Source organism: Taurulus bubalis, assembly GCF_910589615.1.
Source record: "Taurulus bubalis genome assembly, chromosome: 15".
Taxonomy (NCBI): domain Eukaryota; kingdom Metazoa; phylum Chordata; class Actinopteri; order Perciformes; family Cottidae; genus Taurulus; species Taurulus bubalis.
Window position 1 is genome coordinate 5,884,339 of NC_136603.1, and position 132,220 is coordinate 6,016,558.

A 132,220-nucleotide genomic window follows, 5' to 3' on the forward strand; every position below is an offset into this window, starting at 1 on the left:
CCGTCAGCGCTCTGCTGCCCGCCGACAGCAGCCTGATCTCGGCTGGACTTTTTGAAATGATCCGCTGGCTCCGACGTCTCCGTATCGATTAAACATGAGATATAATTCGGTTTCGAGGATTTAACAAGCAATCATTATTATTTATTCACAGTCACATTAAATCAGTTTGACGGAGGGAAAGGTTAAGGTTTATAACTTAAGATTTTAATTTAACTTTTACTTTGAACTACAGCGGTGTCTTATTACTTTTGACCGAATTGTTTGCAATTATATGTATATATATATATATATATATATATATATATATATATATATATATATATATATATATATATATATATGTATATATATATATATATATATATAATACATATTTATAAACATATAATATATACAATTATATGTATATCTATATAAATATATAAGTATATATATATAAAACACATTTATAAACATATTATATCTACAATTATATGTGTATATATAGAATACATATTTATAAACATAATATATACAATTATATGTGTATCTATATAAATATATAAGTATATATATATATAAACCACATTTATAAACATACTATATCTACAATTATATGTGTATCTATATAAGTATTTATATAAAATACATATTTATAAACACAATATATATACAATGAGATGTTTATCTGTGTGTATATATATATATATATACATATATATATATATATATATATGTATATATATATATATATACATATATACGTATATATATATATATATATATATATATATATATATATATATATATATATATATATACATATATATATATATATATATATATATATATATATATATATATACATATATATATATACAATGATATGTGTATGTCTGTGAAACCAGTACAAAAAAAGCAGGGTTGTCATATTTTGTTTGACTTTAAAAATACTTTACAGTGAAGAATTAGAGTAACCATGACAACAACAGCTGAGGTGGTGACGTCATCAAGTCAGCTGCTGTTCCAATTGCAGAAAGAAAGTCCTGCGTTCTCCTGTCTTTGAGAGTCTGGACTCCCAAGTCCAGACTCCAAGTCCAGACTCCACAAGTTCACAAGTCCGTACTTGTGTACTTGGGTATTGAGAAACGGCCAAGGACTTCAAAATAAAACAGGAAACAAGACAAACCAACATCCAGAAATATATTGAAGGCCCCTCTCACATTACACATGGTCATTTCATCCATTGCTATTTTTTTTTTCAACTGTACCTCACTTTGTGACCTTTGTCTGTGAAAAGCGTGTTATAAATAAACTTGACTTATTTATTATAAAGAGTGATACAAAATTTGACAAAGAAAAACTAAGTCATGAAAGAATGAATTGAACTTCGCTGTTCAATAATAATTGTGTTGAGATGCGGTGGTTGCATCATGTGTTGATGCTGAGGCTTGTTTTTCTTCACACCTCTGATTGCAGTGACACCTCAGAGGTTAAGATGTCATCATTTGACTAATCCATGCAGGCGTGGACCAGCTTCCTGTCGGGAACGGTTCGACACACTTCCATTAGGAGCAACTAATGGGCTGCAAATGTTGCTCACAGAGGGGCAATTGAATCTCATGGGACCTCACGGAGTAAACGGACATTTACCCCGACAAACACCGATCTGGAGAGATCAGTTTTTGCTTAAAAAAAAAAAAAAAAGAGCACTGCTCATTAAGTTACCACAGCATTCACATGAACTTTATCTCATTTAATTTGCTGAAGACTAAAACAAATTGAAATCCAGTTTTTCTTATTGCTACCATATGTTTGTATGTCGTATGGCCATTACTGTGGTAGTTTGCTATATGTAATGTTTGGTTTCTCAATTAGGATACACTACATTTTTTTCATTTTAACTTTGTTTTACCAAATAAGTCAATTGAAAACCAGTTCTCATTTACAATTATGACCTGGCCAAAAAGGCAGCAGCGGGAAAAACAATTAAAACAAATGAAACATAGATACAATCAATCTCATGCAAAAATTACAACATCATAATATGTACAATATATATATATATATATATATATATATATATATATATATATATATATATATATATATATATATATATATTGTACATATATATATATATATATATATATATATATTTTTAAACTCAGAGACTGAGACAAAGACTATATCGTTTGTGAAGCAGGGTGACAGAATGAGGGTGTTGAGTTTTAGTTTCTTTTGCAGCTCATTCCAGTCGCTTGGAGCAGAATGCTGAGAAGAGAAACGAGCGAAGGCGGTGCGGACTTCTGGAATGACCACGGTGATAAAATTGCTCGAGCGTAAATTGCGGTTACATGTTGGAGACGATGAGTGGAGAGCGGAGATAAGTGGGGGTTTCACTAATGAGTTTTATAGATGAACTGATACCAATGTGTGACCTCTGCACTCCGACTGGACTGTGTATAAGAACTCAACGTGGTTTGTGAACTGCTGCTTTGAAGGCTCAAATTTGGCGATTCTCTGTCGCCATCTTGGATTACGGACGTTGCCATGTTGTTGTTTTTTGCAACCAATGAACATAAATCACCATATTTGAAAAGCAGAGGAGTGATGTGGAGACGCTGTATACGTCTCTGGTATCAGCGACCTGTCAATCACAGAAAGCCCACTTTATGGTCTAGTTGACTCTAAAAGGTACCACAATTTACTAAATGTACTGAAGAAGACTTGAAACTAGCGATTGAAACCATGAAGTTATTCATCAGTTACTCATAGAAACACCAGACAAACAGCCCACACAGATGTTTCGTCGCTCGAGGTAAAGAATTCCTCTCATGCCAATTTGATTTCCACAGGAAACATGAAATATTTGAGATTAATTCAGACATTGTGAGCTTGTAAAGAATTTGTAATGTGAATCTGAGTCATAAAGGTTGGTGCTGAGTCGTCTCTTCGTGGAATCCGTCTGGATGTTTTTTCCGTGATTGGATCCGTGCACATTTCGGACACGTCTTTTCCACAAAACAGTGTTTGTGGAAGCACGCCTTGCACACTGTAGGAAGAGAAGCACACTAAATAAATACAGTTTATCACGCTTTCATACATGTACGTCTGAAATTAAGTAATTTGGTTCCATAAAAAGATAACTACTCAGACCGCCGAAGCCTCACTTTACTCTCAGATGGACTTAAGAATGGATTTTTGCATAAAGGTCTGACTTTAAACAATTTGATACTGTTTTTAAGCCATTTCTTCCAGTTAAGCTCATTTTTGTATTTAGACACTGCAAACAAAAACACACTGATCAAACACACTGATCACACTGACCATTTAAGTTGATCTGGTGAACTTGAGATATATATATATATATATATATATATATATATATATATATATATTCAGTGTCTTTCATCTGCCTACCTTTGATATCATCTGCTTTTTCATCCACTTTTTATCCTGCATACCTCATTTCTTTTAAAAGTAATCATGCGTCAGTGCTTACCTGGACATCGCCGGCATATGTCCGCCTGAAAAGGAAAGATGACGTCTCTTTCTCTGCAGAACTCACAGATAAAACCTCGGGCCAGGCACAACTGTGAGAAAAAGGTCAGAAGAATAAATCCAGGTTTTCAAACGCCTTCAATGTCAAAGTAAAAACAGATCCTAAACAGATAAACTTCTACTTCTTCTTTTGAAACAGTGGAGCTGCTTCTTCTTATACTTTTTATCAGCTCACTGTGAAATTTGACTTTTTTGTGAAAAAGGAGGAAGTCAAAATTGATAAATGATAACATGATAACAACATATTGGTGCATTTGGGAACCACCATAATGACAAAAAAAAGATTAAGCCCATCAGGGGAGCTTTCTCCTGCTGAATTCCCATTACAGACCATATCTTCTTTTCCTTTGATGGTCAAAATGCTGCCGGAAGGATAAACACATTGAGTATTTTATTCCCCACCTCCCCCTGTCATGTTAATCTCAAAATCTGGACACCAGGACGTTGCTGTTTTTAAGCCCGTCCTGCGTTGCTTTGGCTTTGTCCGGATACAAAATGTGCCCAATATTTGGGCCAGCGGTGATGAAATATCTGCAGACATTCAGCATCTCATATCGTGAAGACTGAGCAACAATAACAACGTGCTGCATTAGAGAATACTACATGTATTTTCGATAAAAATGTTCTATTAAATCACAGCGCCTCGGACTGACCTCACAGTCTTCCACATGATCGATGGCCGAGTGCAGCACCTCTCGGGCCTGCGCTACAAGCTGACCCTTCTTCAGCCTCCAGAGGTCCTCCATGGAGAACAGGTGCGGCTGCTCCGTCAGGTGAGCGGGAAGCTGATCAAACTCAGCCATCGCCCTGAAACAGAAACACACACATACACACACGCTGAAACTGCTTCCTCTTGATGGCAAATATCTTGTTTGTGGGGTACTGGTTGAGTATTTCTGTCATAAAGTCTGACAACATTACCAGCCTCCATAAAATATGTCCTATGAAACCATTGCTGAGCTCACAGTTCATTATTCTCCTATATTATTCTACCTCAATTGGTGTTCTTTCTCTTGATTTACTTCACTATTTATGTGTTAAAGTGTGTGACCCAGATGTTTTGCTTATAGTCCTCAGTATGGAAGCCCATTCCCGCCAATGTGATACAAAAATGAAGATCCTGTAAGTCATAATTATGAGATACTAAATCGAAACTAGGAGATGCTTTCTCATAATTATGATTTACAGGATCTTAATTTTTTTATCACAGTGGCGGAAATGGGCTTCCTCAGTACCTGCACACATGGCAATTAAAGATAACCTGAACTATGACTCAAATGCCTAATATGGCTCCAGAGATTTCTGGGCCCTTTAAATGTGTAATGTTGCTTATCCTCCCAGCAGATGCATCTCAATGAATTTCATGAATAAATACTCATTGGCTAAATGGGGATCCACTTTTACATTTAAACCATATTGTGTACAATAAATATCCATCTAAGTATCTAGAATGTTAATTGCTTTTCTTTATTCACTCGGATGTTTGTTAAACATTGGCTCTCTCCCACAGTGTTGTTTTTTTAAACTGCCACTTGATGGCACCAGAGTAAAATGTTTTAAAATCCTACACACAGTGGCTTTATCAAATCCTAATTAAATGTAATGCAATATATTGACTCTACTGTAGTCTACACTCGTTAAACAAGTAAAGTATTACAGTAATATTTCATCCAATGGTTGTGTTGTAAATATTCCGTCTACCTTCCAGATAATCTGCAGGCTGACAGCAGCTTCTTGATGCGCATCAGCTGTTCCTGGAGCTCCTGAAGGAGACAGGAGGAGGGGAGGAAGGAAGGAAGGAAGTAAAGGAAATAACAAAATAAAATTGAAGTTCACTTTAGCTGCGTTACTTGTGTTGTATCTGCTTAAAAGAGAAATCAAGAATATTTTACTGCTTCTTTGCCGGTGATAAAAGAAGTATTCTGATCTTGTACTTAAGTAAAAGTACTAAGACAACAATGTCAAAATACCCCATTACAAGTACTGCATACAATTCATACAGTGCTTCAGTTAAAGTAAAGAAGTATTGTAAGCTAAATGTACTCAAAGTGTTGAATAAAGTACTCTTACTGCAATAAAATGACTCCTGTGAGCGAGTTTTAACTTTTTAATATACAGTTAGCTAGTTTATTCTAGTGGTTCCTAACCTAAGGGTCGCGCCCCTCCAAAGGGTCACCAGATAAATCTGAGGGGTCGTAAGATGGTTGATGGAGAAGCAAGACGAAGACATACATTCATTTTCAGTTTCTCAATTTATCATCTTTGATTTTTCGAGACAGGTTGCTAATCTGACCAGTTTAGAGGATAAATGTCTCTCTGGTGGAGCTGATAGCTCAGAGCCAAGTGGAACAGGATGTGAAATAATAACGGCCGTGACATAATGACAATAATAACAGCAACGTCTTTAAACTCACCCTGAACTTGTCCAGCTCTTTCACTCGGCTGTAGAGCGTCTTTCCGACGCGGGTCAGATCAAACAGAGGCTGATGCCAGACTGAATCCAGCAGCTGTTTGGAGAAATCACTCACAGGGTATCTGCAATATTAATATCATTATGTCAGATTTCTATGAAGACGTGTTCTTTCTCCCACTGAGCTTGTTAGTTAGTTGGTCCTCAGTTTATTGAATGATGTATGAATATTAATGCTTTGGTTGGATTGATAGTAATATTCATTTGTCTTGGAATGAATGATAACGGTATTGTTGCTTGCGCTCTCATTATTTTAACTTCATGTTTGAATATTATCTTTTTTTTTCTTCTTTTTTTTAAATCACATTTCATGTAATTCTATAACTTTTCACTTGTAATTGCTTCGAGGTGTTTTCTTTTTTGGAAATGATTAATATGTATTATTGTTGTTGTTAATGAAAGGCAAAAACACTGATATTAATAACTGGTACAACAATAGGACCACTGGTTTCAGCTAGAGCATATGTATTCATATTTAAATGACTGTATTCAAATCAATAATGATATCAGCATGTATGAGATATTGTGGATGATAGTATTAGTCATGTGCATTAATAAGAGTCGTAGCAGGAGTTTTAATCATGTTTTTACTACCTGCCAAAGTCCCAGCAGGACAGAAGTCGACCAGGAATCACTGCTTCAGAGCCGCAGTGGCAGCAGTCACAGAAATACCTGGCAAAGGAATCAGAATGAATAAATGATCCAAGCACAACAATTGGATTCATGCTTGTTGGAGACCATTTCACAGGAGAGTTGCTTTTTATTCATGCGAGCAGCATAGTGACCACATTGTGGGCCTCTTTGGTCCACAGCATTGAATGTGATTATCATTACATGTTGCAGAGATACGTACCGGCCAAGATATTCACAATACCGCAGCTTCTTTAAGTACCCTGGTACCAGAGAGAGAGAGAGAGAGAGAGAGAGAGAGAGAGAGAGAGAGATATTTATATATATATATATATATATATATATATATATATATATATATATATATATATAAATAGAGAGATACATATATATATATATATATAAAGAGAGAGAGAGAGAGAGAGAGAGAGAGAGATATATTTATATATATATATATATATATAAATAGAGAGATACATATATATATATAAAGAGAGAGAGAGAGAGAGAGAGAGAGAGAGAGAGAGAGAAAATGCATGTGTGATTTTCATCAGCTCATACTTCTGATGAATATTGTCAAGTTAAAGACATTAAAAACAAATCTGAGGCCCGTTTGTGACCATGTGCTTTTCGTTTGGCTCAAACATTGTGAGATAATTTAATGTGCTGTAATATTTGGAAAATGTCACCCAAGAAAAACATCAAATGCAGAATAAATCACATAAAACAGATGTCTGTTGTATTACAAATCAAAGCATCAAGTGCCCCCTAGTGGTCATATGAAAAAAAATAAAAGAACATTTTCATTTTTTTTGTTTCCTTCTTGGTGAACTTCACACTTTCCCCTCCTCTGAAGCTGAAGCTGAATAAAAGCTGTGCATGTGAATACTCACGAGGCTCCACCTCGGTCCCACAGCCTGCACACAGGAAGTGCTGCAGAGCCACGACCTCACTGCGTCTGGAGGAGGAAACCGTCCACCGTGAATGTCCACATCCTCCCATCCATCCATTTCATCCTTCTTGCTTCTATTTCTTTGTATTTGTATTTAGTGTGGTTGAGTCTGGTCGGGTGTAACTATACCTGTTGGTGGGCCGAACAGTGAAGATGATCTGGAAGCGCGGCGGGGCCCAGCTCAGGGATCCTCTCATCCTGGTCCTCAGTCTGATCTCCTCTGCCAGGCTGCCGCTGCTCACCGCCACATCTCCAGAACCTGGCAACTGGAAAAAAGAGAGAGAACAGAATGGAAATATCCATATTGGCTCTCTTGGTTTTGGACTAGACACAAAGGATAGCCTGGAAGCAAATGTAGAAAACATGACAACGTTTTTCTTGTTGAAATGCACGTGTTTGTGTCATTTTCTCTGTTAATTTGCATATTGGTCGCTGGGATGTGTCCCCACCTCCTGCAGCGAGCTACGGAGGCTTTGCCGTCCACGCCGAGGCTCACGGGAAGGAAGCCAGCTCCTCCTGAACTCCAGCACCAACTGCTGGGCCAGCCACTCTGCACTGCATCATGGGAAACCACAGATCGACTCAGGACTCACAGAATCTGAACACAAGTCTATATTTACACTGACACATAGTCATTTGGGTGTTTTTTCTTCTTCTTCTTACTTTGGGAGAGACTCTCTCGGTGTCAGCGTAGCGTCGACTCCACAGTCTGAAATTAAAACGCAGAAATTCAGGAATGTTGCAAGCATATGTGATGCAATGTTAATCAATTCTACAGTGAGTTATAGTGCATCCCCTAATATGACTACACTAGCATGGTCACACTTTTCAACAGCTGTAGAAAAGTGCTGGTAATACATAATAACAGTCTAATGACTAAAAGGTGCAATGAGCAACATTGTTCCAGCTACTTGCCAGTTTTTGAGGATTTTTAAAAGTGAAACTAGTAAAACCCAACTGCATAAATACTTAGTTACAAGTAGAAGTGATGCAGAAAAAGTACAAAAGTACTAGCATCAAAATATGTGTTAATTTATTCAAAGGTTATACTCATTATACAGAATGACTCATGTAGGAATAATACATATCATATTATTGGAAGATAATTATTGATGCATTAATGTGATTATCAGTTAAATGTTGCAGCTCATGAAGGTGGAATTCATCGCGTCTTGTCTAAACCTATAATAGGTTGATTATATTTTGTAATAGTAATCTACAAAGAAACCAGTAATCAAGGTTATCAATACAATTTAGAGGAGGAAAAAGTACAACATTTCCCTCTGAGTTGTAGTTATTAAGTAAAGTAGCAGGAAAGTACAAGTACCTCAAAAAGAGTATTTGTACTTATAGTTACTTTCCCCCACTGGTGAAAATGCGACCATAGCTATGGTTTCCATCCACCTTACTTCATTTTAGATATTTACATAATTTTTTTTGTTTTGTTTTAAAAGATTTTTTTTAAAACTGACAAAATATCGAGAGAAATATGTGACACATAATATATAACACAATAATGTGTCACATCATATCATGCATTTTTGGTCAAAAGGATTAAAGACAATAAAGAGCTTATTTACATGCGATCTTTAAGGTGTAAATGTGTGTAAGTACTGAGTAAAAATGCTATAACTAAATAACTATTAAAATACATATAACATATAACATTATAATCCTTTCACTCTTTTTTAAAAACCTACTATATCTAAATGGACAGTATGAGTATTTTACCTTCAAATCCACTGTCCGAGGAGAGGATGGAGAAAGTCTTCGGCGGATGTTCAGCCTCGTGATTCGCTGCTTCCTCCTCCTCCTCCTCCTCCTCCTCTTCATCCTGTGTGTGTTGCCGTGTGTGTACCCAAGAGGAGTGTGTGTTTCTCTGCGATGTCTCAGTCTCTTGTTGAGGATCACTTGCACTGCCGGCCTGTGTGCGTCTGCTTGCTCTACATCTCTGTTTGTGTCCACGTGGCGGGACGTCCTCTGCCGAGCTCGCGTCTCTGTGTGTGCACACACACACGCACACGTTGCAGTGCGAGTGTTGCCGTGTGTCCATCGTGGACGTCCATCGATCGGAGCTCAGGGTCCATTTGACACCCTCCAGCACCTCCAGCATCATGTCCACCACAATGAAATGAGCATTCTCCTGCACACACAGTCATTCATAGAGACACCGGTGAAACAGCGCTGTCATCATTATTGACTACTGACAGTGTTTTGTGCATCCAGAGTCGGCCAGAATATTCATCTGTGTTAAAAAGCTCTCTTAACTTGAGAAATTGAACTCACCATAACTTGACACTGTGATACATGGGAATCATTAGATTCTGATGTATTTCATTTATAACGTATCAAAAGTACTAAATAACTGTAACTGAACAGCTCTGGGACGAAACAAACCTTTTCCAGATCACATCCGGTCTTAAAGATGTCTGCAGAGAATTCTGGGATGCCACTGCCCCGTCTCTCTTGGCTGGGCTGTGTTGAGTTAGAGAGGCCTGACAAAACAAATACATCATGTTTCTGTAATGTTTAAACGGTACGAAAGAAGATTCCAGTGGGATGACCGGCTCTTAAAACATACGAGGGGAAAAAGTACACAGACAAATGGCTCATGTGAGGCCTCAACAGAACCAGGAAGTACTTTTTTATCCATGAAACGTGCAACTTTGTACAAACATTCATGCTCCCAGAGGATGAATCATACTGACTTCAGTGATCCCCTGACTTTCTCTCTATGAGGGTGATATTTTAGCGTTTTTATTTAAATCTTTTTAAAAGTAGAGGATGGATTGCGCTGCAATTTATTTCCCACGTTCATGGTCCCTACAGGATGAATTGTAACGTTGATCCCCTGACCTCAAGCTTGTCCAATACTTTAGTTTTCTGACCAAATATCTGTAAAGCGGTGTTAGCAACAACGTGAGCGCGTTAGCATCCTCATGTCCTCAAACACACGTCAGCAGGTTTATTGGTGTCAGACTATCGACCTGATCTTAATCAGATCATAATTCGTTGGGAAATAGCAGGTGGACTCTGTGCACGTTCCACAGCCAATACAGGCTCTGTAGATACTACACCTGTAATGATTAAACCTATTCTACCTGCTGAGTGAGAGGCATCACAGCCGGTTAGCCCCCGCCCCCTGTCCTCCTCAGCCAATCCCTGCTGGCCGCTGAAAGGACGGTGGAGCCAAGGGCCGAGGAGTCGGTTCAGATGCGATGAGACAGAGACGCAGAGCGGCTTCTTGTCCTTCTGAAGGGGCGCCGGGTGGGGACAGGTCGGTTTGGATCCCTGATCCACCGTGCCGGAGACAGCTGGGCACCAACACGGATGCAGAGACAGCGAGACAGAAGCAGGAGACCGGGAGTCCATGTTTCTGTCAAAAAAACAACAATAAACACAGGATGGTCACATGAAAAATCATAATATACACTCCCACAAACAAATCAAGGTCAAACTTCAGCTTTTTTTTTTTAAATAGCTGACTCCTCAAGTGTACAAGGGACAGTGAACACTACATTTAATTATTCAACAACATCACAAAGATCACAAAACACATTAAAGCTGCTCTCCAGGAATACCTTTATATCGGCCTGCCTCAATGAAACTAACTAAACTTAATTGCTGTTAAAATGTAAGGAAGTAAAACATTTTTTTAGGAAGAAAAAGGCTAAATGTATCACAATTGTACTTGTACTGTTTATTTGTGTGCTTGCCTTAAAATAAAATAAAAAAAATAAAATTAAAAACAAATGTAAGGAAGTGCCTGAGAATGCAGATCACGGTGTTCATAGGTAGCCTACAGTTTATGAGGAAACAGGAATTGAAACGAGGTTAAGGTTGTACAACACAATTTAAAAAAAGGGAGGCACAAAAAAAAGGATTCTTGGATGAAAAGGAACTGTCATCAAATTCATATTTTGTGTTGCGCTCAGCATTGAAGCCATTTTAAGGAAGCCCTTGATTGTTATGTTTTTGGGGGTAAACAGAAAGTGCAAATAGAGACACAATAAGTGCACCGAGATAATAATACTTAAATAGAGAACACCCTGCTTTTTTAATGTTTTCATTCACCTTGATGGTGCCTCCATGCCGGTGTCGCCTCCATGCCAGGAGCCGGGCCTGTGGCGTCTGGAGATGACCGGACTGCTCCTGGGAAGGAAGAAGCCTTCGTCCTCCAGCTCCTCTCTGTTCCCCTTTCTTCCTTCCTCGCCGTCATCATCCTCAGCCTGACGATTGGGGGTTCTGCTAAAGCACTGTGGGTTCAACTGGGAGGGCTGGGAATGTGTGAAGGCCTTGTGACGTGTCTTCTTCGTGAAAGGCGGCTCTGGGCGTTGATGGGAAAATGCTGCGTGTGTTTCTCCTCCACTGGTTTCTGGTGGGGACAGGAGGAGAAGTGGGACTGATCCTGAACCAGCCGGCTGATGGGTTCGGTGGAAAGATTCTTCCCAAGGGACTTATAGAGAGAAAGAGGAGACAGACATGTTATTAATACATATTTCAAATGCACATAGACTGTTGAGGGATGAGAGGGAGTTTCTTTCAAGCTGGTGTTTCTGGTGTTTGAACCAGATTAATAACACTTTCATATCATTAAAATGGTAAGCTTAAAGGCTTTTAATGTGAATCCTCTTTGATTAGTGTTCCCCATGCTCAGCAGCCATATAACACCTGCATCGTCCCGTGTAATCGCAGTCTTCAAGGTGCTTCAAAGCACCAGAAACCTATTTTGAGAGCGGTGGATCTTACCTGTTCCTCTCAGAGCTGCAGTCGCAGGTGTCGGTGACTCTGCGGAGTCGACGCACCAGCTGATGTATCTGGATCTGTGCAGAGACGAGGACATGTCGGAGCCTCCCATCTGCACAGGAGAGGAGAGACAAAGTGTCCCGATGACAGCGGCTTCGGTGGACACTTCCTGGTGCGACATTGCTTCCTGCGTGATGAGCAAACAGCTCCCAGCTGTGGCAGTGAGTAAAGATTTGACTGACTCGAAGAATCCAAAGTTACCCAAACACTTACATCTTCAGGCAGTCGATCACTGATGATGACTAATGGTGTTCATGACTTTCAAAACTGCCCTTTTTTTTCTGTTTGGAGACGGGAGCAGGAAGTTTTTCAGTTCCTGCTGGTCGTTCATCAGGGTCATAAAACCACTTAAAGGCTCTTAAAAGTCAAAGTCTCAAGTCTGAACATGACTGCCAACAAGCTGCCGTCAGCTACACCGAACACAGTAGATGAGGTCTGACAGCATGTGTTTGTGGAGATTAGTACGAAGGTATTTCAGACAGGAATTGAGGAGAATAATCACACACTGAAAAAAAAGGAGAGTAAACAGCTTGTGGAAGTTTTGGCAATCATACCTTTTTTCAACACCATGCCAGTGTGGAGCAACACACAATCAAAGACGTTTGACAGAAAGTGTGACGTCACAAAGGAAGTAAGAATTGAGGATAACTTTTTTTTTATACCTCAAACAAGATCCTGCAATATCAGTATCATTAATATTATTTTCACAAATTCCCAAATGTGAACGTCCTTCCTTTTTTTCTCTCATGTCAGGAAATTGTATGAAAAAGTTTGTGATATCCAAAAAAAACTTCCTGGCAGGCCGATGCAGAGTTGGGGAGGGTCCTGATTGTAAGTGTTTTTTTGCTTTTTAACCTCAACTTTGGAACAACTGACTCTTGAGGGCTTGACAGTAAAACTTCCTTCGAAAACACAACTTGTTAAAATTGGGATTACATGCACTGTCCTGTCAGAAGAAGCCTTATAGCATTTTTAACAAATATAAAGATGTGGCACCCCTTACACATGAGAACATGATGGAACGTTTCTAAAAATTGTTTCTCGATATGCACGCACACACTCAGTGTCGCAGCTTTGTAAACATCAGCCGGTTTCACATCATGAAATACAAACAGCCGGGGTCAGTGGCTGGGGAACATAAAGATGCAGCCTTCAACCAAAGTCACAAATCAGTCAAGAGATTAACAGACTAACTATTGGATGGACTGCCCTGACCAACCCAAAAAATTTGCCCTTAACTCATAATTATTGTTACGAGTCACCGTTATCCAACAAATGATTTGCTTATTTAATTTTAAGAATTATTTTATTCATTCAACAAAGCCCTCTATGTTCTTTTAACAATGAAAAATAACAACAATATCTCTTAAAATGTGTTATGTAAATAAATAAAAAGATCAGATCGTAAGAGAAAAGGAAAAAACACTATTTTTCAGAATTTTAATCTTCAAATATAAATGAAAAATCTGAACGCAGTGACTACCTGTAGTGATGTTTCAGTCGTTATTCTTTACCCCAAAACCAGCAGTTTTACTCAGTGTTTAAAGCAAATAAAGTTATTTTCAACATGTTCTCCGTCTCACTTCAAGAGGCTGATTCTCTTCAAGCTTCCTGTGAGTGCAGACTGTGATTGTGATGGATTATGCTGTGAAGTACCAACATGCTTCCCATTTCATCAAAAGCAAAGTGGACGAGAGAACGAAGCAACACTGACCAGAACACAAGTGCAACGCGTCTTACGGACCGCAAAATGAACCGAGCTACTCACCATTTTGTAATCTCCCAGAATGAAGCAGCGACCTGCCAGAGGTCGAAGGGACTGATACGAGTCTTGAAAGGAAGCGAGGCGGTTGGTTACCAACACTTCCTGTATTTAACAGTGGTTTGTACTTTCCACAGCAGTGTTTCTTCTGAGAACACATAGGCCAAAGTGTGAGCTTTGCAAAAAAAAAAATATTAAGGTTTTGTGAAAATATAATATGTAAAGTCACTTGCAATGTTTAGGCCTCTTCTTTAATAATCTGGAATATATTTTTGAATGACAGGCAGTTTATTAATTCTGCAGCAACCCATGTTTTTTGGAGGGGAAAATGTATTACTTAACTTTTGATTGATGATTTCCTTCCGTGGAGAAACGTGTAATTTGTCAGAGGAATATAAAAACACAAAGGAAAGAAAAATAAAATCAGATAAACATTGAGAAAATGTGGCATTGCATAAATGTACTCAATAGAAAATGATGTGAGCAAATCACAGGGAATGCAGGAGTTAATGGTGCATCTTCCTCAATCTAACAGTAACCAGTTCGAACAGTGCAAAGGGTTTATTAATAAGCAGAAATATTAAAGTGCTTCAGTGGCCTGATGGCTGTCACGGCAGCTGGCAGCTGGTAGAAAGAGAAAGAGGAAGTTTTACTCGGTTGAAGTATCAGTTAGTTTTATTTAATTCAAGTTCGTAGAAGCGGCACAGATTCAAACTTTCTGAGAGGAAAACAATGAAAGTACATGTGCTTACATTAGAAAACTTAAACACATATACAAAAAGTTTCCTCCCTTCTATCTCGGCCAGGAGATAATGAGTTGCGTGTGTGTGTGTGTGTATGTGTGTGTGTGTGTGTGTGTGTGTGTGTGTGTGTGTGTGTGTGTGTGTGCATGTCTCTATCTCTGTGTTTGTCCACGGCTAAACTCGCAAAAAACTGCATAATATTTTGGGTGCTCATTTATGGCTACATGCTGAAGGACTTCTTGTGGTTGCAGTGACTCACACTTTATCTAAACACATTTTATTGCCAGTTTGATACTGCCACTGACTCCTGACCTGACTCACCACCTCTCTTCACCGGCCCCCGGTCAGTAGGGCCATTCGTGATACCACAGCTGATTGTGTCTTCGAATCCCCCCCAAAAAAACTATATAACACACCTTTGTATAGTTGCGTTTGCTTTTACAGACACAGCGTTAGGAAACTCAGGTCTACTTTCAATCTAAGTGTCTGTCTGGAAATCCATTGTAAATAGATGAAGTGGACATTTTTGGAAAGTGAGGACATTTGGAGAACAATTTATTTTTTATGGGAAAGTTTTGTCCCACAGGGCTGTTTTAAGAATACGGTTGGATTTGGGGTTAACGTTAGAATAAAGCTTATTAGCTGTAGTCTGTGAGATTAATTGTGCCTTATGTCAATAAAGGTCCTCACAAGTATGGCTATGCAAGTAGAATCCTTTGTTGGCACACATACTGTAATCAGTGATCCACACTGTTCATCTGCTGATGCAAGCTTGTTATGTAGTCGCTTGACTCAGCACTCGTGCTCCGCAGTGGAGCTCTCTCACTATCATGTATGCACACACACACACACACACACACACACACACACACACACACACACACACACACACACACACACACACACACACACACACCCTCAGATGGTAGTAAATAGGGGCTTTTTACCTTCAACACAAAACAGATTATCTTTCTCTTTACAGAGCTTAACCCACTTTTTTACTTTTTTACTTTTTACTTTTTTTACAAAGCATCAACTTTTATTAAACATGCCTTTTGTTAACTGTTTTCATTTTTACAAATCAATGACCAATCAATACAAACAATTATACCAGCCAATTCAAACATGTTTGGCTATTTAAAAAACATATATAATTTAGGATCTTAATGACCGACCCCACACACTGCTGCAGGAGAGCTTTGATCAGCCCAAACAAATGAAATGTGTGCAACATGTTACTGCTGCGGCACGTAAACTCATTGAAAATGTTTAGCCAGGAAGGTTTTGTTTTCTGTTCAGTTTATTTGTCACCAGGATTACAGAAGAAGAACAAAAACTTGTTACAAGGGTTCAATACAAGTCAAGAAAGAACCAATTGAATTTTGAACCAAATCCGGCCCACAAGGCAAATGAATGCAAATGACTTGGTTTTTAACAAGTCTGGTTGAATGAATACAATCTATGGCAGCCTAAACCTACGATACAGAGATAGTGTGAATGTACAATTACTGATAAAGTTATTCTAAATGTTTTAACAGCTAACATTAACTAATAGGATTTTGTACATTTCTGTTATGATGACTCAGTTTGTGTGGGTTTAAGTGCCTCTAACAGGAATCGGAATTGGGGTCCAGTAGAAATAAACAGTTATCACAGTTACAGTATCGCTATGGTATGAATCACCACGCTGGAAAAAGCTTTCGTACAACTTTATTTTCTCCTCAAATGCAGCGTGCATTGATTCTGTGCACCAGATGTCGCTGTTTAGTTGCGTTTCCACTGCTGTTTTCATTCCCCTGCTGTCTCCAAGCTGCACACTCCACTGCGCAGCCGCAGTGAGTGAGCTGCGTCAAGTCCAAGAAATGTGGAGCGGAAAACGGAAACGCAGAGAATAAAACATGTAGCTTAAGAAAGTCATGGGGCTGAAATGAATGGAAATTCAAATCGGCCGTCCTTTCAAGTCAATCAGTTAAAAGGATAAAATAAAATACAAAATTAGGCCGTATTTCTAAAACTTGTCTGTAATTATTAGATAATAAAAATGTATTTAAAAAACGCATGGGGCTGCAGCATTTATTTTTTCCCCCACACTATTTCCAGCCATTATTATTATTATTATTATTATTATTATTATTATTATTATAATTATTATTATTCACAGACAGTTTGCGTTTGCTTTCATCGTGGAATGGCGCTGGCCTGGGAGGTATCTTATTTTGAAATATCCCAACCGGAAGTCGCGCCGCGTCTCCATTCTTCGACGCTTTCGCGCATCGCGCAGACAGAGAGGCGGACGCGGCTGCTACAATCGAAGAGGAAACGCGGCACGGCACGCCTCGGCACGCCTGAAGAAGTCGGTGTACGGCCGTTTGCCCCGACCGTTAGCTTAGTACCCTGCACGCGACCCGCTCGCTCTCGGATACAACCCGACGCACGCGCACAGCCCCGGAGAACCGCGGAGAGGTGGGAGCATTATGGCGACGTTGGGACCGGAGTCTGCTCGTGCTCCTCATTCCCAGCTCGGTTCTTCCCCGTCGATCCAGTCTCACATCGGGGGCGCTAACCTGCCGCCCAACCGGGGCTTGGAGCGGGCGCTGGAGGAGGCGGCGGCCAGCGGCGTGCTCAACCTCAGCGCCCGCAAACTAAAGGAGTTTCCCCGGACAGCCGCCAACCACGACCTGTCGGATACAGTGGAAGCAGGTAGGCTTGTCTCCCTGGGGTGGGGTGTGTTGGTGACGGGGTGGGGGGGGGGGACGCCGGTGCTGGGCGGTAACGACTCTCCGTGCAGCAGCGTGGTCCGTTGCTTGAATTTCCGTTGGCCGTTAAAAATCAGAAGAGCGTGTTTATGTATTGAGCCGCACGGGGGAGTCGAACCCGCAACCCTGGCGGTGTTACGCACGCTCATCCCGTTTTTGCAGTGTGTGTGTGTGCGTTTGATCTCAAACGAGGCTCCATACACATCCCCAACTTCAGCTCCACAGCTGGACGTTGGCTCGTTGGTACCTGCAATGCCCGCACACAGGATGTTGGTGATTCAGGCATTCCCTAAAAAAAAAAAAGCTCCTCAAGTTTCCAGTGTGCAGTAAATGTCTGCAGGGTCTGACTGCTCAGTGGGCCTTCAGTGGAATTCCCCACCACTTCCTTTTTAATCCGTTTAGAGTTGTAAACAGGCATGGAGAGCAGAGTGTGATGCTTTGTTTACAAGAATAGGTTTTACTTATTTTAATGTTATGCTATACTACATTTCAGCAACAATTTTGCAGATTTTGAATAATTACATCAAATATTGTAATAATAACACATACTTATGTATTATTAGAGGTTCAGATGAAGCTTGATTTATCCCTAGTTCACAAGGTAGCCAGCAGTATACAAAGTAATTCCACCTTCATCAGCTGCAATATTACACACTTTAATGCGTCAATCATTATAATCCAGTAATGTATATTAATCTGAAATGGGACGTTTTGCAGAATGATTACTTTTGGTACTATTATTGATCTATTTTGATGTACCAATATGTTTGTTTCCTCATACATGGGATGGACTCCTCTTTGTAATAGTGTGAAAGTACACTGTAGTAACAATCTGAGTACTTCTTCCATCTTCTTCCACCAAAAATATAAATATTCTCAGCTTTAAATTATTTAGACGCTGAACGGGAAACCATAACAACGTGAGCTTTGAGTGGTTTGATGTCTCCAAAACTGTGAAAAATGCGATTTATTTTTGTAGTAACTTTAAGTACAGATTATTCTCTTTTTGCAGTATTCTCATAGCACAGGATTTTCCTTTTTAATTTAAGACGGTAGCAGTGGCCTCTACATGCTAGCAGTAGTGTTCAGTGTGTGCTGCAGAATTGCATGGATCTATATGAGGGGAACTGATTTAATGTGCTGTGTATCAGTAATGACTTGGATGCAGGGCGGTCACATGATGTTAGCGGTGGTATCAGAATAGGCTCATTTTCACACTTATTTCTAGTAATATCTATCCATGCAGACAAGTTCTGATGCTATGCTAACACAATGGAGGTACACAGGGTTGAGTTTGGGCTCCTCAAAGCTTCACAGAACATGACTTCTTTGTGAACTGATGTCATAAAGACGACTACTTTGGTCAAAAAGGGTATTTATGAAAAATGTAAGTTAATTAGTGACAGTTAGTATTATGGATTATCCAGTGTAGCAGAGACACTGTTGAGATAAGATAATTATTGTGCAGCAGTTGCAGTACAAAGCAGGAAAGAGTGCAACAACCAAAATATAAACAATAGAAGATAATCAGTAAGATTGGTGCAAAAACCCAAATCTACCCAATGCCAGAGATGTGCACTTTTTGCAAGGATCGTAAAAAATGAACTGCTTAATGACCAATTCTAAATATATAAACATACCAAACAGTGAATGGTTAAGATTCTAAAAGCGATGCTGTGTGAGCGCTGCAAAGTGAATTCCATTCACCTCCATTGTTTTGGGTTCTGGAGGGAAAGACGGCTCGAAAACCTCCTGGTGTAAAAAGTGAAACCTTCACTGTTCTGCGTGCAGTCTGTTCTCTTCTCGGCAGCGTGGACGTCGAGGTCGACCGCTGGGCTGGAAAGTCACAGTGACGCGATGTTGCTGTAGCTTTTGTTTATGTACACTAAAAAAAGAAATGTGGCTCGCATAACCACAGTGGGACACACACACACACACACACACACACACATAGAGTGAGAGTATGGAGGCACACTGAATCGGGTTTACTTGGATCTGGATTCAGCCTCCTGATAGCTGATGTCTTCAAACACGTCTGTCCAGAAAACACACACACACACACACTCAAAGTTTCTGTTTCATCCAGCATTGTACCTCTGCTGCCTTGCCCAACGGGCGTGCACGGTCACGCCACTTACACCGGTAAGTCATTTTGTCAGTTGTGGTAGGTTTTGGCGGATTATTTTACTTTTATCCAGTTCTGTTGGGGTTTGGATGGAAGTTTAGTTCCTCGCGGTAGCTTTTCCACTTTTAAAGCATGACGAATTTAATCTTCCACTTACCCATCATGCCTTGCATTAAGGGGGTATGTTTTCTGTAGTTGGTTTTGACAACAAACACCATCGCGTTTGTCTTTGTCCGGAGACCCGAAGTTTGATTTCCTGAGAGTCTGTGGCACTTGTTCAGGCGCGGATGAGTCGGATGGCATTTGGTGAAATTGAATTAAAAACGGTTTTCACCATCAAAAGACACCATTGATATGCTCTGAGTCGGAGCATACATTTTTGGAGGAGGAATGTAAATGCTGAAGAGGAGTTCTAGTTACTGACCGAACATTGGATGCTTTCCCAGGAAGGCAGAGCACTTGTCAGAAAGGAGAACGTGGTTTGTCAGTAACGTGTAAGACATCAGAAGAGGCCTCCACACCGTTTGATCGCACAGCTCATCGTGGAGCCGAGAGCAAATATCCAGCTGCCGTTCCCTCTCGTGAAGCCGTCCTCCTCCTGCACGACTGCAGGTGCGACATGTATTAATAGGTTTCCTCTCCGGCTCCACACAGTCACGCCGTGCATCTCAACCAGCGCAGCATTGGGTCTGAGCGAGCGGCCGCAGTAGCCGTGCGTGTCTGCATCATCGGTGTGGTAGCCTGAATTTTAAAAAAAACATGCAGCTATGCAGAATTGTGCCGCCCCGATTTAAGGTTTTTGTAAATGTGACCGACAGACTTCTGCATGTTCAGGTGTTTCAGTTTTAGCATTCCACAAACCGACTGAAGGAATGCCAACGAGCTGGGGAGAGTGAACATGTCATGAATTAAGGACAGCATCATGTTTAATCTATCAAATCATTGACGTGTGTGTCTGATGGCAGTAAACAGTGTGTGTGCTGGTTCATTAGTGTAATTAGTGTAGAAGATGGAGTGAGTGAGCGTCACTGTCACACACACACACACACACACACAAAGACGTTTTACAAAAATCTACACATGAGCAGTTTGTCCGACGCACTACATGCATGCACATGTACTTAAAAATGCAAGCGCACATACACGGACTCACACTCTCGCACACACACACTGCGGTTCAGCCTAGTTTCATATCGGCAGCCACACAAGTCTCAACTGGCAGTGGAACACAAACTGGAGCTGGTTTCCCTGAACGTCTTCCTGTGACTAAAGGTTGGGTTGTGCTGGAAAAGAGAGAGAGCTAGTGTGTAGGATGTGTCGCCCGACCACGTCTGAAGGCTGAATGTGTGTGTGTGTGTGTGTGTGTGTGTGTGTCTGTTTGGCTAGAACACATTGTGGATTGGCTCTATTTTTCTCGTGGTCCATTTCAGATTGTCTCTAATTGTCCTTAAGTACCTTTCAGATCACATACTTCTGGACAAAAAGTTGATTTACATAGAATAAATCTAAAATTTTTACACTTTTTTTTAACATAATTTATCAAGCAAAGCGTTAAATATTCTCTGGCTCCATCTGTGTGAGGATTTGCTGCTTTCTCTCTTTATTTATCATTGTATTAAACTGAATATATTAGTTTTTTAGAGTGTTGATCGCACACAACAGGATCTGTGAAGACGTCATCTTTGGCTTTAGAAAAACATATTATTTATTATTATTAGTCCTCACTGCCTGTATCATTAGACTCCTCTAACGCGTATTAATGATGGTGGAAGCGCTGCATACTTTTAGAGATGGCGAGCACCACCTGAGTCCAGAAACAGGAAGGTCTAAACCAAACCAACCGGTCAGTCTGCTCTCTCGCCCTCTTTCGGCTGATGTGGTGATATCAAGTGCAACCGCCAAACCGTGTGTGTGTGTGTGTGTGTGTGTGTGTGTGTGTGTGTGTGTGTGTGTGTGTGTGTGTGTGTGTGTGTGTGTGTGTGTGTGTGTGTGTGTGTGTGTGTGTGTGTGTGTGTGTGTGTGTGTGTGTGTGTGTGTGTGTGTGTGTGTGTGTGTGTGTGTGTGTGTGTGTGTTGCGGGTGAACCTGCTGAGGTTTCAAAGCTAAACAGGTGGTTCAGTTCTGAGGCGTGACCTTAGTTTGACCTGCTGACAGCAAGATTTTTTGTTTCTTTATACATTATTGGTTAATATCTTGATGTTTCATTTTATTCATTAAATGGTCCTATGATCTGTCCTTATTTAAACATGTCATGTCAATGCTAATGATTATTCTCAGGGGAGTTTTGGGCTGCAACACATCAATTCATCTGATTTGTATTTTATTGATTTAATCAATTTGGGCCTCAAAATGTCACAATACGTTGAAAATGTACATGAGAATGAGTTGACATATTCCTATTGTTTTGTCTTTGAACCCAAATCTATTCAGTTTAATACCAGATAAATCGAAATAAATGGAAGGCTGTAATGTCTCAAATTAGGGAACACTAAAAATCTGAATCAACTACGTCGTCGGATGCATGTAAATGTGGGTTTGAGTGATTCTTTAGTTTCGTTCTGAACTTTTACTTTCCTTTCTTCCTCTGATAAGGTACAGCAACACGCTGACCGACTCATTCTACTGTACTCTACTCCCAATGACTGTTGGGTATTAACGCTGTATTGTGTGTGTGTGTGTGTGTGTGTGTGTGTGTGTGTGTGTGTGTGTGTGTGTGTGTGTTTGAACCACTCGGCGAGATTACATAAGGTTCATGTTGGTGATTCACATTATAACCATCTGCAGGATTTTTGTATCGGACTGACACCACTCTCTTCTCACATCAGTCCCACAAATCCAGATAAAAATAGATCCGCTCTAAATCTTTAGACCAGATTCTGCTTCTGAAACAAAGGTATTTTCATTTCCATTCACTGTTATCTCTACTTTATTTTGTCCGATCTTTTCATACGTTCATTTGTTTCACGTTTTGATTCAGCGATTCTCGATGTATCTCCCTGTACCTCAGGGGTGGAATCACCAGAAGCCCCACAATACGATATTATCCCAACATTCAAGGTACGATACAATCTTATTGCAATTTTAAACATTTTGCTCTATGTTGAATATTGCAATAAGATATTGCGATAACATATATTGCAATTTATTACCTACGATTTATGCACTTCCTTTTTTCACTTCCTACAAATCCTGCTGACTTTGCCCATGACCGCACCAGAATACAACTCAGTGCCACAGTTGACTGAAAAAGCAATTGTTCCCAAAAGTTAACAGCTTGTATGATAAAGGATTGATCATTTGTGTCCGTGTATTGATATTACAACATTCTATGCACTATCGATTTTCTTTTTTTTTTAAGCCATGCCCTAAATTATTATTATTATTGCATGCTCAGATTTCCCTACTACTGCACATGGCTATTTTCTTTAAGAATTATTACAAACTGTAATGCACAAAAACGGCACCACTACCACCATGATGTCATGCTTTTCTCTTCAGCAGTTGTCGAAGGTGTGTTGCTGTGCAGGATTTAAGAGTTGGAAGGACCAACGGGCTTCTCCTCCAGCTCTCCAGAGTCTTTTTACTTTTCAAAGAATAACTTCATTCTTGTGATGTTGGGACTTTAAAAAATATGCAGTAAGATGTGAATAGAGCATGTTTTTAACGTGAGGGGATGGATGCATGATGATTGCCTCAGGCATAATTCACCGCCCAGAGTTTTAACACCTTCACTTCCTCTACCTCACTGCTCTTCCTTCCATTTCTCTCACACACACACACACACACACACACACGCACACGCACACACACACACACAGAGGAAGATGTGGATTCCCAGGAATGTGGCGTGCTGTTGGGTTAGAGGAGGGTCCATCCGCTGTTCCCGCCACACCTGAACGTAATGACAGCTGGAGCCGAAGCACACACACACTCTCGGACACACTCGCGCCCATTTATTTGTACTTGTGAGGACACTGAAATAACTACATCATCTATAGCGGAGCATCTTCTTTAAATGAGTCAAACAACTGCTTTTTATTTACACATTCTGACAGTTTAAGACACAATACTTTATAATTTGATATTCAACGACACAATTGGTAAAGAATTAGGCTTATTTGCTCAAACTAACCCTGACCTCTGACCTCATGAATAAATACATGAGCTCAAACACAAACCCTTTCCGTAATCTTGACCGTAAACCTCTTTGCATCGATGGAGGTGGAGTTCGCGGCGGGCTGAAGAGGCGCCGGGCCTCATGCATAGTGGATGAAGCAGTTAATGAAGTAGTTAATGAAGCAGTTAATGGTTTCTCTCAGAGGAGCGAACCGCCACAGAGACACCCGGCACAACGAAGGACAGCCGATCAGAGGAGAGCTCACGGGACTGAGATGGAAAATAACAGAATACAATCAAATGGAACATAATGAAGGTCGACTCCTGTCAGCTTGGATTAGTGAGAGACAGACTACGGCGTCATAAATAATGATCTATATAATATATATCAGATTAGAGCCGGTCAGGGCTTTACCTCGCAGGCTCGCTGTTAAATAGTTTCTATATCTGCAATAAAATACGATAGAGATGTTTATTCATTTAATGATTCATTTTTTGCACAATTCCTTTTGCTTTTATTGTGCCGTAGCAGTAGTGATATCACATCTGTGTGCTTGATTTGAAAGCCGAAGCCAACCTGAGGACGGGTGGGGTTGTGGATCTCCTTAATGACACGTTGAGGTGGCGCTCTCACCAGCACAGAGACAGGAAATGACCGCTCCCCTCCTCATTGTGTTCAGGAGGCAACCGCTCAGATCGTTTCCTGTCAGAGACCAAGGACACCCACAGACCCACACAACTACGAAATACACTACAGATGTCCAACAGCCGGCATCGTTCCCACTTCATGGCCCCCAAGCATTAGACATTTTTACAGGTCTTTGATAAATGGCCGCATTAATGTAACACAGGTGGTCGTGTGTATATATAACATAATATATAATGATATACTACTTTTTTTTTTAAGAAGAAACATGAACCCGCCTAAGAAATGGACATGTTTCCAGTCGTCCATCTTTCTGCCGCGTCTCCTCCAGAAAGTATCTTTTGTACATCGGAGGAGGTCATGACTTTGCTGCGGGACACTCGATCACTGAGCCCAGCAGGAAGTGGTCTTTTCTTTTGATACCTGACACCGGCGAGTCCCACTGTGACCGCGGGGGCCGCGACACCGCTTTTGCACACCGGAAACCATAAAGACGATGTCACACGTCGCATCATACGGTCGCGAGCTTTTCTTTCCCCATAAAAACAATCATTCACTCACAGACCGAGTTCACTCGCAGCTCAAATGTGAACTTGTGCCGACTTGTGATGCGATGAGGTCATACCTTGTGTGGGCGTTTGTGCCCAAATTTGGTCTTTTGAGGCTTTTTTTTTTTCTTCTTTTTCTATCAGTGTTTCTCATCAGATTCTGCACTCTGAGCGGCTATCTGGAGCAGAAAATACACACACAGACGACAGAAGACTTCTCTCTGGTGACGTCAACCTGCAGCTACAGCACATGGACACTCGGGTCGGGACGATTAGCTATAGCAATGAAACACAGTGCAGTTATTCATGGGATCCCATCGTCTGCTATGTTTTGTGCCAATTAACTTAAATCACCGAGCTAAGATGGTGAACGACATGCTTAACGTTCACCTCCGTTGTCATGAGATTAGCATTTAGCTGAGGTTAGCCTGTTAACTAGGTTTGTTTATTGGCAAATCATTCTGGTACTTTTGAATTGAAGGAACAAACCTCAACCCTATGAGACATTTAGTTAAACATGATATTTTATCGTGCTGTTGACTGGCTCGCCATGTTGGTTAAATAGACTTCACACAATTTTGCCACGATTTGTCTTTCCTACACAAATATTGTGAAGGAAAAGTTGGCGTGTCCATTCTCTCCAACTTGGCTAATCTTTTAATCATCGTTCCTCATCTGAGATCCGACGTGTTTATGCATCCCCGACAACGTGACAAACAAACGTCTTGTTGTCGGGACAGTGGAGCAAACTGTGCCGGCTCTAACTTGTAAATGTTTTAACAGTTTTTGTGAAAACAAAGTTGAATGAAAAGAAGCGCTGCAGTGAGCGCATGACGCTCTCTCAGTTTACCGCCTCAGGAACTGTGATTTGGTGATAAATATTCCACCAACATTTTGTTATGCTAAATGAATGAATTTAATGCATTTTCCTATATATATGTCTATAGTAAGCATCATATAGTCCCCAGTTTAATATAAACAATACATTTTATGAATGTGGCTTATTGGAGAACATGCAGCCGGTTCTGTTGTGACATCACGTTGTCAGCCTTCCAAAAGGTTCTCCAAACTTAAGTAGAGGTTTATGTTTGGTTTGTTTAGCTTCACTCTGAGTAATTACACACCGACCACCTGACTTTGTTGAACAGAGTTCTGGTAACCCAGTAATGACAAACTAGTCCAGACTCACTGCTGTAATTTACGCCCTCAGACCGGTGAAGAAGACTATTATGTGAATATGAGCATCAGTAAGAAGTCCTCATTTTCAAGAGAATATCAAATCAATAAATGCAATACTCATTGTGTCGTGTGATGCATTTAAGCTCCAGGATGACGTCGTCTCGTCCTGCAGCTCGAGTGTTTCTAAATCTCCGCTGTACAGTCGGTCTGTCCTGACAGACGCCGAATCCCTTTGAATAAATAAACAGGAGCGTCTCTCATCCTCCAAATGTAGGCCAAATTCAACCCCCAACACACAAACACACACCTCTCTATCTCCCACCTAAATCCTACTGGCATAATACTGGCATCCAAACATCTCTCTCTCACACACACACACACGCACACGCGCACACGCGCACACGCACACACACACACACACACACACACACGTAACTGGTTCACCATGACGAGCACACCCACTTTCCATACCCCTCTCCTTCAGGCTTATCCTCCTAATACACCATGAAGCACATGCCAGCATACATAAATAAGTGTTCACATATGCTCATAAACACATACACACACATCCACATCCACACAAATGAGAGCTGTGGCATTAAGTAAAATCTGTCCAAATGTAATCTCGACATTCAGAGTCTGGCAGCCTCACTTGCTCAGGTGTGACATTAAATCACTCTGGGGATGTTTTGGTGTAGGTGTGTGTGTGTGTACGTCTGTGTACGTGTGTGGCGTTGCAATTCATCATGGATAATGATGAGATATTTGAAGTCTGGTGTTGCTGTCATGAAGAGTTTTTCCATTTTCGATAATGTTTCACCCATCTGAACTGTATTTGTGCGTTTGATGCAAACCTTCAGCTGCTGATCCCACATAAGTGTGTGTGTCTGTGTGTGTGTGTGTGTGTGTGTGTGTCTGTGTGAGATGCGATACACATTCCTCTGACGGACAGTTGCTGATGGTAACGTACCAACAAGTGAAGCAGCGATGCACAATTTAAAATATTGATATTTGTCGCTTTTCCTAAACAATGGAAGAGTTGTGCGATTTATGTTTTTTTTTTGTGTACCTTGGGTTTAACAACCTGTATGCCTGTGTCGATCTCATCCATGATTATTGGATGTTGCACATTTCTCTAATGCTTTTATTTCCAAGGAAGCAGCTTTTTAGCAACCAACTGAGAACAAAGATTATTCCCCCCATTCTTAATCCAGCCTAATCCCGCCTGGTTGGTTGACTCTCTCCAAAAGGGGGAAACGGCCTGTAGAACAACATGAACATTATTTTTAAGGTCATGAAAATGTGTTGATAATAACCAGCGTGACGTCTGCTCTCAAACCCTCCCCGGACTCCCCCTGCAGAATTAATATTTTTAATTGTAAAGATGTCATTAGCTTGAATTGCTTTAACGCTGTGCCAGAAATGATGTTTGAAAGTCAGAGGGCTGGGTGGCGGGTTGCTGATTTGAAAGCGTGCCACCCCCCCGCAGCCCTGCCAGTAGCCACACACACACACACACGCACACACACATGCACACACACACAGTTTAGTGATATGCTGACAGCAGAGAAAGATGTGGGTCAGTGGTGGGGGTCTTGTTGTTGTGTTTGATGATGTGGGGTGTGTGTGTCAGTAGCAGGGTCTTGTGGGTTGCCAGTTTGAGGAAACTCCCCCTCTCCAATCCTGTTAATGTCTCTGCCTGCCAGAACTCCTCCTCCTCCATCTTCTGTGTGTCTTTTTTTACTGTCTTTCTATTTTTAAACTACGCATTTTTTCCCTCCGTCTCTCACCCTGTTGTGCTCTTTGTGTGTCTGTCTGTTCACATCCTGTCTTGACGACTAACATCAGCGTTGTTGAAAAAATAAACCTTTAATTGATTTGTTTGTCTATTCGGTTGCATTTTATTTCGAGTATTGTTTCTATTCATTTCAGTTTTCATGCAAAACACTGTAAAAATAATCTCACCTTTCCTTTTATGGTAAAATTGTGTTAGAAAAACATTTGCATAAGAAAAAATAAAACTGTTGGTTACACTCAATGTCCATCTGGACACCACATATTTCTTTGTAGAAATCAATATTTATCTGTGTGAGACCCAGATAATCAGCCCAAACCCTCTACAGTACTACTAATCCATGACTGTCTGCTGGTCACTGGGTCAGACACACACACACACACACACACACACACACACACACACCAGATGGAATACAGCTGATAAACCGGGAGGTCACTGCATGTCATAGACGAGCATAACGGAGACAGTATTTTATTAGGGCTTTGATTTTATACGATCTTTTATTGGTGTTTTAGTGGCTATAAATAGCTCATCAGTATAATTGCTTAATTTGAGTCTTTGCAGCGGTAGAAGGAAGTAACTGCTTTCATTGTTGTATTTTAAGTAACGTAATGTCCTTTTTTAAGTGGCGATAGGACCTGCACCCTCACATTTTAAATCCAGTCGTGTGTAGTAAACAGTAAAGAGTGGAAACACTTGGGTTTCTCGTATAAAAAGGCAGAGCAAGCGATGAAGGTCTGCATGTTGAGCTCTGTTTCTCATGTAAAGATCTATTTGATGCTGACTTCTTGCTGCGAGGGTTTTGAGTTTGTTGTGAGTTGTACATTTAAATATGGAGAGAGAGTTTACTATTATCAGCTGAGTAGTTTTCACTAATTTCTTCAATTATTATGCAACACAGGATGAAATGTGGATGTGAACCGTTGGGATCATGAGACCTGTTGACACACACACACACACACACACACACACACACACAACCTGGTGTAAACGGTTTCAGCCGTAGAATGATGGCGTGTCAGCAATGAAGATCTTAGATCTCAGGCTCCCTACACATATAGGGATGAATAATAACCTCTATGAAATAAATACAGCTATAATCATGCCAGACAAGTGTACAGTAATTGCATAATGAATATGCTGTGATGCAATAAAAGTTGATGTGTTATGAGAGGGAAAGTCAGAGCACATTACTCAGTGATTTGTGTAAAATTGATCAGCGTTGATAGTTTTCTGGACACTTTAATAGTGTATCAGACAGAAGAAGACGCCTTGAGGTGTTGAGATGAATCTCTTGAATAGTTTCAGTTTCATGGCCGCCAACATGACGGTGAACCGACCGACTGTTGTACAGATTATACTCTGCGTACAATCGTAGGGCAGAGATTTAGGCAAATACAATCATCTGTCTTTAATAATTCTAATTGACTGTCTGCGGATCCAGTCTCTTTTAACTCGTTTGATCTTCACAACTGGAATCAGGATTGTTGACATCAGGCGAGGGAGAGGATAAGTAAAAAAAAAAAAAAAAAAAAAAAAAAAAACGTTGAGCAAATGGAAAAATAGTTGTGTCGTGAGAGTGATTTAATAATCCAGAACATCAGGTCAGAGCCAAAGTTCAGAAGAAGTTCAGCTCTGAAGAGTTTACGGCTCTGGTTGTTCAACATGTGGTCCTGTCTGGCTTTTCAGACATGAAAAAGCTACGTTTGTTGGGTGGAAAAGTGAAATCCAGAACAACTCTGATGTCTGTTTGGTGGCAGCCGTCCCGTCTTCACCAGACTGAGGACTATCTGAAATGAAACGGACACAAATAGTTGCAGCCCCATGAGGAGTATACAACAAATGCGTTGTTTTTGTTTATCTTACTAGTTCACAAGCTGACGTCGTATAAACTGGGGGATTTTTAACAGCGTGGAGATTTGGGATTCTCTCAGATAAAGAAACCAGAGAAATAAGAAATTTACTTTGATTGTCAGAAAAGGCCTTTAACTATCAAACTGTCTGCTAACTGAGGTCGCCGCGGCTCTGCTAACCTACATACTGTCTGTCTGTCTGTCTGTCTGTCTGTCTGTCTGTCTGTCTGTCTGATTAGATTCACATGCTCTGTCAGTGTTGATGCTAATTTGCAACACTTTAATCACAGTGACTTTAGCTCTATGTGCAGTATCATAATATCGCTGTGACAACTTAATTAGCCAAAGCTGTGTGTGTGTGTGTGTGTGTGTGTGTGTGAGATAAAGAGCCAGACTGATCTTTCTGGGTGGGTGTTCTTCTTCTCTCGTCCTACTTTCGCTTCCAAGGCGGCAGGAAATGGGGTCGAGCATCCTTCTCCGAGGTGTGAATGAGCGAATTATCCGACGACTAAACGAACAGACATTTTTGATCGTTTTCTTTCCGTTTGTTTTGTCTCCAAGGGGGATTTTAAAATCCTCTGGTTGTGTGTTTGTGTGTGTGTGTGTGTGTCAGGACGCCGCTGGAGGCAGAGTGAGTGGATGTGGGTAGATGTTCACTTGAAATACTCGCTCTCCGTTATGCAACAGTCCATTCGAGTCGGTTGTTCTGCAGAACAAAAACCTCGAGATTCTGCAGACAAACGAAGCGAGGGACACATGGACGAGGGGGAGGAGACCGCTACACACATTCTGATTGGCTTATGAAGGCATCGGGCTGGTATTATATATATATTTTTCTTACTGTCAACAAACCCGACGAAAAGCCCCCGAACAAACGATGTGTCAGTCCGTAAATATATACTTTGTAGAAATCTGTTTACTTTGACATGAAGGTCGTTTTCCTGTTGGCCACATTACATCTAATTTGAAAAATATTGTACAATTAAAGCATGACAATTACTTGCAAGCCCCCATCCACACACACCACCAACACCACATTGTCCATTGTGAGCCTTGGTAATAAAATGTGCAGCACACAAATTTGGTTCATATAATGCAACAGGAAGTGTTGCTATATCTGAGTTCTTCTTTTTGCCTTTTATTTGTGTATTTTTTGGCAAATCGGCACCATTCAAAGTATGCAGAATAAGGGTTTTCATCGTATCCACGAAGTACAGAGAACTCTCACAAGAAAACTTGATGAGTCTCAATCAAGTTCTGGGAAGTGAAGATTTTGTTTTTTTTGGGGGGGGGGTGAAATCGCCAAGCAATTTATGAACATTTCTAGAGTTAAAACTGTAGCAGGAGTACGTTTTTGTTGTAAAGTAGGTTGTGTGTGTTTGCTTTTACATGAGGAAATGTTTGGCAGGGGTTCTCTGTCTTTTCATCCGTCCACTTCTCTGGAAGTAAATTTGAAACACACACACACACCCACACACACTCTCACTCTCTCACACACACACACTTTAAAATGTCATAGCTCTGTATGTCCCTCACAAGGAATCATTGCCTGGAGTAGAAAAACAAAGTGGACCTGAGATTTTTGTCTGAGGTCAAATAAATCTCCTTCTGGTGGATGAGGAATGTTCCAGTAGCACAGGAAAACAATTTGGGGTGTGTGTGTGTGCGTGTGCTCCCATAAACAGTCCTTATAAAGCACATCTTGTGTGTTTTTAATGATTTTTGTGACCGTGTAGGAATGGCTGGTTGTCCCACGGGATTTCTAGTTGACCTATTTCTTGACCCACGTCCATCTACTGTAAACACACACACACACACACACACACACACACACACACACATTGTACATCTATGTTTAGGTTGAGAAACATTTGGACGATCTGCAAATATGCATTTTTTCCCCCCTTCTTTTTGCCCCAAGATAAACATGAAACACACACACACTCATGCCCACACGTGTTTGTGCAGCCGCTGATGCATACAGAAACGCACACACACATACATGTTTGCACAGACATGCGACTCTGCATCCATGCAGAAAGTCTGACATGGTCGTCATGGGGACTTCATCCTCTTTCATCCTTCCATTTGTTCCACGTGACGAGATGTCACATTTAAACTGGTAGAAATAGTGAAAGATGGAATTTGTTATCGGTTAAATCCGGTGAAAGGAGAATCAGTCAAGTTCATACTGCTACTGATAATAAGTAAAAATGTATATGATACTAGGAAGATGATGTCATCAGTCCAAATCCTCCACACAAAAGGGCCAGTGGATCAGTTGGTAACGGGAAAATAAATGAACATACTGGACATAAATAGTCACTTGCATATGGAATGAAAAGAATCAGAAAATAAGTCCTAGTCAGATATTTTTCAGGGTTTAAGCTTGAAAGCCTTACCTTTTCTTGGCATCACTTTTGATCTGATTCGTCTCCTTGTAAAAGTAAAAACTGGTTATGAAACCGTCTCCGTACTCTTGGTGTTGTTGTAACTTTATTATTTCAGTATTCTATATCGGAGCCGATTGCTGACAGCAGCAGCTTTTCTAAAAAACAAAGCTCATCATCATCGTCGTCGTCGTCTTCCTCCCCATCAGCACAAACTGCAGTCTTTTGCTCCCAACAGCAGCTTCAGCATCCTGTTTCCTCTGCAGTCAGCAAGCGGTGAGGGAACCGCCAAGAAAAGCCCGTCCACTGGCCCACGAACACAGTAACACACCTCCACACCCAGCGCAGTGGGTCTGGTTCCACATCGGCCCTCTGGCCTGTGAGGTTTGCTTTTCTATCATACGGCCACAAAAACCTTAAAATAAACTTTGTTATAACAGCTCGGCTTTCCTCAAGAGACTTTATGCCTGTTATGTAAAAGCAAAGTTAGTGAAGTGTGATTTACTGAAACTGTGTTTGAGTATCTGAATGGCTTCATTTCCTTTCCTTACTATTCCCTCTAGTTTCTGTTTCTTCTCATCATTATTTCTCTCCTGTTAACGTGTGTGTGTGTGTGTGTGTGTGTGTGTGTGTGTGTGTGTGTGTGTGTGTGTGTGTGTGTGTGTGTGTGTGTGTGTGTGTAATGAAGCCTGTCATTACAGTACTGCAGGGAGGAGTCTCCTGCACAACCAGAGGATGCAGCCACAACACACCCACACACACACACACACACACACACACACCACAGTGTGTGTGTATATATATATATATATATACTTATTTTAGAGATCTTAAGGCTGACACAACTAGAAGAGCTGACTGCGGAATTCAGATCTGAACCATACGGACGATCTTCAGCCAATCACAATACAACACATTACTGTCATGAATTAGAGCCAGAAGTTAGTTTCACTACAACTCTTTTTTTAATGCACTTTAAGAAAAAAAAGTTGATCTCCAAAGCAGATGACAACGATAATGACGTCCAGCATGAGTAGCAGGTATACTTAAGGATGACAGACATGCGCTGCAGACTTTATTCCATGCTAGAAGTCCCACATTGATCGCGATGAGCAGACGTGTTCTTTTATACCGAGTGAACAGTTCATGTCTCGTCCGGGTTTTACGGCAGGAAGTTGTTGGGTGAGGTGGTGAGCCACCGAGATCCTGCGGTGTCTCGCCCTGAACGGCAACCACACCCGCCAGCAGTGTGAACTCGTGCTTGTGTTACGTCACGGCGTTCACGGGGAATTGACCCGGTGCGTGTTTCTTTTGTTTCCAACTCACTGGGGAATTTAAACGGGACTTCACTTGAGGTGACATTTAAACGTGAACTTCCATCATTCATCATTTCCTTCCTCCCTCCCTTCCTCCCTTCCTTCCTCTTTCCCCGCGTCCTGCCTGCAGTGCCGTTAGATGACAGAGCGCCGTGTTAACGAGTAGGCAGGAAACATTCTCGCGCCTCAGCTGCTCAGCCTCCGCATTCCTGCTCTGAGTCTGAGTGTTTGTACCTCGAGCGGCCGGAGTTCAACGTCACCGCTCGCACGTCTTCTCTGTGCACTTCAACTAAGCGTCTTATAGCGGTGAACACTCGCGATGCCTGCTTGTCGGTCATGGAAACGACTTCACCGGTTTGTAATTGGATCCGAGCGGACAGATTGAACTCGTGTTGTTTGATGCTGTGTCACAAAGGTGAGAACAAGAGCGTCATGGCGAGCAGGTGCTGAGGAAATAAAGCTTCAGGACAAGAGTGTCAGAGCCTCAATGTCTCAAGGCTTTTAATGTGAAGCATCTGTGCAGGAGGTGGCGGGTTCATTGATGGTAACAGCAATTCAAAATCAATAAAAATTGATGCAACTGGAAAAAAAAAGTGAATGAAAACTATTTGTGTTGAGAAACTCTTGCAGTGAGTCGGACATGACTGTCATATTGATTTGAAATTGTACATTATTGAATTGTTATAGACAAGTAAATGTGGAGAAAGTGTTGAGTTGATGTTCATAACAAATTAAACCAGGAGCTGATCACTAAAAAGGTACATATAGGTACGTATATTGAATTTGAACCCATCATCCATGCATGTACTTTTTTCACTGGATTTGATGCTGAAGAATTCTTGAAAACGTGACTATTCTCATGCTAATTCTGCAGCAATAGTAAGCGCCTTTTTCCATTACTTCTGAGCGGATTCATGGACGTTTATTGCACTGGACTTCTTGGATAATGATTTCCTTTGAGAGTTTGAAAGTGAATCGCCTTCATGAGCTTCCTCTTACCTGAACACACACAGTTGGTAAACCTCTGATGTAATGCACATGAATAATACAGTTTGTGTGCATGTAACTGAACTTTATGTTCATCTAGTGTATTTTTTTATTTAAATCTTTCTCCTGATTTGCTTCCGAAATGATGCTGTTTCAGCTGAGGAAGACTCCCCAAGGCCTTCTTCATTGCGTTCCTCGTCTAGAGGTCAAAGGTCGCACATCAACAACAATGCACTGACCTCGATGAGATCACTTCCTGTCCCGTAAGAGGGAGAGTGTTGTTATTAACACAGGAAGCCCCACGCCTGTTTCTCTGGGTGTATTTTGTATTTACAGCATCATATAAGATTATCTTGATCTTGAGCTCCGTTGCCTCCAGGTGTGAGGAAATCTCATTAACAAACAGTGTTGTGGAAATGATGATGGTTTTTTTTATTATGCTGTTTTTAATTGCAGTTCCTGTCTTGTTATTGCCTGTGAGCAGAGAGGTGAAAACTAATCTTAAGAGTGAATAAAATAAAAAAGACGATCATAACAAAAGCCTTAAACGTGACATTAAAATGCAGCAGATAATAATCAGGCTTTTACCACAGGAAGCAGGGCGAAATGTAATTAATTGACATTTGTTTGATTTTGAAGTCCGCTTTCATTTCTGCTGAAAGAAAAAAAGTGTTTCGTGTTTTCTGTTTCACTCTGCACTAAAATATCACATCTGGGACAATGATAGTTTATTATCTAGAGCTATAATGTCAGTGTTCAATAAACAAAATGAGTCGTTTCTTAACACCGAACAGTTCGCCTGCTACGAGAATAATCGACTGCACAAGCTTATTGAAAACGGACAGCTAGTTGACAGAATGCACTCACTTCTTCACAATGATGTTATTAGAATATGATAAGCATGACGATAAAACGTTACTAATCGGTGTGATTAATCTTTTGCTGCAGTTGACTTCCTGCTGAACTTAGTAACCGGTGTAAACGTTATTAAAGCATTAATGTTACGTTCATCTGGTTCACCCAGTTTAGATAACTTGCAAGTTGTTGTTCAGAAGCTACACTTAGTCATGAGTCTAAAAGGCTGAACCATAAAATGTTGTTTCTTCTTCTTCTTCTTCTTCTTCTTCTTCTTCTTCTTCTTCTCCGGAGGTTGGCAAGACCTTGGCTCCTGTGCTCCCAAACCTGTCTGAGGTTTAGTGACGAGTTATTGGACGAATCCCCAACAGACTTGGAGGTCTGGACAGGAAATGATTTGATTCCATCAGCAGCGACTGTTCTGGTCACATTTTTGCTTTATTGGACCCTTACGGTCTGATTTTTAGTGCACTTTTTGATGTTTTATTCGTGTCCTTTTTCATTTAGAGCAGCAACAGCGATGATGTTTTATGGAGACGTGTTTGCGCTGCACGGTAACATTAACATGTAACATTACGCAACAGTCACATCGCAATGTTTTGTGCCGTTGGAGTGATGGGATTAGTGAGTATTTACATAAACTCTGATAGTATCGATTTAGATTGTAGTTTATCATTTATGTGTTGTGATTCTTTGAAAACTGTAAATGGAAACTAACTAATCTGCTGTATTAAGCAACAATACAATGTTTCGACATTGGACATGCTGATGTATCGGTCAGGCTTGGTCAGTAGTAGTAACAGTAGTGTGTGTGCATGTGTGTCATGGGTCACATGACCATGGGCCTGTATCATCACTTATGTCACCTCACATGTGGAGACGCATTCAAATGCAACCTGACAGATGTGTCTTTGAGACTGATGCATCCTTGAAGCATCTCTCTTCTTTGCGTGTGTGTGTGTGTGTGTGTGTGTGTGTGTGTGTGTGTGTGTGTGTGTGTGTGTGTGTGTGTGTGTGTGTGTGTGTGTGTCTGTGTGTGTTTTGTGTGAAACATGTTTTTTATTAAGGTCACCGCAGTGGACACTATATATAACGATGTACAAGGCATTGTTTTGGAGGTTAAATGTCCACATTGGTTATGAATATCAGACATCACACTCATACTCTCACACACACACACACACACACACGCTTCCTCTGCCAGTGACAGCAGTGTGTTTGCAGCCGGTCGTTGAGTCAGACTGCGGCTGTTTTGCTCAGAGGATGAAAGCGGCACTGACTAGCTCTTTGTTCCTCAACCGCGTTGTTTTAAATAGCACTTCCTGTGACTCTGTGACCCATGATGCAACACTGCCTGTGCCATTGATGCGCAGTGATGGGATTGAACATCCACGTTGTGCTGTTTACCGACAGAATCGCTGCTTCTGCTGCTTCGTTAAGTCCAATCTGTCTGAACGTCACAGTCATAGGAGCAAAAAACACCAAATATTCTCTTGTTCCAGCTTCTGAAATGTAGCTATTTGCTGCTTCTCTCGGTTTCATATCACAGTAAATATGGATATCTTTCGGAAAACAAACACAATCGGCCATCACCTTGGGCTCTGAACTATTTGGGGCCATAACAAGTGTTGGAATAAATAAATGATTTAGCTTTAGGCTAACAGTTTCGCACTGCTTCTAGCCTTTGTGCTAAGCTAGGCTAACCACTTCCTGGACCTTTCTCTGTACTGGACACAGATCAAACTAATATTCATGTTCTAATCTGAATAAAAGTCAACAAGTAAACACCTTTTTAGAAGCGGTTCACCTGTTAAGTGTTTAACCATCAAACTGCATTGTTGATATTGATTACTGTTTTTATCCTGATGCGGTTAAAGTTGTTGATCTTCTGACGTCCTGTCCAGCGACTCGTTTGTTTCTCGCTGAGGAAGGAGGTGCCTGAAAATACGACTGTGGTTATTTCTCCAAGAGAACCTCGGTGTTGATGGTCCACAATGCAATCTGCACCAAGCGCAGGAAGTGACTCCACAATACAGTTTATCACAGGCACAGGTTCTGACGGATATTCTACACAAATAAGACTCAAGTGAGACGTGTAGCTGTTTCCTCGTGAGGCCTCGTTAGATTTTAAACACTGAGAACAACAGAACGTTTCCACGATTGTTGCCTGCAGAGGAAATGAACTCTTGGTGAGTTCTCGCTCTGCTAACAAAGCAAAATGTGTTTTTAAGAGCTAAGCTTTGCCAGAACAATGTGGAGTAATTGGACTGACATTTCTTGGCCTTTTTTGGCTGCCGCTGATAACTGAAGTTGATATTGTTGTTGCCGATTTACAGCAGGATGTGATGTCACCAATCCTGGCCTTGAGAGGACGACTTCTGCCCCCGCTGCCAAATGCTAGCTTCCCTGAGTTTGACGACGTTTGTGCCTTAGATAGAAGTGTTTCTAATCAAATGTGTATCTAGTGCGCTGTGAAGCTGCCACTTTATATTTGAAATTCCAATTTTTGGAAGCATGTGAAGTGGTTTCCCTCGTTGTCCAATAGGGGGCGCTCTTAAACATACAACATAAGACTGTTTGTCGACTCTGTAAAAAAAAACTTGTTTTACACAAACAGACTTATTTTTTTTAACCAATTATGTAATCATTTTTCATTCCTTCTTCTCCCGGCAGACCTCTCAAAGAACAGACTAGCCGACGTACCCTCGGAGGTCTGCCACCTGGTCGCCTTGGAGACGTTGAGCCTGTATCACAACTGCATCAGGACCATCCCAGACAGCATCATCGGCCTGCAGTCGCTCACCTCCTTAAATCTCAGGTACACACATTTACTCTCTCTCTCTCTCTGCTGAAATGTATGTATTTATTTATATATCAGGGAGAACTTGTGGGACTTTTGAGAGTGTTGCATTCTGGGTACGATGCAGCATCTCTGAAGCAGTTCTTTCCGAACAGTTGGAGATGTTGTGTGCAGGAAAGCCAGTAAGCTTTATTTACTGTCACAGGTAGTAAGTTGACCTTTTTAGTTTTTTCCTGTCTTTTACCAGACAGGAAAAATAATCTTTCTACCGAAGAAATCAGCCAGATTTATGTAAAACACAAGGGAAAAAATAATTGTGTCGTATAATTATAATCCTTACTTTGGGCGAAAGCAGACTGAGCTTCTCCACGTGTTGATGCTGTCTCATGGCTGTCGTACATACAAAATAATATACACATAAATACAGAATATTGTCATTATAAAATATCTTATTATTTAAAGCAGGGTTTCTATTGAAGGCCCAGTGACCCACCGGCACTCAGCATTGGGGAATTATTTATTTACAGGATACTTTTCTCACACCAGAAAAAAACAAACATCAAATCTCAGTCGCAGTAGCAAAATTATTTTAGTACTTTTAATTAACTTGTGACAGATAGGAATTCTGGCCAAAAGCTTTCACAGTAAATCCTGAATTGAAATAAACCCTTTGATTTGAAAGTTTACATTAGTGGCCCAAATGCCGTGTGTGTGTGTGTGTGTGTGTGTGTGTGTGTGTGTGTGTGTGTGTGTGTGTGTGTGTGTGTGTGTGCAGCTGTTGTCAGACACTCTGAACACAACACTGGACCAAATCGGAGTGACGAAGCAAAAATGAAAACTGTGTTATTGTCCTTTTTAATAATGTGAGCAGACTGTGTATTGTGTGTCGGCTTACTGCCACAGCGCTTTCACTGTTTCAACTATAGGTTACTCACTCTGTGTGTGTGTGTGTGTGTGTGGTACCATCGGTGCTGAAGGGTGAACTGTGTCAACGCACAAAGCTGGTGTTCAGTGGACTGTTAGTTAAATTAAAAAGCCACACACACACACACACACACCTGGTGATGACATTCACTCTCACACACACTGCGCTTCTGTCAGTTTGTGTTTAAAGGTCAAGGTGTTTGCTGTCATCTCTGAGACTCTCACTGCTCCTGATATACGACTCTGATCTGTTTGTAAATCACAACATAAACATTTTGACTTAAAATATATATATATATTAATATAATGTTTTAACCTGATAATCTTTTCTAATATTATTTGACCTGATGTTTACCTCTAGAGTTGAAATAATGATTATTTTAGTTAATCGTCATTCTCTCGTTCCATCTTCTCACTTGTGAGGATTTTCTGCTCATCTGTGTTGAAAGACATTCAAAGACTTCTCCTAGACATAAGTAAATATAATTAATAATGAATAATCCTACATGAATTCATATTTACATAGTTTGAGCTTTTCGCCATTATATATTATTATTATATGAATATCTTTTGGTTTTTGAATGGAATAATACATGTTCGAGGGCGCCACAAAGGGAAATAATTATTTTTCTCAAGACTGAATGATTCATTGGTGGGTTTAATTGATTTCTTAGACATCTAATCTAGAAAATACTTGATAAAATAATAATTAGCTGCAGCTCTAAAGATAAAAATAAATGAATCTAGATTAAAGTAACAAAAAATAGCTATCAGGAATAATTATTATTATGATAATAAAGTGTGCCCAAAGTGTTTTACTAAACAGAATTAAAAACAATGTTAAAACGCATGAAAACTATACAATAAAAAACATCAGGAAAATAATACATATTTAAATATGAGTAGCAAGTGTAAGAGCTGACAAGGTTGGATAATCCCAAAATAAATGAAAGATTAAAAATATAGATCTAATAAAGATGATGAAAATGATTTTCTTTAAACTATTATATTTCTATCTTTAGTGAATCAGATCTTTCCCTCTCTGCTGCTCAGCTGATAATGAATCTGATATAGATCAACGACGCACTGACAGCACCGCTCATTAGCATGACTAAACATGGTAATCTAGTACACATGCACACGCACACGCACACACACACACACACACACACGCACACTCTTTCCAGTCATGCTGCTATCACTGAGTAAATTAGTAATTTAATGATTCATCAATTTAATTAGGTTTTTAACTGCTGATTTGGTTGGAAAACAACCAGCATGCGTAAAACACATGACCACCAAAGTGTGTGTGTGTGTGATATATTCATACTAACCACTGACACACACACACACTCTCAGCCTGTCCTGTCACAAGAGGAACATCAATGCTGTCAACACATATGTCTTTCACAATAAGATATCAGGCTTTAACCTGAAATTATGCATTAAAATTCCCTACATTTTGATTTTGAGTGCATACCAACACCTGCTGGATTGTCAGATTTTCATGGGTTGGCATACAAAGACTGTCAACATTAATAAGTAAACCCCCAGTGGAAGTCGTGGGTCCAGTAGATGAGGACCTGAATGACAGAAGTCTGGTCTCTGCCGGTTAGGAGGCTGTATAAATAACAGAAAAAGCATAATCATGTGTTGTTTACTCTTCATCATCTAATGGCACCAACATGTTGAAGTGTCTTCCTGAGTTGCCGGAGGCTTGGCATCTGAAATTAAATTCAAAATTAGTTTTAAAGCCACATTTCATGTCTTAATAAGGTTGATGAATTCTGTAAGCTGCCACATTACCATGTATAGACACGTCCATATATATATATATATATAGACATGTGAACGTCCATATGAAATTTGACACGTAGATTCTTTGTATAAATTAATATTGTTTAAAAATGTTTGACAATTGCCAAAGAAAATGACAACGAAAAGACCAGAAATGTATGAATCAATCACTTAAACTGATATGGATTTTTGGAGGTGGGTCTTTCTTCGGTGTCCAGGTGGACACATTAGCAATATTACAGGACAAGACCTGCTCTTCCGTCTCCATGGTATCCTGTCTATAATCCATTACACCCAATCAGAAGCTTTCAGTTGGAGGTCACTGTTTGTATTTGTGCATTACCTTTTTTTTATTTGGAGTCTTTTCATGTCGTTCGTGTTCGTGTCTTCAATGTGTCTCACATTAGAAACACTGTTGAATATCTATTACACCAGCTTGTAAATCCAAAAGCTCCAGGAAATGCCTCCTGGACAATGTAGAAAGTACAAAACAAAACCGCAGATGGAACAATTGAAATATCTCAACAGGTATGGGAGGAAATGTGGTTCACACATTCATGGTCCCCTCGGGATGAATCGTAATGACTCCAGTGATCCTCTGACTTTTCATCCAGCGCCATCATCAGATCGGTTTAATTTAAAGTCAAAGCCCAGCTGCACGGCCTCACCGAGCTGCTGGCAGGCCTGCAGACTCTTAGTCTTGTTATTTTCTCCATTGCCTCCTAAAATGTGTGTGAACAGCTGGACAAACTCACTTATATGTTTCCTGAATGTTATATTTAGAGCTGAGTCAGAGGAGGTTTCACATCCGTGTGTGTGTGTGTGTGTGTGTGTGTGGTGTGTGTGCGTGCGTGTTTTATGTGTTGCTGTGTTTCTCTTTTACTGGTCAGAGATGAAAGACGGCGTTTGCTTTTCTCAGTGAGATTTATTCATACAGGATGCCCAAAGTGCCTTTTAGGCACTAGTGGGGGGAAAAATAACCTCAGAGGAACTATTTTAGACACGGCTTGATTTAATATCAAGTTGTTGGTGATGCTAAAATGAACTGAAAGAAGATGCAACAGTGCTGCTTTTAAAAGGATGCTCTGCTTCACAGGAATCCAACAAAGAAACTGGAGGTGGATACACACTCGGACCTATTAAACAGTCTCCGAAAGAGAAAGTGATGAATCCCTTTCTTAGTATGATAATTTATTGTTCTGGGATGTTCCGGGCGTTTTACACCCTCCCCTTACAAGTGCAATTTGCAGCTGAGGCTTTATTCAAAGCAGAAGTGTGTGTGGCTTGCAGAGGAAGCATCAGTTGTTCATATGCAGCTTAGAGGATGAGTCAACAGAAACAAAGATGAACTTTAGTTTCACCCACCAGATGCAGACATTTGACAATCTCAGATAAAATACAGTAGCTTTCTCTACCGTGCGTATTTGCAGCATTAGTGCTGGACGTGATCCATGTGTCTGTCATTGTTACGCAGCACAAAAATAAACAGAAATCGTCTGCCTTCCATCAGACATCAAAGTAAGAATTCGGCCTAAAAATAGTCCTGCATCCTGAGCCGATCAGCAGGATCAGGATCAAGAAATATCCAGGCAATTACATTTTTTTTCATGAAGTTGGGTTCATTCTCGGCCCTTTGTTTGTTTGCTCTCGGTACGACAGCTGTCAGGTGACTGAGAGGCGTGTTGTACTCTAATGCCGAGTTCACACCACACAGTTCACACATTTTTTTTTTTAATCTTCTGTCTGTATTTGTGTGTGTTTGATGCCTCGTCCTGCACTGAGGTTGCACTCAGGATGTCAGAATTTGGAGATAAAATGAGCCTCACCGGTCACCGGCTTTTGGATCGTAAGAGCTAACAAAGCAATATGGAGATAGAGGAAGGCATGTGTTTGGATATCAGTGGGCAAAACCTTTTGCTTTCATTTCAAATACAATGTGACTGAGGTCTACTTCTTCATTCAAGGGAAGTGTCGCTGCAGCTCGTCCAAGTGGGACTCTTCCTCTGTTTTTCCACTAAAACCAGTTTGAAATCTGTATTCTAAATAACATGTCGTTAAAGTTCTGAAATGCAGACACCCTGTTGTATCAGAATTATGTCTGTTTACACACACACACACACACACACACACACGGAGCAAAGGGGAAGTGTTGTTGATGTGAGTTTTTCGTGTCCCCCCCCCCCCCCCCCCCCCCCACGAGGCTTTCTGTTGTCTCCGTGTTGCAAAACAAACAGCAGTTCTACTCGAGTGTGAAATGTGAAATCACATTATAGAACACGTTTATTTTGTAATGCATTCACTGCTCACGTCTCTTCATTTAATTTTAATGCGGCGTTGAAAGATTTGGTGTTAAAATATTCAGATGGATTTCTCATTCATTTTCTTCCTTGCCTCTTTGAATTATAAGTTTCCATTGGAATTTGCTCTCCGGCTGAATTTGTTATTATTAGTTTATTCCAACAAAAGAAAGAACACTGCCAGTTTAACAAAGCCAATATAAATACCTTGATATTTAGTTGAGCACTAGTAGTGAAAGTCACATGGTGGGGATTAATTGAGTGATGATGTTTGTGTTGCAGTCGTAACCAGCTGGGTTCTCTGCCGGCCTGCCTGTGTGGTTTACCTCTGAGAGTCCTCAACGCCAGCAACAACAAGCTGGTCAGCCTGCCGGAGACCATCGGACAGCTGCACTGCCTCATGGAGCTGGTGAGCCTCTTCATACGGTATCTGTAGTGCGTGTCTGTGTGTGTGTTTGGAGAAGGAATTGTGGTCCAAATTTCACCTAAAACATCCAGATAGCATTAAAGCATTAAAATTAAGTAGGACTTATAATGTACCAACTTATTTCTATGACTGATAAAGTGTGTTATCACTGTTGTTCTCTCTGAAGCCAAAGATGTTCAAGGTAAAATAATAATAATAAAAACATAATTGATCTATTCCAGATTCATTATATACAATATAGTCAAATGAAATGCATCCATAAGCTTTAGCAGCTTTCCAGCATGAGTTGTGTCTCTTGTTTTCCTGCAGGACATCAGCTGCAATGAGATCACAGCTCTTCCTCGCTACATCAGCAGACTCAAAGCTTTACGGGAACTAAACGTTCGCAGAAACCTTCTCTGCGTCCTGCCAGAAGGTGAGTGTGTGACAGAAGTTTCTCTTTCTCTTTCTCCGGGTTATGTTGAGCCCAAATTAGCCCGTTTGTCCTTTTTTCAATGTCTAAAACCAAATGGCGTGCCTCGTCTTTTTGGGCGATACGTTGCTTAAAACACTTTGCATGAATCATTATCATGCTGGTAACGTTCCCATGAATAAATAAAAAGGAAATACTCGATATTTCTGACGCCCGTTTGGATGAATCATCTCCTCCTCGCCCAGTCTGTTTGCGTTCACCGCTGTGTTCCCCCATCTCGACGTGTGCTTGTTCCCCGACTGTTGCGCTCGTCTCCTGGGTGGACGGGTGAGCTTTGATCCGGCCGAGCGGCTCGATGCCACAGCGACAGGGAGGCTTGGAGCGAGCAGACTGGACGGCAGCCTGACAGAGGGAGGGATGTTGTTTTTGATTTAATATCTGTTGAGCTTGTGCAGACTTCATCGGTGCTCTGGAGAACTCAAGAGAAAAGACCACCATGACCGTTTTAGAGGGTTTTGTTTTTTAACGGCCTGCCAAGCTCTGGGGGGGTTTGTCAAGCTTAAATCTGAAGATCAGATCGGCAGACTTGATGGAAAAATCATCCATATATAAGTGTTTGCAGAAGTATTTAGAGCCTCTACTGCAGTAAAGGTACTACTACTGCCACACTGCGGGGAAGAAAACTGTACTAGTAAAAGTACTCATTGTGCAATCACATGTTAGATTATTATATATGATGTTTTTCCCCCATCAACTTTTCATGAGCCGACGCATATTCAGTAGTTTATTTAACTTAAGAAGTAGGAGACTTAACACATGAAGGAACACTCAGTCCTCAGTTCATCACAAACACTCCAAATCACCACATTTGGAGATTCATGGTTTTCACTGGACAGACTTAAAAACTGCCATCTGTAAAGGAACTGACAAATGTAGTGGAGTGAAAAGTACAATATTTAGTAGAAGTATAAAGTTGCATAAAAGGGAAATATCCAAGTATAGTACAAGTACCTTCAATTTGTACTTTATCAAATGCACTTAGTTACGTTCCACCGCTGCAAAACATACAATAACACACAAATACAGAAATAGCATTTAAGGTGTGCAGCCTCAAAGAGCTGCTAGTGCGGCTGAAATATAGTGTTATTTTATTTTTTTCAATCCATCTACTTGTGGTGTTGCTTTATTACAAAAAAAAAAAACACTTTCTCCATGTCTTTGATGGAGCATTTTGAACTAAATGTAAACATTTGTCTCTCACAGCAAGACAGTTTAGCATATAAAACAAGCCAGGATACATTTACCTCCTGGAGCCGGGTGTCGGCCCTCCCTCCATCATAGCAGCTCAGCTGACGTTATTACCGCCTCCAAGAGATTTTAATTATGAGGCACCGTCGGGAAGAGTCTGTAATGATCACTGTGTCGTAATTGATGGGCTCCTCCGTGAGGCGGCATTCGTGGCAGTCTGCAGGATCCGACTCCCTGAATGGTTTTCTTCTTCCCACAAATCAGTCTGTTCTGACCGTCTTTCACGTTTGTTTGAAGATTCATGCAAAACACACACACACACACACACACACACACTTACAAATACACATCCAGCAAACTGGAGTGTATTTATAGTGCCTGAAACCACCAGGAATGAGAACCTCAATGTGTTCTACATCAAAGAAGGGACACAGTTACACATTTAAGGAGTTCTAAAACTAATAACTCTGCCAATTACTTTTAATTAATCATGTAGTCCTGCCCACCACGATATCAGAAAGCCACTTGAAGAGACACTTCAAAACTTCAAAAGTATTGGATTTAGAAAAACAGCAAATTTTTTCTCATTTGATGATCTTGAAAAATTGTAAACAACTAATGTTAGCACGACATTTAAGTGTCAGATTCTTGCCTCTTGCTGTCGCTGGAACAATGGCAACGGATTCTCGCAACTGTGTTTGCTTTTGGTGATCGTGAGGGACAGATGTGACCTCCAACTGTGCTCGTAGCAACAGATTTGGTTTATTTGGCCATATTTTGCCATATTTAGGCAAAAGTGTGGGTGTTTCCAACATGCTGATGTTGGTTTATGCACAATGAGTGGTTTGATCCTTTTTCCATGTAAAAGCTAACAAAAAAGATTATACACACACACACACACACACACACACACACACACACACACACACACACACACACTACTAGCAGCATGAGTTTATTCTACTGTAGACAAAACATCCTCATGTCCAGCTGCCACTCATTGTTCCAGGCCACGCTGCCAGAAAGACATAAAAAAAAGAGAAATGCAGAACAGACCCAGGCGTGGCTGCATCACTGTCATTTTTTGGGATGAGAAGAGAGGATCTCATTCATTCTGAAGGGAAAGAAATGTCATTAAAATGTCAGATTTAATGCCGCCGCATTAACGTTTCCATCGCGTTCCCTTGGATTCACACGAAGCCGTTTATAGAAACACACACACTGAATTTGTGTGTCTGTATAATTTAGATACCACATGTATTACTTCCATTTGAAGTACTTTTTGACCTAAAAAAAGAAGAATTGAATGCTTCAAACTTCCATTTGGTCTTCACCACAGATGTCAAAACATGGGATGAGTTTAAACTATGATTTGTTTCAGCTCCAATCGCGCTCATCTTACACTAACCTTCTTATTTCTATTGTGACGATTGATTAGCAGTTTTGCTAAAGAAGCAAGCCTGTTAATAATAATAATAATAATTCTTATTATTGTGAAACACTGGACACTGAAACAGGAAGCTGTTACTGTTTAAATCTGCACACATTTTGATGCTAAGCATCCAGCTTCTTTTAAATGGTGATTTCTTCTGTTCTTATTGATTTGTTACTCGGATGGATATTGTTCTGTTTTTATCCCTTCATACAAAATAACATGTATTTGTAAAGAGGACTTTCTACAACTTAAAAGCATTAAAGACCATTCAGAAGTAAAGACGAGTCCCCTCAACCATCTGGCTGTCATCACGTTTTTGTGGCAGGAGATTCCAACCTTTTGAACAGTTGTGCGTATGAAAATACACACTCTCTGTCTCCGCCTCTCCGGGTCACCGTGGTTCACTCCACACGGGATTATTTTTAACACTTTTGAGGAGAAGATCAGAGAGAGCTCAGAGGGTTCAGGAGGGTCATGTCTCTCTGCCTCTCGGTGAGTCAGCAGCCTGATAGTAAACCACGCTGAGTCATGCATTCTCTGCCCACTGAAGTAGACATTTATTTTCATTGTTCAACCCAATGAAACGGATGCAATGTGTCAAAAAAACATAAACTCTCAAGCGTGATACAAAGACGACTTTTAAATCTGCTTGGAAGTCATAGATAAAATAGAAACGCCCCCTTCTTCACAACTGGTCTCTTAATCATGGTGTTTATTTTCGTCGAAATCAACATAATCCGACGAGGGCTGTCTCGTTCCCATGGTTACAGTGCAGACACGTATCGCTAATAGCTGGTTTGACATTTGCCAAAATGTACGCAGCATGGAGGCTCAAGCTACACCTTCTGCTTGCATCCTGCAAAGCATTGTGGGAACTGTAGTTGGAACGACTCGGAATGTGATTGTCCCAAAAAAGAAGAAAATTACCCACTAATGGAGTGACAAAATGCATTAATATTACCTTTTTTGACATTACTAAGGCTCAGAATGTCTCATTGACACGTGTGTTCATAAATCCTGCATCCATTCATGCAGAGATGTTTTGATATCTGTTTTTAAAAAGACAAAACGAAAAATGAAATTTCAGTTAAGCTCATGCAAACGGATGCTTCACAAATACATACTTATAACATTGCCAGTTTTTATCCGTGTTCATTTAGAGAAGTCAAACTTAAACCTCCTTCTCATCTTTTTAACTTATCTGGTAACTAGTTGAGTTATATTTACATTTTAAAGCCATCAGTTCTTGTTGTATATGTTTATCTGCCGGTTTCCTAGTTTGATTATTACTCGCCGGCTGCATTCACATTGAATATTAAACAGCCTTGTGATATTACAGCTCGGGGACTCCAGTCAAGTACAGCTTAAAAGAGGCGTTTATTTCCAGTTATATTTGGTCGAATGAGGAATAAAGTTCACACAAAGACCTTCGTCTGCTAACAATTACGAACCGCCTGTGAAAATAACAACAGCTGCATTGTTCTGCGTGATGGGAAACATGTCGGCGGTTTGAGAAATGTATGTTTGTGTAACAGGATTTTAACTCTTACTATACATAAAGCTTCTTGTATATGTCTCATGAATCCTGACTGTTTTAAATTAAGTAAGACTTGCTTCGACCTGCAATCTGTTCCGCATGTGCAGCATTGTGATGCCAGGTGATGCCGGATTTAACACTGTGATTTAACCTGAGATCTGTGCGTCAGAATAACGTTCACTAAATTAAATCTAATCCAAGAACTTTCATAAAGGAGACAAAGGTGTTTACCTAACTCGTGTGTTCTTCCTGCAGACTTGGCTAGCCTTCCTCTGGTGAAGTTCGACTTCTCCTGTAACAAGGTGTCGACCATCCCGGTGTGTTACAGGAAGATGAAACAGCTCCAGTCCCTCCAGTTAGAAAACAATCCCCTTCAAAGTCCACCTGCACAGGTACACACACACACACACACACACACACATACAGGTCAACACACACAGGTCACGTGACCTTACATGGCCACATCCACCACAGATATCAGGTTAATAAGATGTTCGATGTTTCTATGCTGAAATGTGTCAGTGCGATGATGCAAATAATGAATTTATTCACATTATTTGCATTGTACAACTCTTCTGATTTAATAGCATGAATCAACAACACATGTTGCACCCAACTATGTACTATAGAATATATTTTATTTATAAAATAATTTGGAATAATTAGCTTGTATCCTGGTTTCAGAAACAAGGAAGTGATGTTTACATGTGCAACACATAACCAGGATTATAAGTGTACTAATTAATACATATATTTTTATGAGAAATATACTTGTAAATATTGCATTTTCACCATGTCATGCATGCTTCCAATGGGATGGGAATCGCATAAAAACACATGCTTTGTTTAGCAGGCACTGAGCAACACCTGGTAAGATATCAATCATGCACAGTTTTATAGAGAGCCGATGGGAAACTGTGTGCAACAACCTGCATGGTCTCAGAGGCTGAAGGACAAAAGACACTCTGGGAATGTTAAACAAAGGCTGCTGCGAGCGCTCAGTGACTCTGCAGTGGGGTTGAAAACAAGTCGCGGCTGTAGAAGAAGAGGAAATACGTTAATCTTTCTTTCCCTTTTCAGATCTGTATAAAAGGGAAAGTTCACATATTCAAGTACCTGAGCATCGAGGCGTGTCGCAGCGAGAAGATGCCCGACTCCCTCTACCTGCCCGTCATCGAGCGACTCAGCCTATCACGGCCCAGCACCGGCAGGTCAGTTACTGCGGCAACTCAAATGTCCCCCAATGAGAAGACGCCGTCTCCTCCCTCTCTTCTGCGTCGGTGCTGCGGTGGCTACCATGATGGGAAATCTCTCTTCCTTCATATGTTTTAATGCTGGTATCCATTGTTAAACCATCACAACTTAATGGGAACGCTGTAGAAGTCAGTTCTGGCACACGGAAGACTAATTGCCTCATCCGTCTTTTGAGCCCTCTAGCAGATGAAACCGGAGCTCCATTTGAATGTTCACAGTCAAAAAGAAGCAGCTGCAGAGTAAACACCCACTCAGATGATTGCTGTAACTTTCCCAAAGTGTTGATGGAGCAAATCTTTCGAAACAAATATCATTTTTTATTTCACGTCAATTATTTAAAAAGCTTAAAGGATCTTTTTTCTGTACCCAAAATACAGTTCCTCGTAAAATTGAATTATTCAGGCGTTCAGGGTTGTCTGCATCGACAATGTGAAGTGATGTAGTGTCAGACTAATAAATATAATATAACATTTTTATTTGTGAACATTGGAGGTGCTGGTAGGTGGATTTAGTTACTTTCAGACATACCAGGCTAACGGTTTCCCTCTGTTTTCAGTCTTTATGCTATGCTAAGCTAAGCTAACTGGCTGTAGCTGTGGTATCAATCTCATCTAACGCTCAGCAAGACAGCAGAGGAACTTACTTCCCAAATTATCAAAAGTGTCCCTTCGAGTCATCTATAAGTCCCAAGTTGCGTGACCACGTGTCCCATTGGTGACGTCATCTCAAATTGAACATCTTCGTTCCAAACTGTTGCGACTTCTGTGTTCTTTGCGTTGTAAACGCTGTCAGTTCTTCATCATGGCTGCCAGAAGCGCGTCGCATCATTTCAAAGCTGTTTATTTAGTTTGGTTTTAATGACATTACACGATGTGGAGGGATGCAAAGTGTCTCTGTTCTACGCTTCCTGAGTTTCTCAGGCTGGAGCCAAATCCTCCATTAGTCAGCTGAAAGTGATCCGTCCTCTGACTCCCTGCTGAGTCACACCGGCAGACTGTCTGCCTTAAGAGATTTAGGCCTCAATCGCACTGGTGGATGATGGGTTATTTTTTATGGCTGGATGGAGGAATAAAGGAAGACATAAACTTCGGCGGAAATGAGAAAGGAAATGAAGGAATGAAACGAGCAAAGGAAGGAGCACATGGAAATAAACAAAGGAACAAGGAGTGACGAAGGAGTGAATCCAGCTGATCAGAGTATGAGACGGAGGAAAAATGTAGGAGCATGAATGTCAGAACAAAGGAACAATTGTAGAAGTGTGAGAAGGATGATTGAGGAATGCAGAGAAAGTTCACAAACAACCCAAAAAGAGAGAGAATGAACAAACAACTACTACACAGATACTGGAATGAAAACAATACGTCAAGAAATAAACAGCTGGAGGGAACAAGCAAAGGGTGGAAGGAAGTAAGGGATGTGCAAAGCAGCACCACGAATCCACACGTTTGAATTTGTCCAGCACCTTTCCTACTGGACAAAAAGAAAACACTCACTAAAATCTGTCCTCTGCAGTATTCACAGATATTTACAGACTCCAGCGTCGCTTATTTTTGCCCCTTTTTAGGGCGCGATGCTATGTGAATGTATAATAAATATAATCAACAGAGATTTGGACAATTATTATAATTTATTAACGTGCAAAACATACAATTAATAATGTCCTCAAAGCCACCAGGCAGCAGTAATGTTAACCTGCATGTAGACGCTAACGTTAGCGGTCTTAGTGTTGATTTGTGGAGTCTCCCGACACGAGATGGAGACAAAAAAAAAAGCGTTGTGGGATTGTGTGGATAATGAAATCAGCTAAGCAAGAGCTCTTTATGCATTTTGAGCGTTTAACACGAGTACAGACCAGAAGGCTGACGGAGGCGAGGGGAACGGGGATGTAAAGGATTGTAAGATTGAGGGAAGGCATGAGCTTTGGAAGTGAAAAAGGAAATGGGCCTTTTCAGAAATGACAGAAGAGAAGAAGAACTGGAGCACAGAGAGAAAAGAAAAGCCTCCATCATCCAGCTAAAGCCGAGCTCTCAGAGGATGTCGAGCTCGGTAATGTCCGCCCACGTAGAGCACTCCCAGCACGTGGGCAGGAAGAATGGTTCCTGTTCTCACACACACACACACACACACACACACACACACACACACACACACACACACACACACACACACACACACACCCCTTATATACTTAATATATGCTTTTATTTTCTTGGGCTTTCTTTTCCTCCTCCTCCCTCTCTCTCCATTAGTCTCCATTATTCTTGTATTCTCTTTATTTTCCTCTCAACACGGCTTCCTTTTTTTATTTGCTTGCTTTTAACATATGTATCCTTGCTTGCCCTTCTTTATTCTTATTTCTTTTACTTTTTCTAGTTTTCTCATTTCTAGTTTTCTTGCTCTATTTTTTTTTTCCGTTTTAATTCATGTTGAATTTTCTCTAAATTCTCTGTAAGTTTCAGTAGACTTTCTGGAGGTGTCTTTTCAAATGTGATGCCAAGCGAATGTTTTGCTTGACCACATCTTCCACAAAGAATAATAACAACAGGGTTGGATGAGATGCATTTGGTCTCTTTCTCTCATCTCACTGCAGAGGAAGCCGAGAGCAGATTGATGCTATTTTTAAAACTTCATTAATTCAAAGATGGTGAATCTCAGTTTACCGTCGACCAGGAAGAAGGAAGAGCGTTTCTCTGCAGCTCTCACCGTTCATCATGGATGATTTATTTGGCATTTAGACGATGATTATCAGCTTGCAATCAGTGTTGTGTATTTGACGAGCATGACGATCATGTCAGAGGTCACAGAGGTCACTTCTGACCCCTTCTTGTGACCCGTTATGTTTATTATGAACCGGCTCTGTGACTGAAGATCATGTAGAAATTAATTGAATCAGTTTAAATGAGCCAGTAGACGAGAAGGAGTGTGGATGTTGTTCTCAGGAGGTTAATTTAGTGTGTGTGCGTGTGTGTGCGTGTGTGCGCGCATGCAATTACAGCACACATTACAGCTCAGTTGCTTAGAGACCACAGCAGCTGAAAGTTTCCCAAATGTTTGATGTCTGAAAATATCTCTTTTATTTTTTTTATTCATCATGAAGAGAAATTAAAACACTTTTTCTAATTCGTATCTAGTCGATGTGAGTGATATGCATGTATATATATATATATATATATATATATATATATATATATATATATAAAGCATAAGCGGTGTAGTTGACAAAACTAACTTTTTGACCTAAAGTATCAGTTTAATTAAGCACACTGTAAACCTTTGACACTGGGATTCATAAGGTTCATTTTAATTAATGTTTCAGTCATTTATTTTAAAATATATACTTCCTGTTTGCATCTCAAAGAAATAATTTTGCACTGAGTGAAATAAAATAAGATAATCCTGTATTAGTCCCGCAGTGGGGAAATTACAGGATTACAGCAGTATTGCTCACAAGTGAATAAAAGATAAAAATCAAGGAATATAAATAAACAGTAAAGAGGAATAAATATGCATAAAACAGAATAAATATGCATACAACCGCATAAATGTGCATAAAACAGGTGGAAGGAAACTGTTTTTCTTCTTTTTTTTTGTTTCTTGTCCATATTCTTCTTTAGTCGCACTAAGAACCCTGACGTGAGCAGTCGGCAGTAAAATAAATAAATAAACGCAATCTGAGCAGGAAGTCAGAAACGGAAAGGAAAAGCCTGAGAGAGGGGGGGTGTAAGGAAGAGTGTCTCTCTCTCCTCTCCCTCTCCTCTGTCTCTCTTCCTCTCTCCCTCCCTCCCTCCCTCGCTCTTTATCTCGCCCCCCTCCTCCTCACATACACACTTCTCATTTGCGTATGTGTATCAGGTGTGTGACCTGTGTTGTGCGTCTGCAGTGTGGAGGACATGGAGCAGCAGAAGAAGCAGGACAGCGACTCAGGAGTCGGCAGCGACAACGGAGACAAGAGACTGTCTGCTACTGAGGTACTGAGAGTGTGTGTGTGTGTGTGTGTGTGTGTGTGTGTGTGTGTGTATGTCAGTCGTTTTGTGTGATTGTCTCTATATGCGTTTAATACAACGGTTTTATGTATTACATCATCTTTTTACACAGTAGACTCCACCTTAAAAAGCTTAATTATTTTAGAGGACACTGTTTATAACGCTGTATCGTTCTTTTTTAATTCTTTAATCAGATGGACTTCTGTACTGAAGGTTTTGGTAAACCAGCCTATTTGTATCATCAACAAACCTTCAGCAAACATTCTGTCATTTAAATCCACATCCTGTAAATAGACTATTAACCATATTGTTTCTTTTAAAAGTAACATTTTGAACAGGATTATTTCCAGAGTGAAATTATGCTTTATATCTCTTGAGTAAAATGCAAGAAATGTAGCAGAAAAGCACACTTTTCTTTATGATACATCAACAACTAAGAACAACCAGAAGATCTCAAAGCATTGATTGCATTCGTCATTATTCGTTAAATGGCTGCAGAGAAATCATCTGATAAATAAACAGTTTAACTGGTGTGGCATTCAGGTGACCTGCAGGTTTTGCTAGAAAGTTTTTAGTTTTATCGTGACAATAATACGTTGATCCTATAAAATGTATTTACATTTTTTTTTATTATAAATGCTTAAATGTCATAGTTTCCCACAGACCAAAGAGATATCTTAAAAATGCTCTTTTTGTCCGACTAACGGTCCCAAACCCCAAACATTCAGTTTACACAGGTGTTAAACTGTTAGGTGTTTTTTTTCAGAAAAATATCTTAAAACTATTAATCGATTTATTTCTGTTGTTCATTCATTTGCGTTGCAGCCGTCAGATGAAGACAGTTTGAGTCTCAACATACCGATGAGCCACATCACAGAGGAGGAGGGAATCAGTAAAGACGACTCGAGTGAACACATCAGCTCCCTGACAGGTACACACACACACACACACACACACACACACACACACAAGATAGTGGACAGGACGTGGTGGTGATTAAACAACACTCTTGTGTCCTCTGCTGTCACACAGAGGAAACCAGGCAGCACAGAGACCTTTCCGGACGTGTGTGTGTGTGTGTGTGTGTGTGTGTGTGTGTGTGTGTGTGTGTGTGTGTGTGTGTGTGTGTGTGTGTGTGTGTGTGTGTGTGTGTGTGTGTGTGTGTGTGTATTACAATCTTTTATTTGGAAAAACCTGAACAAATCTATTTTTACTCTTTTAAATTCCCCCAACAATAAGAAACTGTGAGATGTCTTTAACCGGCAATTCAGTTCCATTTAATTTATAGTCAAAAACAGCAAATAAAAAACAGATTGTTTTGGTCCTTTTGTTTGACAATTTAATAAATTGATCATACTTTTTTTGTTGATTTATTTTCTGTCGGCTGATGTAGCTTTTCTTCTCTAACAAGCATTAGCTGTGTGTGTGTGTGTGTGTGTATGTGTGTGTGAGAGAGAGAGAGAGTGAGTATCTGGGCTGCTGAACTCTATTAGAGAACAGCAGCAGCTCCCCAGATAACAGTTTAAATAGACTTCAATCAGCCTCAATCAGGTCAGAGCTGATGGAAGGTCACTTTACTGAACTGAGACGAGGGAAAAGACGACTTGTCTGGGTTGTTTTCTCTTACAATCTCTCAACAGCGGAGATAACGCTTGTCAACGCTTCACCAAAAATATAATAAGCCATCGACTACTGTTTACTTTCTATTGAAGGGCATTTTGTCGACACGATATTGTGGATTTATTTACTACACAACGCACTACATTTACTGTCCAAACCCTACAACGCCGACACGTCTGTTCAGCACACTCACAGCTCGTGTTCCCTTCATTCCAGCAGACCCAAACTCCGACTCAGTCCGTCTGATCGAGGAGAGCCCTACGGAAGCCCTGAAGGACCAGCTCAGCTACAGAGACTCTGCTCTCAGCACTCGCTTCGTCAACTACATCAAGGCAAGACTTCCCGCTGTGCTGCGTCTCCTCTGTCAGTTTGTTTTGAGAGATTGAAGCGGCGAGCGGTTCGCTTCATCGGTCATGGAGCGGAGTTACATAAAACCGCTCCACTTTGTTCCAGCGTTTGTTCTAACGGAGCCTAAACTGTCACTTCATGTCAGTCATTTACTTTTCGAGTTTAAAAAGTTGTTGCGCAGTGAGAGAGCCTGTCCCGTTGGAGCGGGTTACATCACCGTGAGCCTGTGAGTCACTGCGGAGACTCAGCCGTGACCAAATAAGGTCTAAACTTAAAACAAAGTGGACAACACAAAAGAGCTTTGCAGCCCTGTGATGAATCATTCAGTTCAGAGTGTTGAGCTTCAGTCACTTTATGCTCATGAAGCGGTCGCCAGTTCTGCTCATAGATGGCGTCCATGTCTCGTTCTCGAGGACATGGACACGCCAAATGAAGGTGAACACTAAAATTATGCTTAAACTGTTGTAAACTTCCATCTCAATTTATACACCCACCTGCTGCTTTGTTTTGCTCTACTGTAATTACTGTAGTTGTGTGCACTCTGTTTTCTTGCACAATTAGGGATTATTTAATCTGACATCTTGTGTTTCTTAACCCATGTCTGTTGACAAAACATTATAATAAAGTTATCTAAATCTAAAATTAGATTCACAAAATGTAACTAGGATTTACCTCATCATTGCAGGTCCAAAGTAAAACAAGGATGTTGGAGAACAAAAAAAAGTTATAACTAAGTGATAACAAATAGTGGTCCAGCATTATCCCAGTTAACCCATTCGTCCCACTATAAGAAACGAGTGCAGACTGGAGGATGGAAGGAACTGATTAAAGAGAGAAAGACTTCATCACAGTGTCCTTATTGTTGCGTTTGCGTACCAGAGGATAACGGTAACGTCTCTGAGTTGTAGCCAATGGCTGAATGAGTCAGTGGACCATGTGACGGCTGCAGCTGGTGCTGGTGTTAAAGTGTGTGTGTTAATGTGTGTGTTTGTGTGTGCAGGGTCGGACAGCGGCAGACTTCGACGAGCCCCTCAGGATAGAGGAAGACTCACTCTGGCCTACACAACAAATGTAAGTTCATCTATTTGTTTTGCTAGGCATTGTCTGCCTTGTGACTTCCATGATGGACAACGATTGCAACTGTGATTGTAATATATATATTGCATGTCTTTTGGATCACAGGTCAAAGGTCACAGGCGGCACAGAGCTCCACCTCGACATGATCAATCAGCTGAAGGAGGCAGTGGAGCTGCTGCAAGACCCCAGCAGGTGAGAGGCTTAAAACATACCGTCAGAATCCTTCAAATCTCCCATGAAATCACACTACATGAGAACCTGTAGACAAAGGTGGGAGAGGAGTATCAGTACTTCTAAATGAAATGTATTTCTTCTGTTGATCAGAGTGAACACAGAGCAGGACGACCTGTCTGGAGTGCGGCTCTACCCGGTGGAGATGGTCACAGTGGAAGAGTCACTCAAGTAAGACTTTGTGTGTTAGATTATTTATGTTGTGCTCATTTCTGTTTGGCCAGCAGATGTGTGTGTGTGTGTGTGTGTGTGTGTGTGGGGTCTCAGGACAGGTAGTTCTGGTCAACAGTTTAACCACGTTTATGTAGCCGTAGCTACTAGTGAACCCAACGGCGCTTTAACTCTCTCTCTTTCTCTCTCTCTCTCCCCCTCCCCAGTGGGCAGGACAGCGATGACGGCATCACCACACCGAAGGTACAGTGTGCAGAAAACGTACCTTTAAAACAAACCTTAACTTTCAGTGGAAACACAGCACAAAACAACAGTTTGTCATCGGCGTACATGATAATATTTGAAACCTTACTGCAATGTGACTTTTATATTCAAGTTCAGCCATGAGATTGATACTTGAAGCTTGATTGACAGGCCAGTGAGTTTGCTTTAAAAACTAAAGTTTCTAGTGCAACAACTTACACAAAATCAATCGTGAGGCGCTAAATTAAAGATCGCAAAGCCCTGGTAATTGACTTGAGAGGTGTCTTTTTTTAATATGCTTCTACTGGGGGCGCCAAAGTTGGACATTTTGAAATGCAGCACATAGTGACTTTAAATGTAGTCACTGTAGTGCACTTTCACACGTTTCCTTGATAAGATTACCCTCTTTTTGTGTCTTTTTCTGTGTACATTTAAGCCTCTAAGTATGTAAGTAACGTAGGAACTATTTGAAGGTAACTTAAAGCCTAAACGTTTGATGCGTTCTGTAGCAGCACATGGAGGAAGGTGGCTATGAGTTCCAGAAGAAGAGACAGATGATTCTAGAGAAGGCCAGGTTTGAGGCCCAGCTTGCATGCCGGGAGTATGAATGGCATATGTCGATCAAGGTAAAGGTAGCACCACCAGACCGCTGGATGTAGGCCCTGTCCCGCCTCAGAGTGACCTGTCCTCAGTCGTCCAGTAACCTAACCGTTCCCTCTGTGTGTCTGTCTGCTGTGAGCGAATAAACCACACTGAGCTTTCACATGTGTCACGTTTCATCTGGCAGCAGGTCACACATGTGAACAGGGTGACGACGTGTTTGTTTATTGCTACACGCGAGTCCAAGCGTTTCACCAGTCACTCCGTGCTCTTGAGAAACAAGTTGATTTTGATGAAGTGGTGGCTGGTGAATTTACTTTTTTGTATTCTGTCCTGCATGTCAGTGTGTGAAGAGTTCATCTGCTGTGACTGATATGTGATATCAATCAGTGTCATGTTTGTTTTTTTAGCTTCATGCACTTTATTAAGTTTTAAGCTGCAACAATTAGTCAACTAATCGATAGAATCAGGCGACAGGCTTCCAGTCTTTACGCTAAGCTAGGCTAACGTAGTCCTGCAGACATGAAAATCCCTTACCTTTCGGTGAAATTCGCTGTTTTGAAACCAAAATATGTCATCCACGTGAATCACGTAGATCCGAAGAGTTTTTGTTTTTGGGAGGGGGGGTCAACTGTCCGCTGTTTCTGAGATTGGAGTGGGACACGGGAAAAAAAACTGAGGTCGTGATCATCTTAGCAATAGAAGATCTTTGACGTCGCGAGTCTTGGCCAATCAGCGTTAAGATGTCTACAGCGGCTTCATTTCCCTCCCACCAGTTTAATAATAGCAAGCTAGTCAGCTAGCTAACACGTTAGCTAATGTTGTTGGAGAGACAGCGAGTGAGATTACTGGCAGCGGAGAGTCCGTGGCAGCGCGTGACGTCAGCCAGGAGAGCGGCGAGTCAGTGGCGCTGTTAGTTCTACCTACCGACACCTCACTACATATAAGGAGAGGACCAGTGGAGATTTTATCCAACTTTTATTTTAAGAAAAAAAACGAAATGAGTTTCCTCCGTAGGGTGGCCGGGCTCCTGTTTATATTTAAGGGTTTAAGATCTACGTGTAGGAAAAAGTGTATCCTCTAGTTAATTATAATCTATAGAGTTATGCGGTTATAATCGCTGTCACACAGAGAGAGGTGTGCATGTTCAGGTTTACTGGTGGAAACATTATTCAGTGTTCTAGACTACTAACAGTGACGTCTCCTCAAAGTAAAGTGGTATAACAGTATGACATAATATGGTCAAATAAAAAGGCTGGTACATTATACATATTATGGCATATAAGTGTAATATTATGAAGTGAAATGTAGTAGTAGCAAAACAATATTCAGTATAGTATAGCAGTATTGCATATTGTAAGTATTAAGTCTACAAAGTATATAAACACACACACACACACACACACACACTACCGTTCAACTGTTTGGGGTCACTTAGAAATGTCCTTATTTTTCAGAGAAAAGCACTGTTCTTTTCAATGAAGATAACATTAAATTAATCAGAAATACACTATACATTGTTAATGTGGTAAATGACTATTCTAGGTGGAAACGTCTGGTTTTTAATGAAATATCTACTTAGGTGTATAGAGGCCTATTTCCAGCAACTATCACTCAGTGTTCTAATGATACATTGTGTTTGTTCATCGCATAGAAGACTAATGGATGATTAGTAAACCCTTGTGCAATTATGTTAGCACAACTTAAAACAGTTATGCTGGTGAGAGAAGCTATAGCATCACATGTGTGGGTTCCATTATACTCTCAAAATGGCCAGAAAAAGAGAACTTTCATGTGAAACTCGCCAGTCTGTTCTTGTTCTTAGAGATGAAGGCTATTCCATGCGAGAAATTGCTGAACATTTGTCTGGGTGACCCCAAACTTTTTCAATTCAGTTTATTTTGTACAGCCCAACATCACAAATACAAGTTTGCCTCGGAGGGCTTTACAATCTGTACACATGACATCCCTGTCCCGGGACCTCACATCGGATCAGGAAAAACTCCCCCAAAAAGATAGTAAAAACCCTTTCACAGGGAAAAAAAGGGGAAGAAACCTGAGGGAGAGCAACAGAGGAGGATCCCTCTCCCCGGATGGACAGAAGCAATAGATGTCATGTGGCCAGAATGAACAACGGAGTTACAGCACATTCAATGAACGGTTGTGTATGTGTATGTATGTATGTATGTGTATGTATATATATATATATATATGTATGTGTGTATGTATATATATATATATATATATATATATATATATATATATATATATATATATATATATATATATATATATATATATATATATATATATATATATATATATGTATATATATATGTATATATATATATGTATATATATATATATATGTATATATATGTATATATATATATATATATATATATGTATATATATATATATATATATGTATATATATATGTATATATATATATATATATGTATATATATATATATATATATATATATATATATATACGTATATATATATATATGTATATATGTATATGTATATATATATATATATATATATATATATATATATATATATATATGTATATATATATATATATATATATATATATATATATATATATATATATATATATATATATATATATATATATATGTATATATGTATATATATATATATATATATATATATGTATATATATATGTATATATATATATATGTATATATATATGTATGTATGTGTATGTATATATATGTATGTATGTATGTATGTATGTACACTTGGGTATTGACAAAAGAATAATTAAAACCCATAATGATCATAGTTTGTCAGCTTCTCGACGAGTGACGCTGTTCGGCACTGACTCGCCCGTCACTGCACTACACTCAAAATGCATCAGATTGATGCTTTAAAATATGGAATATTTAAATTTTTCTTACGGGGGAGCATGCCCCCGGAATATCCTTCTCATCTTTTTCACCCCTGACCCGTTTTCATGCCTGGTCCTGACTCCAGCTCCGTTGTTAGAACACCGTCATGAGATCGATGTCCATCATGTGATGTTTGTAAAGAAAGCAAATGAGCCTTTTAAACCGACCTAAATGTTTACAGCTTACCGCCTTCAAGCTGAGAGTCTTCAGTGTTTCACTGAAACAAACAGTGTAGGTTTAGAAACAAAGAGAACAACACGGCTTTGTTCCCCCAGACTGGTCTAACAATGCTCTGAAGTAAAAGAGTGAACGCACAGACAAAGTGTGTATCAGATGGGCAGAAAAAGACAAAATGAGCAACACACACACAGACAGTGGAGGATCTGAACCTACTGACGAAACCACAACAACCTCAGCGAGGACAAAGAGCCCTTGTGTCTCTTAGTTTGTTTTGGATAAAGGTTTAAGAAACTATTCCGCTCTATTGAAATGTGTCCGAGCAAGACACCGAATCCCCCCCCCCCCCGCCCTTCCACCCCCCACCCCCCAAACCTGGCATGAACCTCTGATCTGTATCTGGATTCATTATCACGGGACTTTGCATTTCCACCTGGGGTTAATAAGCGTTCTTGTTATCTCTTTTGCAAGCGTTGCGATTAGATCTTAATACGCTAACGAGGGAGACGGAGTTGCCGGATTATTCAGCGGGGCGAGGGAAGTGATGCTGATTATTCTTAAGCTCGAGTTTGGCGACTCGTAAACGTGCCGGGCAGATGTTCGAACAGAAATTCTAACAAGTGGAGGGACAGACCAAACTAAATACTGTTCATTTGAACGGTGATAATCGCTGCATCTGAATGACAAAATCAGGTTTCTTCCCAAGTAGGTAGGTGCTTGACAATAAACATATTCAGAGAAAAGTAAAATAGAAAGCAAGTACTGCAAAAGTCAAGAAACCGTGAAGCCCAAAGAGAGTCAGACAGCTGATCACAGCTTACTTCCAGATGTGGTCTTACCAGTCCAATATCATTCTGATTGCAGTGCATTTACACCTGCATTGTTTTTCCCTGATCAAGATAAGAAATGGTTACCGATCAGAGGAGGACATTTTTTTTATTTTGCCTGCAGAATCATTTTTAGATTGACTTTGATCTGACAGTCTTTGTAAAATTCAAATCGACTTAAATTCTGTTAAATTGAAGGAGTCGCGAGTGTCTCAAAGAGTGCTGACACTGCTGGTTATATAAGTTTAATGACGGTTAAGGACAGAGGAGGGAGGAATAGAGTGCTGCTGTCTTTGAGGCCAATTTGGGGATTGGAACTGTAGGTCCCTGAACTCATCACATGTGTGTCTATGTACTTTATATCTCTGTGGAGTCGTTTGTCAGTCCGTATGTCGCTGCAAACATCTCCCACACGAAGCACAGGACTCCAGCATCTGTTCAATGAATTATGCTCCCATTGTTTGTTAATGAGACCGAGTACTTATCCGTTTTCTTTCTATTTCTGTTGCAGCAGCGAAATGACAGATCTTATGCCGGCGGACCTCCATCCTTCTCCAGCCCGGTGTTTGGACTGAAGCCCCGTTCAGGTGAGTTGGCTCTGGGCTAAGAGGGTGGACCAGATACCTGGGCTGCCAGACTTACAGGTGGATTCACAGGTTCTGCACTGTGTGGTTGTGGAAACAGATCCATGCTGATGAGGTGTACTTCATTTGTTGGTTGTGTTGATGATGATGAAAACCCTGGACACTGCGTTTGTAGTTTTTTCTTTTCTTTTAATGGAAGCAACCTGCTCAGAATAGACTGTATTTTTGTATTCTATCCAAAATGTTGAGGAATAGATGGAGAAAGCAACAGGAAATGGAAATATGCAAGTAAAGTATAAGTACCTCAGAATTGCACTTAAGTACAGTACTCAAGTTGATGTACTCAGTTACGCTCCACCTCTGGACTGTTGTTATTTTTCTCACCAAGAAGATGCCCTACCAACCAGGGTATTTGCATTGTTTAGCTCATGTAATGAGGCATCTTAGAAGTGTGTTTCCTTGACGATGCAGGTCCATAATATGAAAGTGACCATCCTGAATCGGGGCTAGTTTGAAGACTAGCTCACCCAGAGTTGGTGCAGTTATATAGAGAATACTAGTGCGTGTCCGCTGTGTCTGTAGAACCATAGCAAACGTCAGTCCCATGCTTTTTTTATTTTATTTTATTTCTTTAGAGCTAGCAACCATCCAACCTTTGTTTGCTAGCTGTTACAAGTGTGTGAAATGTTGCTAACCGCTAACCAGATGCTAACAGCATGTCAAGGTGATCTCTATGTGAACTGCCACTAATATTTATTTTGTTTTTGTGCTGTTTTGTGTTACGTGTTATCATCTCCCCCTTTGTCATCATCTTTTTTCCGATGTACATGTTTGTTTGTTTTCTATTTTTTTTGCCTCTTTCATGTCTCCTTCCACTGATCTGTTGCATAACTTTTAATGTGAAAATCATCCGATCTAATCTGCATGTCTGTTACTTGTTTAAATACCCGCCTCCCATTAATCTTATCATTGTTTTTTCTTAACTTTTTCGGGACTTCTATCCTGGTGTTATTGGTGTTTTTGGGGTGTGTTTTCGTGGAATGACCTTTGCCTTGCTGTACTTGATTCACCATTGGTGCCACACCTCCATGTACTACACGCTCCACGCCCACTTCCTGCGTCTCCCTGACCACTCACACTTCCTGGTTGTAGCTCCGCCCTCGCTGCCCTGCTCGCCCCCTCCCTCCTGTCTCGCCCCCTTCCTCCTCTCACAGGCCTCGCCCTGCCATAGAGACACCCCTCGTAGCCATGAGGACGGAGGCATGCACAGCCGCGGTAGGTTACACTTCTTTTAACCTAGCAGCCTCGGAGGCTGCAGAGTCAGAACACACACCTGGACTCAGGTGTCCGCTGACAGCCTCTCTTTCAAACTTCTCAGCCAGCGGTTTGGGATTTTTTTCTCCATCTTTTATCCCTAATTTCGTTGTCCTAGATCGTCAGGTAGAAAGTTAGCCACCCGCTGTGTGTGTTTTGTGTTTATCTAACCACTATTTTCTTTTGACGACCTGCTTCAGCGACCAGTTGAAGGACTGATTTGGTAGTTTACAGTTAGCTTAGCATAAAGACTGGAAACGGAAGGAGGAGGAGATTTCTTTCATAGTTAGATGATTTCAGTGGCTTTATCATTTTAAGTATTCTATGCTATTCCAATAATCTTCCTTTAGAGACACAGAAAGCTTACAATCTTGACAGTGATTGGCTGTGTGTTCTTGTCTGTTACCATGTTGACTCACCAGCGCCTCCTTCTGGTGAGGACTGACATTGCGATAAGTTCCATTTAGTGTGTGTGTGCGTGTGTGTGTGTGTGTGTGGGGGGTAGCACCAGACACTGATGATAGAGGAGCTTTACCACACACTACTTTCATCTCCAGCTGTTCGTGTGTGTGTGTGTGCATGGGGTGCATGTAGAAGTACATGGTAAAAGTTTGTGTGTGTGTGTGTGAGACCACACTTTTGTAGTAATTTACACACACACACACACACACACACACACACACACACACACACACGCTTTGAAGCTCACCAGAATGTGTGAGCATAAAGATTCTGCAGAGGAGCAACTACAGGGTGTGTGCAAGATGAGCTGTTGTGAGGTCTGAAATTATATGATATGAATTCAACACTGTTAGAAGAAGTAAAGCCAACTTGTGCATGTTGGCGTGAATACGTTTTACAATTTGTTATAACTCAAATCTAAAAACTATCATTCTTGAAGGGGTGAAAATAAGTTGGCGCAACAAACTAGGCTTTACTGGGGCTTCATCAAAAGTTTGATTGAAGTTTGTTGCCTTGACATTTTGAGTTTTCCAAGCTTTGTATTAAATATTATTTACCTGGATTTGTAAAAATGTTTGTACTTTTTCCGTCTGCGCGGTGCTACAAACGTCAAAATATCAATACAACCAGAAGCCGTGTGTGTGTGTTTGTGTGTGTGTGTGTGTGTGCGCAGCGTCTGCAATTTGAATGAGTCTGGGTTTTGTCTGTGCACATTTGTGTGTATGTGTGTCTATTTTTAGCTCCTATATTTTAAGTGTTAAGATAATTGTCCCTAAAGGAGTATCCTACTTCCACTGGAGCAGAGTCCAAGATTTTAGATGGATCACAGCCGTGTGTGTGTGTGTGTGTGTGTGTGTGTGTGTGTGTGTGTGTGTGTGTGTGTGTGTGTGTGTGTGTGTGTCCTCCCCGAGGCGAGCTGTGTTTTAGTCAGTTGGCCCATAAAAGGCTCTCATATCTTGCAGGAAGTTAGCAGCGCCTGTTAGCTGTTAAACTGTTCACACACTCAGTGAGAACTTCTGAATGTTAACAAATCTCTCACAAGTCCTTCAGAGACTCTTTCACTTTACTTTCAAACCACAACATGTAAAATCTGGGTTTAATTTTCACGTCGGGGCAACCTCCTGTAGCCGGGCTTATTGCTCACATCTGATTCAAACACTGCAGTTTGTTCTATCACTAATGACAGCGTCATTCTGTTAGACGAGTAACTTGGCTTAAAATATGTCCTGTAGGCTTTGACAGAGTTTACAGTCTAGTAGCACATCGGACCAGAAAGGGACTCAGCTAAAATGTCTTTGCAAACTACTGTAGCTGGTGAGCTAACCAATGACTTGCATTAGCATATATGCTAGAAACAATAGCTGGTCAAGTTAGCCGGGTAGCTAGCTCAGTAACCTGACACGTAGTTGTATTGTAGCATCAACTGCTGTCTCATAGCTTTAAACTATTCCTCCCATACTTAATTAATACTTCGACAGGTTGAATAAAACTAAATACACAAATTGACCTGTCAAAGGTCACCAGAGTTGACCTCAAATCAAAAGATCAGGAGCAAAGTGTGGATTTACTTTGCTTCTGTATGTCATTGTCAAATCTGACTTGGCCATTGAAGTGTATTTGTTACTAAAATGTTAGCACGGAGCCCATTGTAATCAGTATAGTGTATTCTCTCGTGTTACTGACTGCGCTGTAACCCATAATAGTACAACATCTACTGTCACTTCTTTGTAAGCTTGAGCATTAAAATCAGCTTCGATGACCCCTATTTTACCATTGATTAGCTTGAGAAACCCATAACCCACATTCTGAATATTATTGCTATGCTAAACATGAGCACGCAGACAAACTAACATCGGATTGCTAATGATTGTGCTAAGTAGGCTCATGGTATTTATATATTGTTCTTTCAGATGATATCGCTGTTTGCAGTCATAAGAACAGAATATGATAAGAACAGTTTTACGGAGACATTAATTCTCCCTCTGAAGCGTTTCTACATGATCAGTTATGTTTCAGTGTGATAACATTATGACTAACGGTCTATAAAAGGTTTAGGCCTCAGGGAGCGTGACATTCACGCTCGCATCATCACTGCTGCTGACCTCGTTAACAACCAATCACCACCCTGCGTGTGTGCGTGCAGTAACGGTAGACTATCAGTTCATCTGGTGGTTGCCAGTTCTGTCAATGGGATCCATTTTTAACAGGAAGTCGTGATTTAATTTCAGGAACATTAATGGAATATTTCACCCAAAATATTATCTATTTTTAATCCAATAGCTGGTGGAATGAGCTGCTGATTAATGTAGTTGCAATTCATTTAGTCCCAATTGAATGCAATAAATTACAGACGAAATAAATACAGTAGGAATAGAATCGAGGCCCTAGGCTGCAAAAAGTTATCAAAACTACCAGGCCAGCTCAGAACATCTGTGTTTCATCTTTAGCACTTAATGCCAACTGCAGAAACAAACAAATAAACAGTGTGAATCTGAAGCAGGTTTTTTCCCCTGCAGCTATAAAGCTTTTAACATAGATAAAATCACTGGTCAGATCTAATCTGGGGTTTTAAGTATCCCCTCAGCAATAGCTTTGAGTATTTTATTTATTTATTTATTTAATTTGTGCTATAGACACACAAAACACCCGCTGCACTGTTTCCCAGGCTACTGAGGTAATGGTAAATTGAGATGACAATATTAATCTCATATTGGATTTTTTTTTTTACTTTTTAATTCAGTAAAAGAATAAACAGGCTGAGGTGCGACATTTTGAAATGAAATACAGCTAAGTAAAGAAATTAATCAACTTTAAAAGCTATATATAAATATATATAAACAATGTTTTTATTTTTATATACATTTATTTGTGCATATTCTCATATTGTGCGTATAATCGGTCTATAAAGTCACCATGGTAACAAAGAGACTGGAAATGGCTGTGGTAGATAACGATGTGCTTACTGAATATGTATTTTTTTTTACTAAATCTGATATATTTGCTTGCTGGCAACAAACATCACCAGCCGAAAAGTACATTCTTTACCCCTTACCAATATTAATTTATTTAGTGTCTCACGCTAGAATACAAGAGAGACGATGCACTTTAAGACTCAAATGCTGCGCCACACTAGCAGGTAACCATAACATCTCTATGAATATACTCAGGAGTGGTCGGTTGTACTTTTGTGTACTTTGGATGTGTGGAAAGAACATGAGCACCACATGTCACCACAAGTTGGAAGCACTAGAAAGATGATTTGCCGCTTCTCTTTAACAGACTGCAGGACGCTCACCAGAGGGTGGACGTGTCTTTTAGTTCCACTACCGGCTGACTGATCTTGTGAAAGACGCAGGTTCCCATTTAGCGACCCAGGGAATAATTTTCCGAAACAGACATCAAAAGGGCCCTGCGCGCTTTAATGCAGGGTTTTAAAAATATCCTCCAAGAATCTTTTAATAACCCGTCAGAGGAGGAGACACAGAAATAAGATGCTGCAGCCTCAAACTGTTGTGCTGGCAGAGAGAGACATTTAGAGCGGGGAGGAGTACGAAAATATGAGGAGGAGGAAGAGGAGTTGTAAAATGACTTGACCTAAGATAAAACTAGAGAGATAACACAATTAGCTGGCTGTAGATCATCTCCAGAGTATACATGTTAATGCTTTAAGACGTCTGTAGTTTAGTGAAGTGCTCAGCGCAGCCACAGGGCTGTGAGGATTGTTAGCTGAACAGGTTTGCAGTGTTAAAAACATTAACATCCTGCAGACTTCAGGTCAACAACAACAGATGGAGCGGCGAGTAAAGAGCCTGTAGCTCCTCCTGGTGGTCACTCAGTGGAACTACACAGATACGAGCCGTGTTCCGCTTCATTTCGCTGTAAAAGGTAGATTTATGTGTGGAACGTAGGACAGGAGGAGGGGAGGGATTCACCATTCAGCAGTAAACAAAATAGGTTTCATTAAGTCTACTTTAAATGCATTTTGCTGCTGATTCTTTTACTTAAAGTTGAGCATTTTAGCACTGCATGTTTCACTTTTTTTTTTATGTAAATCCTCCACCACCAGGTGAGTTTTAGGAGCTGGTGTTGACCGAACTTAAACGCATCAGGTTTACTGATGAACACAAAACTTCTGCCATCAGAATCCTGAGACAGCTGCTACAATCAAAGATGGATGGATGTGTGAGCACAAAGCTTCTAATGTATGGTCAGTCGGTGCGCTTTCAGTGTGGCTCTGCAGGCGGTTCTCTGAGGGAGATGAACTCCCTCCACATGAGCGCTCCTGGGACAAAGCCAGGGCTAAAAGTGCACTGAGCTGCATGAGTGCATGTGAACGTTGCGCTTACGTAAGCTTCCTACATCTTTTATGGCAGAAAGGCTTTTTCTGCGTCACTGAGTGCAGATGTGGATGCACAGGAAGTCACTTACTGCATGCGTGTCCACACCTTCTGGTATTCTGCTTAACTGAAGCTCTTCTCACTCATGTTATATCACGACGGCTCGGTAATAAAGACACCTCTGTATAATGCAGTACAGTTTAATAGCATCCTTCAAAAATCATCACACAGATGACTCAACACAAACTGAACATATTAATATTCATGAAGGAGACTTTATGGCAGAGCGGTTGTTTTAGACGCCATTTAGAGTCTCTTTGCTGATTTAACCTTTTTTTTTTCCCTTCTCAGAAGTCAGAGAAATGTCACAAATGCCCAATCTGTTTCGTATGTGTCAGAGATGCTGTGTTACTGTGTTAAAGTGTCCTTAGTTGCTGCTGTGTGAGTCTCACGCTGCCCGTCTTCTTGCTCTTGTGTTTGCTTCAGTGTTCCTGCGGAGCCACAAGAGTCTGGAGTCTGTTGATCCTCAGTTCACCATGAGAAGAAAGATGGAGCAGCTGCGAGAGGAGCTGGAGCTCACGGAGCAGCTGCGAGACGTGAGACACACTCACTATTTGTTTATCATTAGTGGGCAATTATGTTGTCTTTGACAACCTTCATCTACATTATGTAGCGCTGTCCACCAGTGCACTTATGAAAACAATTTATCCACAACATTCTCACTATTTTTAAGGCAAATATCAGAAATTATTACATAATCTGTCAGTTGTAAACATTGACTATGTCCCAATTCTATACTACACATTCATGTTTACTAGTTTATTTGTCTGTACATTGGTGGAAGAAGTACTCAACTCTAGTAGCAATACTACAGTTTAAAAAAATGCTCTGGTACAAGTAAAAGTCCTGCATTCAAAACTTTACGTAAGTAAAAGTTCCAAATTATAAGAATCAAAATAGGAAATTTGAAGTTAAGTTCCAAAAGTAAAAGTGTTCATTATGCAGAGTCGCCCAAATCCGAATAATATATATTATGTTATTGAATGAATGATATCGTTGGTTTGTTGCAGCTGGTAACGGTGGAGCTCATTTCAACACATTCATATGTAGAGTAGATGTGTAAAGATGCATAAAATAGAAATGTAGAGTACTCAAGCACAAATAACTCAAAATGTATTTGGTTATTTTACACCACTGACTACTATTACGACAACTAAAGCACTCAATGTCAGTATTCAGACTATCAAACACACTTGAGTGTGCTAATAATGGACGCCGCACCACAATGCAATGCACACATGGAGAAGTGCTTTGTGGCAAAGTCACATATTTTCTAAATGTGCGTCAGTGCACTTCCTGTTACTACAAAGCAATAAATACCATTCACTGATGATCACTCAGAGGGACACATCGCTCCTTTAGGTTTTTAACCCCTCACGTACCGGCTCACGTCATTTCTTTCCCCCTCAGAGCATCGAGAGCCGGCTGAAGGTCGTCCTCCCTGAAGACCTCGGGTCGTCTCTGATGGACGGAGTCGTGCTCTGCCATCTGGCCAATCACATTCGCCCGCGCTCCGTCGGCAGCATCCACGTCCCCTCGCCTGCAGTGGTGCGTCTGAAGTCCTGACCTCTGACCCCTGAGATGAATATTATATAATATTTCTGGTTTCAACTTTTGCATAATTGTGTGACTTTGTGCTTCCAGCCCAAACTCAGCATGGCCAAGTGTCGGAGAAATGTGGAGAACTTCCTGGACGCCTGCAGAAAGATCGGTCTGTCAGAGGTAAGACATTTATACAATAACTACGCTCCCACTCCGACTACAGTACACTCTCTGAACTGGGGGTCGTTTTCAAGTCACTGCTCATTTCAGATCGATCTTCTATTAAAAACATGTCTGCCGGTGTTATTGGAGACGGCGTTGCATGACGAGTGCATGAAAGTACTAGCAACAACAGGAAGTTAGTTGGTGTAGTTTTCCCTCCTGTTGTAGAGGATTGATGCATTGCAGCAGAGTTCATAATTAATGAATAGATGCCACGGACGTTACACACTGGTCTGAACCCAGTTTGTTGTTTATTGTCCAGTGTTTTGATCAATAGAGAGTTGTGGCAAACCTACTTATCATTTATTTACAACCCTCACTGCTGCTGAAGTGAGTCCTGGGATTTGATCCAGCAACCCCCTGACCTGAAAACACCCCCAGTTCATCAGACAAACCTCCCCCGTAATCCAACAGTTGCACTTCGTCATCAACATGTTTTGGCTTCAGTTGACTGATTATTGATCAGATATATTTATATACATACTCTCTCCTCAGGCTCTTGAATATTGTCTGGGTCTGAGGGGAAAGAAGTAGTAATAATTAACGTTGGCAGCTTAATTATGTTGTGATTTATGTCAGTAAGTGAGGTGAAAACTGAAATTGAGGATTATTGCAGGACGCTGATGACGACACTAAACTGTATACCAGATCTGGGAGGAAGTCTGATGATTCTATGTTCTTATCAGCACATGTTCTCAACATTTTTATCACCTGAGCCTGAAGATTTGATTTAAATGAATAATACAAAACAAATAGAATCTTAAATTGAGAACTGCTGAATGAAACAATTTACTAAACGTCTTCTACACCACAAATGATGTGTCTATCTCTAAGTTACAACATGAGAACCACTCGGCGTTTTCCCATGACTGGTTTAATGTTCCTACCTGCCTCCATTTTGTTTCTCATCGCTTTTAAATGCGGTTGTTAATGTCGACGTCTAACGCTGAATCATCATCGCTGTCATCGCTGCCTGTGGCTTCCAGCTTCCTCCATCATGACAGCAGTCGATCGAAGTGTGTGAGTGTGTGTGTGTGTGTGTGTGTGTGTGTGTGTGTGTGTGTGTGTGTGTGTGTGTGTGTGTGTGTGTGTGTGTGTGTGTTCTGGCTTAGGATACCTTCGGGGGACACATTTCAGACTAAAGACCAGTTGTGCAACTGGGGACAAAAGCTGTGTCCCTAGTTTGAAAAAGAGAGATTTGTTTGGTCAGTTGTTAGGGTTCCGTCCCCAAGAATTTAATTCTATGAAATGTCCCCAAAAGGGAGCTAAGTAAACGCGTGTGGTGTGAAGCTGTTTTAGCACGCAGACAAGTATTTCCTTTCAAATCCGAGTGAGCAAGAAGGTGGCATCCATTTATTTATCATTTATCAGAATCTGCTTCATTGGTCAAGTATGTGACACATATAAGTAATATGGCTCGATGTTCTCAAACAAAAATAGACATACAGGAGCTGAACGGTAAAACAAACATTCAGCTACTATTTAGCTATGTACAGATATAAATAAAAAAGTGTATCTTCATATAAAAACAACAACAACACGATGTATTTGTAAACCGTAGTACAGCAGTGCAATGGTGCTGGAATAAACACAGGATCAATAATGTAAGTTGTTTTATTTGCATATGGTGCGTGAATATAACATGATATAAAAGTATATAATTTATAGTGGAAGTTAGTGTTACAGCAACAGAAAAGGTGCCTTTTTATCGGTAAAGGACAGACTTTTAAATTATACTGACTGCTGGCCGGCGGGGCCATAATAATAATAATAATAATAATGACATAAGTTTGTGTTGGACCGGTCTTCTATCACATCATTGGGACTTAAAATTCCACGATTTTATTTCAATCAGGATCATTTGGTTCTTTTGTCGCTTTAAATGTGGTCATCAAATTATATTTGTTTGTATTTTTATGTTTCATCTTTAAAACCTTTTGTTTTCAAACAGTTTTTGTCTGGGTCTTCCTTTTTGAGAGAAAGAAGGATTTGTATTCCTTCACTGAGCTGTTGATCTGACTCGTTGACCTTTGACCTCCATCTCTGCTGCTGCTTGCTGACTCCTGCCTCTGTGTGGACGTTTGCAAACTAGCGAATGCTTTTAATGTCCACAAGTATGCAAGCTAGCCTGCTAAGAGCTTCTCCGAGCTAACGTGCTAATTGTAGCTTCTGTGCTAACGTGCTAATTATAGCTTCTGTGCTAACGTGCTAATTATAGCTTCTGTGCTGGCCTGCTGCACTGGCTCTCCCATCAGCCACTTTACCCACTCCTCACCATGGTCTGCTTACTGGGCGAGAGGGGAGGTCAAACTGGTCTCCGTCCTCTCAGTAAGCATCCCTGCTTCTCGTCATGGTAACCCCTGTCTGCTCCCGCCTCACCCCACCAGCTCACACTCTTTGTCTGTGACCTTTGACCTCTGTGTTAATCTCCTGCCTTTTCTTTCTCTTTTTTACTTTCCGGCTGGATCGCACCACGTCCTCCTCTTCCTCCTCCTCCTCCTCTTCCTCTCTCCTCTTTGTCAACGTTCTCTCTTTCTCATAATTTGTTTTTAATTTCTGGTTCAATGGGTTCTCTCTTACCCATCCTCTTCATCACATTTTCAATTCATTGTTTCCTCTCATACCAATTATTTTATATTGTTGCTTCCTCAATTGCTTCCTTCTCTATTGTTTACTTCTCTCCATTTTTTATTTTTATTTATTTTTTAAATCTGATCTCCTTCTTCCTTTTCCTCCACCTGGTTTTTGGTTCTTCCTTGGAGAATATTTCACCCGTCTCTTCTCCTTTTTCCTCCTAACCCTTCATTTGTCCTCTCTCTTGCTGTAACTATTATTTAAACATACTTCCTACTTCTCCATTTATTTCATCCTCCCATCTTTTTTTCATCCTCATTTCCTCTTTTTTTTTAACTTTTGTTGGCTTCATCTCTTATTCCCTTGTTCCACCTCTTTCTAATCCTCTTTCCTTTTCCTCCTCCCTTGTTTTCTTTCTTGCCTCCTCCCTTTTTTCATTCCCACCTTCTGTCCTTTTCCCTCCCTCCTTCCTTCCCTTCCTACATTTATTTTTCCTGCATCTTCCTAATGGGGGCGCTAGTCTTCCCTCTGTTCGCCCTATGACATCATCCAGTGCCGCCTGCAGCCAGTTTGCGCCACAGTTCAGACGCTGGTTGCGTTGGATACAACCTCTCCAAACAGGAAACAGGAAAAGGCAAACTCGACTCCAAGCCCCGCCTCCTTCGGGCTGTCAGAGACTCCCTCACTTGTTTCTGTCACCACTCAAACCCCGCCTCCCGCCTGGCAAATCTGGGACCTTATTGGCTCGAGCCTGCTTCACATCCTCTGCCTAGTTCTCCTGTTCGTGGCCTATAGTTGGATCGAGTTAACGTAACCGCGACAACAGCTTCCTGTCAGTCACCTGCCAGTGCCCGCCCTCTTTCGGCCCAGGCTACTACTCCTTCTTTTTTTTGCTGCATTCATGTCATATGGGAAACATCACGCTCCAAAATAAACTAGAAATAAATAAACTACGTGGAAATATTCGTTAGTGTTGATATTTTTGTGAGACATCAGCATTTCCTGTTGGTCCACATATGTGTGTGTTATACAGCTACTACACCCAAAATAAGTTTGGAGTAGTAAACATACTTGTTTCTCTTCTCAGATACAATACAATACTTATTTCTTCTCAATAGTTGTCAGGTTTTCCTCAAAAAAAAAGATTCTCAAAAAAGCAAAAGCTATCTGTTTTTAAATGTTTGTGTGCGGAATGACAATTGCAGTGAGAACCCAAAAAAAAAATATCCTGTAAAGGTGATTTGTGAAGGCAAGGTTATGATCAGAATCCATTTTAAACGTCAGACTGAGAGGGATCAGACTTTAAGCAGGAGAGGTGATTGTATTTAAATTGTAAACTACAACTGTTGTTTGTAGGTTTTGAAAGGCTTTTGTTCTGTTACTTTGGGAGAACTGTGGCTCTGATGATATTAATCAACAGTATTTTTCTTAAAAAACACAACATGACAACGCACTGCGCTGTATTCTTTTCATACCACACAGGTACATGGGTTTCTCCACCAGACCGTAGTTGCTCATGTGAGGTTGTTGTTGCTCTTTGACATTTGTGATCAACACAAAACCAACAACAAAACTCAAGCAAACGCAGTTAAAAAACTACCGTCATGACATTACAATCATCCTTTGGGATAATTATTTTATTAATCCCACATGCATGTGGGATAAAAAAAAGGTATAACGTCTTTAAACCACCAAATATGTTCATCACATGTGCTACGAATGCAGCATCAGCGTCTTTTGATTTTTGTTTTGTTTTATTAAAATCAGCTCTCAAACGTTTTTTTGTGTCTTACCCAAAATGTATGTGTATGGCAGGAAATGTGGAACAGCAGGTGACCCAAAGTCACGGATGTGTCTTCGACACGCTGCCCAGCAGAGATAATCTGATCTGTGCCGGTCTGAGAGCGTTTAGGTGCAGCCACGAAAACGCTTCATCTTATCCGTTGTTGGAACAACAATAACAAAATGAAAAATCATTTTTTGTGAGAAGAAACTCAGTAATCAGCCAGTTGGCACCATCATGGAGGTCTAGTGGGCAAATGGCCGTGTGTGTATGTGTAGAATATGTGTGTAGACACACACATTAGAGATGACTGAATAGTAGATATTTCGATGACTAAGGAGCCTGATTCAACATTCCTACATTTCTTGATCAGATCACTCGCGTAAGAACCAAGCAACAGAGCGTTCAATATATTTTGGATTCGTGAAGCATTTCTGTAGAAACAGCTATGTGAGTTTTGCTTCTCGCTCTCCAGTCGACTCCCAAAAAACGTCCATTGACATCTGCTCCATGTCAGTACCATAGACAGCGCCACACACACACACACACACACGCACGCGCACAATCAACAATGCTGTTGATTATTCTGACAGCTAAGGGTTAGTCACACATATCTCGGCCAATACTGTTGTTTTAACTGTTTTTAATGGATGCATAAAGCTTTAAAACCTTAATATAAACACTGCAACTGGATGTTGATTCATGTAGCTGTTCCTTAAATTAAAAATTAAAAAAATGGTCTTATAAACAGTTTTTTTATCAAAGATTATGGTGACAGTGGCTTTGTTTACATGCATGTGACCATTTATTCAAGTAAATAAGATCAGTTTCTCCACATTATGCATAAGGATCAACACACACTGGTTTCATAACATGGAAAAAACACACAGATGAATTGCCTTCGTTTGCATTTGTACAAATCTTGCAATAAAATAATGTTTGTTTTACCATAGCTTCATAGTACAGAAAGACATGTTACAAAGGGATTTTCTCTTGGACAACATGACACTCCGTAAGCAGTCATAGAGCGGCTTTAATAACCAGAAAGCACAGCAGAGGTCTCTCAGAATAAGAGTTTCAGGAGGTTTGAAGTGATCGAACTACTGTTCTGTAGCTGCTGAGCTAACCAGAAAGCTGCTGCTTATCCAGATCCCGCCAAATAGAGAACAGCTGTTTATCTGCAGGATGAGAAGAAGGCCTCCATTAATAACATTTGTTTAACTTTGAAAACAAGACATTTAAAATGAGAATCTGAGAGACAATAGTTGATGCCTTGAAATCGTATTTCACAGTAGTTCCTCATAAGCACATGATTCCTGAATGGTTCACAAGTAGAGCGACACAAAGAGAGTAGGGTCTTTTCTATAATTGTGATTTTAAAGTGTAGAGGAGCAAACGAAAGCCATATTATATTCATTAATGATTATTTAAAATCAGTTAGGTGTTATTTGGGGTCTTACTTTGAATGTGAATTGTTATTTTAACACAATATTTGAGTATATGATGTTTTGAAACTTAAGAAAAATGTGAATTTTATTTTCTCTATTTCTTTATCTTTGTCCTGCTTTCTGAGTTTACAACTCTTCAGTATCCTGATATGCAATGTGACTGTTTGTGTGAACACGTGAAGGGCTATAGACACTAGAAGAGTTGATGAAGTTATATATATATATATATATATATATATATATATATATATATATATATATATATAAATCATATTAAGCAGTTTATCTTGGGGGATTTGATACGTGGAGGAGTAGATTATCACGCTGTTTGTACTGTTTAGAGAAATTAAAAACTGAGGAATTAATAGAAAACCCAACTTTTACGGCCCATGTGAGCCGCTGATTGGCTGTTGGAACTCGTAAATTGTTACTTTGTGTTATTACATTTCATATTCTGTGAATTAATCATTCAGTTGCTGCTGTTTCTTTCTTTTCTTTTTTTATTATTTGTTTTACTTTGTGCTGATGATGTGAATGGATTTCATGTATGAGAAGGATTATTTTTATGACTTATGTACGATATTTGACTGTTAAAGACTGAGGTAATAAATGCAGTTTAGGAATGTTGTCTGTTGGACGGAGTCATTGTTTAAGATGGAAGTGAAGAAGTCCGGCACACGACGCCTGTAAAATTCTAACTACACGTTAGATATCAAACAAACGAGATATAACAAGCTGATGAGTGCACTTTAGAGGTTCTGGTGGACAGAGTTATGTATTTGTTTACCTTTTGGACAGACGGGCTCAGCCCTGTTTCCAGTCTTTATGCTAAGCTAACTTTCTGCTAGCTGTAAGACAGAAAATCAGCATGAAATAGAATTAATCTTAGGTTTTTAATACCTAGTCCAGTTTAAGTTAAGTTTAAATATTTAAACATTTCCAGGTTGTTACCGTAAAAGCCGGGTTACAAGCCGCTACTACCTTCGGCGGTTGTCCCCGCTGTAGCAAGCTAGCGCTGCTGCTAGCTCCCCGCTGCTGCTGCTACTACCCGCGTCTCCTCTGCCCGAGTCGGGCGTCGAGCCGGGGCTGGTCCCGCTACCTTCGGCGGTTGTCATGGAACTAGCGTGAGCTAGCGGAAGTTAGCGGGGAACTAGCAGCAGCGCTAACTGTTAGCGGGGAACTAGCGGGGACACCCACCGAAAGTAGTAGCGTCTTGTCACCCGACTTTTACGCTACGTGTGACGAAATGACCTCTGTTATCACGAGACCTGAATATGAAACTTAATTCATACTTACGTCCACTATCATGACAACTGTGTCCTACGTGAGAGCTATTTATCCTCTAAATAAAAAGTATGCAGGATAAGCTGAGTAACTCTGGCAGCGTTAGACTCAGAGTGCGGCTATGGCTATCTCCTGGAGGCAGTATGCACCAGTGTACACCCGGCATGTGCCAAACTCGGTAGAAAGGTTTTGTTCGTCCATGGTTTTGTCAATGTGTGGAGCTTTTTCTCCGTGTCTAAACCCTTTGTGTCTCTCTTCTGCCTCCACATCTGCTCCTGCGCTCCTCTCTGTCCTCTTCTTGCTCCTCCTCCTCCTCTTCCTCTTCCTCCTCCGGCCTCCTAGGACAAGCTGTGTCTTCCTCACCACATCCTGGAGGAGAAGGGCCTGGGGAAGCTGTGCATGACGGTGCAGGCTCTGGTGGAGGAGCCATCCTCCAGACACACCCTGCTGACGTGAGCGGCAGAGGCGGGTGGAGCTTCCCCTGACTGACGCGTACAACAAGCGCACCCCTGGATCAAAGCCTCACTTTAAGCTGCAGCGCGCCTCTGCATCCTTCTCAGTAACAGAGTGGGTTTTATTAGATTCAAGGATGCAAAATGGTGTTAAGGGAACTCAAGATTAATTTGCTAATTCACGAGAGGGAACTTCTGGGCGGAGTCAGTTTGATGCCACGCAGATAGACTGGTGGAGGAATCAACCAGAACCAGCATGTGACTGGTCCCAGACGATCCTCACCTTAAATGAGTTGATTTGTATTAGTGTCCAGGGAGATGTGTGTGAATTAACACTGATTTCCTCCATTTCTTTAGATAAACATAAGAGATACACTTTGACTGAAGGGCATAAATACAATTTACAAATAGAATTAATGAAAAAAAAAGGAAGAAGAATAATCTATTTCCTCTTCTTTTCTTTTTTTGGTTTCCACTGGTTGTACCAAAAAATATGACAAAGTATTAGGGCCACATTGACCGAACACTTATCGCTTTTAAGAATTAAGTTACAATATTTTGGTGAGTAAAACTATATTACAAGATGATGTCATAATTATAAAACATAAATATTAAATATTGAGGTTTTGTAAATGTATTGGAATATTTAGAGAATGACACAAGTGGCTTTTATTATTTAAAAAATAAGAATAGAAATAATACTTGTTTTCCCTTGAAATTAATTTCAAGACTTTTCTAAACGAAGATTTAAATTATTTTGAGATTCGGTAGTAATTTTATTAGGCAAAGTCATAATATTTTGAGAATAAAGCTGTTGCTTTATTCTTGTAAAATTATGTATTTTCATAAAAAATTGTGATTGAATAAAAAAAAATCTGAGATGTTTTTCTGTGCAACCGTGGCCCTAAAACTGTTGTCCAAAAACAGGTGCAGGGACTTTTATTTTAATGCGTTATTTAATTACAAATTAGACTGCAGCAGCACCAACGTCACCTGTTCATCACACAGGCTTCCCTGATTACAAACCATCAGTTATGATTATGGATCTTTTATGCTGAGCGGTTTAGGGGAAGTTCCTGGACTGTGTGATTAAAACCAAAATGTTCTAGTTTTAACTTGGAGCGAGGCAACTTTTAACCACAATTTGTATTTAAACAAAGATATTTATAATATAAAGAGAAGCTAAGATAAGTTGTTTGAGTTGTTGTACACTTTCAAAAAGAAATATGCCAAAAAATATTTTTCTCTAATATATTTTAGGTATAATTTTGTCTGTTTTCTAAAAGTTTTTGCTGACTTTCTGTGGAGCTCTCTGCGTGTCCCTGAACCAGGTCTGAGTCTGTTCATCTGCCTCTGGGACACTATTCTGTGTTTATCAAGCATCTCTGATGGATTCTCACAAATCCAGGTATATATCTATATTTTTCATTTGCTCTTTCCTTCCCTTGGATCCTTTCACGCGTGTTAATCTGTGTTCACTGAACGCATCTCCAGGATTTCTTCAGTGAAACTACTTCAGCAGTTGATGTTTATTTGTGAGATTCAGTTTTCTAACTCCTCGTGTTTGCATCTTTGTGTCGAAACCCCGGATCATCTTGATTTCTGTGTGAATATTGATCAGCTTCCATACAGCGAGACACTTGATAAATATCAGAGTTGTGTATTAGATTTTTATATTTCAGGAGCAGTGAGGGCGAGATCTCATGCAGACGCTCCTCCGGCTCATCAGGCCGTCTGGATTGGTTTTTAAGGAGATTTAAAAAAAAAATATTTTTGAAACACTTCAAGTCTTGCAATAAAAATGTTATTGCAAAATATGAAGTTAATGTTCCTCACGCCTGTTTTTTTTTTTTGCCTGAGCTGCTCCTGCTGCATGAGATCAGAGATTCTGTGACTCGGAGTCGGTTTGGGTTTACTGCACTGTTGATGCTTCACTCCACTGCGTGAGCGTGAGAATTGTGTGGTTATGCTGGACACTAAGAGCTGTTGAGGGGCAGTACGTCATGTGGACAACCGGCACAACGCTCTGATGTCATCTTCTCTCAAACAAGCAGCTGCATATGTTTCATATAGAAATCCCTGGAAGATGGTTTGGTCTTTCTTTAATAAACTGCGTTAGGCGAGTTGACCACTAGGGGGGAGTAAATGCCGCTCTGACTCAATCGGATCAAGAATCTTCATCTTCAGATGGCACTTTTAATTTGAGTGACTTTTTTTATGAAGGCTGGTTGATTCATAATTCATAAATAGTTGAGCTCCGACTCATTTGAAATAAACGTCGCAGCCAAAAGATATCATGATTATAATGTCACGTGAAGACGGAACAGGTTTTTATAGACCTGATGATAGTGATAGTCGCTTGCTGAAGCAGCTCTATTAATCAGACATGCATTTTTTTTCCAATATATACTTCTATAACTTAAAACAATGAGATCACATGTTACAAGAGCTGGCTCTGTAATAGACCATAATGATCACCGGCGGAGTTCTTCTTTTTATCTTAATATAATATTTCTTTTTTTCCATTGAGATGGAATTATATTATTTACTTCTCAAATGCTAATACCACACTGAAAATACTACACTGAAGTCCTGTGTTGAAGAGGTTAGTTATCTCAAAAGGATTAACTCAATATTTAGAGCCAAATTGAGCCGTTGTGGTTCAATAAAGAGGAATAAGGATTATTTCATCTTTTCTGGACTGTAAAACAAATCCAAGACGAAACAAAACAAGTTCCAACGATGTTCTCCGCTGTCATGCAGCAGTGTGGGGACGTCAACTACACGGAAGATAGAATCATTTAATTATTACTATTTTGCGGCCCAAACTATTTAAAATGCAAATAATACATTTGGGGTCTCAATTATACTGCTTTCTTCTTCTGTTTGTTTTAATATGACAGCAATATAATACTAATTCCAAACTTTTTGACCAGTTTAGGTGTTATTGATAAATAAATCCTAATGATAACTTGTTCTGGATTCACGTGCTGCCCCTTCAAACCCTCTCGGCAGGTCTGGGATCAGATCGCGCGTCTTCCTAAACGTCATAATAAACCCACAACCAGTGTCTTGAACCAGCAGGCGTGTATGAACGAGTGATCATTATGATTCAGTCTTTTTTCGTTCCGTGCATGTGATGCAGCTTGCTATCCAAAGCTTGAGCTACATAAAGATTCAGCAGTAAAAGAAATTAGAAAGATAAATAAATGTTTCCACTGGATCGATTTGACAGTTGCCAAAACAAACATTCACTCTCTTGTGGTAAAACTAAATGATTTTATTTAAATGTACTATAGCCTGTGTACATATTTTTTTTATCACAAAGAATTTCCTGATGTTGAAATAATGTTTAAAAAAAAAAAAGTGATCAGTTATGTATTTGTCTATTTCCTTATGTACTGTATATTTCACCAGAAAACACTCACTTCAGTAAACTTTAGCATCCGATTAACCTACAATATCACATATATGATTACAAAATAAGCAAATGTTCACGTATTTCTACACTATGGTCATCTTGGTGAAGTAATGATGCAAATGTGTTGTATGCATTATATCAGCTTTTATTGTCTGATAACAGTATTATTTTTGCCTCGCAGCTAAAACGTGTAAAATAGACGTAGAGCAACAAACTGTCTTCCTAATATTTCTTACATATATACGTGACGTTAAATCATTTTAATTTAATTCAAAACGCCTGCTGAAAACAGTCTAAAAGATATCGGGAGTATAATGTCAAAGAATACGGATATTTTAGTAATTAATTTACATTTGCTTGTTCGTAATGAACATGTATTTCTTCATATAATCATATTTCATATCCACAGTTTTCTACTCATCACATCATCACATTCGTTTGGGGGAAAAAGCAATAAAACTGCTTCCCCCCCCCCCCCCCCCCCCCCCCCCACCCCGACAGAATCTGCACTTTAAACTTCTATATTTATATCTTTGTTTTGGCAACTGGGAAAATCTTGAATCACCTTTTTAATCTGAAATGAGAGAACAGAGAATTAATAAATGTGACGCTGGTGTAAATTGTGTAAATGATGGTGAATCAAACCTGCTGAAGCAGTGTTGTTGTTTTTAATGTCTCTTATTTTGTATATAAATATTGTCCAGAAACGGCCTGTACTCACATTTTTGTACTTTTCTGACTGGGAGGAAATTTATTTTTTATGTGACTTTGATGTAACGACCCTTTTGTAACTCTTTGTGAACCTTTTGTGTAATTTGTTGTACAGCAACTCAAATTTAAATGCATGAAATGTCCCTTTAATGTCGCCTTAACTGCTGTGAATACTGTATATAATGCACTGTATTTCTCATCACTATCAGTAAAGACCTCAACTGTCTAAATAATGCAATCGCCGAGTGGAAGTACTTTATGCACAAAATATGTGGATGTCGAAACTAAAATGACTTTACTTTCATTTATTTAAATCAAATATTTGTACACGCTTTGGGGGGGATGCAATGAAAAACTGAAAATAGTAAGGTAAGTTTCACAAATTGCAGTAAAGTTTGTCATAAAAGTACATTTCAAATATCATAAGTCATGGTATGTCATAAATAAGCATAGTATATTATGTTAAAATCATACTATAGTATTCCAACAAGTCATAAAAATATAGTATATCGTAAAAAATAAATATAGTTTGATAAAAATGTCCAAAAAGCCGTAGAGTATTTAATAAGAATGGAGAACCACTGATGGAACATTACGATATAAAATAACCTTTTATTCTAATGGACGTGATCTGGAGATTTTCAGGTCGACAAACTTCAATAAGAACAAAACACCAAAATGAATAACTGAGAACTTTATTCTTAAAAATGTTCAATGGCAAAAATAGGACTTTTTTTTATTTCCACTTCCATCAAAATCACATGACACAATAAAGTTGTTCTTATTTGAGACTTCAGGTAAGTGCTGTCTAACCAGAAGGTACGAAGGCATCCGACTCGTTCTCATTTTAGAATTTGGTTTCCAGGGAACGGATGACGTCATTGTACTAAATTCTGCCGGGAGAGAAAAACTGCTTGTGATTGATGTGAGGAGAGCGGAGCAGCAGCGTCTGAAAGACGCCGACCTGGACGCTCCTCCTCCTCCTCTGGCGAGCGCTCAGGCGTTGAGGAACTTGGCGTGGTGCTTGATGTGGTCGTTCATGAAGGAGTAGATGAAGAAGTAGCTGTGGTCGTAGCCCTGCGGGAGGAAAGCACCGCTTCAAGGTCACAAAGGTCAAGTCAAACAAGGACACCAAGCAACTCAAAACTAAACCGATTTGTTCAAGTCTGAACTCTTACTAATTTGCGTTTTGATTAAATACATTTTAAAAAATCTAATATTTTGCAGCTGGTATACTGTGAATAGTTGCTGCCTTTATTTCATGGTTAATTGCATATTGTTTGGTTTTAAACCCCAAAAGAAATACAGATTTAAACTTGCCAAACTCTTTTAGAAAGTTTGCAATAAAGCTGATAAATATGTTCTTCTACCGTCACAAAAACACAATTAATAATACATCTGCATTGTTACTATAGTTGTTTTATTGATTTCCAGCAGCATCATTACCTTGTGTGTCTTTTTAGATTGTCCATTCTTTTAGATGATGTTCAGATATGTATAGTTAGTTATTCATATTTTTATTACCAATTCAACTTATAGTTGTTCTACTGTTAAATGTAATGCTTAAGGTCAATACCTTCACTATTAAAATAATGTTGAGACCCTCGAACTACAATCATTTGTTTTTTAAGTTTACATTTTTAAGTCATTTCTCAGATAGTTTAAACTGTTATGTATGTTTCTGATAAATCCACTTTATTTTGCAGACTAATTGAGGATTTAAACATTACTTTGTCCTAGCTTTACCCAGCATGCAACTGTTGTGTTTAAATGCCCCATGAGGTGTCAGAGTGGAAGACTGAAGGAACCGACCGGCTGCAGTCTGAAGACGACGGGGATTTTCTTCTCGGAGCAGACGGCGATCAGGTTGTCGGGCAGCAGCTGGCTGGCCGACAGGAACTGGTCGTCGCGGCCCTGATCGATGAGGATGTCGAGCTGAGGGCCGGAGTACGACGCCGCCAGCGAGGTCGCGTCGTACGCCTTCAGGAGAGAAAGAGGAGAACTGAGAGGAGGAAGCTGGAGAACTGGTGTGATCCTGAAACTAGTGTGAAACCGGTTCAACTCTTTCCTTCTTTGCAATGAGAAAAGTTGAGAAAAATAAATTATATTTTAGGGAGCCGGTTGCATTTGTCCATGTTTGGAGAAGTCTGCATCTGATGAAAGTTTGTGGTGAAAGATGTCGTTCTTTGACAGCAAACTAAATGTTTCACATTACTGACACTTCAGGACATTTAATCCCATATAAATTAATGTGGGATTATTATTTAGAAGTATTAATGGTTATCAACTTTACTTTCATGCCCACTTGTTTAGTGTTGAGATCAATGTCATCAGTAGTGGTGGGAAGTACCTGAGAAGAAGTACTTAAGTACATTACAAGAACCTCAACACTGTACTTGAGTATTTCCATTTTATCATACTTTATACTTCTACTCCTCTAGTCTGGGTTTCAGAAGGACATATTGTACTTTTCACTCCAATACATTTATTTGACATCCTTAGTTTGTTTTCAGATTAATAACAAATTCTAATGTACTATTATGGATCCCTTGGTGAAATTCATGCAGTATATGTAGTAAAATCCAGCAGCAACATTAAAGTAATTGACACATTAATGCATCAATGATTATAATCCAATAAAACAACATGAATCTGAACTGGAACAATCAAGTAGATTTAGATACTAATACTTCTGTGCTTTCACCAAAGTGAGGTTTTGAATTAATCGCCTAGTCCTCACATGATAAGGTAGTATAATGATCATGAGAAGTATAATTATTAGTCTGCAGAGCTCTCACCTCCCATGCGGCCCTGTCGGGGCCCAGATACCCGGAGAAGGCTTTCTGGCCCCAGGGACACTGCATCGGGTTACAGATGGGAGCGAAGGCGGACACGGCCTGCAGGAAACACACGAGGACACGTCAGCTGCATTAGCCAAGTACGTTTACACACACACACACACACACACACACACACACACACACACACACAGGTGTTTGCATCGCTCTAAATACTTACAGAGCAATTTACATGAAAAATAACTGAATTACATCTAGTCGCTCTTGTTTTATTTGTATTAATAATTATTATGCAATATTTCTCAATATATAATTACAATAATTGCTTTATCGCTTAAGATTTTGTGAGCTTTCATCTATTTTAACTGTACTATTAACTATTAGGTAGCGTAAAGTTCATGGTTTATGTTAAGCTAATGTTAGCATTCATTCGGTGGTTTTCTGCAACGATAAAAATAAAATTGCTCCAAACGGCAGAAAACATCGGACTTCTTCAACAAAACAAAGCAGTGCGGTGCGTTTGTTGTTTTGTTTATTAAACTGTTTTTATCCTCAGGCTGGCTGGTAGAGATCAGTGTACTGTAGCAGTGAATTGATGTCCAGTATTGTGTGTATTTAAATAATTCACTGAATAATAAAATTGACTTAATATTTTTACCCGTTACATTTACAGGAAATAAAGGTTTTGATGATAATAAAGATGTCAGTGATCTGGTTGTATACACATACATACACCTTCCTGAATGTTACGCAATACCTTGTATTTCCCAGGGTTCCTCAGGGCACAGATGAGCGCCCCGTGGCCGCCCATGGAGTGGCCGCTGATGGACATCTTGTCTGGGTCGGTGGGGAAGTTGGCGTTGATTAATTTGGGGAGCTGAGAGAGATAATCAAGAAAAAACGAATGAGCTGAATGTAAAACTGAAAAGTCATTGTTTCAGGTGAGCAGGTGACGTGAATCCAACGCACCTCCTCCGTGATGTAGGCGTACATGCGGTAGTTGGTCTTCCAGGGGTTCTGCGTGGCGTCGACGTAGAAACCAGCTCCAGTGCCGAAATCCCAGTTCTCATCCTCTCCCTCGATGTTGCAGCCACCTGATGCATGTTGGGAAACAATGACGTGTCGACAGGAAACCATCTGAGTCTCTGAGGTACAACAACGTGCGATGAATAAAGTTGTAGAAAACCTGCAGGCTAAAGGCTGCGGGCTACACGAGCTACCAAACACTGAACCGCCAGCAGTCGAGTTGCATTGTTGGTAATGTAGGCACACACTTTTGACAAGGAAGAAGAGTGCGTAGAATATCTAAGATATTACGATATATATTGTAAAAAAAATTGATTGGTGAGGGTACCTTTTTTTAAAACAATTTAGCATAAGGCTACAGAATAACGAAATCTAATAATTAAAAAAAAAGGTGTAGGGCTCCGAATACTTTCTGAGTTTACTGTATTCCATCATCAATAGGGTGAATATTGATAGTTTGAGCAGAATCAAGCTTTTGAAATATCCTATTTGGGTCGAAATGAACAGCACTCATGTTCAGGTAAATGAGAGCAGGTGTGTGTGTGTGTGTGTGTGTGTGTGTGTGTGTGTGTGTGTGTGTGTGTGTGTGTGTGTGTGTGTGTGTGTGTGTGTGTGTGTGTGTGTGTGTGTGTGTGTGTGTTACTGCCAGTGTGTGTTTTCATACGTGGGCTGGTGTCCGGTGCGACGATGATGATGCCGTGCTCCGCAGCGGGGACCTGACTGCCTGCTTTGGTGATAAAGTTCTGCTCCGTACACGTCAGACCTGCAGAAACACAGAATGAAAACTGATGATGATGATGATGATGACGGTTATGATGATGATGACCTGGAGTCAACAGAGCTCAAATAAACTGGTGATTTTCTATTGTCTTTTAGTGTCAAAAGACTCATGAAAAGACAAATTCACCAGAGTATTTACGAACAAGTAATGGATCTGCTGTTGTGAAAAAAAACTATAAAAACACATCAATGATTCTCACTGTTGACCATGAACACACTTCACACTCACCAGAGAGCCAGTACATGACGGGACATTTCTCAGTCTCAGCCTTGGGAGGCAGAAAGACTGCGAACTTCATCTTACACTTGAGCTCAGTGCTGCATGGAGGAAGCACAGACACACATGAATTAGCACATGTAGGTGTGCATGTGTGTGTGTGTGTCGCAAGGTCTGATTGTAAGCTTGGACTTTTGAGCTTTTAGCACACAGATCTCACCTTTCATGTTCGAAAACCTTCTGGAAGCCACCAGCGCACTTGTTGGAGGACACCTGTGTGTGGGCCATCTCGGATCTGTAGAAAACGCCATACGACAATAGTCTTTTGACACAGTGCATATATTGTCACCTAGAATAACGAACAAATATTAGTAAATTACTACTGCTGTTCTAACTGATTTAATGTGGATTACAGAGTGTTATCTTATTTTAAAATACAGCTAAACTGCAAGAAACATCCTTTTCATCATTGGATTTTTTTTCCTCACAAAAAGCAGCTTGAATAAAAAATAATTTAACTAATTTAACAGTACTTGTGTGAGTAAACTGGCTTATTCTGCACACCTTTATAACACCATGCATATGGACACGTAGCAGCTGTAATACAGATACATGTAAAAATAGAAAAGTTAAGTTTGTGAGGTAAGTGGACCTTGCAAATCAATAAACTTCATCAAACTCTATTGTTTTTGGGGACGATACTGCATTAAGCTGCTTGCACTGTGGACTTTTGCCCCTCTTTGAAACGGTGAACAAAATACCACGACAGGTCACGTTAAAGTGAGTGGCAGCAGCGCCCACGGTGAAGTCCACACAAAAACTACTACCAATTAAAAAAGCGTTTTACAAGATGCGTCATTCATATGCCGAATAGCCAAAAACATGTTTTTAACAAAACACATAAAAAACGTGTGTACCTTATTTATAAGCAGAGACATTTTAAAATAGTTAACATAAATCTTAAGGGGAGTTTGGCGTGGTGTCCCACATCGGAAGGGGCGTGCATGGATTAGCACGTTAAGTTAGCTCGTGTGCTGTTAGCGCTCATTTACGAGTGTCTGCGAGACGTTAAAGCTTTTTATAACTTTTAGAAAGCAACTACTCAAACTAGAAGCATACTTATCCCGTGCATACCTTATTAAACCACAGTATTTGTGCTCAAACGGTTAGCTAACTCCCCAGCCGGTGCAGAAGCGGCGTCACCAGAAGGTACAGAGTCCAACGACGTCAGGGTGAACGTGATGACGTCACGGGGGCCTCCCCTCCACACTTTACGTCTCGGACGTAACGTGGCCGTTCGGACGCTAGATGGCGATAGTGTTTAGCAGAAAGATGCAGTATATTACATTTGATTGATTAATAGGTCAATTATAATATTGTATTATGTTGTATAGTACATTACTATTATTATAGTATTTATTATTTTTATATAAATGTATCGGTTTTAGAATAGGATTACAACTTACAAATACAAAAACAAATGGGTGGATAATAGTTGCATGATATATATATGTGCGTGAAAAAAATGTTTTTTCTGAATATTTGAATTACATTTCTAGATACAAAATTCACATGCATGCACATGTTTAAAGGGCATTTATATGTCTGTGTGTATGTCGGTCTTTATATTTGTTGATATAAACAAATAAATATCCAGATTTTGTGTCTATTACCGTTGCGTGAAAATGCACCATCAGCATTAAAGAAATCTTTGGGCAGAGAATATAACAGACTATTTCTACACTCTGGTATGACTACTTTTACCTCAGCAAAAAAATCAAATTACTTCTTCCACTATACTAAAAAACAAAAACATGATTTGCAAATAATCAGTGTTAGCATGAACGTAGTATGATGAAGACAAGACACAATATGACCAGAAGCCAAGCAGATGAGGACAGACATGGCAGGAATGCAGAGACGTAGAGTGATGGAAAATCCAGTAGCCTTCCAATGTAATCTTTTAAAAACCCTTCCCCTCTCTAGACTGAGCGATTGTTATATAAAATTGTCAATCATAGCTTGTTTTATGAAAAAAAAGAGCCCCGAACTGCTGTATTTGGATGTATTGAACACCATATGTAATATAAAAGTGAAATATATGGTTTGGTACATGAGAAAATTCAAATGTCACAAATGTGCCCCAATGCAAATTTTGGAGTCCTTGCCTGAATGTTCTCTGTACTAAACCCTCTCTATCTTTGTTCTGCTTCACTTTATCAAAGTCAACCTTTGCAGTGAGAATGTTCACATATTGAGCTATGATTTGGGTTAGAGTTGGACCTTACAGCTGCATCATTTCAAAGAAACAATCATCCTGAAAGTGATTTTTTTTCTCGGCGGACCTGAAACCTTTTAATTTTTTTCTGTGCGTCATCTTCATTTACTCTTAACCAGTAACATATAGACTGATATTTACCCAAAACTGAACAAAATCTCACATGTGTAACTTTTATAAAAATACCCCTAGTGGTTGCAGAGATGCACCCTTTTTAGTTTGGGTATGCAATTTTTGAGGAAAGGGGACTAAAAATAGGTGGGTTTTTAAAAGGCTCCTGTAAAAGGCCAGAAACATTCTCCACCATCAGGGAACTCCTTTTGGTCAGACATTAGAGTCTCTGAAAAATACATAACACCTATAAAGCTTTAACCATTGGCAACCACTTTTGTTTTTAAAGAACCAGCCTGCTTTGTGTGAAGTAAACTAAAGCAAGTAAAACATAAACAAAAATGTAATTACTGTCCTCCTGTATGTTTACATTCTGTGAAAAACCTAATTTCTCTGAAATAAAGTCTGTCTTCGTTGATCTGTGTGTGTGTGTGTGTTGATCCCCATATTATCCGCTTCCTCAGCGGTCTTCATCCCCGTCACCGCGTACGCACAACCTGGATCTTAAATTATTTATTAACACAAACACAGCACACCAATACGCGTGTCCTGTCTGTCTTTGCGGCTGCTTCCTAAATTAGACCGTTTCAAATCGTCCACCACCCACCACCACCTCAAAAAGAACAGATTAAATTCACTCGCATCCTCAATACTCCCCCTGCTCCCAACATGATTATGCTCATGCCTGCAGCCATGCACCCATGTGTGCTGGGAAGATTCCATTTATAAATTAATTTGTCACACGTTACTGTTTTCCTGCTCATCATTTATTTCTCTCAGGCAGCAGTGGAAGGCCGTCAGTGTGTTTGAAGCCACTGTCCTCAAACTGGACGCGTGTCCAGTGTGTGTGTGTGTGTGTGTGTAAGTGTAAGTGAGTGTGCATTCTTGTACTGGTTTAAATCAACAACCCCTGAAGTGTCCTTAAAGGTGCAGTGTGTCGGATTCGGCAGCATCGAGCGATGAGGTTGCAGAATTCAACAAACTAAAATTCTCCCGTGCACCAAACATGTAGATGAACACCTCATCTAGAGCCAGTGTCTGGTTTGTCTACAGCTAACTACTAAATAAAACATACATAATAACATTACATTCCTTTTCTGCCAATAAATCGCCCTAAATGCTACATACTGTACCTTTAAGCAACATTTACCATGCTGGTCTGCACCTGACCTCTGACCTCCCAGACTGTGGGACTGAGCTGCTGACCAATCAATATTTAATTAATATAATCTTATACAAAATATATATAATGCTGTTGAAGTATTTTGAAAACAGAGTCAGGATATTTTTGAGAGTAAAATCATAATAATTCATGAATAAAGTTGGAATCATTTGAGAATAAAGTCACAACATTTTAGAGAATAAATTCATAATATGTCAAATATAAAGTATGCAACTAAAAATGTTCCTGTAATGAACTTAATTGTGATATCATGCTTTATTTGTCATCACACATTCACTTTTTTCTACATAATAACATGACAGAATGAATTTTCTGCAGAGAAACAACAGCTTGATTCTTTTTTTTTGGCACATCATTTGTTGCAGTTCATTCTGGGGATTTGATGATTTTCTCCGGTTCGAATAGAGATTTCTCAGATATTTAACATCGCGGATTTATTCATCCGAGCAAGTTGAGCTGCGGACCTCTGATGCTCTGGGAGTTGATGGCCTGAGTCGCCTCAGTGCATTGGCACTGGACAAAGAGACACACACACACACACACACACACACACACACACATATATTTTCATGTATCAACTGAGCTAAAAAACTGTTAAAAAGAGTCTGATTTGTCAAATCTATCCCAGTCGACCTCCACTTTATGTGGAAATAAGTGATTCTTTATGAATCTTGTGTTCAGGCTGACAAAGTACAGTTTAGCAGGATGAGAGTAAAATCTGACCATGACCAGAGTCTGAGATGTCTTTAAATGATATGAAGATCATAACATGATTATCACTTGGTGCTTATTCTTCACTTAAAATAAACTGCTTCAATGTAAGATAACCTGATGCCTCACAGTTGCAGTACAGAGCGCCACTAAAGGCCTTTCACTCAATCAATAGCTGAACAAATATGACATCATGATCGATCCCCGCGAGGGTCATACATCCTATTTGAATATTTATGCATCATTTAAATGTGAGGATAGAGAAAAGGCCAGGAGAAGTATTTTGGGATAATTTGTGCATTAATAATCAATGAGGAACTGACAACCAGTTATTAGTCAGTGTAATACTTTAAATATGTTCTAACCGTAATTCCTCTCTTTCTGAATGCCAGATACATAATCCAGAAGTCTCCCTGAAAACAGTTTCAGTCTGAAGACATTTCCAATTTGACCTTCTGCCTATTTTAAAAGTAACAGTTAATGATTTTATGATTAATAAAATGTAATTTTGCCTGTTTTGACATGTCCGTCTGTGGGTTTCTTGAGGCCATCTGGAGTCAGCACCTCATCACTGAACGTCGTAGTCTGTGGACACAGGTGTCTAATGAGAATATTAATAATAAATGGACATTTCCTGATTAACACAGCAGAAGATTGAGTGCTTTGTTTCTACGCTGAACAGAAAAAAAGACACATGGACATCGAGGGACACATTATTCATAGGGTGTTTATACTACTGTCTCCAAAATGTTTTTCTCTGGAACCATTTAAACCATTTAGACCCAATTTAGACCCAATTCATATTAGGCAGATTTATGCGTAAATCAATGTTCCTCACCATTTGTACAACCATTTCTGCATCACCTTATATTATCTTGAATAGGTAAACCAGCCATTTTGAAGAGATGTACGTGTATGCGTGTGTTATTTAAAACATATACACATCTTAAACAATGCATTTAGGCAGAATTAGTGAAATGGTGATATAAATGTGAGATAAAAGACTCAAAGAAATTCTTCAAATGTATTTGGCGACCCTAATGAGATCTCCTGCGTCCCTCCTGTGGGTCCCCCGACCCACTCTTTGGCCACGACTGCATATGTTATTCTGTTTTTTACAATATTTAAATGTTATTATCAGACCACTGTAATCCAGTGTCAGTGCAACAAGTGACTGTAAAAAAAGGAAACGTGTTATCTGATCTTTTTTGCAACATGTATATATAATAACATTCTGCAAACGGTATACATGGTCTGTCACCTCCAGTTATTGGCTAAAACGTTATACAGGAACGCATGAAGGAATGCAAATATCAATATCCGTACTGGAATTGAAAATCATGTCATATGTTTGCAGATGTGTAGTTTGTGTGTGTTGTCTTAAAAGGCCATGCAGGGCACTTTAAAGGTTATGTGTTGGTGCTCGTGTGACATTTGTTTTTGCACCGCGTGGTCCGCAGCGGCTGTGAAATGAGCATCTCTTCCCCGAGGATAAATAAACTGTCGATCTGCCTGGATAGTCCTGGTGAATGAAGCGCAACAGAAACAGTTACTGTTGTTCTTGGTCAAGATTCTCCCGATTCATACGAACATGATTGATTCTGACCGGCCGGAGGGTGTGACGTAGTGTCATCAACAGTGGAATGAACGGTTGTCCACACACACACACACACACACACACACACACACACACACACACACACACACATATGGATGACTTTTGAGGGGCCGGTCCAGTCTGTCAGTGCATCTCATGATGTTGTGAGTTTAATCAGACTGAAGCAGAATCCAATAAGCTGCTAATGGAGGACGGGGGGAATGAGGCGGGAGTGGCCCATGAATGATAAAGTATGGTGTGTGTGTGTGTGTGTGTGTGTGTGTGTGTGTGTGTGTGTGTGTGTGTGTCTGCACACACATGCTCTTTTTGTTACTATACATTTTGTGTATGTACTGCGTGAGCAGAATAACAACACAAATCTGTACAATAGTGATGGCATCAAATTAGGGCTGAAATTTATTATCTTTTTTTCTATCAATTAATATTCAATGCAGCAGTACCCTCAGGTGACATCTGCAAATTAGTAGTTTTGACTGACCACGAATCCACAAGATTTACAGCGATAATAAATCAGAGTAAATCCTCAAACTTGAGAAGCGGTTTGACATCACTTGATTCATGACTTAAAATATGAAATGATTGATTATCGACTGTTTGGAAAAGAGAGACCGGGGCTTTCTCTGCATTTGTCTTCTGCATTTCTAAGCATTAAAGTGACAATCAGCACAGTAAAGACTTCATCAGCTATTAACTACACTGCTGTTGTGTTTATATTGTCAATGATGCTTTATTTAGCTATTGGTCCGATGAGAAATGTTATTTGAATATTGTGTTTATGCTTGTTACACCGACCAGCTTCTGATTCAGTGCTTTTCCCTGTATGTGTTTCACCAGGATACTCTTGGGTACACAAAGTATCACAGACTGTTACACACCTTAACCTCCAGAGGTTCTCACCTGACTGCAGTGATGTGCAGGTGACCTCCAGGAAACTGTGACATCACGGCGGTCACAGGCCCAACAGACTAAAAATATTGCATATGAATGATTCTTTAGAGAGAGAAAAAAATGAAGTCTTTAAATGCTGAATTCATAATGTGACATTTTGACATTTGTAATGCATTCATTTAAATGCAAAGTTAATTATTCAATTCATAATTGCTTTTTTTTATAAAGTAGTCAATTTATTAATTGATTATAATAATGAACACTGTCATTATTCCGGTGGCACGCTCCAGACTTCCCCAGTAAAAAGGCAGTTATTAATAACCGTGTTGTGCGCGCAGGCTGCTAACAGGCGGCCGTCTGCAGGAGGAGAACAGCCGGCCTGAACTCTTGCACTTGGGCCCTTGTTGCCTGTTTCACACCTGAACCTGCAGCTTTGGCGTCGTTCCACCACTGATCTGAGTCACGGATCATCAAGTGAGTGAGGACAAAATGAAAGAGGACCCAGGAGAAAGCTTTGATGAACCCATAACTGGAGCGAGAGAATATGCAGCATGAGTTTCTGTCCTGGAAAAGGATGTTTGCCGTGTCATCAAAGTCACGAAGCCTTTGATGCAGCGCGCACGCGGCTAATCTGATCGGAGCGAATGGTAAATGGATAGATGCTCCTCTCTGAGCTCAGCCCTGTTAATTACATGTTCCCCCATGTTAATCAAATAACATGCTATCACTTTAGCAGCAGGAGCCAGAGGGAGACGCAGGATTTTACATTCGCCGGGTAATGTGCCCTCTTATCTGGCTTTGGGAGTATGACACGGATGATGGATGTTCACCTGACTCATCTATTAGGAATCATTCACTAATTGAATTCCCTTTTTCCTTCCCTTTTTTTTTTTTTTTTTAACTCTGAACACTTTTCAATTAAGAGGAGATAATAGACAAAAAAGGAATACGGTTGATGTACCTAGCGTTCAAATGGATGGAATCAGCTGTCTTTCTTCTTTCCTTCAATAATGGGTATTTTAGCAGAGATGAAAACCGTATAAGTCAGACACCTCATGTTTTATTTACATTCTATAATAGAAAAAAGTATTATAAAATGATTCAAACTTCCGTTTACTTGATATCCCCAAAAGCATTGCATGTGGATTTATCTTCTGGTCCAGAAAAGTGAAACTCATCCTCGATCACTATTGCCCCACAACGGTGCAATTGGGCTTTAAATATCTAAGGAAGCCATTTTTCTTTAGGCCCTCTTCAGTCTACTCAGTATTCATATTGAACAGGTTTAAACTGGGATGATTTGACCTGATCCAGTTCCAACAGATGTAACCCGATACCTTCTATTTCTATTGGAGTGTCCCAGACCTCGCTGCCCTTCTCAGTTGGGGTAGCGAGCTAGCTGGTTAGCAAAAGAAAATTTTGTAATATGGATTGTCTATGTTGTAATGTCAATGTTTTGTTACTCTATCCACACATCTATTCACATATTTCTTTCCTCGGAGAGGAATCCCTCTTAATGAGGTTTCTTCCACTTGCCCCTAAATTAAAGCTGCATATGTTTGAGTAATGAGTAATGAATATACTCCCCAAAAACAAATTCTCTCTCTTTTAACCTCAGTGCAACATGTCGAGTATTGATGCTTCTAATGTAACGATTGGGGATTTGTTGGGTATGTTTGCAAGCAGGAGACCGGGAATGAATTATCTGAGCGTTTAACACTCGACAGGATCAGATGTGTCTGAGCTAATCAATACCGAGGCATCAATAAGCCATCAGCGCTCTGATGTGTGTTGGGCTTCAGCAAACGAGGAGGATCCTCTTTGAATTGATCACGGCTTCGTCAGCGGCCTGACAAACAGGATTAATGTGTGCGGCGCTGGATTTGGCGCCGTCAGGAGATGATCAGTCGTCTACAGTTTACATGCTGTACAGATTATGCTTTGAAGGATTCAAGTGGAAGATTGAAAGCAGGACTTTTATTAATAATTCAGTATTTGGCAACACTTTATCATAATAACTGCACGCTATAAAGCATTAGTTAAATATGAGTAAACAATTCATCATTTATGAAGCATTGTTCCACACTTTATCAATGATGGATTCACCATTTGTAAATGAAGTATTATATAATGCTTCATAGAGTGCAGTTATTATAAAGTGTTACCGTTTATTTTGGTTTGTCTGGTTTATGATAACTGCACGCTATGAAGTATTGAATAATACTTCATTTACAAAAGGTAAATCCATCATTTATAAAGTGTGGAACAATGTAGTGTGGTATGACTACTTTAACTTCAGTAAAATATCCGAATAAATATTTCGGCGCTGCAAATTTAAAACCTTGAGTACACAAGCAGGACTTTTAATTAGAATTGAGTGAAGTGTGTTATCACTACTTCTACTGAATATTTGAATATGATGAAGCGGTGTAACACCAATTCACCACGGTTCCATCAATTAATGTCAACTGATTATTTTTAACTCGAGTAAAGCAACACACACACACAGACACACACACAGACAGGGATCAGTTGGGGTGAATGGTTGAGCTCGGCTACAAGGCAGAGCATGCATATGTATGAGTTTATAAATAATTCTGGCAGGGTTTATCTGCCTCACGCAGCAGCACGCCGTGTTCTTTCTGTCAAAGCTAAATGAGTGTGACTCAGGATTCACTGATCTTAAACTGCTTCATTACTTCGGCCAGACGATTTCTGTCCAACCGCAAAATGATATCCCTCAGAAATAAAAGATAATACATTTAAAGCTACTGCGAGGAATTTTTTATTGTTGTTGGTTTTGGTCGGTCCCTGCAGACCGAAGTGGTCTCGGGGTTTCGAGTCCCTTTTGGAAAAAACTCTGGTTTAACTGCAGCAGGATCTGAGTGCAGTGCCTCCCTTCTCTCCAGGGGCCCAGAGATACGGCCTGGGTCTCCAGCAGCGAGCATATCGCACCGGAGCAGCGAGGAGAAGCTCTGCTCCAGGCTGGAGGAAGAGCGGTGCTGCTGGGCGCCGAGCTATCCTCCTCCTGCTGAGTTATCCTCCTCCTGCAGGAGCTCTGACTTCAGGTCAAAGACGCAATGAAGCCGGATCCGGGGCTGACGTTTTTTTTGCGCGATTTCATGACAAGCTGATGGTCTGGTTTACTTATGTAGGCCACAAAGAGGCGCATTAAGACAGTTTCCAGTTTAAAGTGGTGGCAGATTGAAAAAAAAAATTCAACACCACAATTTTTTTTAGATATACGATTTTGACTGTAATTTGCATGCTCACCATAAAATATAAATCGAGAGAAATGTCTCAGTTTCATCTCATATTTTGCTCTTTTGATGTCAAGGTCACGCACGTTTCCTCAGACCTACAACAGTGCCCTTTGAGACACTCGGAGGCTCTGTTGTTTTAGATAGTACGTGCCATGCTGAGTAGCAGCTGAAGGTGAACCACCCGAGTGTTTTCACAGAAAATCATTTGGGCCGTTACAGTTGTCTTGTTACGACATGTAACAAGACAACTGTCGTCGGGGTTAAAAGAGGTCCAACGCTCCAGTGAACAGGAAGCTCTGCTTGTACATTTCCTGAGATGGTCGTCTCTGCAGCTCGTGGACGCAGTAAGCAGAAGTGTGTGATGGTTATTAGCAGTAATGAGAGGAAGGGCTGAGCGGTACGTCGCCTCCAACAGCTGGAGGAAGCGTCGGCATCGCGGAGGAGAACAAGGAGAGTTCCCCGACCGATTGTTCCCCGACATGAAACGACGATGTTGAGTCAACAGCGAGTCATCTTCACCTCCCAGGTTGTTAGTGTTTGATAAATAAATCAGCATCACATCTGGGATCTCCAGCTGGGAGCAGTTTCCCCTTTAAAGACAAACATGTTTTGTTTCATGACGCAGATTTCCGAATTTATTAACAGCCGTGACATTGTGGCTGCTATGCTATTCCCCCTGAGAGAGAGTGTGTGTGTGTGTCATTCTGACTGGAGACAGGGAGCTATTTCTGAGTACTTTGCCAGGTGTTTATATATTCCTGTCAGTGTGTGGACAGATTGTATTACTGCGAGACGCAGTCACGAAACCTAACGTCTGTCGTCGGGATCAAAATGAAAGCCAATGTTATCACAGGATGGTCTTTAATTTGGATTCTTGTTTCCAATTCCACATCCCACTGAAAGCAAAGTTAGCCAGTACTAAAAAATAAAAATGTGTCCATGCACATGCAGTATCACTCACAGTTGGTGCTATAACAGAAGGACCACATGGTCTCACAAGGCAGGGACAATATCTCTGCACTTAAAACAGACTTTCAATTTGATGTGGGAGAAATGAGATGGAGCCCCGCAGAGAGAATTTCGTTATAATGTGATGGTCAAATATCAAACGTCTCTGCGACCTGCCTTTTTGTCCATGGCTCCAGGATTCATATGCCAATTGTGACAATTTCTCACAAATATCTAATAGGATGAAATGACGACACGGCTGTAAACTGCAACATGACGCGGTATTTCATTTAGTCAATTTGTGTCTATAAAGACACAAATGACACTTTGAAACTGAAGAAAAATGCCCCAAAATATTAGTCCAGTTCTGCAGCGTCTATTTTCTATTATTTCTCAGCCGATTTATGGACATTCATCCTGGACAGACATCAGAGATAATGATATCCTCGATAAGTGTAAATCCCTCTGAATTATATCAGTAATTATATTATGTTTGTGTTCAGGTTTGACTGAGTACTGGCTCTGAGAAGTAGTACAACTAAACACACACACACACACACACACACACACTTAATTATTTATTGTTTTACTTTTCTTTCTTTCTTCCTTCCTTCCTTTTTCTTTTGTTGTCTATCTTATGCATATTTCATTTTATGTTTGTAGTTTTGTAAAATCTGAAATATTATATAGTTGGAGGCTTCAAATAAGCCAAGTTGGCTTTCTGCCTCTTCCTGCACTGTGATATTCATTTATCTCTGTTGTGTTTGTTTATTTTTCATATTGTGTTGTTTGAATTGTGCAAAATAAAACAATAAAAAAAGCAATGTGTGTTGTATAATTGCAGAACAGATGCTCATTACAGGGCCTCGTGGGATATCATTTATCTGTTGGAGGCTCCAGAGTTCGGGGTCCGTTTGCTGGAAACTGTCCAACAGGACGTGGTTTTCCTCGTGTGAAATGAAAAGCCTGCAGTCGGTCCACGTCTATTTCCGAACATCGGTGAAAATTCCTTCTTGTCACTCGGCGTGATGGATTGTCTCCGAGGTTTATGAGCCACAGGTGTGAAAACACTTGTGGCCGCCAGCTTCCCCGTGTGCGACCGGCTTCTGGGAAGTGCGGAAGATTCTAAAGAGAAACACTATAACTGTAAATAAAGAAGTCCATTTCCACTTCATTTGGCCATCTCGGATTCGCTTCAGAGGGTTTTTCTTTCTTCTGACTCATCTTGAAGATACAAACAAGGTCCTAATGAAGCAGAAGGTGGAGGCGACACGGACTCCGGCACAAAGGGACTTGTTCAACTTAAACAGTGCTCTTCCTAACTCATCCCACTATGCATTCAGCTGCTGTCATCTCTGTCCTTTACAATGATTACAGGCTTTTGCTGGACAAGAGGAAAAGTATTATGGCATTATGGGAATGATGTGTCCGCTGAGGCATAAATCAAAGTACATGAGCTCATCTAAAAGGTTACAGACAATGTTCCTCAAGCATCAATTATCTAATCTAGATTGTACCTTTATTTAGGAAAATGCCATAGATATTTTTGGCCTGGCCTGGCCAAGATGGTGGAATAAAGTTGTTTTAAATGTATTGTTCTGTAATTGCAATTATAGAACCATAATGCATTTAAACGAACAATTCAAGGTACCAACTCTCACAATCTCACAATCTCAATCTTCCCCTGAAAACCATCAGGTGAACATCAACAACCTGCATAGTGTTAATGTGATCATTTGAGTTGATTTCAAACCGGTTATCTAAAGGAATAGTTTGACATTTTTGGGAAATACTCTGAGAAGCTTGATAGCAAACTCAGTATCAATGTTCTCGTCTAACTTTCAGGCGAGAAAGTGAACCTCAAAATGTGAAACTCATCCTTTAAATGTACAAAGCGTGATCAGAGAGGTCTCTGCAGCGTCAGAATAAGAGCGCTGCGGGTTGAAAGTATATTTACGTGGACGTTTTTCCGGGCGGTTAGCAGTGCATACAGACGCAGCACTTCTCCGGGATGCGTTCGCCACAGTAAAGCTCCGTCCCACGTGTCGGCACAGCGGTGGTCGCGAATTCCAGGGAATCACTGCGGGGAGATAAACGTCCAGGCAGCGCCACGCTTCAGTGTGCAAGGTGGGAATCGGAAAGAAAAGCCTGTTAAATTCCGGGGATCATTTAACTGGAGTTTCCACCGGTCTGCCTCTGACATCCGCTCCCAGTCTATGGGCTGAAAAGAAATGCCAGACTGAAGGAACTGGTTTAGCAGCAGGCCTGTAGGTGACTGAGGTCGTCGCTCAGAAATCTGATGCTCCTGACAATCAAAACAGCATTTGCAGGAGCCAATTTCTGTCTTCTTCCGTCATTTATTAATTTCTTCAGCTGTTTCTTTTCCTTTTTTTATAATCTTTTTAATATTTTATTTTCTGTGCTTTCTTGTTATTCTGTTTCGCTCTCTTTCTGCGTCCAGCTCTCATGTGGATAGAGCAGGAATGTCACTGACATGCTGTAAAAGTGGGACATGGCATCATCAATAGAGCTGTGACCTTTCCTGACCTTTCGCTGTTCCCCCATTTACATTCCGCTGGATTCTTCTTGGGAGGAGAACAAAATGGCTTCTGATGGTTGATTTGGCTTCAGCTAATGGAGGAGGAGGATTAGGAGACCAGCCAAAGTGCAGCCATATGTTTATTACTGAAGCCGCAGTTGGAGGTGTTGTAGTGAAATATGTTTCTAATATTCATCTCCTCTCGTGTGCCTTCTGGATATAATGTAGTCCAGTTCAACATGACCACCACTACAGCCTCAATAACAAACATGAAGTTAAATTATTACTCTGAACATTGTTATCTTTGTAAATGGAAAAATTAGGATTGAACTGTTGTGTTGAATTGCACTAGATTTGATAGATCTGAGTGTTTGTGAAAGCAGATTCAGGTGAGACTTATAGGACAATAGATTGATTCACAACAAGCAATATAATTATCGTATCATTCTGTGCAAAACATAAAATATATAAACAACTCTGTTTAAAAAAAGCTCTACTAATTGAATGGTTATTATCAGCTGCTGATGAAATGAACACCATCTCAGTTCAGCGTGGAATCATTAGTTCTGCAGGTATTTGGTCATAAACCAAAGTATTGGACACATAACAATGTTGACCTGAAAATAAAGTCGAAGGATCATCAAAGTTATTTATATTCATCATCATGTCATCACAATCCATCCGATCGCTGCAGAGATATTTCAGCCAGAGTGGCTAAAAGTGGCTGAAGTCTTCGCTCTGTTGACTACGGAGACACACATGCTTGTACCTACTTGTCAGGACCTTCACACACAACATGCTTCCTAGCCCCTTACCCCGGAACCCAAACCTGACTCTCTCCTTAACCCGAAAACTAGTCTTAACCCTCTCTAGCACACGTGTCCTCACTGTCAGTCCGACGCTTAAACCGGTCCTCACAAAGATAGAAATACAACAGAACACACACACACACACACACACGTCCAATAAGCGGGCTGACCTTTTGCGTTGGTCACTGGAAGCAGAGCCCCACCTGCCTTGCCTCGGCTCTCGCGTCACGGCCAATTACAGCGGCTTCCTGCCCGTCTGATAGGATTTGGGCAGCCAATCAGCGCCAATCAATGTCAGTCAGGAACAGAGGGACAGCAGCTGTTGCCATGGCAGCCGAACGCCACATCACGACTTCCAGAGTGCAGCGAGTGTGTCTGCAGATCTGTAGATCTACTGTACCACACACACACACACTCATACACATAATGTGGATTTAGGAACACAGTTTATCGTGCAGATGGTTATTCTTGCCCAACACACACACACACACACACACACACACACACACACACACACACACACACACACACACACACACACACACACACACACACACACTCTCTCCATTTGCTTGATTGACAGCTCCCTCCCTGGTTCTGAGTGTGTGCCGTCTGTCAGAACAGCAGGAGAGAATAAAAATGGTATTTCCTTGATGCTGTGGACTTCTCTCATGAACTATCTGCACACTTAAGTGCGACTCAAAGAGAATTACATGCAAACCTCCAAGACGCCTGAAACTCACTTCAGTCTTTACGCCCTCTCCACTGTAAACATCGAGCACGTTCTCATTCCCGGGTCGTCAAATACGGACGCGTTGTCTGATGCCGACACTCAGGGCATCCTTTAGTAGATGTGTGAGGTTTCAGCTCCAATGTTCCACCAGAAGACCTTTTGCTTGCTATTTGTTACATAAAATGTTGTTGAGTTATTTTGTTTGTGACGTGTTTTAAAGTGTTTGAAGATGGTTGATGAAGAAGAGCTACACCAATACGTGTCTTTAAAAAGGTTAAAGGAGTTTGAAGTTACTGATGGATGAGAATATCAACATCACAATGTGTTTACTGCGACCGCAGTTTGACGCGCTGATAAAAGAGAAACCCGACCAAGCGTCAGTGTGCGAGGAGTCGGAAATGGAAACATCCCGTAGCTCAACGGCTATTTTCACAAAACCATTCAGAGAGATGCCGAATAATTCATGAACCCTCTCATTTATACTAAGTATCAATAAAGTATTGATAGATTTATGTTTTACTTCCATAGGCAGCTCAATCCAATACTCTTTGTCTGTTCTGGGAGTGTGAACAGAAAGACGTACAAAGGAGATACTACATTACGAAGACTGTAAGACACGATGTCTTACATCTGTTCCCCCTTTTTTCCTTTTATATATATATATTTTATGTGTTTGTTTTAGTGCTTGTTTATTGTTTTAAATAATTTATTCGCAGTGTTCCGTGTGTATACATTGTTGTTGTGTTTAAACTAATTGAATTGATGTCATTTGGTAATGTGATCACTATTGAGGATGTTAAGCAAATGCAAGCGATTACCTTTTGGTCACGTTGTCCTCTCTGTTTGTGGCTGCGAGGCAAATTAAACAAACTAATGTAGAACCACAATTTAGCTCAACATTTTTTAATATATTTTGGTAAACCAAGACAGATTAAAAAGATCTCATGGGCTCCTGTCCAGATGTGATGAACTGTCTCTTAATGTGGAGACGACCTATACGTAAACAAGACCATCAGCGAGAAGATTGGCAATTTCCTTTTTTTCCTCAGATTATTTTTAGCGCTTTTATTGCCTCTTATTTTAGTGCATCGTAGAGAATGACAGTAAAAGGGTGGGGGGGGGGAGGAGAGCGAGGGATCGTTGGTCGGAATCGAACCCTGGCTGCCTCAAATGACCCCACATGTGTTGCATTTTAGGTGATTTAGAAGTCACATCAACTTCTAAATAGTTTATTCTAATGCTGAAGAAATCCTGCAGGTTCACCAGAAACAGCATGGGCCTCCAGCACCGAGCAGTTTGCCACGGATGGACCCAGATCCGGCTCCTCTTCCTGGGAGCCGACCAACACCACGCCGCTAGAGACCCAGGACCAGGACTGTGCATGGCAGACTGCCAGACCCTGCTGCAGTAAAATGAGAGGTTTTCTACAGGGACCCTGGTGCTCAGAAACACTGCAGCTTTTGTCGACAGTGACCCGGCAAAATCAACACAAATGTACAGTTCCTTGTTGTAGCTGTAAAGCGTGTGTGTGTGTGTACACACTGAGAAGGTGGTTGTTTATTCAAATGTGCGTTGGGAAAAGCCCATACTGTAGGCTACACGGAAGTCTGGTAGATTTACGACCGCCGAAGGAGAGTCTGAAACGTTGCAGATGGAAACTGAAGCGACAGGAATGAATGTCACTGAACTGAGAGATATTTCATATCCAGATCAGTCAGCCACACAGAGTGTCATTCAGCTGTCAGAGGCTCAAGCTCACATGATATAGTGTGAATATTAACAACACTGACATACTGCTGCTGAGGGGGAGAGGCTCTAGCAGGGAGTTTTTATTCTTTCACTTTCATATCTTACAAGGTTGAGTTTAGTTAAAATGTTTGGGGCGCTGTACTTTTGCTGCTGACTATTTAAAAGTGACATTAAATTGTATTTATATTTACTGTGAGTAGGTATACCAATGGGATGCTGTATACAAAAACATTGTGGGTGTTGCACATAAATGCTCCTGATAAAGAGCCTGATTACACTTGACCCCAAAGTCCACAGTTTGTTGATTAGTGTGAACTAATGTACTAAACTCTTGTGCGGAGAGGACTGTTATTTAATGCATGTAGCAATCTGCGCATAGTTATCAGAAGGCATTTTTTTTTTAAATTGCTCCCCGTCTCCTCCACAATCTATTTATGCACCGATGTCATCTTCTGAACTGCACGGGAATGGATGATGAAGCAGGAAGAGGTGCGTCCTTGACCCCAACATTTAAATAATAGTACTGGGCTTAATGCAAAGGTCAACTCATATGGGCTTGTGTTAGCAATTATACCAATTATATATATATTTAGTCCAATTATATAAATAACGCTCTAAAAGCGCTCTAATTAATATAATTATATTTTTGATTACAGTATATTTGTTCCTGCATGCCAGTGAACTTGGCCTGGACTCTCTTTTCATTAAGCTCTCTGTCATTTTAAGTGGAGGAGATATTGTGATTGGCTGTTACTCATCCCGCGGATACCAACAACACATTCATCTGCTGCAGCTTCTGCAGAGAACTCTGATCACATTAATTACAATAATCAGTTGGTCTCGCTCATGTAAAAGGCTCATTTGTTTACACGCCGTCTAATGAAAATGAAGCGGATTGTTCTGCTGCACTGATATTGATGACTTCGCCTCCACTTGAAGGGTGCAATTCTTTCTCCCAGCGGTGATGCAGAAGATATATTTGCTCCAATTACAGTGATCCAGCTGCCAAACAGGTGCAGGTTGCTTCAGTGTTTGAAGGTAATTGAGAGAATGAGGTGATACAGAGGAGGTGGAACAAGGAGCTGTGAGGAGGCAGGAGGCCGGACGGAGGATTTGATGAAGAACAGCTGCAACAATACGTGTCTTTAAAAGAGTTTGAAGTTGGATGAGAATATCAATATCACATGTTTTGCGATGTATATGAAGCTACAACGAGCAGTGAGTTGGTTTAGCTCTGGCTCCGTCCAAAGGTAACAAAAATGACGTGAAATAGTTTTCAATATCTGCCATAATTCCGAATCCAGCCATGAGGGGTGCTTCAGTAATGGAATCCAGAAAAACAGCAGATGTGTGATATTTTTAGGGCGAGCTGAGAGGCAGGCAACAGTGTCTCTAATGTTATGTAAGCTCCTATAACTGTGTGCGAGTGTTGGTGTGGTGTCCCAGAAATGTGACGGGCGGTGAGGAAGACCGCCCCGAGGCATGTACCTCTTGAAAGGGAGGCACAGATGCATCGTCGCTCTTATCTCGCTCTGCAGAGGAAGCCTGCGGTGTTTTGAGCTCTTTGAGTCTCCACCTCTGCGATGGTCCTACGCCGCCGACACCTGAGATAGATCTGATGCACGCGTGTGTGTTTTGTATGTCGGTTTGCATGTTTAGATGTTTTGCTGCACATAAACAAATCAAACAGAACACCAGTTGGACCTCTTTCCATTTTTCTATTATGAGCTTTTTTCCCAGTTGCATTATGGGTTTAATCCCGAGCACAATCCTGCTCTGGGTCCTATGCTGGCAGCGTTATTTAGACAGTTTTTTGTAAAATGTTTAGTATTTTTCTTGGAAACAGTTGCGCTCTTTGTATAACCATTTATCAGGCCAGATATACACAGCCGGAGCAGACGGCCATTTGAGGTAAAAGCTCGGCCAATGAGAAGCAGAAGATCGCCTTTTCACTTTGTCTCTCTTGGAACAAATTGACTGGCCAGCTGTTGGTTTTTTCCTCTATTTTTGAGCTTTTTTTCTACGTTACGGGCTGATTGAAGTTCATATCTGGTGCTTTGCCTGCACAGACAGTGTCAGGTTATTTATGGACGAGCTATTTTTTAATATCACTTTTCAAATGCACGATTCTTTTGTAACAATAAAGCATTTTGAATTCAGGGAACTCAGCTCTAAGTCGTGTGTTTGAGTGGCTTCTTCAAGTTTATTTGTCACATACTCAACATATCATACATAGTTTCTCCCTTCAGTAAAGTACTGGACATGAATATTACATTTAAAAAAATGCAATCTATGCAAAATAAAATAGAGAAATGTGTAAAAGAAAAAGATGGTGCAATAAGGTGCGATATTAAAGCCAAATTAGATTAATACACCATTATGAAATGTAACAAAAATGAATTGTTCTTCAGAAACACGGTTTAAATAATTGAAACCTATAGTCATAACACCAACGTATTGTATGGTTAAACTATCCATGAGAGTAAAATGCTTAAAATTGAGAATTTCATTGAAAGAAACTTTGACATTGTTTTAGGAAGAAGTAAAAAATAGCCTTTTTTTAATTGGAAAAATACATTTAAAGTACACTATACCTTCTTTTTAAGCTGAGAAATCTTGCCGATGCTGATGACTGTACTGAGAAACATCAAATTGTTTAATAAATATTATTCATATTTTCACCATGTTCAAAGTGAACCCTTATGACCGTATACATCATTCTAAACGCTGCTGGAGCTCGGATATGTCACAGCTGTTATGAGCTGCTTCATCAAAGAGAATGACTTGCCTCAGTTTGCTGTTGGATTTGTTTCTTCCTTCAAGAAATGTTATTTTTTTCTGTATCGAGCAGCTGCAATAAGTACAGTTTTCAAATGCCAAGGTGGCAATTAAAGCTGCGTGCTACAAATGCCATTAAATGTGTTGGGAGTGCGTCAAAGAAGGCAGACAAGACCAATTTTAGGCTTTCTTTAACAACAGCGGGTCCATAATAATTAGCTCAATCTGGCTTGTTTTCAGTCTTTGAGACTCCCATGGTGCTTTGCTTCTACTGACAGCTCCTGTCAAATGAAAAACACAACAGAAAAGACACAAGCGGACAGAAGTGACTGCACATCAGCCTCGAAAACTCAAAGTAAAGAAGAGAGGTTAAAGAAGTGTTGTTGTTGTGCAACAGTAAACGAGTTGTAAAGTGTATTTTTCATTTAACAACATGAGAAAAAACAACAACTAAAAAGTAAAAATGACAAATGACAGTATTATCATGGAAAACACTGAGTGAATACAACCAAACTGCCAAAAGTGGTTCAAGCTACAATAACAAGGGACTAGCTGAGTGACACCAGTTTATAAGGTGCAACCAGTTAGTCACCAGTTGCCCATGCTTCATATGGGAAATGCCATCACAGTGTAACTTTTCACAGTCTTTTTGTGTTAGCCGTGTATAAAGTTGAGTGTGGGTTTATTAGAGTAAAAACAACTTGTGAATTGTGTGTCAGTTGGGATTTGAATTTTTCGGTGGAATGCACGGAAAGTGAATGATTGTGTCGGCCTTGTTGGGAAAAGTGAGAATGCTAAAAAAATTATTAGTTATTTTACTTTTTTCACTTTTGTCAGCTGGTTTGAAAAGGCGTAGGGTCATGCCTTTGCCATATAAGAGCAAATTGTGATTGGGAAAGTCCTTCTCACGGACCTTTAATGGGCGTTTGTTTTGGGGAACAAGGTTTAGAAATAATGGGAACAACGGCATGACACCAGCGAACCGAAGTGCAGCAGTTCAGCAGCTAAGAGCGGCGCGTCTACATCCGTCTATACTAACAACAGTGATGTTAGTGTCTGCATCTTTCTGCGCTTCATGTGCCAAAGAGAGATGGATTATGTGCCTCTCAAGGATGAGGCTCTCAGACTGGACAACAAATAAAAAATGAATATCTGTCAGTTCAATACTCCAGCGACAAAAAGTGAGAAAGAGATGAATGCAATGGGTGAGAAAACCTCTCTGACAACTTGGACTCCACTGTGGTCTCACTGGTTTTTTTTTACACAGCCCATCCTGACAGACGGCAGGGATCTCACATGTGCACTTGACTCACCACCGAAGAGACCAGCAGCAAGACAGATGGAGACAGTCATCAGTGTATTTGTCTATTTTTAATCAATTAAAGAAGCTCTATGTTGTTTCAATAAATATTTGTTGCATTGACATTGCAGTATTTGCACAATAACAATGAAACAGACTGTTGTACAACGGAGAAAGAAGAAGAAATGGATTTAACACGACGAGTTGTATTGGGAGCACTGGGAGAATTCAACGCTGTTGGTACAGCCTCAAAAGTGTGCAGGAATCATAAGTACAAAACCTTCAGGAAAATATGCCGAAGTACTTCAAGTGCTACATTAACAGACAATAGTTTAGAAAGAGTTTATTTTCTGTGGGCCAAGGTTGGAGCTGACTGCACCGGCTCCAAGGTGCAGTCTGAACAAATGACGTCACCATAGAGGAGCCAGGACAGAAAAGAGTCAGGATTTTGTAGAGAGGTTGCCGGTCGCCATTCGTATTGATGGAGCAGCGAGCTGGTTGGCAGCAGCAGAGAGTGAGTGATGGGGTTGACCTTGTCCTAGTTGTAGGGTGGATCTAAATGATTCACAGCACGATGGGGAAGCACCAGTGTCTCGGCTCGCGGTGGAGAAGCCACCGGGAGCATTAGCAAGGTGCAGAGGAGCGGGGAAGTGTGTAATGATGAACTGCAGAGGATGCCATGCAGGCACACCAGTCTAAAACTGGGACAGAACCCGCCTCGTCCTCACCTGCTCACTGCCTGACCCGTTCCTCGATCAGGAGGTCCAGCAGGATGATGACCGAGGAGATGGATGCTGCTTGAGTTCCTCCACTAGTGGGGAGATAAACTGGGCAGTGGGGAGATAAACTGGGCAGTGGGGAGATAAACTGGGCAGTGTGGGGAAGAAAAGGTGGAGCTGAGACATTAAAAAAGGAGAAAAGTATGTGTGCATGTAGATGGAGGTGTATATGTAGATGCATATGTAAAAGCATTTGTCGGTGTATATGTGCATGTATATAAAGGCTAGCATTTATATGCATGAATATATTCGTTTTGATTATTTACTATTTATTTTATTGTATTATGTTGATTTTAAAGGTAAGGATTGTTCTGTAAAAAAAAAAGAAAAAGAAGGAGATAAGCCATAGTGACAGATGCGAGGAACATGGTTGTTAAAAACAACACACTAGCGTGCCCTCAGGATGTCATAATATTATACCCTTCCCCTGCAGATTCTGTGTTTTTAAAACTAATATATGGCATCAACGCTTAACAGGGAGATGTGTCTGCATGGCGGTACTTCTGAGAAGTCCAGACAGCGCTCTGGAGAAATGCCAGCGGCAAGGCAATTACTTACTTTATGTATTTTTCACTGTTGAAACCGTAAACACTTGGCTCTTTGCAACTATTTTGGAGGTTTGTTGAAGGATAATGAAGATATTATTCTGGTAAAATATTTCAACAAAGAGTTGCAGTATAATAAATAAACCCTAAATCTGCTAATTTATTATCCTCGTCCAGCTCTGCTGAAAGATGATATTTGTATATCAGAAGATTAAAGCAAAACAATGGTGTCTTAAACTAATACAAAGCGACACTCAACCACATTGGTCCAATACAAAAATAAACATATCTGTATCTATATGTCATGGTATTATTGGAGAGACGCTGCACTAAAGAACTTTCAGGTTTTTCTTTCAGGTTTTCAGGTTTTTCTGTAAAGTAAAATCTCAAACTGATGAGGACACCAGCAGATACAGATTAATGACTTTGTCTGAGTTTCTCCATATTTCACTTTTCATCTTGATTAGCTTGTTAACATGTATTAATCCAATTACTTTTCATTCAATGTTTAATATTTTAAAGCATCAATAAATGATCTCACGGCTAAATAAATTACACATTAATATCTAAAATGAAATGTTCTGTATGTATTTTCTTTCACATTTACAAGCATTGACTTAAAACACACAGGTGGAAAGTATGAGTACATTCACATATTAAGTTGCACACAAAACATGAAGAGTTTATAAAATATGATGTGTTGGTATAAACCCAACAGTTAATACAAGTGCAGAAGAGCAATTAGTCAATTAACCAATTAGTTAATTGACAGAAAATGAACTGGCTTTTGATAAGTTTTCATGTAAAAACACCAGATTCACAAATATGAAGATCTGCTGCAGGAATGTTAGATATTCAGAAACTGAATATTGCCTCTATACTGATACACACTTCATTGCAGTGTTTATAAAAATCCTTAAATATAAGAAATAAACAAACAAAAAAACAAGAAGTGACCCTTCCTCCTGGATGGATTGGTCAGAAACAGCAATAATAAAATGAGGAAGACGAGATCACACAACTATGAAGCTTTCTGCAGCATCCAGGCCACAAACAGGCTGTTCTGACCTCTTGCCTGCTGTAGACATGCAGCCATGCTCAAACCTCTCATCCTTCTGTGCATTTTTTGGGAAGAAAAGGTGGCAATGCATCATTCCACTACTGCAAGAAGAAGACAGTCATTTAACATCAACTTATATTCAGGGTACATTTCTCATTTATTTTTTATAGAATTCTTTCTCTGCTTTAAAAACCTAGATTCCGTTTTCTCCCCTGATTTGTGAAACTAAACTCAAGACTCTGAACGTCCTGACAGATAATTGAATGTGCTGGAAGGTGTGAAACAGCCCTTTTCTTCATCTCTTAACTGTAATTGGTCCAGTGATAGAAGCACAACCCCCCCCCCCCCCCCCCCCCCACCCCCCCCCCACCCCCCCCAACACACACACACAGTCTCTCCATCTCTTTTCTATCAGGCAGCACTGCTCTCTATCTCATTAATTTCTTTGCTGCGAACCATCAATCATCTGTTTGTTTGCTTTGAACTGCTGCTCTCCTCCTCATCACTATTACACCCTCTTCCTCCCAAATTCCCTCACTTCTTCTTCTCCTCTTTACCTCCTCGTTTCCTCCTCTCCCTCCGTTGACTCAGTAGCAGGGAATTCGACCTACATCCTGCAGACTGCAGTAAACAACCCGTCCGTCTGTCAGTGGGATGAGCTGCAGAGGGCGGATCAGTCCAGGTGAGTCAGACTTTATATTTAAAATGTTTGTTTGATTTGCTGGACGGGTGGAATGTAGAGAAATGCATGTCCTAAAGTACTCTATGCAAGGAAACTTTTATGTCACTTTGAACCTCAGAGAGAAATATTTATCTTTTTACTTCCCTAGTTACTGGTAAATATGCAAATAAAGATTTCACAAACAAAACATAATGATCAGCTGACACAATATGTTGCATTGTCTTCTATCTATCTGATCTTTCTGACCATCTTCTCTGTATATTGCAGGTTATTCCTACACTTTAAGGATGAAGAACTGTGCTGCTTCCTGAAGCCGTGTTATGTCAAAGGCTGCTGCCGCCACCCAAAAACAAAACAAAAGTCAGAATCACCTCAGAGTGACAGTCCAGGCAAACCGAGGATGACGCGACCCTGCTGACATTTCCGTGAGGTGCCAGATGGGGGACACGGAGCTTGTTGAGTATTTTAAGCCGGCGGGTGAACCGGCCGACCTTGTGTCTCCGTTTGTGTCGCCCAAGATCATTACCAACACTGTAGCCTGCGCTCGCTCTCCTACCATCACATGATTACACAAACATGGACACACACACACACACACTCTCAAAGAGTCCCACTGATCCACCTGAAGGGCACTGTCTTATACAAGTTTGATTGTCAGGTGGTATTTGGGAGGGTGAGCCATGGGAGTGAGGAGCTGCAGGCAAAATCCAGGACTAGAGAGAGGCGGTGAATCACTAAAACTCAGACACACACACACACACACACACATTAGGTCTCCAGGCAGGACACCATGTCAAGAGGACGCCCATACAAAGTGTGATCACACACAACATGCCGACGGCTCTCGACAGCCGCCGCCATGCTGAGAGCCGTGTACATTTTTTATACGACAACTGACCACACTCCCCACTTATTTTGTACGCACTACTGCAGATGTGCTGTCGCCTTCCTCTGGCGCTCTGTACTGTCCTCTTCTTCTCTGATGAAATGTGGGAACTTAAAGCGGCATTTCATACATAATCCACCCGAAATTATTCCTGTCCACTCGGCAGTATAACAGGTTGTCTGAAAGGATTTTACCCTAACGCTACACTTTTGTGTGTGTGTGTGTGTGTGTGTGTGTGTTTGTGTATTTAAAGAACGGTATTCCTCAGACATTGCTCCTACAGATGGTGAATAACTCCTGTGCTTTTATTTTGAAAAACACTCACGTTTGTATACATCCTTATTTAGTGTTTCATCGATGTTGCAGACATGTAAATAGTTCCTGACGCACTTATTTTTCTTCTCTCTTTGAAGATGGAGGGAGAGCAAAAAACAATAAACAGTTTTTATATGATTCTATATTGAAGAAACATATTTTTGGATGTCTTTGTTTCCTGTTATCTGATTCCCACCAGAGTGTGCAGTGAGTTGGTGCCCTTATGAAGGTGTTGCTGTGACAAAATGTGGAAATAAAAGGCTGAGATGTGCTGAGAGGGTCGTCCTGCCATCAGCGGGTCGGCGGTTCGATCCCCGGCTCGCTAGTCCATGTCGATGTGTCCTTGAGCTAGACACTCAACCCCAAGTGAACTAGAAATATATTTCTCAGATACATATATTTTAAAAGCAATGATTGATAATGAATATGATTAATAATGAATGTGATTGATGAATAGGGCGAACAAAATAACAAAAACACAATTAAAATACCTGACTCTCCCCAGACCTCATGCCCGTGCTCAACATATTCTAACACAGGAGTGTGTATTGCGTAGATAATAATCAGAGCCGTGACTGGCACCTGCTATCAGACCAACAAATGCTTTCATGATTTACTTTGGAGAAAGTGATGAACGATGCAGATTCTTTCACTGGTTTAGATTGGGACTGATATTGATTATTATTATTATTATTATTATTATTCGTCAAGGAGACCGATAAGCGCTATCTGGAACCGGTAGACATTTGCGGGGAAAAATGTAATCTTATTGTTAAAATGCACACCAACACAAAACTTTGTGACCAAGACTCGGGGTAAGAAGGCCCCTGTTGAAAAGAAAAAGGTCCTTAACAGGGAACCGGTCTGCAACTGGAGAAGAGTCGTAAAGAGGATGCTGTCAATGCTGTGCATCATTTTTTTGTTTCCTCACCTGTAGAAAGCTGTGAAGAACATGAAGGTCGGAAAGAGGAAGGTCGCCGCCAATGTGGACAATGCGGACAGAAGAAGGAAGAGGAGGCTGGCCCTGAAGCAGGAGACCCGACCCAAAGTGTCCAAAAAAGCCCTCACCGGTTAGTAGATAGTAATGAATGCAGGGTTTGACCTCATGGTAGTGCAACATTAGGATGTATATGAAGTATATATTATTGCCCATGTTAGTGACTGTCAAGCTGATGTTCCTCTGGTTTTTTTCTCACCTGTAGAAAGCTCCAGTACATCTGTAACAGGCGTGACCGTCGGCAAGAGGAAGGCCGCCGGCGCTGTTGAAGGAGAAGAAAAGAGGAGGGGGGGGGACCTGAAGGACACCAAGCAGGTGCCTCCAAAGAAAGTGTCCGTAAAGGCCCTTCGAGGTAAGTAGGTAGTAATGAATGCAGCGTTTTGACCTCATGTTCCTTCAGTTTGTTCCTTTAAGATCAAGTTCCTTCCTTGTTTCCTTTCACAGTCCGTTCAAATGGTCAGTCAGTTTCAAAATCTAAGGAGTAAGTCAGTCGTGAGCTCTATTGCTTTCTTAATCCTAACACACTGTTCAGTTTTATGAATCGCGGAGACGATAAAAATGTTTAAATGTTGCTCACTCAGGTTTTCCTCTCACGACGATCAGGCATTGGTTTACATTTTTTAAGGATTTGGAAACTTTACACACACACACACACACACACACACACACACGCACACACACACACACCCCTTCATCCTCTTCAGGTCGGCTCAGTCACCCCCCTCTCAAACTAGTCCGTCGTAGACAAAGTTTACAAGAGAGGGATGCAACATGATAACGAAGAATATATTTTGACTTCCCCTTTTGCCTGTAGTTACTGTTGTTGAAGATAAAAACAAGCTGGAATTTGAGATACGAGTTTTGTTCGTGCTGTAATGTGGAATATTTACATACTAATCACGCATATTTTTGGTGAATACAACAAAAATGAGGTCCTGTTCAAGGACATGATCGCACAATAAGCAAGTATTCAGCCGTATGTATACACACACACACACACACACACACACACACACACACACAGTGGTGTAAGAAGCACGCTTATCTTTTATTGAAGTAAAAATAGCTCTGTAAAAATACTGTTACAAGTAAAAGTCCTGCATTTAACCTTTCACTTCAGTAAAAGGTAAAATGCATTTACAGCAAAAAGATTATGATCTTTATTTTAATAACATTGGTTGAATATTCAATAAGATCTCCTGGACAGCTTTCTTGGCAAAGGACCGAACTGAAGATTCGATCTTAATTAGTGCAGAATGATACAGTGAAATAGGCGGTGGTGCGTTCACTTACTGTGGTAGAAACTTGCAGTTAAATGAGGATAGAACAAAAATAAAAAGGATTACAGAGTTGTACTGTGAGCGACAACAATATAACACTATATCGGTTCAATTTAACGGTGGATTTACATTAAACGGCAGATTTTGGTCGATCTTAGGCCGTTGTTAACTTAATCAAACCTTGTTATTTATTTAACCTGATACATTTGCGTCACATGAAACACCAGACTGACCTGCAACGTAATGTAAAACATCAGGTATTGTTTGAAGGGAAGCAGCCTTTTCACAAGATGGAATAGAGAACGTTGAAAAAGACAGTAAAGTATGAAAGAAGAGACCTTCTGCAGCACAAACAGAGGAAATGAAGGTAAAGAATTAGAGCGTGACAGCGGGAAAAGAAAGAAAAGTCTTCTGCAAGTCTGCTAGGAACTAATTCTGCTTAATCTGCCTCACCTACTGCTGAGGGAAACGAGCTGCCGAAAGGGCTTAGAAAGCAAAGACAGTGTGTGCGGAGGACAGTGGAAACCGCCGAGGGCCGAGATCAAAGAAGAGGCTGTAAGGTGCAGACTAGGAGGCACATAAAAGGGTGAAGATGGAGACAGAGTTGGCTGACAGACAGGCCGGGGTCAGGTGGGGTGACCGAGAGACGAGGGAGAATGAGGACGAAGAAGAGGGTGGCGGGAGGAAGAAGAAGGTAAAGGAAGCGACAAGGAGAGGAAGGTTTTTAAGTACATTCACTGTTCCCTTTTCATGACAAGCATGAAAGTTATTTAAAAGCTCTCGCCGCTTTCTCCCCTCTTCTGTCAGCTTTTTTCATTTTGTCTTTTTTAATAAAACCTACTTACCTTTTGGAGATAAGATATACTTAGTTTGGCCTGTCCTGCAACAGACAGCTGCCATCAACTGCCAACGGTAAAGCTTTGGCCGCCCTTTAATAGAGTCCTCGAGCCAATAAAATAAACCCAAACACTCTCTCTTTCCAAAAAATCACAGAATATGTACGCATGCTTTAGACATCTGAACAGATACGACAATCAAGCTTAAGTAGATTTCAACGCTGTGTTTTTACCCCTAAATGTGACGACATGAGACCTGTGAACAAACTAGCAGCTACAGTCATTAGAAAGGATGTAAACATTATTAAACGATGCCCATTCAGCAGGCATGGATCTCATAAAGGTACAATGTCAGTATTTGTCTTCAAAATGAAGGCTTCTTCTAGCTTGAATTCCTTAATACAATTAGAGGTTTTATTCTCATACGATTGCACACTGAAATGCAGTTGTAGCGCCCATCTATGCCACACACACAGAAAATATAGAAACAGATATTTAAATAGGAATAAAATATAAGAATATAGATGTGAGATACTTTGACTAACACTGAACATCCCGAGTTGCGAAACAAAGCTCTGAAATGAGCAACTTCTGCAGCGTTTGATGCCAGCAGGGTTCAGGACATACGGTCATCAGAATTAAACCCAGTTTCTTTTTCCACCAGCCAGCGCTATTAAAGATTTGGAATTGCAAAAAAGAAATGCTGTAAAGAGAAGCAGAGGAGATAGCATGCATTGAAATATACTCTCTGTATCCAGTAATGACATTTCTCCTCTCAGAGGAAGCTCCACAAGGACCTGGGTGTCCACAGGCTGCACAGGGTTGTTGTTGTTGTTGTTGTTGCCATGAGCGAGGTGCTTCCACATGTGGCCGGGTGACTCATACCTGCTGGCTGCATGAGTCAGGGGAGGAGAAGAGGCAGAGAGGTGTGCTTGTGTGTGCATATACCACACAGCTCGTTCTGCACTGGACATTATTTGCAATGCTTCAGCAGCACACAATCTGGTTTTACCCAAATATTTTTGATTTATAAAACGGATAGTTTCATCCCTTGATTGTGATTGTCTGAGCTGCATTCAAAACCCGTTTTAAAATACTCTCAAACACACAGCAATGACATTGATACGAAACTATATGTGTTGCTTCCGGTTTAGGCACATAGACACTCGGACAATTAAACAGCTTGTTCATTCAGATTGTTTTCGGACCAGGTCATCCGCCCGGTCGAGAGCGGTAAGTAGAAGGCAACACTGACATTAAATAGATTCACAAAAAACACAAAGGTGCCAACTGCAGAAAGAAAGAGAGCCTTATGATTCTTATCTTCATCCAAAGCGGACAAACTACACCAACGATCTATGGTATTGATGGTTAGTTTGCAACTTGACTATAGCTTGACAACAGCTAGGGGGAAGTAAGCATAATATTGCCAATGGTATTATATTATGTTAACAGGATGAGAACTGTATTTTCGTTCCCCTAACATCAGATCTACTACACAGTGGAGAGGGTCTTCCTTTGCATGTAGCCACGGATCCACAGATTCATAAAGCTACACAATCTACACCCTCCATTGATTGAAAAGCACCACTATCCCAAAACCTTCCTGATGCCGGCCAAGAGGCAAGATAAATCATGCCAGTAACTTCTGCATTATGTTTTGATGCTTTTAATGGATTTATGTGAAGCATTTCTACAAATAAACGTGTCTTGCCTACATGTGAATCGTGCCTTCAGTCTAATTGATTCCCAAACTACAGCGAGAGAAGATGCTGCAGCAGCGTCCTCCTGCTTCTGCCTCAAGCAATTAAAGTGCACTTGTCAAACAGCCAGCAAAGAAGAGTGCGACCATGATTGAACATTACTGCGGCAATTCCAGAAAAATGAATCACCCCAATCTGTGGGCATGCTCTCCACTTTGACTGTGTTTTGCTTTGTAAATGTCACTAAATAATAATTGCATTGCTTGGCAGCAGAATGATTATGTGATATTGATAAATGATGTATTCTCTGTTGCTGTGTGTTTATTTCATGAAACATGTCCAGGTATATGAAGTGGCCAGTTTAAAAAAAACAATAAGATTCAAGGATATTGAACAATTTATATTCTTATTTTTACCTTTTTAATGTTTTACTTACTGTTTTTTATGTTTTAATGAAGGTTATTGCATATTGTTTTCAACTGCATTATGCTTTGATGCTTTTAATGGTTTTATGTGAAGCACTTTGAATTGCCTTGTTGTTGAAATGTGCTTTACAAATAAACTTGCCTTGCCTTGCCGAGCAAAAGGTATTTTGTGCATTTCTGAATCCCAGAGTTCCCAGAATTCTTTTCTGTCTTCAAGAGATGACTGAGAATGAGAGAGAATTCAAGACAGCTGCCCTTTGTGTAATTGGAAAAACAATTCAGCAAAACCAAACAGCACAACATTCAGGAGTTGCAGGCAGGAACTAAACAGATGGTGCAACAGAAACAGACATCACACAAAGATGGCCTGTTCATACTGAGTGTACCAGAACCCACTGGTCTCAATCATACCATAAACAAACAGATCCTAACACTTGATACCAATCAAGCAGAACATGCTTTTGTGTCTAACTAATAATATGCAATAAGCAATAAAGTTGCCTGTGAGTTTGGTTCTATGATATTGGAAACATCTGCTGATTTGACATATGATGCAATTTTTGCAACTGTGGAAATGTTCTGAGGCATTTGAGTTCAACAGCTGGAAGCTGGTAAACGGTTTCAGGTGGAAGATTGCTGGTTTACTGTGACTTCCTGTTTCAACAAATGGAAGGCAGGCCGACCCAACTATGTCACAAAGAAAGGAAACACGAGTGGTTCCCCGACATATTCTCTATCTTGTGTTGGGTCCTTGGCGGAAAACCTATTGAGGACAATTAACAATAGAGCCGAACTAATAAGTTGTTGGCTCAACTTTATTTATTATTATCTAAAAATCATCAGTTGACAGAACTGCTAATTTTAGGAGCTAAATTTGATAAATCAAACAGCTTGTTGGTCCTCACGTTGAATCAATTCAAAAAGCCTTCGGAGGTGGAAATGTATACATTTTTAAAGTGCATCCATTGTATTACTTTTAACGTTGCATAATAAGATCATTTGAGTCCACTGTAGATTGATTTGGTTCCATCATATATCCCCCAGAGTCCAGTTCTTTAGCACGGGGACATCCGGTGGTGTAATCCAAAGCCGACACGGACAAACCTCAAAGACATTGGGGATGAAATGTGTCTTCGCTTTGCTGTCTCTTCAGTCAAACCTTGAGCCGTTCCTCGGTGAACGTGGATAAAAGAGAAGAGGCTTTCTGGGAGCAGTTTCCCTTCTGGTTTCTTTCACCATTTTTCTTTTTTACTAAACATTTTTCAGTGAATGCTGATAACTAGTGGGGGATAACTCAGTAGGCTGATAGTCAGCAGAGTTATTGCCAGTGGACTATCTGTGAATTCAGATTGTGAACGCTCACATCCTGCTGAGCGAAACCACCAGGGGATGAAAGGTTTCCATCCAAACGCACAAAGTCAAACCTGATTTTCAGAAAATTGGGGAAAAGAAAATGCACCAAGTTTATTTCCATTACACTCGCACATTTTGCTTTTATTGACACAGACTTTAGACGTCAGCATAAAGAATGTTTACGCATAAAATTAGAATGTGCATGAAAACAGGTGAATGCAAACGTATGTGAACATTTTCAACATGATTTCTGGTTGAGAAGTTGGCCGTGACTTAACTTTTATTGCACTTATCAATAACGATCTAATCTGCTCTCTCATATCCAAACTGATGGGACTGTGAACAACAGAATAAGCAACAAAATTTTACACCATTTTAGCTTGAAATACATGAGAATGCCGATACACTCCTGTAGCTCCAATATTCCTCTTTCTTTACCGTGTAGATTGTGTTTCAGCCGTTTTCACACAGAAACCTCAACTATATTTAATCATAACCCAGTGTTACGCACATCTTACCGTCTAAAGCGAACCTATCAATGAGATAGCACTGAGATAGTTCTACTGAGACTTTTTAAATTGACCATACGGTTAGCTTTTCCAGGACTCAGGTTAACATGGCACCAAAGGGAGGAATGTTTAATAATATGAAATTAAATTGTTTTGGAACCAGTGGGGCTTAAGTTGGATTTTTAAGCTATCCCATTGTATCACTGCTTACATCTTCAAAGCTCAATTGTGTAATTGGATTTTGTATTAAAAAGCAAAAGAAGCCAACAGATGGAGTTTAAACTAATCCATTATGTAATCTTATTCATCCCGAGGGATTCGCTAAACTGATTACTAGCTTCTTCTCATATCACGGATTAGTTACCATTTGTTGGGAAACTATTTATTATTTTCTGTTTTACTCTCCAGTGCTGCTGATGCTGGGACGGAGGTCAGAGGTCGGAAAGGTTTCGGTCCAACGCGTTGGTACTGATTGAGATCAGCCTGCAACTGTTGGCTGCATTAGTTTAACAGAGAATAAATGAAACCAATGACATTGACTTTCTGTAATAGTCTTTCATCCGGACCAAGGTACTCCAGTACAATTATCAGGTACTTTAATTTAAATATGAATTCAATAGTATGCTACTTTGTACTTCTACTCAACTATCTCAGAGGGAAATATTGTACTCTTTACTGTACTAGAATAATAAGACTGTACAAACAAAGCAATGCAGTGTTACAGATTAAACTATCCAACAGTATTTCAATATTTAAAATATGCTCCACCTCTAAAAGTTGGAACATTAAAGCATCCGTAATAATAAATCAGTTGTGTGCTTTGTACACGCTGATGAATTGTACAATTGTGCATTTTTCCAATAAGCTTTGTATGTCGACCACCACTGGATTTCCACTGAAAGCATGTTCACACACCAACACTACAGAAGAAGACGCCTGATAGGAGCAGACGTTGCTGCACATGCAGAACAAAGGAAGGAACGATGTGTGGAGTCGCATGAAACTCTTCAAGATGAGATCAAACACAAGCAAACATGGAAACACATTTAATTCACAAATATTTGTCTTTGTTTTGTTATCAAAGGCAGAGGAAGGAGGAGCCTAAACATTTGTCTTTTGTGGACTACAGAAAAATTATAAGGAAAGTAATGTGAGAAGAAAATGAGTGAGTGCTCATCTACAATGTTCTGTAACAGTAAAGAGAGAAGAAGGCAGTCGAGGAGTTAACAGACTTGCTCTCGATGTCTAAATGAATATTAATTATAATCAATTCAGCTGTATACAGCGTACATTTCACTTGTGCATTATTCGTAATACAAAAAGTGTCTTTCTGCTTTGAGTCTATGATATTCAGTGATTGTGCATTGGGCTCTGAGTGCGCTGTGATGAGTTCATGCAGTAGATACTGAAGCGCTGACCTGCCGCTGCGCTCCTGAGGTGCTGCATTTGCTTTGTAGGTGCAGACACAACATGGGGTCCAGCAGTTTCCATTACAGAAACACAACTAAAGCAGGTCCAGAAGAAGAGCAAGGCTGCATCTCTACGACAAGACAGACTTTGTGGCAAAGGGTTCATAGATGTTTTGTTTTTTCTTTTGGCTGACGGGGAGCAGGTGTGTCATCAGATGACACGTGCTCACAGAGTGAGACTGGTGGTTAGACAGGAAAATGATATATCAGCCAAAAGAGGCACTGTAACAAGAAGGATAGTGTCATTTATAATTTACGAAATACAAACACAAAGTTGTTTTTTGCTTGCAGGATGGCAACATTAGTGAGTTGGTCCACCTCTTGTGTCCAGACTAAAATTTGGATGGATTGCCATAAATTCAGCAAAGATATTCACAGTCACCAAAGATTTCGTCCGATTGACCTTGGTGATCCTCTGACTTTTCCTTTTGTGAAATATCTCAACAACCATTGGATGGATTGTGATGAAATGTGGTTAAGACATTCATGTTCCCCTCCGGATGAATTAGAATGTTGGTATTCCTCTGACTTTTCATCCAGCGTCAACATTTTAATGTGTCTAATACTTTGCTTTATGACCAAATATTGGTCAAATTCATGCTTGCAAAATTCATGACATCCTCATCAGCTTCATTTTTTTGCAAGCTAGCACACTTGACCCAGATGATGAACATGCAAACATCATCATTATTGTTAGCGTGTTAGCCTTCAGCTCAAAGCTCAGCCCCACAAGGCTGCTAGCGTGACTGCAGACTGCTAAGTCTTGTTTAGCTTCGTAAGAACATCCTCATCTTGACCACAGCGACACAATAACATTGTCACTGTCACAGCAAACCAACAAACTCATAAAACAAAGGCCAAGGAGCCTGATGGATGAGTCACACAACATCATGTTTGAGTCTCCAATGACAGATTGAATCTGTCGGCGCTGACGATATGATTGCTGTTTATTTAGACGAGGGTTAGAGAGCACAGTGAAACGGAGCGCATGTGTTGTGAGGTACTGAGGCAGACAGGCAGATGTGTGCTATTACTGGTCCTGCAGGAAAGAGAGGGTGGCTGGTCCCTTCAAAACAAACACAAATGTGTACAGTTTGTTCAAATACATCAGTGAATCGGTTCAAAAGAAGGATGTCTGCATCATATTCGTATAAGCCGTGTATGTGTGTGTGTCAGGATAGGACCAGGGACCTTTTCTTTTTTAGAAATCCTTTAGAAAAATCGGTCAGGGGACCAAAATGTGGTTTGATTCCTTCTTCCTTTTTTCTCTCCTTGCAAGAGCTCTGGTGCGGTTTCTTGAGGATCTCAGGGAATCACTTAACACTCGTTTACTGCCTCATTGAGAAACATTTCAGATGCTGATTAAGACGTAGATGTTCCCCGCAGCTCAAACCACTTCACTCTCACTTCAGTGCTTTGAAAAGTTCCACTCCGAAGAGTTCAGTCTGTGAAGCAGCAGTCTGTGGACGTAGTCGATTCATTCATAAACAAATTAAAAAGGAATGTAAAATATAAGCTTAATTAATATTTCATTATGGGAGACTTGTGTGCACCTTGTTTCATTTCAATTAAAACCCACATTATAGATCAGTTTAACTTGTTTTTCATTTTAACAAAAGTCCCCAAAATGTTATAAAGTTACTATATTCGTATCATATCCCCAATGTATGAAATACTGCAGCTTGGTCAGTGTTCTTAATCTTTAAACTCCGACGCTATATGTACACTGTAACGATCCCTGTTACCCCACGAGTATCGGGCAGCACAAAGAGGTTAACACACCGTAGTTTGCAGGTCCGTAACAGGCTTTATTTTTAGGTAAAGTGTAGGTATGCTTGGGTTGTCATTTCCTCGACTGTCAGCCGTTCCACCGTCTCTTCTACCTGTCTCCCCACTCCTCCTCAGCCACTGCTTATATGGGAGACACAGCCCCACACACACACACAAACAATTGCACCGAGCTGAGGCTGATCACGCCTCATCCCGGCACCTGTTCCCTGAGTCGCTTCTCCCATCCCCCTCTGCAGCTGAGCTAACCACGCCCCTGCCACCACATACCCGTCTAGTGTCAGAGTCACATGCCAGGGACGGAAAGTCAATATACTGTAAGCTCATTAAATGTCTAGTGTTTTTTTCAAAATACACTTCCGCCTTCACAGGAAATTATATTAAGGCTACAACACCATATAGTTAGGTTGAGGAAAAGAGCGTGGCTGACTTCATTGACTAAAGACTCACGGGACTAGCGAGCAACAAACGCACACAAGATGTCTAATCTCCAGTGGCCATAGGTGAGGGTCAGAACGCAGACAGACTTTGAACATTAAGGGCTTTGCTTTCCGGCTCAGCTCCCTCCAGTGCGTCCGCATCACTGCCGACGCCACACATCTCACGCTTCAATTTACCCTCGCTTGGTGACTAGAACCCGAGATGAAGAGTGAACTCCCTTGCTCATGGCCGCTATACTCACTCCCACACAGTCCAGTGTTTCCCATCAGAGAACCATGGCTAAGACTGCTTCGCACTCTCCTCCAAACCAGATGCACCTTGAAATCAAAAACCGTAGTGGTGACAAGAGACAACCCCGACGGAGGCCAACGCCCACTGGGAAAGCATTTGACTTTGTGCCAAAAACACGGACTCAGCTCTCACATTGGTTATGCAAACCCCATATTACCACATTACAGGACTCCCCGGGGGTTTTGAGCCTTTTCCAAGTCCACAAACACATGTAGACTGGATGGGCAAACTCTCATGACCCCTTCCAACAGCCCTGCAAGGATAAAGAGCTGGTCCACTCTTTACAAGGCCAGGACAGATGCATTGCTTCTTCTGGATCGGAGGTTTGACAATCAAGCTTCCTTTCCGGCTGATGTGTGATACTCTGATGATTAGAGCACACCGTCTGGTCCTCCATTCTCTCCCTCCACAGGCCTTCTCCCCGACCAAGACAGCCCAACAATGTCCAAAGCCTTCAGAGTCACATTCTTAAGAGTCTGTTTCTAAAAGACCTTTGTTTGAAGGCTCGGCTGAGTTCCATTATATTCATTAATACTTTGATTTACTGTGATATTTTCCTTTTTTTTTCTCATTTAGTATTCATTGTGGTTCAACAAAGCTCGCACAGACACCCTTTCAATATGCCGCCCTAATTACAACACCCGATAAAACCACCAAAGCACAAACATGATTATGAAACACGATGTAGTTAAAATGAAGAAGAGAAGAGCGAACGAAAGTCCGGTTTCTCTCTCGGGCCAGAAATAAAGAATAAAAGAGTTAATTGTTCCATTCCATCACACTGAATCTCCTTTGTGGTTTCATTTCATTTCTGCTTTAATTAAATTCTCTGCTCACAAAGTAACGGAGAGCTGATTACTGATGTGAAACATGATGGTGGAGTTACCCATGTCATGTTTAATGAGCAGGATGTGATGAGGATTAATATACTGACGGAGCCACACTGAATACTGGCACCATATATCCAGCAGAACGAAATACCACAAAACATCCTAAAAACATGAGTGGTAAATGCTTCAGAAAATGAATAGAAGACAGAAGACTTTTCTCAACAATGAAACACCAATCGTTCCACAAGGTAGCTCAACGTCAAACACAGAAAGCATCCAAGAGCTCTTGAACAGGAGGGTTTTTAAGGATTCTTAGAAGGGAGCGGGGGCATTTTGCCATGGGTGTTCTGCACAAAGCTGTTTTAAAAATGTGGATCCAAGTCTGAAGACTAGAGAGGACAAGTAGGGCTCAAATCTTTGAGACGTGACTTGAAAGTAAAACAAATTTCAGTTTCTCAAAAGTTATACTAAAATTGAAAGTGTGAACGGTCCAAAAAGCTCCATAAGTTCCTGAATCAGACATTAAGACCAGGATCAGTGGTAATCCTGTCTGTGACTAACATTTCAGCAAATGCTATAATGTAGTCGTGGATGAGGGATCAGACTGGAAACTGCTTTACGTGCGAAGAAATTACCAACACAGGAAGTTAAACTGAAGTATGCTCAGTATTTGTTGACTGAACTTCATTTTTAATTTTTACATTTTTTGTTCAGTCGACTCTGTAGTAACAGAATCGTTGTCTTGTATCTGGTGAAACCAATGTCACGAGTTTGTGGATGGAGCACTACGTTTCTACATTTTACTCATTTACTCCGGCTCTAGCTTGGTAACGTGACTCCTCTCCTCGCTGTAGATCAGACGTAAGTCGGCTTAGTTTATACGAAATATAGCTACAAAAAAGGTTTCAACAGCAATTGCATGAAGGGCTTTATATAAGACGTACCGGGTTGGTTAAGATAATAAGATATTAGAGATTTAAAGGCAAAACCAAAAGACACCTGAATAGGATTTTAAAAAAAGAGTACAATCTAATTAAAAACATAAAATCGAGTGTAGCGTGAGAGATGAATAAATAAGTTTAAGTTAGTAACATTCCATAACAAACATAAAGGTTTTATAGCCTGATTTTAAAAAGAAATCGTGGATCTTACGTTTGTATACTGAGAACTTAGTGGCAAATAACTGTATTTCAAAACTTGAAAATTGATTTTGTATGTTTGTGTCATGCTAGTTGCAGATCCCTATCTCATATTGGACGGAACTCAAATTGACCCTCTCTGGGAGACACCCAGAAGAAGAAAAAACAGACTAACCTCTAATGTTACAAATAAGGTGCAAGACGAGGAAAAAATGAAATTGATGGAAAATGACTTAAAATCAATCTCATTCCTGATGACTCACACTGAGATGTTGACACGCCTCAGCAGAGGAAACAGGATTTCTCCTCTGAGTCACAGTGTCCACAACCTGAATCTGTTCTCTGAACCCCGTGCAGCAGGAAAGAGTTTGCACAAACATATCTCAGCCGCCTTTCTTTGATAAATTTCCGCAGCCCTCGCCTCCATCTGCTCCGTCTCTGTGACCCGCTGCGTCGAGTTTAGTGCCGGGGAGTCTGAGTATGAGTCAGTCGACAGCCGAAGGGATCCCACTGTCACACAAGCGACGCTGCAGTGACGCATTCAGACGCTATTAAGGACTTACGTGGTGTCAGCTCAATATTAACAGTTCCCGCTGCTGATTCGTTGACTCATCTTCTCGGTGTGTCTGCACTTTAGTGTAGAAACTGAGTTTGTCATTCTGGGTAGTTCCTCTGCTTGCATTAAGCTTATGTCTGCAGGCGTGTGTTACTGAAGACGTATGCACACATGCACACATACTCACATTAACTGATTAGCCAAATCTCTTAAAAAGACAACACTTAGGTAATGCTTCATTTCAGCTTTGTTTTGTTCATTACGTTTAAACATGTCTGATTTATTTGAATCTTAAGATTCACAAAGACAATTGAATTGGTTAAGTTGGTACACATCTTTTAGAGATAACTTCTGAGCACTAATTGTCCAGTTAGCGACCAAGCTAAGCTAACGAGTGCGTTAGCTCGTGAGGATTTATATTCCCCTTTTTGTAATAACTTTTAACGGTTAGCCCTGTAAGTTCCTTACAAGGACATCAAACTCCCAACCTCCATCTTTTTTCGTCAATGAGTGAATGTCAGTGTTGAGTTTTGGTTTAGAGGATTCAGGAAACGTGTATACTCACTGGTCATTTTACTATTAGTCAATAGTAAACGCATACATGCACCAACATTGTCCTGCAGAAATGTAACTGTGGCTCAGTTTTTAACCAGGCATAACTGTTATTTAAACACATTTTGGCCGGGACTCCAGGAAACCTACTGGGCTAAATATGCTTATAAAAAAGATTTTAGTGCAGGACACAGTCCCATTGTTGCCTTTGTTGTGCTGTTTAAGAAAAAATGACTCATGACTTGGCAGTGATGCTGCTGATGTAAAGCTTGGATGACTTGCGTTCCTTCTGCAGCATTTGCGAGAACTCATTAAATCAACTTTAAAAAGGTGCTTAAAACAAGGAGATGCACACTGACTATATTCAGCAGCAGAGGATATGCCCTTATATGAGACTGTATTCATGAAAAACATGCCGTGCAAATAAAATGTTGGCTAAATAGTCCCAAACAGTTTGTTCTGTTGCCGTGCTCAAACCCCCATCAGATCGAGGATCGGCCAAATACAGAGCGAAGCTTTGCCAACGCACACAGACCGACATGTACACACTGCCCAACTATATGCAAGTAAATGTGTGCGGCTCAATTGAATGTGTTACCGTCACTGATGAAATGTGTCATCAGCATTTCATCTGGCCGACAGCTTTGGCAGAGACTTCAAGCTGCAGAGTGAAAGAACTATTGTAAATACACATCATTTGAACATGAATGCATGAAGATAAAAAAGATGTGTTGGCTGATAAAAATGCAGCAAAGCTACTGAAGATGAGAAGTTACAAGTTAAAGTGGAGAACCGATGTCAGAGAAGAGGATGTAGTCACCGTGACGTCACCCATTGGTTCGTGGACTATGGCTTTGAAGCCGCCACCATCTTGTTTTCTTCTCGCCAGAAGTGACGAGAGAGGGCACAGCTAAGCTCAACCAGACACTGGATAAGACATTTCTAGGCAACCGGGATGGTAAAGGCCTTAACACACCGGGGGGCCGTGACGAATAAACATGACAAAACATGCAAAGTGCTCGCATGCGAATATTTTGCATAAAAAATTGAATTTGGTCCACCTCGGTACTGTATTCCCTGACTCACTGGTCTCAGAGGCGTCTTCAGTCTCGCTCCACTGCCCATCCGTGTTCACTGGAAGCTCCAAGCCCAAGCCATCGATGTATGCCATCGGCTAATAGGACGGCAACATACATCCAGACTGTAAATGCCAATTAATATCTGATTTAAAACCAAGCTTTCTGTTTTGTTTTGTTTGTTTTTTTTGCAGGAAAGACGTAGACATGCACAATAAAATAGCACTTGATCAGCTAGCCAGTGAACTCTCTTGACTTTCAAAGCACACACACACACACACACAAGCACACACACACATCAGTATCTCCACCTCTTGCATCTGTCAGGAAGTCGCAATAAAAAAAAGCCGCCTCATTGCACATCGATTGGTGATGCATTTTATACGCCGCACACATAATTTAGATTCAGATTGTGTCACTACAGTGCAAAAGTAATTTCCTACCGCAGGTTGTTGGTGTGATGTTGAGGAAATTAACAGTTCAGTAATGACTTTCATGTATTTTTATGAAGTGCCAGATGCTGCAGATTAACCGCAGCACACACACAGTGTTGGCGAGGAGAAATTCATCACACAGATCTTTTTGGATGTGGAAGAAAAAATATTCTTTATATAAATACTTTTTAGATATTGATTCTGGAGGATATAGTTTGTGGTTCTTCGTGTAATTTAGCCTATCCTCATTAAATACAAATGTTACAAGGGAATGGCGTCATGTAATTGAGATTTCTGCAACTTCTATATCAATTATAATGTATTATTTGTCAGTGTAACAATACTACTGCTCTGTGAAAGAGGCTGCATCCCCACCGCCACAATATAACCCATTGTTTGGAGTAAATACACTTTTTATTTTTATTTTATGTTCATATTTGAAATTACAACACAGAGCAGCTTTAATTAGTCAATGTTCTGCTAAAATAGTGACCATAATATTTGACTCCTAATTCTAAAAACACATCACGGACGAAGAGTGCATTTATCTGGTGGGAAAAAAAAGGTCAGTTTTCCACAAACAAAGAGAAACACAGCTCTCAGTTTGCATGTTTCATTTTATCCACTGAGGCTTTGAAAGGACTTCATGAGCCGGAGGCATGGATTCCTTCAACAATGAGAGCATGTAATCCTTAAGATGAAGTAAAACATTTTTAAATCAACAAAATTAAGAGTCTTGAGATCTTCACTCCAAGGCATGGTTTGCTATTTTTTTCTTCTTTAATCTTGTCTAGACTAGATCTTCTCTCTTCACCATCTCTGCAAAACTAAAGAACATTTCAGAAAAAGTAAACTAAAAAGTGCATCTATACTGTGTGTTTGTGTTTCATTGTGTGCACATATGTGTCTGTGTGGAGGATTTAGTTGTTTATGTGCAAAGGATAACAGACAAACTGCTGTTGTCTCTTTATCTGCTCTCCCTCCTGCTGACTCTCCACATGTATCTCTGCAGTCCATCTATTGCTACATTATCTTCATCCCTTGCTTATCTGTTTCCCTCCTTCTCTTAGTGTTACAAGGCCGGTCAGTGTGTGTGCGTGTGTGTGTGTGTGTGTGTGTGTGTGTGTGTGTGTGTGTTCTGTCTATCATGGATGCTTATCTCTTGGATGAGAGACATTTCCATGCTACTTCATGAAATCAACCCAGTTTTTGATGTTGCCGTTCAGTATATATATTTAAATTCTGCCAATGATTTTCTCACATTAGTTTTCATTGTTAGTTCCATTTCCTGCTATTTTTTTTACTTCAACTACACTTTACAACATCTCAGAGGGAAATATTGTACGTTTTGCATCATTATATTTTAAATCTAATTCAATGTTTTAAAGGTAAAGTCACTTAAGTTAGTTATTAATACAAAAATATAATCAACCAATAAAGGAAGATGTATTGTTATAGATTATACTGCTGAACAGTATATAACTTAATTAAAATGAGCTTTGTCTTTACAAGCTGCAGCATTAAAGCGATGAATACAGAAACAGTTGAAACCCACTATTCTGAAACAGGCCCTTATGCATAATAAGTATGATTACTTTTGGTACTTTATATTTATGAATGCAAAAGCTTTACCTGTAACAAAGTATTTACACTGATGTATTGAGTTTACCTTCAAGTCCTGACTGCAGCCCCCTGGGTTTGAATTCGGCTCAGGGCGTGTGTAGTGCAACAAGCACACACACACACACACACACACACACACACACACACACACACACACACACACACACACACACACACACACACTCACACACAGGTCAAATAGTGTGAACAGTGTCATGGCCGAGACCTGATTAGCTGATTGAGCCATCATTGATCCATCAATACAGTTTTTTTAGAAAGACTCTCACGGTGTGATTCCTGCTTTTTTTCGCTGCCAAACGGGGACAGTCAGGAAACACATCAGAAAATGAAATATGGGAGAGACGGAGCCTGAGTGAGTTTGACAGACAGCCCGCTAGAAAGAGAAGATTCAGTAAATGATGGAGAGTGTAGGAGACACTTTGAGACTCAGCGAGTGAACGCAGGAGACAGTAATTACCCTCCTGACTGAGAGGAGCGCGAGGGAGAACCAAAGAGAGACTCAGAGAGACCATTTCATTCATTCAGTCTGAGTCACACTGGACACGTAATGTCCCTGATGTAGTTTTAAACTGAAACATCTTTGTTTAAGTGTCTGCAAACCATTCCCTCTTTGTGCACTGCAAACACCAAGTATACCAAGGATATATTCGTCTAAATACTACAAAAATCTCTCACTTAAAAGGTAAGACAAAGGTCGCATTTAAGTAAAATATAGTTATTTGTTTTTAGATAATGCATATACAATATTCAGTTTATTTTAATTAGGAAAATATGAACAGTGTGTGTACAGTATTTAAAAACTATGCTAAGACAATATAATATATCATGTATTGCCTCTGCACACAGCTGCAATCCGCTTAAAACAGTATATAGCAAACAGAAATATATATTTCTATATATATATATATATATATATATATATATATATATATATATGTGTATATATATATATATATATATATATATATATATATATATATATATATATATATATATATATATATATATATACACCATAGACATAAGACGTAAAATGTTGCCCATGCCCTTTAAGATAAAAAAATACACACAAAGGCAATAAAAAGAGAGAGAATCATAAGTCAGACAGAAGACATGAAACAGAAGTACAACAATACCTCCCTCTTTTGAACTGCAAAAACGAGGATTAACCCTTTCTTCTCTTTAAAAATGCACGATGGTAGAAAAGAAATGGCTAAATTAACTCAGTACACTGTGACGTCAGAGAACAGACTCATTCAGTGTGTGAGTCAAAGGAAGAGGTTCAGCAAACGAAAATGAGAAAAAGAGCGAGAGAAGAATGTTTGATAATCTCTGTCATTTTCTTGTCAATGTTTTCGCCTCATTGAACATCTTCTGTTTGATAACGGCTATTTTATTTCAGCAGCTGTTCTGGAGCGTAAAACGGCTTTTGCTTCACCTGAAGGGAAATGAAAGGACGTCATTTTAATTGGATGATTTAAATGTAATTGTTTGTGTCTGACACAACAGCAACACAACGCCTGTCAAGTTGTCAATGGTTTATGTGGTCAAATACAAAGCTGATCCTGTCTCTCTCGCGCCACCATTAACAGCTTCATTACAGTTAGTTATCATAAACCAGGGACACATGAAGGCTGTGAGGTAGGGGTCTCATGTTAAATTTAGATTAACATTTTCCACAGAACTGACTAAAATGATCCTTTCATAAGGCCCACAGTGATTTAAAGCATGTTAACATCCAACAGCACAGAAAATAGCAATTCCCCTCATATTTACGACCTAATAAAAGTTGTTTCTCTTGTGCCCATGACCCACAAAACTCCCGTCTGCTTTCCTACAGAATAATAATAATAAGGTAATCACACTATCTTAATTCAAGAGCATCTTTTTTGAAACTTGAGAACTTGACTCATTGATTTCACGGTCAGATTTGGTCACGCTTTACCTGTCCGAGCACTCAAATAACCGCTGTTGCGCTTAGATTTGCTCTGATTCTGCTCAAACTGGACGATTGCAGGCACATCCTTTGTAGCCTGCACAGATTTCCTGAGCTCCACCTTCAGCCCTTCCCCTCACACTCAGGCTGCGTTCACACCAAAAGCGTTGCGCATTTTTCGCGCGAGTAGATTACATGCAACGTCAATGCACAGACGCAAATGATTGCGAACAGTGCGAATTTACGCCGGCGGCGCGAATGACACTAATGGCGCGTTGCGAAACATTTTAAACTCACGCAAACTCACATTTGGTGTGAAGGTGGCATCAGGCTGCTGTTGAAACATATCTGCTCTCAGATTGCTCCTCTTAGATTGTAAGTGTTGTACCACAGCAGCCAGACCTTCATTCACAAAAAACATAGCGGTGTGCAACAGAGCTTATGCTAACTGTGCATCAAGCTAACATGAGTTGAGAGTGGAAATAGGACACTTTCAACATGATAATGTTCAGTTTAAGCTTTGAAGTTGACGTAATAGTTCTAGATTATAGCTACAGCGAGGTTTGATAGCTGAACATGGGCAGAACATGGTGGTATTAAGAAGGGACAGACAGAGGTAGTTACCACCTCAGTGTTAGCTAGCTAGCTTTAAAGGAAAGTTAACGGATCGCTCTCCGTGTGCAGCTAACGAGAGTGATTCACCGTATCCTTCAAAGTTTACGGTAAAAAATGAATTATTTGGTTCCAGTAATAGTAGACTATGTAGTTGTCATCGTAAAATAAAAAGTATAGGCGTTGGTATACGATAATTATTATTCCAAAAGCAAGGGAAGTATAAAATAAAGCAGTTGAGGGCCAGGATAGAGAGTAACGCCCGTCTGGAGCGCTCTAAGAAGTACAGCGAACACAACGGCAACTAGGCAGCGATCGTGTCATTAGTCAACGCTACACCTGCCGTTCCATTAG

The 132,220-nt window shown here is 40.4% G+C and overlaps 3 protein-coding genes across 3 annotated transcripts; 1 reads left to right on the plus strand and 2 right to left on the minus strand.

Annotated features, from left to right (window-relative positions):
• Positions 1–2,906: 2,906 nt before the first annotated feature.
• rubcnl (rubicon like autophagy enhancer) lies at positions 2,907–12,453 on the minus strand (the record flags this gene model as incomplete). Its single annotated transcript, XM_079230551.1, has 17 exons — positions 2,907–3,034; positions 3,485–3,575; positions 4,197–4,350; positions 5,245–5,306; positions 5,958–6,078; positions 6,608–6,685; positions 6,867–6,906; positions 7,537–7,601; positions 7,725–7,861; positions 8,045–8,150; positions 8,259–8,304; positions 9,327–9,414; positions 9,619–9,738; positions 9,993–10,090; positions 10,697–10,971; positions 11,670–11,970; positions 12,345–12,453. 17 exons carry the CDS (start codon positions 12,451–12,453, stop codon positions 2,907–2,909), a joined length of 2,019 nt encoding a protein of 672 aa, XP_079086677.1.
• A 4,927-nt stretch (positions 12,454–17,380) lies between these two features.
• On the plus strand, positions 17,381–73,714 carry lrch1 (leucine-rich repeats and calponin homology (CH) domain containing 1; the record flags this gene model as incomplete). The annotated part of the gene is made up of 20 exons (XM_079230333.1): positions 17,381–17,606; positions 38,148–38,292; positions 43,575–43,701; positions 44,029–44,134; positions 48,607–48,743; positions 49,432–49,562; positions 53,486–53,573; positions 54,414–54,519; positions 55,425–55,540; positions 56,557–56,627; positions 56,739–56,825; positions 56,958–57,035; positions 57,242–57,278; positions 57,788–57,904; positions 62,320–62,392; positions 63,542–63,664; positions 68,989–69,098; positions 69,973–70,110; positions 70,207–70,284; positions 73,421–73,714. The coding sequence occupies 20 exons, from the start codon at positions 17,381–17,383 to the stop codon at positions 73,712–73,714; spliced, it is 2,388 nt and encodes a 795-aa protein (XP_079086459.1).
• An 8,970-nt stretch (positions 73,715–82,684) lies between these two features.
• Positions 82,685–88,052, minus strand: esd (esterase D/formylglutathione hydrolase). The gene is made up of 9 exons (XM_079230880.1): positions 87,955–88,052; positions 87,041–87,115; positions 86,833–86,921; positions 86,488–86,586; positions 85,767–85,891; positions 85,555–85,674; positions 84,798–84,896; positions 83,812–83,979; positions 82,685–83,076 (listed from the first exon to the last, which is right to left on the minus strand). Exons 2-9 carry the CDS (start codon positions 87,106–87,108, stop codon positions 82,996–82,998), a joined length of 849 nt encoding a protein of 282 aa, XP_079087006.1. The 5' UTR covers positions 87,109–87,115; positions 87,955–88,052; the 3' UTR covers positions 82,685–82,995.
• Between the last annotated feature and the right edge of the window lie 44,168 nt (positions 88,053–132,220).

Excerpts from the sequence above, each read along its gene's own strand:
- esd (XM_079230880.1), bottom strand. The coding sequence starts at position 87,108 with ATGGCCCACACACAGGTGTCCTCCAACAAGTGCGCTGGTGGCTTCCAG. Across the intron at positions 84,897-85,554 it reads GGAACCCTGGGAAATACAAG|GCCGTGTCCGCCTTCGCTCC; the intron begins GTATTGCGTAAC and ends TGTTTCCTGCAG. Across the intron at positions 83,077-83,811 it reads TCGTCTTCAGACTGCAGCCG|GGCTACGACCACAGCTACTT; the intron begins GTCGGTTCCTTC and ends TTCCTCCCGCAG.